General features: G+C 39.0%; 5 protein-coding genes and 1 long non-coding RNA gene across 8 annotated transcripts; 3 read left to right on the top strand and 3 right to left on the bottom strand.

The window, feature by feature from the left end:
• Nucleotides 1-39,605: 39,605 nt before the first annotated feature.
• tmem18 (transmembrane protein 18) lies at nt 39,606-41,508 on the bottom strand. The gene is made up of 5 exons (XM_069158240.1): nt 41,334-41,508; nt 41,049-41,166; nt 40,288-40,342; nt 40,110-40,203; nt 39,606-39,987 (listed from the first exon to the last, which is right to left on the bottom strand). The coding sequence occupies exons 1-5, from the start codon at nt 41,424-41,426 to the stop codon at nt 39,889-39,891; spliced, it is 459 nt and encodes a 152-aa protein (XP_069014341.1). The 5' UTR covers nt 41,427-41,508; the 3' UTR covers nt 39,606-39,888.
• A 6,505-nt stretch (nt 41,509-48,013) lies between these two features.
• On the bottom strand, nt 48,014-59,832 carry LOC138203408 (structural maintenance of chromosomes protein 6). Its single transcript, XM_069158234.1, has 27 exons — nt 59,761-59,832; nt 59,227-59,382; nt 58,940-59,075; nt 58,337-58,442; nt 57,975-58,111; nt 57,792-57,853; nt 57,488-57,568; nt 56,995-57,096; nt 56,729-56,848; nt 56,520-56,618; nt 56,058-56,204; nt 55,431-55,519; nt 55,151-55,315; nt 54,470-54,648; nt 53,946-54,147; nt 53,315-53,429; nt 52,238-52,398; nt 51,920-52,055; nt 51,331-51,411; nt 51,059-51,229; nt 50,280-50,417; nt 49,956-50,101; nt 49,644-49,769; nt 49,410-49,515; nt 48,987-49,139; nt 48,656-48,753; nt 48,014-48,381 (listed from the first exon to the last, which is right to left on the bottom strand). Exons 2-27 carry the CDS (start codon nt 59,341-59,343, stop codon nt 48,285-48,287), a joined length of 3,270 nt encoding a protein of 1,089 aa, XP_069014335.1. The 5' UTR covers nt 59,344-59,382; nt 59,761-59,832; the 3' UTR covers nt 48,014-48,284.
• Nucleotides 59,833-60,124: 292 nt separating this feature from the next.
• On the bottom strand, nt 60,125-73,172 carry ak9 (adenylate kinase 9). Its single transcript, XM_069158238.1, has 35 exons — nt 73,069-73,172; nt 72,853-72,916; nt 72,705-72,757; nt 72,518-72,614; nt 72,217-72,329; nt 71,822-72,001; nt 71,557-71,673; nt 70,844-70,918; nt 70,567-70,668; nt 70,224-70,363; nt 69,793-70,139; nt 69,438-69,556; nt 69,031-69,178; nt 68,801-68,891; nt 68,644-68,714; nt 68,496-68,555; nt 67,362-67,556; nt 66,800-66,936; nt 66,445-66,648; nt 66,080-66,355; nt 65,859-65,980; nt 65,123-65,342; nt 64,935-65,003; nt 64,631-64,849; nt 64,240-64,458; nt 63,913-64,129; nt 63,630-63,831; nt 63,280-63,426; nt 62,923-63,140; nt 62,516-62,712; nt 62,094-62,263; nt 61,500-61,598; nt 61,213-61,315; nt 61,007-61,121; nt 60,125-60,681 (listed from the first exon to the last, which is right to left on the bottom strand). The coding sequence occupies exons 1-35, from the start codon at nt 73,159-73,161 to the stop codon at nt 60,473-60,475; spliced, it is 5,208 nt and encodes a 1,735-aa protein (XP_069014339.1). The 5' UTR covers nt 73,162-73,172; the 3' UTR covers nt 60,125-60,472.
• LOC138203412 (uncharacterized) lies at nt 65,836-67,066 on the top strand. The gene is made up of 3 exons (XR_011178713.1): nt 65,836-65,935; nt 66,162-66,683; nt 66,823-67,066. It is a non-coding gene; the product is annotated as an uncharacterized lncRNA (long non-coding RNA).
• Nucleotides 73,173-73,694: 522 nt separating the features above from the next.
• Nucleotides 73,695-115,889, top strand: fig4a (FIG4 phosphoinositide 5-phosphatase a). Of its 3 annotated transcripts, XM_069158236.1 has the most exons (24): nt 73,695-73,886; nt 74,026-74,143; nt 75,475-75,573; nt 76,701-76,824; nt 78,980-79,136; nt 79,557-79,607; nt 80,547-80,710; nt 81,036-81,164; nt 82,910-83,010; nt 83,510-83,672; nt 85,760-85,857; nt 89,528-89,661; nt 90,458-90,574; nt 91,608-91,653; nt 92,041-92,189; nt 92,898-93,064; nt 97,794-97,932; nt 98,820-98,878; nt 99,495-99,642; nt 99,807-99,890; nt 100,672-100,870; nt 107,493-107,581; nt 110,394-110,468; nt 114,551-115,889. In XM_069158236.1, exons 2-24 carry the CDS (start codon nt 74,081-74,083, stop codon nt 114,726-114,728), a joined length of 2,733 nt encoding a protein of 910 aa, XP_069014337.1. In that variant the 5' UTR covers nt 73,695-73,886; nt 74,026-74,080; the 3' UTR covers nt 114,729-115,889. The 3 variants fall into 3 exon arrangements, with proteins under 3 accessions (XP_069014337.1, XP_069014338.1, XP_069014336.1); XM_069158237.1 differs by having other exon boundaries at nt 73,695-74,143; nt 100,675-100,870; XM_069158235.1 differs by having other exon boundaries at nt 73,695-74,143.
• Nucleotides 115,890-119,840: 3,951 nt separating this feature from the next.
• On the top strand, nt 119,841-122,587 carry gpr6 (G protein-coupled receptor 6). The gene is made up of 2 exons (XM_069158716.1): nt 119,841-120,053; nt 121,038-122,587. Exon 2 carries the CDS (start codon nt 121,061-121,063, stop codon nt 122,066-122,068), a length of 1,008 nt encoding a protein of 335 aa, XP_069014817.1. The 5' UTR covers nt 119,841-120,053; nt 121,038-121,060; the 3' UTR covers nt 122,069-122,587.
• Nucleotides 122,588-130,261: the final 7,674 nt, after the last annotated feature.

Genomic DNA, 130,261 nt, shown 5'->3' with positions numbered 1-130,261 from the left:
CCCCTGTGGGCTACTCGGGAACATCGATGATAATAATGTGACACCTGAAGCGGAAAGTCCACACGAGTTGACTGACCATCACTTGAGCGTTGTGTCAAGTTTTCTGCGCCCCCTCCTTTTCGTTACTCCATTTATCTGTGCGATGCGCGGTTACAGGGAGCGTTTTTCCAAGTAATACTTTCACTGAAATTTCCAATCAGCCCAGTATACAGAGCAGATACTGGCATCTTGGTAAAGATGGTCCCATATCCTTTATGTGATTTCTCATAACCTCATTTAGAGCCATTGCGCGCTTTACATCCGTCATGGAAATTGAAACACAATTATGCGCCGTTTAAGGACGATTCTTCGGAAATTAATTACGAATGGATTTTCCAAAGTTATTGCCTTCTAGCCTAGTTTGTGGTCGGAGACGCCGAGTAAACAGCAGGGTTTATAGAAGGTTTCTCCTCGTTGGATATTAGTCTGTACGAGCTGACTGTGGTTGGAACAGCTTTGTTTAGGGCGTGCAAGTTGCTCCCGTGCCCCCCCCCTCTCTTTCCCCCCAAATCTTACTGATTTCTGAGGACCGAGTAGTTTCTGAGAAGAAACCACTATGTTTCAGATTCATAAAAATAAAGCAAATGAAGCCTCACAACGTTTAAGTCCTCATTAAACGACATACAAAACGGCTGTCTGTATTTCCCCCGTTTTGGCATAATTTGATTACTGCAGGTTATTTGTTCTTGGTATTTTTTCTCTGCATGGCTAAACAAAGTAACTCTTGTGGCCGTGCGTAATGTCATGCCTTGGTGCTGAAAGGACAGCGCGCAATGTGACCCAACTCCAAACCTCTTCTCCAAACAGGCACTACTCTGTTGCTATATGCTTGGTAGGTGATACCTTTCGGGATATATGACAGACAGATTTACTTTTGCTGAAATATGCTGACTAATTGTATCGACCAAATTTATGAGAAAAAGTATGGAGGATATTTGGTTTCCTTGGTGATGCACATCTGGATGATTTATTGTATCTTTATATATTTATTTATTTGATCAAAGAGGATGGATCTAACTTTTTTTTGAAGGACAATGAGAAATCCAATACGCTGTACTGTGTTAGGGAAATAGACTAATTATATTTTACAGTAATTACTGATTTTGCTGTTTTATAATGAGCAAATCCCAGAGCATTTTGGCAAAAGCCAAACTTATAGGTCAGTTTGGGGGGCGGGTAGGTTCAATAGTTGGAGAGGAAAGGCGGCAACGGCTTGACAATCCCAGTTCTTAAACTATTTATGACACCACCACTCACTCTACATGGAGTATGCTAAAGGGAGTGAGACATTACATCTGGAGCAGAACCCACACTCTGACCCTGGAAGATTTAAGTGAATAGTTTGTTTTACATAAAACTACAAAGTTAAAGCTGGAAATGCAACGAGGCCCAACATGTTGTTTACAACTACTGTAAAACCTGTGATAACCTTTTCATAAAACGCACATAGAACTGAAGCCCATTTGATCATCTCGGACCATAATGAAAAATGACATGTATTTTGGCTGAAAGTAAACTGCAACTATTCTATTATTCGTTAAATAAATACCATACAGACACGAGAGATTGAACTTTTTTGGTTAGTTTGGGTTAAAATGGCTTTAAATTCATCCTGACCTTCAGAAACAGAAATTGATTGAATTTAAATTGTCGGCAACAGACAAAGAAAGTTTGATGTTTCTATAATTGTCAGTTTTCTCGTAAATGGTCTTGCAAGCAAGAAAAGCTGCTCTATCCGTGTAGTTTGGCACTTAATGCGGTTGTCATTTCAATGTGTTATCTTACTGGACTGCTGTTGGAGATGTTTGGAAACTTCTTCTAAATATCACTCTTGTTGGCATGTCACATTTTTGACAAAAGCAGAAATTATTACAATTATTTGTTCAAATTACTGTTCAGACAGTCATATAACCTTGTTTAACCGTTTCTCTTCTCATGCAGTTGTATGACCTCTTTAAACTCTGGTAAAGTCACATGTGAAGGTTTGTTGTCCAGTATGTGTAAATTAGTGACTCAAGTTCATGTGATTTTAAGTTACCACGTGTGGTAAACCTCACGGATGTGGTCACTAGTTTCGACATACTGATTGTCTCACTCTCCTTTTCAGGAACTATTGGTGATATTTTTGTTCTAAGTGACACTTTAATGAAATAATCAGAGGGGGATGTGGTCGTCCTCCCATGAACGTGCCTCTCTCTTCCTAAATTTAAAATTTTCCTTCCATTAAAGTGTTACTCAAGAGCATTGTCTCAGCTTTGACCAAAGAGTGAAGCCCACTGTCAGATTCAGGCCACAGCAAAATATCCCACTTCAGTTATCAAGGATGTTGAAAATATTTTGGTGGTGGTCAGGTAAACTGACACCACTGACACTTTAAAGTTACAGATAAAATCCTGGGCTGGAAACCACATATTTCCAGTTGTGTGAAAAGAGGAAGCAGGTACTCTCCTTTGCTGAAAGGAATCGGTGTTTCATAAATAATTGAGTATGATTAACATCCACAGAAAAGGCCCAGCTTAGAAACTGTTTCTTTTTTTATATACTGACATGAAATGGATTATCCATACCACACTTATTTCCCACTCAAAAATGACTTATTACTTGCCTGCTGCTGGGATCCATGCAAGAATTTTTCTCTCTGTTTCTGGTTAGAGAAAGTCCTCCTTATAGATCAAACTACTGTAGATCCTTCATGCCTCTGAAAGCCTTAGATTCTGGTTCTCTTCATTTAATCTTTCACCGCTTCCTTATCACTTTCTCCTGCAAGTCTTTCTGCAGATTGGTGGTTTTTACTTTACTACAACTTGAACTTGAGCGTAGACTGCTGTGTATCAGTTCACTCAGTCAGCACATGTATTGAACCTGGACATCTTAACCCCACATTAAGACACAGTTTATACAGCTGTGGTGGGTGGATATGATGGGTGTAGTTATCCAGCAGCTGCAGAAAATGGGAATTTAGTGTGACAACTTAATAAACCCCCCCCTTATTGGTGAGATTATGCACTGCCTTCACTAAATAAGTTGTCTGGTGATGAAGGAAGAACAACGAGCATCAATCACCGAGTGGGAACGCCATGCCCAGCATCAAGTTGTCTCTGACGTAGCGGCATAAAGAGTGTTTCTGCTAGTCAAGCTATCCCCGTGGCTCTGAAACCTTTTTCCTTTTTTTGACAAACATAATGCAACTCAACAGTTGTACGTTGTTTGATAGATTTATGTGTCTTGTGCTAGAAGCAGCTGATGTTTCAGTCTCGAGCAGAGATGAGGAGCGGCTTACAGAGCTTGGATGAGTTCACTTCATTCCAACGCTGCACCTCCAGATTTTAGTTTTTATTTTCAACCGCTCCCCCTGGAGCCCCGTAAGTCCTTATACAACCTTTTGCACAAAGTAGCAGCACTTCCCGAGACCTGTAAAAAGAATTTGATGTGTACAATGGGTCTGCTTCCTCTTTATTGAACATGAACACACACAAAAACATGGAACATTCAGGATCAGCATGAGCAGAATGAAAGAGACCAAGGAGATCAATGAGCCTAAAAAAAAAATGGAGAACATGAATGATTGGATGGAACATGAGACATGTAATTATGAAATAATTCTGTGCCTGCCTGAACTGCAGCAAAGCTTATTTTTGTTTCATTCATATAAACTAAAAGTATGCCAGACTTGACATGAGAAATACACTAACCATACATTATGAACACCAAGGAAACATTTTCACAGTATAAATGCTTGGTGAGCAGCTTTTACTGGAATCAATAGGTTTCCATGTTTAGAGCACAGACTATATATAAAGTTGCACATATAGCTTCTGAGTCTGATAAATATCTCCAATGCTGAGCTGCCTGACATTGGAATACCACCAAACAAGCAGCAATCAACAGTGATGTCACCCATCGGTTTATGAACTGCCGTTATGAAATCTTGAGTTCGGATTTAGGGCCTCGTCGTCTTGCTATTTTAGAGTCAAAAGTGACCAACGAGCAGTAGATCTGACTCAATCTGATTGGAAACCCAAGGACTCTCAACCCCACCCTCCGACCGTACCTGACTGCAGCACAGGCTATCAACTATACAGAAACACCCCCAAAAATGCTGCTTTTTGAGGCCTAACATCTAATTCGTCATCGGATTTTTTTCAGATGGACCCCCAGAAAACTGATGAGGAGGAGTGACTTTAGCGAACGACACCAGATTGGAGCGTGGAAAGAATTTATTGACCTTGTATTTCTTTAGAGAACTTGAATGGGAGTCTGTGGAGCCAGAACCTTTTTAGAGCCAACCGCCAGTGGCCCTCGGTGGCATTGCAGTTTATGGCCCAAATTTTTCAGACCCAGAAGCTGCATCCGCTTTTATATACAGTCTATGTCTCCAAAAAGGATGTCCCATTCAACGTCTTTCATGGAATACGTAAATCAATACATTTTTTTCTATGAGTCAATTTGGTGTCATTCACCAGTGTTTTAATTCCTCTGGCTGTTTTGACCTGGTGTAATGACATGTAGAGAGGTAAAGGGTCTCAGTAAAGTTTATGTACAGTAATTATTAAGCCAACAGAACACAACAAAACAGGAAATACGCTGTAGTACTGCAGTAGTCAAATCACACATGTACCTGCCAGAAAGTGTTCTTTACAAGTTGGCTTCCTCCTTCTTTTCCCTCTCATCTTGCACACATTTATTTTTCTGGTTAAACATGCAACTGAAATCTATTTATATTAAGTGTTTTTCAGAATCAATAAATTTTAAATCATCTTTGTCAAATTCTGTCAAGATGAAAAATTTGTTCCTGTTTCTTTATTGCAAAATTGCAAGGTTTTGGTTGCAGATTTGATGTAAGTGAGGAAATGAGAAATGTGTTCTTCATCCAGCGCTGCAGATTTAAGGCACTGTGTCAAAACTCAACACCGGATTGAGAGTAACGCTAAAAAGAGGAGAGACTCTTTGAGGCAGCGTCTCTTTCTGGATCAGTAAAGGTCAGAAAAGGATACACTATATGTTTCATTAATGCAGTCTGCTTGGTTTGAATGTGTGTGCACAAATATTCACACAAATATGTTTGAGTGCATGAAAGTAAAGGAACAATTTACACCTTATAAATCATTCTTTCTTTGATGTGGAAAGCTGTGGAAAGAACCGCACTGTGATTGTTAGGCTTAGGGTGGGATCACTTATGCACATGGTCTGCATTACAAAAATGTCATTAAGATACAGTATTTGGGTTAATAAAACATCCATAAGGCATATAAATGATGCCGACTGTTTTTATGTCAAAGAAATAAGTGTGTGATCTTCTACTAACTGCGTATCCTGGCTTTACATCCAAATGTTATTCAGTTATGACATAAAGTTGTTTTGAACTTCATTTATCTTGGTAAGTATTTATCTTGGTACTCAATGTGCAGGCGTTAAAACTTTATTTTTCAAAGTAAACCAAATCTTTCATTATTTTTTTTAGCATAAGTTTAGCATATTTTTATGTGGGACAATTAAATCTGTATTACCAGATGTTTTGGCTGCGGAATCCTGAGATAGGAGGTGGAACCCACAAATCATTCTGCTGATTTGAATAACTTTGTTCAGTTCATTTCAAAGATACGTACTCACTGGCTGTGTTTTTTGCGCACTCTTTTTCTGAGCAAAGTGCTCAAAGGTACTTTGAGGCACTTCAACAGTAACTGAGTGTATCATATCTCATGGAGCCCGATGTTCAGTGCTGTTCAGTAATTTGTTCAGTTTGCTGCTCATATAAAATTATCGTAAGCACTGTAAAGCTCAGGAGCCTCTTATTTACAATTTCAGATTACGATGGTTCCTGCTGTCTTTTAACAGGCTTTAAATGAAAAAGTAACACTGTGGGAATCACAGCTGAGCTGAAGGCAGCACTTTCAATCACCAGCAAGGGGTTCTGCTGCGAGACGCTCAGTCAGTTACAGTGGCAGTTCTGTGTCATTTCACTTTTAGAGTGACGTTTTTGCCCATCTAATTCATGGAAATTCAAATTTGACTCTGAAATTATTAGTTGTTGTTTTTTTTATTAATCTGCAATAACCCTCTAAGAAAACATCTGTTTCTTTAGCTGCCAGATGCTCCACTATGTTCACCACCAAATCACTGTCTGCCTTCAGTTTGCTGAGTGTGTCGAGGTGCTCGGTATGTGTGTAAACAAATGTGGTAACTTGTAGAAGTCATTTCTGAAACTGAAACGAGCTGCTGCAGGCTATAACTACATTGTGCCAAATGGAAACCACCTGATCAAACATTTATTAATGTCATCGGTTATTACTTTGTGTTTTGACAGAGTTTTGCTGTTAAAATCATTGTAGATTAGTACATGCAGATGCTGCACAACCCTGAGTGAACTGGCGGTTACTGTGTTGAACAATGAGAAATTTTGTGGTGAATGGTCACGATCATATAAATCACATAGAGACTTTTAAAGCGCCCATAAAACTAAGTTTACTGAACATTTAAGTCCCTGTGAAATGCAGCAACCTTCCTGGTTTTTTTTTTTATTCCTAATTACAATTCAATTTGAATTCAAAACCACACTCTCCTCCTTCCTTTTCTTGACTGGAAAGACTCTACATATGAAAAGTTTTTAAAAAATTCTATATGTAAGATACAGATGTTTGTTATTAGAAGCTGAAGTCAAGGAAGGTGAACCTTCATTTTAAGCTGCTGATTCAGCGAGTCTCACGTAATCAGGGACAGAAACATGCAAATCATGTTAAAACACAAACAATAGCTGAATCCACACAGTTGACGGTAACATGGAGTGAGCATGATTGATTAATTTTTAAGTGCAACATGGGAACAATTAGTTCCTCTGCATCAGGACTAGCTCACCTCTCTGGTATGATACTTCAGTTGTCAGTGTAATAAGGATTTGTGCAATGATTGCACAGACCTTTGGCACAAAGTTACCATTGGATATCCCCCGTTTCACTGATTTTAAATGTTTAGTGTCTGTTGAGAAGGTGTGGAGGTTTGTGGTCAGAATAGCTTCGTCAAGGGTCAGACAAACTTGTGCTGGGAGGATGAGAAGAGGCCGTTTTGTCACTTAATATTGCAGCAATGCATGATTATACAGGAACCACTGCAAGCTGTTAAATAAATTGCAGTCGCAGATAATAACCTACGTGCAGTTTTCTCTGGTTTTGCGATTTGTCACCCAGGTCATAAATAAAAGAAAAACCTAAATTAATAATAATAAAAAAAAATGAATACCTCTTCCAACATTTTGGTTAGTTGACTTTTAAAGTAGACTTGTAGGACTTTTCCGTGGCAGACATTTGGATTTGTGAAAGACGGAAACTAACAGGTCATGACATTAACGATGTTTCCTTTGGATGGCTTGTTAAACTTTACCAGTGATCCACCACTAAAGTAAATTCAACTCAGACATGAGTGTACCAACTGCTAAGCCATTCAAATGTCAGCTGTATAAAAGGCCTCTGGGGCAAAGACAAGTGTATCAAACATTAAATTCACTGGAAGAGAATATACATAAAAGCAATACACAGAGATCTTAAAAGTGTGTGGTTGAAAGCACATATTTAATGACTAACACAGGTCTACATACATGTGGAAACTAACAGCTCTGGAAGGACGTCTTTGGAACTAAATAAGCTACTAATGTCAGTGTGCTGACATGCCAACAGTGATAGTTGCTGCCTTCAAATGGAAATCCTGAGCTCGTGGTTGCAACATGGGAAGATTTGTGCACTGTCTGCTTGGCGTTCAAGTCGTCAAAAAAGCCCATTGCCAAGCAATGGCAACACGGACGACGTTTATAAGTCTCACGGGCAAACAATTTAGCAAGCAAACAGGCAGGTAAAGCGCTGCAGGAAATTCAAAGGCACCGAGAGAAAAGATGAGAAGGTTGGCAAGATCGATATTTTCCTCACACGTAGCTATTATCGAAGTGAAACTCTACATCGATAAAATTACAAAATATTATCTTAACCTCCACGGCCTCTGCCACTATCGTAAACCTCAGCAAACACGTCACAACTCGTAAACTTGAGGCTCATTTAATATTTCATGCTCTGACGTCGTGAATAGCCCACATGTTATATGCGGCTTTGTCCATGTTGCCTTTGCCTCGCAACGGTGTTATTACAACTGACCAACCTACGCCAAACGTACGGTGCACACAACTTTCCGTTGTAACCACGAACTCACAAGTTCCATTTGAACGCAGCAACAATTTTGAGTTTAGTAGCAACGTAGGCCCGGAGCTGAGGTTGGTAGGAATTTCAGTTGTTTGGCAGTAAATGTAAAACCCGGTCAAATGTTGAACAGCAACCTTGGTTAGAAGTGCAAAACGTATTAGTTTGACACTGCCTTTGAACAAATTGTGTGATGGCACGTTTTGTTCCCTGTATTCTTTTCTTTTGGCCTGTGTTTCCCTCTTATGACTGTCCAACAAAGGCCGCTGGCGTGTCGGACGCTTGTACAAGGTGCCTTAGGTTGAGGCCTTTTAGACACCAAAACCACGAGGTAAGGTTAAGGAAAAGATAATGGTTTGGGTTAAAGTAAGTACGTTACGTACGTCAAATGCATTATTGAAAGTTTACTTTCAAAATAAACACACGGTAATTGCGCTTTCTGACGGACTCGAACAACATGCTCCTGTGTGAAAATCCAACCATTTCTAGCCTCCTCCCTGTCACTCTTTCTACTATTACATGACTTCAGTCTTTGATATCTTAATCTCAAATTTAGGCATCTCACAATTTTTAAGCGTATTTTGTGAAACGAATACATTTTGCACCAGGGACCAATGTAGCACACATTTCTGCAGGCTGTGTTGTGTCACAAACTGAAGTACTCAATAGTTTGAAATGTTGACCAGATGATAGCGCTACATGAAAAATGAGGGGGATAAGAAAAGTCATCCCAATTCATTCGAAATGAACTTGGAATGAACAGTGATAACTTTATGATCTAACTTTATGACAAGCCATTCAATAGCCCATTGTTGCAACATTACATTAAAAACCACAAATGTCAACCTCACACGGGAACCATAGTAAAAGGCAGGGGATCGCCAACATCATCAGCATTCATCCTTTGGGTAGTTGGTTTAGCACGTTGGTTTATTTGCTTGAATCATTTCTACTTAAACTGAGTTGTGTGCCTTTCATTTTTACTGTTATAGATAATTTAATTAAAACCATGCTGAGTGTACATTTGAACCCAGATATCAAGATCTTACTGTTCAGCTTGATTTAACTCAAAGCAATGAATTCCAGTTTCAAGGACAACTGTGGCTTATTGTCACGGAAAAGTGTCTAGAACAGGAAACAGTGGATATTTAATAGACCCAGTTTCCAAAAGATTAAAAAAAAAATAGCATCCAGTTCCCGCTTGTGCTCCCTGTCTTTCTTACCGTCTCGCTCTTTGAAATTCAAATAAGCTTTATCGGCATGAATATTAAAGTTACATTACTGCCAGAGATAAATTACATATTAGTGACTAATTACATTTTACACAATAAAACAAATCTTTTACTGTCTCACTCACACACAAACACACACACTTTCAATTTCCCCACTCTGGTCTTTAATCCAGTGTGTTCACTTAATGACTCACTAGAATTCAAAGCTTGGTCTCCTGCATTAGTTACATGACGAGGATGATTATGTTCTTCCACACGGAGAAGATGAAGGAGTTTGTTGGCGTTGTCTTCACATCTGGTGCATTAAACATAAAAATGTTGGACGAGGGGCAACAAAAGACTGGAAAAGTTTTGGAAAGCTAAGAAAAACACCATGTGGAACATCTCAACTGATTCGGTTAAATGACAACACATTAGTAACATTGTTGACTATAAAAAGAGCTTCACAGAAATAAATAGTCTCTCAGCAATGAAGATGGGAAGGGGTTCACCACTCTGTGAAAAGACTGTGCTGGAAAATAGTACAAAAAAATTAAGAGTCATATTGCTAAACAAAAATTTTTAAAGATTACAACGAATTTGGGGATTTCATTATCTACGGTACATAATTTCATGAAAAGATTCAGAAAATCTGGAGAAATCTCTACACAAGGGACAAGGCTGAAAAGCATTATTGGATGGCTGTGATCTTCGGGCCCTCAGGCAGCACTTCATTAAAAACAGACACAAATCTGTTGTAAGAAACACTTCTGAAAACCCTTGTTTGTTAACAGCTCATCACTGCATCCACAAATACTGGTTAAAACTCTACCATGCAAAGAAAAAAGGCATATATAAACATCCAGATGCAGAAACACTGACGGCTTCTCTGGGGCCTATAGAGACTAATATCTGTCTGTCTGTCTGTCTGTCTGTCTATGACACTCGTAGAGCCCAATATCCTGTTGTTCGATTGGTGGCTCAGATTTTAAATTAAGAGACATCATTTATTGGCCAACTATCGTCGTTGTGCATCTTCATTGCGTTGTTCGCTCACAAAAAACAAAATAACTTTCCACCAGATAAAGACTGCAATCCTGCAATCATTGTAAAATATAATATGTGGAAGATTTAACACAACATTTCATGTTCCAGTTCCTTCTTTGGCCTGTTTAGCAATAGTGGACATAAGATTATGATTGTGTTATTGTGGCAGCATCTTGTGTTCTTTTTCCAAATCACAAAATCATGGCTTTTAGTCGAAACAGTTTAATATCACCAGCCAAAAATGTAATGTCTGTTAATAAGGTTATTTCTAACCTGACACAAATAGGTCAAACTGTGCAAACAAAGTGTTTGTGGACATTTACGACATTTCTCAGTATAACGCAGTCACCGTGGTCATAAAGTCCCTTCAACCTGTCATTATGAGCATAAAGCAACATCAACATTTGTTTTACAGAAGGTCTACTTGACTCAAATCTGGGTATCTGCTCTAATCTGTAAAGTTAAGAAAAAAAACGATGTACGCTGACTTCAAGAAATATCTCTCTGGCTTGTGGTTAATTTCATAATGGTGAATAAAAATGTGAAAAACACATTTTTCAAATCATTGAGTCATTGAAATCATTTGAGACAATTTAGCATGCTCCCATAAAGCCAGTGTGACAATAAAAGGAGAATACAATGATTCCTGTTTTCTACTTTGCCTGTATACTGGTCCCCAGGCGACAGTTGGACAGCACAAGTTTTAAGACAGCTGTCTTCAAACATGAGCCGGGAAGTGGCATAGTTATCATACTGAGGTAAAAATGATGAAGCAGGGACTTTTGAAGAGAACAAGGCATCAATATATAGTGTAGCTGTATGTTAAACTACATACAAATGTGGTTGACCTTGACTTAGCTTGCTTTATGAAGAAAGTAAAAGCTTTAGTGACTGAAATGCACGTTTGTTTGTGTTGTGCATGATGGATAGTCTACATGATTTATCACAGGCCTGGATCTCATATTCTCTTAACCTGCTCCAAAACAAAAACATTAGGAAGACAGAAATAATGTCTGCCTGAACCAATTCTTTCCCGTTTCTTTTGGCGGTTCGCAGCCTTTTTCTTTTGATCATACAGCAATTGTTTTTCGTTCTTGTGCGCATACTCAAATTATGTGTTTGCTATTATAAAATGATTATCCCGCTGTGTACGATGTTTGGACTGAACATTAGCCTACAGACAAGACTGGGATCCTGTCTATGGCCAACTCTAAAAGAGCACACGTTTGCCGCACGCTATTAATGCGGATGGCTGATTACTTTCACGCCCTGTATTTAGCAAACTTCCAAGTGCCTCCCATATCTGTATGAAATGCAGAGCTCTAAGTTAGTAAGGAAGTGATGAGCGATAGCTGCAGTGGATAGTTTGTTGGTTTAGTATAGAAGTCTCACAAAACAAATGAGACAACACAGAGGAATTTGTTTGCTTAAGCAGGATGCCTCTGTGTCTTCCAACTTTCAATTTCCGGGGACTGCAGAGTTACCCTGTCACTTATTTTAGAGTTGACTTGACAGGTAAGGACCATCAGACTTGAACACACTGCAGAGGTAATACCCACATGAAATGAATCCAGAGCATCCTGACAGTTGCCCCGGATCTCAGCACTCTGCTTAGTCATACCGAATCATCTGATCCAACATGTCCCGAAGGTAAAGATAACAAACTTGCTTTTTATATTCTGCCACAGCATGCCCAAGAAGCTATATGGAATTTCAGCCTCGTGTCCGGGATCCAGTTGCTGAACTCACACTGTATATTTGAAAAGAAACAAGCTCTTCCCAGATGTCATTCCCCAAGGGGGCAATTGATATTAACATACTTTTCCTGCAGGGCCCCTGACCACTCAGCATTGCTGTCATGGGGTCTAAAAGCTTGAGAGAGAAAGAGATCGAGGGAAGGATGAAGAGGCAGACGGTTGCTTCAGCTCAGTGTTTGTAAATGTTTGAGAGAGTGAGAGCTTTGTAAATGGAATTTCCCCTGGGACAATAAATGGTACGGCTTTGTATTGGATTACATTGGAAAGAGGGCTTTCTTGTGCTAGCATACATCCATATGTTGACAGGGTGTGCGCAATGAGAAGTACAGAAGCAGTTTCTAAATATCAGAAAATAATACCCTTAGAGGAATGCATTTAGTATTATGTCAGAAATTGGAGATAAGAATGAATTCTTAGAAGACACTTGCTTGACAACAGTATATTCTCAAGAAAAGGCTTCACCATCACCGTACGGAAAATGCACTCAGAAATGAATGAGTTAGTATAGCTGCAGCCATCGACTGGCAGCTAGTTTCTTGGAAGAAGTAGTACTTATGTAGTATCTATAACCACATAATTCCTAGATGACATTATTTGCACTCCAGACAAACATGTTGGTTTCATTAAAATCCAACTGTGAAGGCCAATCCTCAACTTTGTGCCCACATAATGAGAAGACAGTTTATGTCTTTATCTTTAATATGGACTAATTACTAAGCGAATACAGAAACAATCCAGACATTACTCACCAGATCAGTAATGTAATTACCCTTTGACATCCTATAGACCTCTGTGGGACCATGATGGAGGATTACAAAAAACAGCTTACTTGTTATTTGTTGGTAGTTACTTCCAGGAAATGTTTTTGCGAAAGCAGAAAAACATGGTCAGCCTCCACAAAAACGAAATTAGACTTAAAACGGTCACAAATGTCTATAACATGATCTACAAAGGACACATATGGTGCATAATTTTAGGTATTTACTGATAAGTGTTCCAATCCACACACAAATACCAAGAAATTTAAACTTGTGCACACATCACAACCCGAAAAATATGATGATGTAACTTTGTAACACATGTCGGTTACTTTCGTGGGTTCCCTCAGCACAGAGACACATGCAACAGCTCAACTACTGTCAAAATGTGTTTATTTAAACAACAACAAAAATCTCTCAGTCCGTGTGCTCTCCTCCTCCGAGCACACGCCCAACATCAGCTCTGCAGCCACCGTGCTGCTCTGCGTCGCCAGGAGCGAGAGAGTCTGGCACGCTACTGCTGGGATATGTGGAGGGAAGAGACGATCGGGGAGCTGACATGGAGGAGGACCCCTCAGCTGCCCTGGCCTACCAACACTTCTGCACTGAGACAGTAACGACCACGAAAACCATCAAAGTGTTTCCAAATCAAAAACCCCGGCTCGGCAGAAATGTGCGGTCACCGCTTGCTGCAAGAGACGCTGCCTTCGGGGCAGGTGAGATGCTGGCCTCCAAAAGTGCCCGGAGGGACCTGGAGAAGGCCGTCAGAGAGGCCGAGCGCGGGTACAAACAGCGCATTGAGGGTCACTTTGACAACAAACGACCACGAGCACGACCACGAGCATGTGGAGAGGAATTACAATCCCGACTGACTACAAGACCAGCACCACACAGATCAGTCAGGACAGTGACCTCCCCGACACCCTGAGCCGCTTCCTCGCCCGCTTCGACACGCAGCTCTGCGAAGCGACAGCTGAGAAGACTCAGCCCAAGGAGGAGCACACACTCGACCAGCTAGCAGGGGTGTTCACCAACATCTTCAACCTCTCCTTGCAACAAGCTGCAGTACCCACCTGCCTCAAATACCACCACCGTTGTCCCTGTCCCCAAAAAGACCGAAGTCACCTGCCTCAATGACTACCGCCCAGTCGCCCCAGTCATCACAAAGTGCTTCGAGACGATGATATTATCGCACATCAAGGACGTCATCCCAGCAGACCTGGACAGCCACCAGTTTGCTTCCTGAACAAGCAGGTCTACGGAGGATGCAGTCTCCATCGCACTCCATACGGCCGTGTCTCACCTGGAGCACCCAAACACATACGTCGGGATGCTCTTTGTGGACTTCAGCTCCACTTTCAACACTATCATCCCCCATAAACTAGTGCATGAACTCAACAAACTTGGACTCACTACCTCACTCTGCTCATGGATTCTGGACTTTCTCTCCAACAGACCACAGAATGTCAAGATAGGGAACCGGACATCGAGGACCATCATCCTGAACACAGGCGCACCGCAGGGCTGTGTGCTTAGCCCGGCCCTCTTCACCCATGTCTGTTCCCCCATCTACTCCTCCGACACAATAGTGAAGTTCGCTGACGACACCACTGTGGTGGGACTCATCTCTATCAACGACGAGACGTACTACAGACAGGAGGTCCAACATCTGGATGAGTGGTGCTCGGACAATAATCTGGTCCTGAACACCACCAAAACAAAAGAGGTCATAGTGGACTTCAGGAGAACCAGGAAGACCACAGGTGGACAACATAAAATGCCTGGGACTCCACGTAACTGAAGCCCTAACTTGGACAATAAACACATCCCACCTGGTGAAGAAAGCCCAGCAGAGGTGCTTCTTCCTGAGGAAGCTGAAACAAGCTGGCCTGCCCCCTCAACATCTGGTAAACTTCTACAGACGCACAATTGAAACCATCCTGTGTCAGTCTGTCAATGTGAGGTATGCCAGCTGCACAGCAGAGAACAGAAGGGACCTGGCCCGGGTTGTTAGAACAGCACAGAGGATTGTGGGAGTTGCTTTCCCTGACCTGGACACTGTGTATGCTGGCCGCTTACAGAAGAGAGCCATCAACATCAGCAAAGACATTACACACCCGTTTGTTCATTTGCCATCAGGAGAAAGATTCAGGACAATCAAAGATTCAGGACAATCAAAACCCGGACTAGCAGGCTGAGGAACAGCTTTTTCCCCAGAGCTTTTACCTCTATCACCCCCCCACCCCCACCCCCCACCTGCTCACAGCGGACAATGCTGCTGAGAACTAAAAATAGGCAATAAAAACGACACTTTAGCAATGCGCTTTGCACTTTAAAGCCGCTGATGTCTGTGTTTTATCTTTTATATATTTATTAATGTCTTCTTTTATCTCAGTGATGTCTTGTTTTATCTTAGTTGTTTTTATACATCTTTCACCTTGTTCTGCTGCTGAACTGATGAATTGCCAACTCAATTTCGTTGTATTTTTTACAATGACAATAAACTGCGTTATGCCCTTATACCTTAATACAATGCACCTGTGTTAATTGACTCTCCCTGGCACCGTTCCCTGAACCACTCCCCCAATCAGTCCCTCCTGCAGCTGACTCCCAACCATACCAGTTCTGTATTCTTTTACAGATTGGTGTGTGCACGGATTACTTTATACGCTCGTAACAGATACCATTAGCATTTCACTGAAAGCACTCCTGGCAGAGCTGCTTACATGGCTCTAGACTAGAAACCCTGACAAACTGATTGGTGTACTGCCTGTCCAGTCTTGTAATCCCAATCAGTGTGGGAAAGGGAAAATATTTGCTTGGTTTTTACAATTTTGTCCAACAGTATATTCTCAAGAAATGCCTCGCAATCACCATAAGGAAAAGGCCCTCGGGCATGGGTCAGTTACTGTAGCTGAGTCATCGACTGACATCTTAATTTGAGCCAACTCCTGGAACCAATACTGAGCTGCTGAGTAAAATGTCTTCCTAACCAATGATAAACTCAGAAAAATAAAAAGGAAAAAAAAAAATATATATATTATTATTATTATTATTATTATTATTTTTTTTTTTTTGTAGTCCAGCATTGGTTCCAGGAGTTGGCCCAAATTAAGATGCTTAGTTAAGTTGACAAGTACAATACTTCGCTGAGATTGCAGGCTCGCAGTTAATCTGCTTGACACGACAGTGCAACTAAATGAAGGATCATTTTTAAACAAGGTCAGTTTGATCCATTTAGTTGGAGGTGAAAAAGTTGTACCTGTGTATTGTTCAACTTAAGATCAACCATGCCAGTATATTGACAATGCAAAATATAGATAAGTGAAAAATATTTATAATAATTATCATTGCACATTTGCAGAAATGCTGCCTTTTGCAGGCTTTGTGTTGTTAAATGTTAGTTACCTAACAATCATTATGCACATAGCAATGTGATGAGGATGACTAGTTGCTTGAATGAAGCCTGTGCTTCTACTTCTGTGTCTGGATCTTTGAGAGTTCACAGGCAGGTTGTCACATTGGTTTTGTAATCTGTCTTTTGGGAAAAATCGGACTTTACTTTTAGCCCTGATTCCTGAGAAGAAAAAGACCCCTTGCATTTTAAAGTTTATTCAAGCAGTTCTGGGTTGTGCCAGTTATACTTCCTTTACATGAAGTATTTCATCTGGTTGTGGTATGTGACATGGCCCGGGTGCTCTTTGTTCCCGTTATATCCTGACGACTGCAGGATATTCTAAGTTCACATGTGAAACTGGATGTTGTCTGTGGCATAGTGCACACTCATAGACATAGCATGTACACACACATACAAAAAACACACTCTCCACTCTATAGAAGCAGAACTGTGCAAACAAGAACATTGTTCTTTTTTCTTTTGGACACGTCTTCTGCTGAGTTGGCCAAATCAAAATAAAAAAAAAAAAATGTATGTTACAGAGAAAAAGAAACTCTGAAGAGAGACCATAAAACAACAAAGGGGAGAAGCAAAAATGTTGAGATAGAAAATAATAATAAATATCACTGATAGAAAACAAGATAAGGGAAAGAGAAAAACGAGGGAAATGGTTCAAGGGTATAACTGCCCTTCAACCATGATTACAGAAGCCAGAACATTATGTCTCCAGACAGCAGGATCTGAATGAACAGCCCTTGCTGGAAAATATTTAACCAAAAATGCAACAGATTGTTAATTTGTTCAGTGTTACACGAGGAAAATAAATTACAGACTGAATTACATTTCTATATGATTCCAGCCATCATTTCCATCAGACATGATAACCCAGTGTCAGCCTACAGTGACGTAATGTATCAGATTGTAAACTGCCGTTTGAAAATCTTCAGTCCGAGAGTCTGACTGAGAACTTGAGGATATTATACCGGCTCACCAACAGCCGAAACCTGACCGCACTCCAGGCATGTCAATCAAACCAGGCACGCCTCCAAACATACCTCTCTTTGAGGCCAAATATCGTATTAATTATGACACCATAATGTCTTGTAGAAAAAAAATGTATTGAGTTCCTAATTCATTAAAAAACGTTGAACTATGAAGCCAGAATTCTTTTGGAGCCGACCCCTGGTTGCCCTCGTTGGTATTGCACTTTAAGGGACTTCCACATCTCTTTTCGGACCTTGAAGCGACATCCTAGTTGCCGTTGGTATGGCTTTCAAGCGATCTATTCTTTCACAGCATAAATGGAGTTACACATGATGGTAGCTAATTTATCACTCTAAACTCTAATTTTACAACAGTGTGTCCTTTATTTCAGACAGCCCAGGAAATTAAGCTAACGCCAGCACCATGACTTGGTTAAAATATTTATTGTTTCCAGCTTACCCATGAAAATATGAGCCCTAAAACTCAAACACTCTGCATCCTCATCAGCTGACGATACACACTGAAGTCATGTACATAATTGAAACACTATCCTCCTGTTTGCTTGCTTTGCTTACACACACATTCACAATTCTGTTTATATTTTAAAAAAATGTTAAAACTGTGTGTTTGTATAGTGGGTTTGGATGGTTGTTGTTGAAGTATAAAATTTACCAAATCTGATACAGAGCAGGATTAGCTAACATTTCCCTCTGATAAAACATCCAAGACCAGCCTTCTGTGTAAATGGATCCAGTCTACTTTACAGGCCTCACAATTTCTACTGTGGAGCAAAAACAAGGCATGTACGCTACTTTCCATTGACTGTAAATTTGCTGTTCGCCGTTGACTGTATGTTTACTACAGTAATTAATCTGCTGTGTGCTTTATTTAACTAATTTACAGGTGATACTTTGCAAATGCTATGAAATTACTGTTTATAGTATCTCCTCTTTTCTAAATTGTGATCATTATCATGACATTGGTTGTCAAACTGTTTTGAGAACTGTTGTTGCAACACCTGTCCTGCTTAAAATTAAGTCGGATATTTTTTAAAGATTCAGAGGTTTCATTGGGAAAAAAAAATGTGTTGGTCATTGTTCAGGAATCACAGATATTATTTAGCCAGCTTTTTTTTTTTTCTCGAAGAAATTGATTTTAAGATGTTTTATGAGGCGTTTTATGAGCTGTGACCAAAGAGAAAAGTGCATATGTTTACGAGTATAATTTAACATGATAGATCGTGAGATACCACTTTTAAATACACAAATGTACAACCCGAGAAAACTGACGAGAAGAGAATGGTCAAAACTAAAGCATAAACTTATCTAATGATTTCTCCTGATAGTTTAGAGTAGTTTAGCAGCGATTTAGAGTTTGTTGCTCGCATCTCCTGCCAGTCTACTGACAGCTTTTCATTTAGTGCAGGGCTCAGAGCTATCACAGCACCTCCTCAGCCATTCCATACATACTGCTGCATATGTTGGAGCTATACATTTTTGTTTTTGTGGTATGTTAAGCTGTAATACTATGACAGATTTAACTTGTGAACTATTGTGAAAATACATAATTTACATTTACATAGGAAAGAATCCTTTCAACATGGAGGTAATGAAATAAAATGAAAACAATTTAAAAAAAAAAAAAATTCTAAGTTTTAATTTATTACACTTTCCTAATATTGATGATATCCTCCAGTCTGCTTCCAGACCACAACACTGAAACAATGTTATGCATTGTAAGAAATGCCTTCTGAGGGCTGGGATTTGGTATTTGATTTTTTTATTACTGCTGGAAACAATTTTTGGAATTTCGTTTAATATTCATTATGTGGAATAATTTAGAAAATGGCACTGACCTTACAAGGACTGATTTATACTGTCCACTTTTCACATTATTATTCAAAACATATTAGCTCCCAACAGTTGTGTTATGTTGTTCCTCAGGGTAGCTTTCAGGTTCTCTTTCATTTTTCGGACTCCTATAAACTCTTGGATAATACACATTTCTGCAATATTGATAACTTTAATTGAAGTATTTTTTCTTTACATTCAACACCTCTCATCAAATAACATTTTCTTAATGTAAGAAAAGCATGTTGAAGGCCTGCATTGTAAAATCTGAAAAACTCGGACTACGCTATGAACATTAATTCTACTTAATACAATGCACGTGTATTTCACGTCTGCTCTGCTTTTGCTGGGTATACTGACTCATACCCATGACTCATACATCTAACAAACAGGCTCACTAAATATAACATGACAATGCAGAACCAAAACCTGCATGAGCCAAAACCTTCACATGCTAACTTCAAATATGGCAAAACATGTTTGCTTTTCACTTGCTGATTGGTCAGAATTATGTCGTTGAACTGAAACTAATTTTGACCACTCCTTGATTCTTTGATTTTTAAGTGTAGAGAAATGTGCCCTATAGAATTTGTCTGAAAATATGAACATGATATGGTTGTACTTTTACGGTGAAAAAGACAAAAGTGCCTTAAATAAACTTTATTTTTTTTATGTCAGTTTCCCTCTTTTGGGGTATTTTGCTTTTAGAAAACAAAAAAAGAATCAAATATTCATAGACTTCATTTTCAACTTTTCACCTTGAACATTAAATAGCCAATCGAATACCAGGAGATAAAAAAAAGTTGTGCCCTGCAAATGACCTTTAACTTTATCTTCAGCTCAAGAGCCCGGCAGGTGTATATTTAACTCTCAACGCTTGTGGGTGCAGGAAAGTAGACGAGTAAAGTAAAAAGAGCGGTGAATCATTATCAGGCACAGACTTTTCTGATCTGTCCTCTTTCACTTCATTCATTAGCTACAAAGCACACAGGCACACACTGGTCATAAACGTTGTTTCACAGAGAGGCGTGTGGAGGGTGCATTGGGTGTAGTGAGTGGGGGGGTTTCCTCTCTCTATTGCAAGAACATTCATGAGATACAAGTCATCTCGTAAATTTGAGCTGTCTCACAGCCCCATCTACTCCTCAGTATCAAAGGACATCACTGTGGCGTTGGTGTTCCACTTTGCACTTGAAAGGCTGAATCGGAGACGCACTTAAGACAAAATGATGATACAAGGGAGTTCACCAAAGACGTGCAAAGACTTTCTGGAATTTTAGGGAGTAACAGGAATCTTTGTCTTTGTTCACTTTCACTGCAGAGGAAGACATATTGTGCTCTGAAACAATAATATCTCCATTTAGCATGCAACAGACTTTTGGAATCACGATCTTTTATCCTGAATAATGTGCTCATATAATATCAGCTACCATAATGGTCCGTTCTGCTGTTTGTTTCTGCTTTTCAGAAATGAAATCTGGGAGGTAGACTCAAGTTTGTTTTAGCAGCTGTCTCTAACACTCTGAGACAATTGTAAATGGCAGTCACTCGCACTGTGTATAAACTTGGCAGTCTTCTGCATACTGCAGAGTAATATGAGACGGCCATGAATGTAACAACAAAATTAAGTTGAGGAAAGATAAAAGCATTGGCTAGATAATAAAAAAAGGTCAACATGCATTTTGAAGCAAAAGACATTTTTACTAGTTTTAACATTTACCCCAATGTACTGAAGGACTTTATTAGTCATTATCTGGACTGAAAGAAGCCAATCAGAGCCCCCGCTGTTGGTGCGCCTGTACTGCAGTGGTAGGTGGGTGAGAGAGAGTTTATGGGCAGGAAAGAGTCACCAGAGTTTCACCATGTCAATTATCCATGTGTGCGATCAAAGACCAGTAACTATAGCCGTTAGATACATAGTTCTGTGCTTAAAGTGTGTGTTTACGAGTGAAGTTTGTTTAGTTAAGAATTGAACAGTGTGAAGTCTAACACCTAACATCTCCAAATGGCAATTTTTTGATTTACTTTATCAATGTATAGTGTATATATATATTTTTTTTTAAAAATCTAGTCTAACATATAGCCCATTCATTGCTTTTTCAGAAACGGAAAGATCACAAACTGAAACATGTTTTAACAACCTTTTAACCTTAAACCTTTCATGTGAATTGATCAATTGTCTCATCACATTCTATTGTGGCTCCACACTTGATCATGTGTGACACTGGTCATGGGGAGGATAAAGGGAAACACCATTAATAGTCTGTGGCTTAAAGTTGGTGAAGTGTCTGGACTGAATGTCTGGCCTCCTCTGACACTGACCAACCAGTCAATCTTTCTTTCTCTCTAAACCAGTTGCCTTTTTCAGCAACATCGACATCTGCAAACTTCAGCCAACCATTCAGAAACAAAAACCATAATGACATGGGAAGGTTAAGAGGGACACCATAAACTTTCGTTTATTCTAAAAAATTCAATAAAAGTAAAACATTTTACCCTTTTTGTTGCTGATTTTGTTTGACACTGACTGTTGAAATGAAGACGATCACTGGTACAAACAGATAGACCGACTCATTATAGTGAGACACTTCTTATGCATTCACAATTTCTTCCCCTCAGGTTAAAGCTGCTGGGAATTTTAAACATTGGCACACAAAGCATTTCATTTTACAAAAGCTCCTCCTTTCTTTCAGAATCACTGCAATTTATTATGTTAGCTTTTATCCAATGGATTAACAAGTAGGTCTGTCTTAGAGAGGCTCCCAAGCATAAAGTTTATAATGTTTAATCAGATGTTTTGCTAGGTTTTACAAAATGCTCCAATGGTACTGATTTCCTCTTTAGTTCATCTGTTTTGCTGACTACCCCACAGCACCCTAATGAAGCTGAATGTGCTTGTCTGTTAGCAGTGCGAATGGATTTTCAAACAAACAAGAACTAGATTTCTGACTGTGGTTAAAGGGGTGCAGCAAGTTATTCTGTCATTTCAGGGACACCATATAACTGGTAAACTGTACTCATATCCTATAAGTCATCTTTTCTAATTTACAGTATCAATAATGCTGATTGGCATGCTTTTATGTTGAGAAGAGTCTGTTTGTCTTTGGCATAATTGTCTTGTCATGTCATCTTGCTGGCTAACATCAGTAAGGTTATATGAAAAAAAAAAAACCTACTCTGTGCCACGGATACCCTACCAGCGCAAGCCCAATGAAACACCTCACTATTTATTGATGAACAGGTCGATAAATAGAAGGACATAAACACTTTACTTCAGGAAGTCAGGTAAATGGCACCTGTTATGAGAAAATGAATAATGCAGAACAACAAAAAAGGAATAAAAAATGCATGGCCTGAAACACAAATACATCACTGAATGTTATCTATACAGCTGTCTATTGTGTTGAGGGTTGTCTGTTCATATTTTATTAAGGTGTAAGGTGACAGGTCATGAGGTTGGAAAAGTCGATAAAGGTAAAGAGTTTGCACTGTAATTGTGTTTCTTAAGTTATAACCTATGTTTTTTTTTAAGCTAAAAGAAATCGACCTTGGTTGCAAACCTCTTCGGGAGCACATAAAACTCAAGATCAAACAGAAGAGACAAAACATATGAGTTAGTCAACTTTACTGCTGCTAGATGGCAAATTTTTCTACCCAACTGTTTTCACCTGTTTCCAGTTTTTGTGCTCAGCTAAGCTAACCAGCTGCCGACTAGAGCAGACAGAAAACATGAGTGTCTCTACTGAACTAAATTTCTCATTTCTAAGATGAAGTTTGTTTTATTTCTATCTTCAAAAGTTATAGCCTTGTTTTATGGGCTATGACACACTTGCAACCCAATGGTTAGAGGGGCCGGGTTTCACAAAATTACTTTTCCAATTGATTTCCTATTTCTGAATTTTGTAGGCCTAGGCTTTTTCCCAACATTAAATCAATTACATCCAATTCAATTTTGAGGAAATTTAGACTGAAATTACATACATTTTTTTCCTTATTTTGATTTCACACTCTCTGTTAGCTTTCACCATTCATAAATGTTCTTTTTCATCTTTTCTTTCCTTCTTGCCTACATTGTGTGTTTTTTTTTTTCTCCAGCAGGTCAATTCTTCACTTGTGCTTCCTCCTACTCATTTGCAGACAAGCTGGGTGACTTTGTGCCCATAGATCAGAGGACTAGACGAGAGCAGACAGCTGGCAGGGAGGACAAAAGACAGTCCTGTCACACAGACCAGCTATCGCTCCCTGACAACTTGTTGCTTGATAGTTTCTTTCTCTTGATAGCTGGCCATCACATTCTTCATACACAGACGTAACAAGAAACATTTACCTTCCTTGAAAGATGTATGCTCACATTTGTCAGACTTGACGAGATAAAAGGGAGATGTATGAGGTGAAAGGAGAGATAGAAAACAACAGGAGCTGAACCACCAACTGTGGAGGAGTTTTATTGAGACATAATTAATCAAAAGCAAAGGGAAGCCAAGAAGCTTATCAAATTTTACAAGCTATACTTCACTGATGGCTTACAGTTTGCTGATATACAAGAAAATTAACACATTTAAGGCAGTGAATTTAATTAGCTGATTGACAGATAAACAAAATAATTTGTATGATTTTTATTACCGGTGTTAATGGTTATTTTAACTACCAAAATTAATTTTATGTGATTCTCATGGAGTGACGAGCAGTCAATCAAAATCAGTCTTTCTACACCGTGACTAAAAGGTTAATTTTCAGTGGCTGCTGTGGAGCTTTTGGTCACTTCCTCCATCAGATACCAAAGCATTGAAATGTAGCTTAGCTTTTAATGAGCACTTTTCTCTTTACTTGACTATACTTTTAAACCATCATAAATGCAAACTTATCAAATGTGTGTGGCCATGGGAATTATGATCTTACAGCAAAAATATTGAGCCCTTTGTGGCTTGAACTCAGTACATCATAAACAGTACTTCTGTTAATTATCAATAATAAATACAGGTTAAAGTACAGGTCGACAAAATGCACATATTCTGTAAAGATATTATTGTCCATCAATAATAAATTAGCATGAGTACACTTACAATATTTGAAATGTGAGGATTGTATGTTTATGCCCTTTTGGGATTCTTTCTCTATGACCATGACATCCTTTATTTTTAGTCTGTCTGAGTCATCATCAATATTAAGACAACTGCTTTGCCTTATCACATTAGCAGTGACATCATTCCTGCTTGCGTTCATCCATTTGAGTTTGGAAAGAAAGTTTAGGTCTCTGTTTTCCTACAAATTGTATTATCTGGGAAATTATATTACAGTACCAGAGTGGGTAAAGCACACAACCAATATTTGTCTTAAACTAGATGATAAAATACATCAGGTGCAATATACAAGCCCAAGGCAACGGCCAATACTGCCATTTATCAGTCATGCAGACTTGTAGCATGTGTGTAGCAAGTTCTATGTATGTGTGTAGCTGATGAATGGGTAAATATATCTTTTGAGGAAGGAGAGAGCATCTCATCCTTACTCATCATTTAATACTGCAACAAATTCTTCTTAAAAATAAAAAAAGGGTTCTGGTATTTTCCATCTGGCCTTTGAGGTCCCAGCATTTCTCTCTCATCTCTGCTTTCATCTCCGTCTCCAAGAGGGTGCACACCCTTTTCCATTTTCGGGAGGTGTCTTGGGTTACGGGTGTTTGCAGTCCGTCTTGTTATGGGAAATTAACTTGAAGACAGAAATGTCTTTGCGGTAGAAACATCAGGAAGAAAAGGTGTCCTCGTCCCAGACGGAAACCTCAGCAAACACGGCTAGTGACGCAAGAGGGAAAGACAGGAGTTCACCGTTATTTTCAGACCAAAGTTTGTGAGAATCAAGCCTTTTAATGCTTTTACTTTTCCCTCCAGATCCCTCGTACTCTGACATATATAATGTTGTGAACTGTATTTGCATGCTAATAAAAAAAATAAAAAAATAAAATAAAAAATCCATTCAGCTTTAATTCAACAGATTCAAGTGGCTTTTTTTTATTTTTATTTTTTTTTTTAGGAGAATTTGAACTGTAAATAAAAGTTTTACTCAAAAAACAGGTAATATTTGTATTTTAGTACCACCACCCAACCCCCACTCAGTGGCCTTGATGATGACCCCACAGACGTGTGGGTGTGTGAGCAACCTTTGTCTTCTTGTTGGTGATGGACTGGCACACTGGCCAATATCTAAACATAGAGTTCTTGTGTTTGGTTGACTCCAACCCAGATTAACCTGTGAAAGAAAGATAACAAGATAACATCAACGTGAATAATTAGGAGAGACTGAAGTTCCATGGGATTACGTTGAAAGGAAAGTTTAAAAAAAATTAAAACTCCAAGATGTATGCTTGCTGACTTTTCCTAACACTTTTTTTTTTTTTTTTTTTTTTTTTTTTTAGTGTAGTCTCACTTGAAACCAAATTAAGAAGGAACTAAAGCTACTTAAAGGAAAAGTCCGCTATTTTTTCCCTCGTAAAAATTTGAAAAGATAAAAAGATTGAGCACTCTCATGCCTGGATGGTAAATACGTAGCTGAAGGCTACAGTTGTTAGCTCACCTAATGAAAATGACTGAAAACAGGAGCAAGCCTGCTTCTGTCCAAAAGTAACAAAATGCACCAGCACCTCTGTTACTGAACTGACAAACACATCTTGTTCGGGTTTTGTTGGCGTCAGTTTTGGTGCAGTTAGCACTATATTGTCTTACAGCAAGAAGGTTCTGTAGGGCCTTTCTATGTTGAGTTTGCATGTTTTCCCTGTGCTTGTGCGGATTTTATCCAGTTATTCCAGTTTCATCCCCTTGTCCAGAGACATGCATGCTGGGTTAATTGATGATTGTAAATTGGCGGCACTTGTGAATGTGAGTGTGGATGATGTCTTTCTTTCTTGCTTGCAGTAGAGTGGAGTCAGCTGATGTGGCTCGAGCATCTGATCAGCATGCCTCTAACTGGGGGTTGTTCGGGCACGCCAACTGCCGGGAGACCTCAGGGCAGACCCACAACACGTTGGAAAGATTATATATCCCATCTGGCCTGGGAATGCCTTGGGATCCCCCAGGAAAACGGATGGAGGAATAGTAAAATTATTCTCCATAATTTAAAGATACTCTACAACAAACGTCAGATGCATCTCTCTTTAGGGGTTTTGGACAGATGTAAAGTCTGGTTTCATAATTCACACACTGTATGTCATTACTGTAGTTTTTACCTACTCTGAGTGGGTCATCCTAATCCCTCTGTGAAGAGCGCACATTGTGACAAGTTCCTGTTGGCTGTCCCCGGTGATCAGTAGGGAGCATTCAGCCTTAATTCCACAGATTAAGGACAACACTGACGAAGAACTGAATGGAAAAGCACTGTGCATTACTCTTTCATTGCAAGAGGAAAACCACGTATCTACCAGTCTCTGCCCGTGGTGCAGCAGAACAGTCGTACTGAGAAAGAGCATCCTGCTTTGATTGGGTTTTCTCAGATCAGCCAATCATGATGAAAGTTCATGTTGTAAAATGCAGGAGTAAAAAAAAAAAAAAAAAAAAGAAGAGTGGCAGACTGATGGAAGACACAGAACTGGAAAATGTTGTAAGCAACTGCTTCACATCTCCAGTACATGTGCGTAGAGTGGGACGTCAGATATCCATTTCTTATCTTTTTTAATCAGGTTGCTGTAAAGTCAGTAGTGTGTCCTTAATAAGATTGGGATCATAGTAATGTTTCTATCTGATTTTTAGACATTTTAGTTTTTGGCATTTGGAGACGCCCTGTCTGCTCCACAGTGGCCTGAAGATTATTTTAGCTTTTCATTTTTTATTTTAACGAACAGGCACAGCTATAATATAATACAGACTTTATTGCTGGCTGGTACTGGGCATTGCCAGATTAAGCAGTTTGGTGGTCAAAACAAGCAAAAGTCTGGTGTTGGGCCCCCGTTGCCTTAAAGTTCTAATAGAGTTCAATGTATATACAAAACCTTCTAGAAACCAAAGCCATCCTATACCCTACTGGAATACTTGATGCTGTTATCATATCATATTAGTTTGTGCTAATTTGGTCAAATTTCATGAAATACCCCATGTGAGCACAAGAGCTAGGACACAGGACCAAGATTACTTGATAATACCAAAGTAAAAACAGAAGTGACAGCAGGATGGAAGTGATAAGGAAAGGGAGAGAAATTATGTAAGTAACTGCATTACATTCACATCTGTACGTTTTCCACCATTATTATATTAAGTCTAAAAAAAAGATTTACAGAGGCAGGGTTAGGTAAGGTGGCATTTTGTCTCTTAAAAAACCCTTTTGGGGCATTTATTTTACATTTACTCTGCTGGTAGCTTGATATGCTACTGTTAGCAGGTAATATTTTGTACTTCTTATACTTCTGTGCTCTCATTGTTTCAAAGGCGCCGTAGTGGTGTTTGTACCACTCTTCACATTGTAAATTATACACAGCAATCTCATTCTTCTCAGATATAAAAAAAATTGCACATTTCTCAGTCTAATAATTCTTAAGTGCTGCAACCTCTCTTTTCTTTGCCATGCCATTTCACTTTTTCACTGAGCTCCTGCCTCCAACAACACGCTCATGAAATGTGTCCATTATGGTGGCTGAAAAATAGAAAGTTTGTTGATGTGATAGTGGCCCAGATTCCATCTATTCACCTGTTTTGACTGTTATCAGATGATTGACTAGGTGGTTATCCTCACACATCTATCCCAAATATATGTGTTAGTATGGGCTTACTAAACTTATGGTAAGTTCAGGAGGCTGTCAGCAATGACAGGTGTATGGAAGAGGCCCCTATAGCCCATATTTGGGACAGAGTTGTGATGGCTACCAGCTATTCAGTTATCTGATAACAGCCAGATTGGCTTATTGAGTTGAATATACTATAAATAATTTGCAGTATCTATTTTTGTTTTCATGCAAAATAAAACGTGAATATTGTAATTTTCCTACGACTCAACAATGAGTATTGGTCCTCCGCTTACAAGTAACCTATATATTCCTTCTGTTTGTGAACCTTTGTCATGTTTCATAGCTTTTCTGAAAAAACACTGATAAATGTCCACAGAATTTTAGAGGTGCTAATCCTGTCCAATTTCATTCTTTTATTTAGGTGAATTAGTAAGTATTTTACTGACCAGAGGTGTTGTACAATCACATCGTGAATACTATGCACAATGAACCGCAGGCGTGTATCTGGCAAGTGAGATGTACTGTGACTAGCCCAAACCCTCCATCTGCACCGCCATCTGCTTCATATTTACAATTAGATTTATACACAAGATACAATAGAGCAGACACAGTAACAGTTAAAGGCTTGCTGGGTAAAAGGAAGATGTACAACGGGTCAAATAATCATCTATCCCCAGCATGACATAGGGGGAAAAAAGTCCATTTGTAAAAGTCATCAGAAGTGAACATGGACACCGATTCAGAGCACAGAGCTGAAGCGATGTGAGAATTTGTTAATGACACGTACTCGTGTTGGAGACCATGACTCATGGTTCGAGACAGATGTGGAAGATTAAGAATAAAATCTTACATTTTAATGGAAACCCAGATATATTCTGACCCCCCCAATCAAGCGTCACCACCGTCATCCGCACCTCTCTTTTTTAATCTTCCATCTTCCTCAGCCAGATGTTTTTTATGGCACAATCAGCCACTCCTAGTACTTTTTTTATGACAATGTTCAATATGTTAAAGCTGCTGCAGTCTTTGGCTTGTGTTTTGAATGAATGTAATTTAATGGTATTTGACCTAAGTAGGAACAGCCTTTTGACACTCACCCACAGAGAGTGTGAACTTAAATGGACAAATTTTAACATAAAAATATAAATCAACAACCTCAGAAGAATTTTTCTTACTCTATTTTTTTTTTCACCTTTTCTTGGCTTTCGTCTTCTTGTTCTTTGTGGTATTATATAAACACAAACAAACTAGTGTGATTCAATCTTTTTTTAATGTTGAGGGTTGGAAGGACGATGTTTTTCCATTTTGTTTTTCATTAAATGCATCATGAGAGTTTTGCATTCATTTCTCTTTAACCCCACACACACACATGTGTGCTGGTTCAAAGAAGACCACCCTCCACTCAGAGATAATTAATAATTGTTCTAACCCCACAGAATATTTTCCGTGTGTTTACACGGTTACTATATTGAGCAATATCCCTGATCTGGTTTTAATTTAATTTGGGATCTTATGTTTACATGTAATGAGAAATTCAGTTTTTCTCATCCACATGAATCTTACCGTATGGATGCTGCAACGTTTGACCAGATTAGATTGTAAATTGTTAAATGCACGCTATGTAATTTTTGCTACTAGTGGTCCCTCAATCTAAAGAAAAACAAAAGATGGAGTTGGATGATGTTGTGAAGTATAGCGTGTGGTAATGGGAGTTGTTAAACAACCCCCTTTTCCCATGAAAGTAGATCTTTGGCTGAGCAGTTTGCTCTGGCTTCTCTCGCGCCCTCTTACTCTCCTGCTGTCTCTTGTTCAGCATGTTTGGTTATTCCTCTGCAATCATTAGTGAAAGTGGTACATGTAATAAAATGTTATGTATTTGCACTAAGCCCTCTAACATATTCAACTCTATCCTTCATTAGTTCTACCCTCAAATACAATCCACAGGAGTGTTTCCTAAATAAGCAACCTTGGTTGTAGAGTTAGGGAATGATGAAGTTTAAGGTCACTTCTTCCGCAAAGTTATGTAACTATTGTCATCGCAGCAATAGTAAACGCAGTTTTAAAAAACTATCATGACTAATCTTTAAAAATGGAAAGTAAATGGTGGTTTCCTCCATTCAAATCCACTGTTATATCCAACCAACCTCCCATCCAACCTACCTCCTGCTTACAAGGAAAGTGAAGGTTCAGGTGGCTACCATGACAACGAATTCTAATTGACTATCCACAGGTATTGTTTCAGTGGTACCAGCATGTAGTTTTAACACATTAGGTGCCAACCCCGGTGTTAGGTCAGGGTAATTTTACATAAGGTCAAAGGTCATTGGATGACGAAATACCAAAGACAAGAAGTTGTTACTATTCATACTACCACTAGGGGGCTCCTAACTGTAAAAAGTAGCTGTGGTTTGTGCACAGTTGATTTTCACAAAAGACCTACAAAGTCCTTTTTGTGCTGGAGTTTGCTGTGTTGAAAGTGAGGCTCAGTGAATTAGAAGGGCGGCTCAGATCCACGGAAACCCCATTGTTAGCTGCTGTAGTTCACCAGGCCACCAGACAACCCATATAGCTACAGCTATAGTGAGAGTGCTTCCTTGGAAGTTATAGCAAGTAAAGACAATAAAGTGGATGACACCATTAATTAAAATTATGAATTTCTCTTGGTTTGAACGTTGCTGGAAACATTTGGGAAAACGTGTGTACACAACAATACAGAACATAGGTCACATTTTTAGACATTTAATTGCCTAAAGGTTACATATTACACCTTTAACAATAAAATATCCATAAAACCTGCAGGTTAGGGAATCTGTCAACAGTCTAATTATGATGTAGTTAAAGAAAGGATGGGGCCACTGTATTCTCTCGACAGTCAAGACACACATATACACACCACCTCAGGGTGTCCTACATGACTCGCCACCTACAGTGCTGCTGAACCCTGAACAGGAAGTAAGATGATGATGAAAATACAATACCATCAAGAATATTTTTTGTATCGCATGAAAGATGTAAACACTGATATGTTGACAAGATGTTTTGGAGGAAAGTTAGACTGAAAGAATTATAAACCTCTTCCTCTCTGACAGGACCGACAACCGCCGCGCAGAGGAAATGAGGCATCTCAGTCCGAGTGACAAAGTTCTATAATTCCTTGTAATAATGTGCTACGATTCATGCGTTTCAGATAGGAGCACCAAATTGGCATAAGTGACAATGAAGACACTGTCCCTTGCGTGTACACGTTGTCCAGACAGACAGATATGTGTGAGAATGGACATTAATAAGCTTATTTTATTCAGCATATCCTCCATCCCCAGCTCCATTTTTAAGCTTTCAGATATTATACTCCTGTTTGACTGCAGGATTGAGTATAAAATTGATTGTCTTTAATTTCCCTTTGATAAATACCACACAGTTAAAGACCTCAGATATTTTTGTGTTCATGCAAGGGTGTTCGTGTGAGTCCACCCAAGAATTTATGACATTAATGGAAGTCTAACATATTTGGCAGAGTCTCTTTGGAAGGATACTCAACAAAACAGCAATCCGTCAGTTTGATAAACAGGCGGTGACTGCAGTATGTCATTCTCCCTGAGCTTAACATCTATATTAAAGCATTTTAGCCTCTTCAAATGAGACAATGACCAGTTATGAAATGAAAAAAAGCATATGGGGATTTCATATCTCCCAGTTTTCATTGTCAGTCCAACTCCATCACCTCATACGTCAAATTCCTTGTTGGCTGGGTTGTATTTTTTTTCTGGTTCCATATGTGGGACCAAACCCTTTTTTCCTGGTCAAATATTAAATCAAATACTGACAGAAAGCTTAGGTTGATAAATTTGGTGTAAGACATGAAAAGAAAACATCCAGGGCATGATGAGTCTATTTTTTTTAAAACTTTTTAAACTTTCACATCAAAATATTAACACTAACAGAAAAACAGTTATTAGAGTGAACTCTGTAATGTGGAACCAGTTCTGAGAAAAATGCAAGAATGCAATTAAACATGGGCAGAGAATAAGCTTCCCAATAATGAATGAATTCTAAATAATTTGTTCTTTGGCTCCAGGATGTTTTTACTTTCCTGTTATTTGCCTCCAAATTGCTTTTGGCTTTCCAGGAACCATTTTAAGGAAGTTATTAGGTCATTATGAACACTGACTTTTATATACAAAAGATTCTCTGGAGATATAAGATTGTCAGTACAGCTTGTACATCTTGCTGGAATAAAGCAGTACTTCCAAATCCTAATAATTCTAATAATTGCCATAGTGCTGTATAATGAGATTGTTCATTCTCAGTGTTATTGCGTGTTTACTGTCTTGGTGATGTAAGACTTTTTGTCAAGAACCATTTGTTTATCATTTAGTTCCTGATATAATCCGCAGCTACCCACAATGCCACTGGATATCTGCAACAGATAGGAATCAGTCACCTCAGTGAACCTAGTGTACAAAGAAACAGTTCTCGGTGAGTAAGTCGGGGCGAAACCTTTGGGAAATGACCTCAACTGAAACACAAATCCAATAATATCACTTGATATGGATTTTTGTTCCAAGTGCATACACCTGTCTTGAGAAATGTTCAATTCTATTCTATTTTATTCATATAGTGCCAAACAGGCTCACAGGTGGGCGGCCATCTGCCGGGGAACGGAAGAGCAAATATTTGTTGCATAAAGTAATAACATGGGATTTCTTGACAATAGTAATCACTCACACACCAGGGTACACTCTTCAACAGGCAGTTCCTCATCTTTTATTCACATTTTCAGCAAAGATTTCAAACTTAATACAAACTTATACTTTCCATTAAGCTCTCCTGACCTTTTAAAAACCGTCCCATGCTTTGATGTGCTTTCTCTTGTTCCTTCACACATTGATTTATTTGGACTTACTACTATCTTTTCAATATGTCTGCGATATGTGTGCTTATTTTATTGTTGTCTTTTCTTATGTATTACATGTTGACTTGTTGTATTGGGCTCTGTAAGACACTCTGTAACTTGTTTAGAACACTCCACAGCCCTGTAATTAGATTATTCATAGTATTAAATGTAATGATACTTGAAAATGGTTACATTTGCTTATAGTACTGTAGTGTTTACAAAGGGTTTTGTCATGTTTCTTATTAGAATTTAGTATCTTTAAAATTACCAAAACAGCATTACCAGAAGGGGCTTTGAGAGGAAAGACGACTTCAATTTAATATCCTTACTGTCATGCTGGAATTAAATATTTTTTTATCACTGTCTTTGTCCTTTCAGTAGTTCCTCCAAATTTAAAGGATGATGAAAGAAGGTGATCATCATTTATGATGATCATTTTCCATAGTAACTGATACAGGCTGATTGATGACTCACTGAATGTGAGCTTGAGAGTGAGTCACTGAGTTTAGGCCCTCTGTGGCTTTTAGTCTTTATCCTGGAGACATATCGTATTTGATAAAGCACAAAATACATTAGTACAAGTTAGATTGATATAATTTATATGTTGAAAATGTCATATTGATTTTATCCATGTCATAAATAAAAGTATATCCTCCTGTAATAGCTGGGTGATTTTACTTTCATCTTTATTAGACAGGAGCAGGCTTTGTACATCCACAGTATGCAGAATATGTAGAGTAAAAAAAATTCTATATAATCGCATATATCACTCTGACTTATTCATAAGCACACACTGAGTGAGTCATCTATCACTCTCTCTCTTCTCTTTATTGCATTACAGAGCATGCCCAGTCACAGTGTCTCAACCAGCAGAGAGATGGACCAAACCCCCTATATTAGAGTTAGATTGGTTGGGGAGGGGAGCTTGACAATTTTATTCTCAGGGTTATTTAAGTATTTTCTTTGGTAGATTTGTCATGGTTTGTCTCTCAGTTTGATTTGTTCCTTTTCATTCCCTGCGTCAACCCACCATGCACCTGCTCTCAGTTCTCCAATCAGCCCCAGCTGCAGTCACTTGCCAATCACCCCACAGGCTACATATGTTCTCTGTTTGAACTAACTCATTACTGGATGTGAAGTCTTCATGTAAGTTGCACCCTTTGTTAACCTTGTACCTGGTTTAACATGTTTTTCTTTTTCTTCCCTTCTGCCAGAACTAGGTGTTTTGTTTTGCATCATTTGTATGTTAGGTTCTTTTGTTGTCTAAACCTTAATGTATCTGATGTGCATTTGGGTCCTTTTCCCTGTGAATCTTGACAAGATGGCTGAACCCCTTTTCAGTGTGGAGTTTGCATGTTCTCCCTGAGCCTGCATGGGTATTTTCTGGGTGCTCCAGCTTCCGCCCACAGTTTAGAAAAATGCGGTTACATAAATTGCCCATATGTATGGTGGATGAGTGTCTGTCTTACTGTGGTAACATTGTTATTGACTGGTGACGCCAGCTCATGCTCAATCCCCAACATATGTCAAAGTGTTTTGGCACAATTGAACTGTTACAATTGTTTTTGTTATTGACAACTAAAATGACAAATACATCTCAAGATGTGTACTTCATATGTTAAGGGTATAAGAACAAGGAGAAGCAAATGCTGTAACTCTATTCTTCTTTAAACCAAAGGCTGTCACAGACACTTTGTTTAACACATTTATATTTTATAAGCATTTAACATTCCTTTTTCTGTCTTTAATTATTTTAAGAACCAGAAGAAAGTGACAGGGCTTGTATAGTAAAGTAGCAAATGACATGCGACAAGATGACAAATGACAAGAGAGATAGTGTTTAGACATGAAAGGCAACCGACATGCACACAAAAGAAATTAGTCGACCGTTCCTTCAGCAAAAGGAAAGAAAAAACAAAACCCACCTTAAATCCTAATAACTACAACATTAAATTGTAATTGTTAGCATAAACTGGAAACATTGGAAAGCTGCTGCATTACGTTTACAGCTGGAATTGAACTGCAGCAACAACTAGGTTGTCCTCACCAATAAGGTCATATGATACAGTTCTGATGTGACATCCAACTTTATGGAAAGAAATAAAGCTTTTTGTACAGTAAAATGTGTTCATGATGGAAGTTAAAACTGTCTTAAAGTCTGATGCCAGGCCAGATTGTCCATTCACAGTGTTTTTAACATTTGTGATGAAGTGCTTGGAACTGCTCTTAATGAGCATACTATTGCAATAACCACCATGTGCATGCCAAACATCTTTACCAGCATAGACAACCACAGATGTTGAGAAGCAAAGCGAGAGCCAACATAAATTGTATAGAAACAGTTAGAACAGTGTGACACAAGGCGAAAAAACTGTCTTCGTTTGAGATCACTTCCTTTCTGTGTTCCAGATATAAACTCACAGCAGTCACTGTGGCCTACAAAACATCTGTTGATTCTCATTGTTTTATATGAAGTAAAAAAAAAATGCATTTGGCAGCTGGACCGACATGCAACACAACAATAAGAAAGCCTTTGCTCATGTCTTTCTATCTCAGGTTTTTGTTTTTTCTCTCATGGATCTGAAGTCAAACCTGACAGAAGCTTCACTCAGTCACTTCTCATAAATCTTGGTGGCTCCAAGTTGACCATCTGTGAGTAGTAAAGATGGCTTGCAGGTGCTGGCCATCAGTCTAACTGAACAATGTGTCTTTAGAGTTCAACTTTGTTTAAAACAACAACAATAAAGCAAACGGCAGTTTCTATTTTGTGTAGTGATTACCATACAGGGGTTTTATTTATTTATGTATACATTATATACAGGGCTATATGAGCTATTATTTATTGTCTTTTGAAAATAAGCTAATTATTTCTTGACATTTTCATACTGTTATAATGGGCCATTTTAACTGCTGCTAAAGCAGTTTGACTGTATACATTTAGCAGGGTTTTGCTCTAAATGGTGAGGAGCTGCTACAGAGGTCCGATGAGCTTTTTTCTGTCTAACTGCACACCCCTATTTTATTGTCTACTTCAGGCTTATATTTTTCAGCTGTATAACTCAAAAGGCTTCCAAACATTTTCACATATGCAGTAGCACTACTCAACACTTGCAAACAGACTTTGATGTGACATTTATTTTGATGACCATAACCAGCAGTGGCCTGTCAGTGGAATCATTTATTCCACTTTAAAGTGTTTCTGCGTGAACACATTTAATTCAAACCCGCAAATATTCATTCCCAGCAGAAGTTCCTAATTTTGCAAAATGTCTATAAAAAACAAAAGAACATCTGGAATATTTTATTTGATGAAATCCTACATGCATAAAGAAACACACGTGTAAGCATCATGTTAAAACCACATCACAATAAGTGTGATACTGTTATATGGAGTTTCTAAAATAACTAAAATGTATAGCTGCAAACATACTGTCGACATGTGCTTACATCAGGGACTCAGTCACTACTGTTGTAGCTGTAAAACGGTGGGTAAATTGTTTTGAGCCCACAAATTTCGCAATCAGAATTTTATCACTTCTGTCCAATAACATTTAGAAAGTCTAACATGCACAGTCGAAATAATTTATCTCTATTCAAGTTAGCATATGACCAAATGGGAGGTTATCTTTAGCCAGGCGAGCTGGTGTACGTCTCTGGGGCCCACGCTCTGCCAACAGAGCATGCAGGGTTGAAATGTCTCAACAGACAACAGAATTACTGCCTAGCTGTTGTACTCTTCCACTGACTATTCAAGTTGTAGTTTTCATCAATTGATCTCATAGTGACCTTGACCTTTGACACCCCCTTGACCTTTGGCTTGTGCCAAATTTGTGTACATGAGAATGGAATGGGTGGATAATGACTGACGTGAGGGCATATTGACCCTGACCTTTGACCTTTCATTGCAAAAACCCCAATGACGTCAAGGTTGAATGTTGTAAAGATGTTGAAAACAGACGTTTTTCCAACATCCGGCATCGACGTCCACGGTGGACGTTAAGCCAAGGTATTTTTTTTTTACCGTCCAGCATAAATGTCCACGGGACGTCCATGGTGGACGTTGAGCAGACATAATTTTTGTAACCCAATGCTAAAACTAGCTGATATTATGTGTCGATTTAAATATCATCTGTTTTGAACAGATCAGACATCTCTTGCGTCTCTCTACATGCTTAAACTCCCTTGAGTTATGACCTCACAAAACGTGTGAACCTCAGCATCCGCACGCATGCCATAATGTATTGATGTGATCCATCTTCCATAAGCATGTCATTTTCTGGGCAAGGATCTCCAAATGTTTTGTGAAATGCAGTTAAAACATTCCTATTTTTTTTTTTATAAGACACTATTTAACCTTTTCTCCAATAATATTTTAAAACATTTAGTGGCAATTTGATCAGTCACGGTTTATCAATCCCTCTCATGCTTATAATTAACCTAATATCAATTATCCCTCTGAAGGATAATAAGGGATTTTAGGGATTTTTTTTTTTTTTTTAGTTTTTCCTCCCTACAGTTGGGTAATTCTGAGATTTAGTACCAGTTGAAACTTAATTTAATTGATAATTATTGATGTGAATCTTGCAGTTCATCTGCCTCGAGGTCAAATAAGTTGCGTGGTCTACAGTGCATTGAAAAATGTTGGCCCATGAACACTATAATAATACAAATTATTAACTTTAATTGCAGTATATAGCATTTTTCTTACCAATGTTATAAAGTTCTTTACGAAAAGAAAAGAAAACCAGGCGAGGAGATAAAATGAGAAAAAGCCTGAAGGACATGAGCATAGTAGAAGTAATACAGAAAAATGGAAAATATCAAAGAAATATAAATGAAAACTGTCAAATTTTCAAAAGCTTTCATAAACGTTGTAAAGGAGACTTGAAAGATGTTACATACTTGTGAGTTCCATTGTGCAGGCACTCTAACAGCACAACTGTGATCACCCTTAGTCAACAACTTTGACCTGGGAGTAACCATCAACGCTCCATCCACAGATCCTAATGGCCAAGAGGCCACATACCAGGTCAATAATCAGCAATACATTTAAGAGCAAGGCCATGTAAGGCCTTAAAAGTGAGCCATACAATTTCCAATTCAATTGGAAAGATGATCTCCACGGTTCTACTTCTAACAGGTGGTGTACTTTTCTTCCATCCAAAGAGTTTTCCCCCCCCACAGGACTGCAGCTGACTGATTGTTGTGCAACACACTGCTCCAGATTTATATCCCAGATATATGGACTGGTAAATTTGGCTGCAACTTTCACATCAGTCTGTACAAACGCCTACTCGCTCACATCACCACCTTTGACGATGCAATCCACTTATTCCTCTTCCTCCCTGTCCTCTTGGGTAACTCCCAGTGACTGCAATCCAATCACTCATGTCTACTCTTAATGCACCCTGACAGATGAATGCAGGGAAAGCATGCCAACACATATCGGATTAATCTGGGAAAACAAGCAGGGAGTCATATAAATAAAATAAAAACAACAGCATGGTTGGGGTAGGGCATCCTGTCAAATCTGGGCAGAGATAAAAGATAAAAAATGAAGTGTGAGTTGAGGAAAAGTCTCCCAAACTATAGCTGCAAGTCTCGGGTCATTTAGCCCATGCTGCCTTCTAGTGGTGCACTATCACTCCTGAGCTTTTACTGAAACTAGAAAGAGGCCAACATTAACCTGCAGTATTTATACTTCAAAATGACTTGACTTTTCCAAACTTCATATAGTGTATAATACCTTGGCACTTTGTTTGTGTGCTTTTTCCTGCCTGTTTTATATAAGAAATGAAAATTGCATTGTTCTCTGCACACTTTATATTGTAGCCAAGCAGACCAAAAACATCTAAGAGTAAAAACTGCAAAGCTACAGCACAGATTATCCCTACAAGTTTTATATATATCAGCAATTAATGCTTAATAACATATCAGAAAAGGAGATGTAGATGCACTGAAGCAGAAAGCCATCAATTTTATATACCAAAAGCCTGGCATGGTCATATATTTTACATGTTAAAAAGTTGTATTGTTATATATTATAAAATCATTTTAAAGAACGAGAAGCGTACATTCATCTGTGTTCGAGGCACCCTCAACACTACACACCCAAATCTCAGTGTCATGTCGCTGCCTTTCTTCTGCATCCTAAGTGACAATGGGAGCTGCTACTGTCCTAGACAAGAGCTCAGACGTGAGAAATGCCGTGTTGTTGGTATACTGTATCTATGGATGAAGGTTCATTATTGGTTTTGTATGAAAGCTGAAGTTTATATTCGGGCTCTTCTCGCCTCAGAGGGAAAAAGGAACACTGCTCAGATCTGGATAGTGGCTGAATAACACCCTGCAGTCAGAGAAAGAGAGATCAGGAGAGATGGGGAGGGTTGAAACATGCAGGAAATCCCATCATGTAGAGGACTGCGCCGCCTCTAAGGACCTACTGACAGGTCACAAGACCTCACTTCCCCTACCAACCCCCCACAGCTGTGTGAGATGTCAGACGAGTTCAGACGATCCCGGGACACAAATCCAGTTAGGGTGGCATTGCACGACTTTATTTTAGAGTGCGGTTCAGCTCACATTAGCTTGTTAGTTGTTGTGGGGTGATGAGACTGAACTATCGGGGCTGTGCATCGGGACAATGAATGCAACTTCCATGATTTTGTAGCTATGTTCAATTATACTGGTTCTGTAAGGTCATTTTGCCTCCCTCAGTCTCTGTATACATTACTTTCTATGTATGTAAAGATGAGTCACCCAGAAATCAACAGCCACATAAAAGTAATCCAAAAACACATTATTTTATCTTGTTTGTGCATTTTAACACGCATTGAATACAAAACCATAAATGTCCTTTGGTCCTCACAAATCTCATCGTGTACAGTAGAGTCAGCAGCATATTTCACCAGTCATTACCAGAAAAAGACACTCATTCCTGACATTCTCGACATCAACGAACAATCTCTTTTTAGTCACAAGATGGAATGTGCCTTCCTTTTCCAAAATTCAGGATTAGCAAATGAGCGATTCCAAACGAAGCCCATTTACGGACATGAAGAGAAGGATCAGTCATCTTTCTCTCTCTTCTCCCTGCGGGCCTTTCTCTTCAGCTGAAGTGTCTTCAGTTCAGTCATAGTGGAAAAGGTCCTGTACACCCACACCATCTGTTAGAGTGTAACACACACACACACACACACACACACACACACACACACATGCTGTTGGGTATTGTGTTTTTGACATTTTAGTTGATGTGACAAGCTGGAAAACAAACAGCGAAACGTACCACGATGATTACAGCATTGAGCAGAAGAGGAATTGAGTAGACCAAAGATATGAACATGCCCTTGGAATCAAAGTACTGGAAGTTAGAAAAGGACCTGCAAAACAATAATGAAAGCTTAATATCACACATTAATTAACACATAAGAACTGCAACAAATACTGGTGAACAATGGTCTTACCTCCAGTTCATGGCTGCCAGCTCATTTAGATATTCAGCGCTATAAACCAGGGCAACTGTGGAGAGAGGGGAAGTCAGCCAGTGAACACAACAACAACAACAACAACAGACTGATGACACACTACGATGTCGTCACTCCAGCTTTCATGTCAGCATGAGGTCATTTACCTTTGAAAATGAGCTGCTGTAAACAAATCCAAACAGGTTATACAGAATTTACTGACACCGTTATGAGATTGTGTTTTTCACTGGAGGAAAGCATTTTTGAGGTTATTTTTCAGCCACCTGGAAATTTGTTTTAAATATTGCGAATCTACAAAATGAGTGTATTTGCATTTAATATCTGACAATATTCTGATTTCTGTATGTCGTATTCAGGGAGGCCGATGCGTCTGTCCGGGACTGCGACCGTACCGGAGCACGAGAAAAAGAACAGCGAGGTAAGAAGACAAAAGACAACAAATCACTCAAATTATTACTATTATCTATCAGAGCGCTGCTTTTTTTTAAGATACGTGTACTTTGTTGATGTGATTTTGACGTTATTTTTTTGCTTGTTTACTTGATTTTATGTTGTATACAAACAAGTCATCCATTTGCGGAGTAAAAACATAAACAATGAAGATTCTCAGATATTCAGGACATTTTTGTTTCAAGAAGTGACTTCGTAGTTCATATAAATAATGGTCCTGCAGGGTTTTTTTTTCATATGCCGTACACACATATATATATACATATATACATATATACATATATACGTACCCATGAGCAGGAAGTGGCAGATCTGAGCTCTGTAGTACCTGCAGGTCACCACAGTCAGGAACAAGCACACAACATGAAACACCAGCAGCCCGACGAGCCACGGCTCCGACCACTGCACCTGCAAAACCACACGAGAAGCACACGTCACACAGCCGCTTATTGAACCGCCACAAACGCGCATTGATCACTGAAAGGTGATTGATTTGATGCGTCAGCTGTGCTTGCTATCCTCGTGGCATGCTTGGCCTCCCGAGTCACAGAAACAACAACAAAAATGTAACTTACGGACATGAGAAACGTCCATATCGACGTTATTCTCAAATTGCTGAATCCGTCGATAGGGATGGAGCTAATATTCTCCGCTTTCTGGTCCGTCATCTTCAGGAAACATTAATTTTTTTTTTGATCCACAGACTGCAGCTCAGCTGGGTCTCATGTAAACAAGGCTGAAATGCGGAAGCTTTCCAGCCGCAGTCGAGTGACGTCACAGAAGCGACCAATCGTTTTGTTCCTCTTCTTCTTCGTTGCTTATCGTTTGTTTTCCTTCATAAATTTGATTAAATTAGATCAAACAAAAAAAAACTGTATTTGCACGCAGTTATGTGTAAAAACGGTTCTTTTTTTTACTTGGTTATACTTTCCTTTATTGGATTTGATCAATTCTCTTTGTTCTTTATATCATCTTTAAATGCAGTTTAATGTAGCTACACTTTTTATCACTGCAGAATCAAATGGAAATTAGTTGTTTTTTTTGGTGAACACTCATTCATGTTTTATTACACTCGAGCTTGTCATACTTTCCTTACCTTTCCACATGATCAAACTTTAACATACAGAAACACTGAAATCTTAGGGACAACATTTTATTTTTATTTTTTTCCAGACAGAGAATCCTCTTAAATTTGGAGTCCATCGTCATTTAGCCAAAGCCTCAAAATCGCCACTTCCAACAGTCATCAGCATTGTTTATCTCACAGCAGAGTTGACAGTTATGGAGTTTAAAAATACTCCGGAAATCATTAAATACAGGCACGGCTTTCATCTCTCTATGCATGCCCACTTCCTGCTTCTAAATACCTTTCAGAAGTATCTGCACTGACTCACTTTGTCTTCAACTACAGTCCATATTCCTGGAAATGCTGTCTGGCTGTAGGTATTCAAAAATTTCCCTTTGGGGATTAATAAAGTAACCACCTACCTACCTACCACATTCCCATGTTATCCTGGCACGCATGCAAACACCAGTTAGAGGCCTGATCAAAAACATTCTGCAAGTGAAAAAGATCACATATTCATCAGTATCTAAGGTAAAGTTTAATAAGTGCATGAGCAGCATGTGATTTAGGCTTAAGGAGTATATATAGAGCACACTGGGTCAATGCAAAGAGCAATTTTACAGACACTCTGATTTTAGGATCCTAACCATGTAAATGTGGGACCCTGGCACAATGTATATTTTGACTATACTGTAGAAGAAGACACACAAGATGACATAAGGAATTTATGATCTACAATTAATAATCAACAACATAACTTTTTCATGGAAGACATTTGGAAATATCACAGTACAAAAAGCACAGCAGCCAATAACGATAACTGGCTAGAATGCAAAGGCAGAACTTTACAACTTAGTCATACAGCACAGTAAACATATAAATCAATGTTTGTTTTAAACTTTTGCGAACATATAAAAATGCAATTTCAAATGCACAACCATTATGAAGATATCAAAAGTCTTTGGTCAGTATCCATTGGTTGCTGGTTTTGGTTGAAAACAAACTGAAGGTGATCCATGCAGTTTGGCTCAGATCCTGTTTCTGCCCGGGTGAAAGTCAGGGACAAAAGTAGCTGCCACTGTTATCGGGGTAGAATAGCCAAGAGCAAAATTGTACAGACCAAGCATCACACACTTCCAGGTGGAACGGAGCGCCTTTCCAACATTCTGAAAAATAGAGAAACCCATCTTCAAATTAGTATTGTGAAAACTATTTTAAGGAAATCTGCTTTGTCTTTCGGAAGAGGACAAAAGAAGACAAAAAGCATCCAGGTTGAATCACGTCGTAATTACTTTTATTCCCCCGGTGTTGAAATGATTGATGCTGTGTGATCCGAGGGATTTCAACAGAAGCAAATAAAAATAATATGAGATTAAGATCGGAGTTAGGACATGATTTTACGGCTGTACATGTGATGCTTTTGAACAATAGCGCAGCAGGAGGAGCGGCTCAGTCAAAGTCAAAGCATAAAGGAGTCCTGTGAACACCATTGTCTTCTATTGTCTTTGGACAGGAAAGGGCTGACTAACTGTGGCGGATAACGGAAGTCAGACCTTTTCCAAAAATACAGCAACTATTAAATTGTACATCCACATGAGAATGCATCAGTTTGAATGTTGGTTTAATTACCAAACAAACACATGAAATAACCCACCAGCAGCCTGTTTTATTATGAATTTTTTACCTGACCTTCTTCAGGATGTTTTCAGCAGACTGATAAGATTCTGTTCATAGAGGGAATTTATCTCAGTCACATTGGCTCAGATTAGATTCCAGAGGCCTTTCCCTGATAATTCAAACATGAGCAGCAGTTATAAAGCAATTTGGCAGTGAATACGCTGCCAACAGGTCTGTTGTAACTTCCCATCATAGGTTAGATATGAAAAACAAACATTCACCATCTAGGTTAATGCCAAGGTTAAAATCTAGGTGTGACTAGTTCTTGCCCGTTCTTTCTTCTTCTTCTTCTCCTCTCTCCTCTGTCATAAACCTGCTGCTGTAGAGGAACTTTTGTGGTCATGTATTACCTCTGTAATCAGAAACTTCAGTCCAATTTTACACCCACTGGAGAAAATAGGAAGCATGCAGTATCAGAATGAAACAAAGTGTGCACATTTGACTATTTCAGGACAATTTATAAAGTAAAGGCAATTATTATCTTGCTGGTTTTGTCATTTAACTTGATCAGATCACCTGAACTAGAGTCATTACTATGAATCAACAGTTGTAAAAAGCTTCATTAGCCTTATTTTACAGTTTTTTTAATAATTAAAGAGAATATCAAGATAACTTGAATGAAGCTGATTGTTACCATTTTTAATTTTTTATATTTTAAATGGATGCAGAACACAATTCAACTTACCCTCCTCAGAACTACAAGAAAAGACAGAAGTTTAATCAATGTGAGGTTCCTGTTAAAAATATTGGTTCACCAAAGTCCTCTATTAGCTTATAGCAAGCCTAACACGGCACTTTCAAGTTCATATTAATCTGATATTTAAAAAAATGCATACAAAAGTGGTTTATGCAGCACAAAGGAAAACCTTTACTTTTTGTACTTAAAAAAACAAAACGATTTCCTCAGTAGATAGAAGAGGTAGGGAGCATGTGCAGCGGTGGCCTGTTTAAAGCTCGTATTCTGAGGCAAACCCAACTGTTAAAAATTGATGAGTTACAGTTCAGTATGAAGAAACGTGTCTGTCACTGATAAATTTATAGCAATAATGTTGTTTCTCATAATCCACGAGCCGTTTCCTTATGCCACACGTGAATATGGGGTAATAAAGCAATCCTGCCAGTTGTCAACAGGACCAACCCAGTGATGGCAAAAGATGCTTTACAGGCTGTGCAGCATTACTTTGTAAGAAAAAGAGTAATCAAGAATAAAAAGATGAACTAAAAGCACATACAAAAAAAAAATACAAAAAAAAAAGATCATTTAGGGAAGACTGAGGGTAGATTAATAGATTAATCTCTGGAGATGAGCTGGAGCTGCAGGTTGCCAGACAAAATGCACTTGTCACATTTGTGTGCTCATAGTAGAAATCTTTAATCTCAACTATAATAAACGCTAATCATGTTTGTTTAACTTTATTCTCACTGCATTTTAGTGGCTTGTGAAAATCAGCTGTATATCCTGATTTTCACGATACTTTACAGGGTGATGTTGACAGTAGATTTGTGTAGATGAATTAATTAGGGAGTTTTCGGTTTTCCCATATTCATAAAACTGATTGAGGCCGATTGATGCCACACTGAAAACACTTTAACTTACCCAGACTGAACCTACAAAAAAAAAAAGACAAAAAGTTACGAGAGGAAGGATCTATTTTAGATCAGTACAATATCGTAAGAACACACACTTAAGAGCTTGAAAATCAATAGCCTAATTGTAGCAAAAAGTAGAGAATAAAACACCAACCTTCTTTACTTTCTTGTAGTTTTCCTTCTTCCTTTTCTTCTTCTCTTCTTTTGCCTTGACTTCCTCATCATCTATCAGTGGCTCGTACCTCTCTGGCAGAAAGGCGAAGTCTATTTCTCTGCGGCACTTCTCATTTTCTCTGCTGTGGTCAGTCACTTGCTGGCCGTCATTGTTGGTAGATCGATCCCGTTTCTCTGGGTGATCCGCACGGTCCACATGCCGCTGATACCTTGGTGCATGCGTGCTCAGTGCCTCACCTAATGCTGCAGCTGAATGCCTGCCAAACAGCCTGGATTGAAGAGATTTGGGCTTCATGTTGTCTGCTTGTTGCTGTTCTCAGAGAAGCAATGAAAGGCGCCGGTTTCCTCAGGAGGTCAGGAATGTTGTCAACAGACGTTATGTGCATGAGTGGAAAAACATTCCAATGGTCCGCCTAGTGCGTGGGATTTGGCACAGAGATCTTAAAGGTGCAAATCTGTCCTCCTCCTTCTCCTTCTCCTCCTCCTCCTCCTCCTCTGACTGACCTCGGTAGGTCTCAGAGCTTCCAGTGGAATGTGTTGATCAAAATGACTATAGAGTGTGTGTGTGTGTCCGTCCTAACAAATCTGTGCTTATGACCAATAATTACAGGCACACGGTACACTTAACCTGCACAATTCACCACCATGTGCTATACTAGTCCAGTTGTTGACAGTAGGTCACCTACAAGCTGACAATAATAAACCCACACGAAGACATTTAAGTTTACATTACATGCTGGATTCAGTTTGAAAGTGTGTTCAAACTCTACAAGGTTACAGCAGAACTTTGCTGCATACTAGTCTATTTTTCTTAATGAGACTTATGATTCATTTTCCATACTGACACTGTCAACAAAAATATTAGATTTTATCAAAACCTTTAAGAAATAAATAGTTCAAAATGACTCATTTTGTGTTTCCATTATGGACCGTAAACTTAGATGTTTCTAACTATGTCTATTTAATTGCTTTATCCTGTCAGCTCCTGAATGTTTTCTTTTTTTTAATCTGTGATTTCATGCTAATGTGACACCTACAAATGTATGGTTAAAATTGTTCAGTTATTTTTGTTTTTATCTAAACATGAGTTGTAACACCTAACACTGCCTACTGTCTAATCTAGGAAATAATGAACATCCTTGTGTAATTAAATTTTGGATTAAAAAGAAAGCGTGTAAATCTAAGGGTGCTCACAACAAGAGGTTGTATATTTTGAGAGCGAATTGCCCCACAATATGAATACATTTAGATTACATATTTTATTTAGTTGGTCATTTGTTGTATAATCGCAATATTACACTCGAGGGTGTGCTTTAATGTCATTTAACTGTAATATTGCTTAATTAAATATGATTTAATATGAAATATAATTACAAAATAATGTAATTTGCCTGCAGTCTGAACTCAGCCTTACCTTTGAACAGGTTGAACCTGCTCGTGTTTTTGTTTCGAAAGTGACAGCTGCTCATTCTTAAAATTGAAACGTATATTCCGACGAAAATGAACATAAAAACGTTGCCAAAACAACGTTAGTTTTTCTTTTTCAAATATTTAAACAGTAAACAACAACACTGGAGGAGAAGTTGATTGATAGATACACAGGGAAATTTTGTCATAACTATGAGATATAGCCTACCTAATCAAAACAATGACGTCATGTCTGTTTGTAATTTACTTTTGATAAATCCTATGTACTGGTAAACTTGCTGATACAAATTAGGGTTTGGGCACAGTGTTATTCATCACAGTATTACGCAGTAGTGTCAGTAAACAGCCAGCAGGGGTCAGTGTTATTGTGTGAGCAGCGTATGCTCGGGGAGGAGGGGGGGGGGGGGCACAGGGAAGTCTCGCGTGAGAAAGTCAGATATTGCTGCAGCTGTTTAGGTTTTAAGTTTCACCGACAGGCATGACGCGACGTTTGTTTTTATTCTAAGACCTTCCCGAGCCGTTATCTCCTGTAATTATCTTTCCTAATTTAGTGATCTGCTCCTTCTGAAGCTCAGGTTTTACATTCTGGACACAGACACACTGTAGTTTTACATCCAGCAAAAACAAAAAAAGCTGTGAAAAGAGGTTGTTTCTATTAAACATACTTTAATTTGAACCTCAATATTTCAAACTGATGTGTTGGATACATAAAATTAAATCTAAGTATGTTTACCTTCTGAGGAAGCCCGCCTTGTTCATCTTGTATTTTGAGAGTCTCACTGTTCATGATTGTTAAATAATGAATCTAGTGTTATACTTACAGAACATCGTTCATATAAACTCTAAGGAGACAGGTTTTTACTCAGAATACGTGGAAAGATGATATACTCTTTTATTTTTGTAGATTTCTGTTATTTAGGTTTTTCTGTATGTTGAGTTAAATGAGATTCTCCGTTAGACATAAGTGTAAAAACGCTGCGTATCGATGATCCACTGAAAGATATTTTTACAATTTTCAGAAACAACTTCAATAAATGTGTAGCACCAGATTGGATCTGTGACATCTTTCAGTGCCCCGTTACATATTTAGCTTAAGTTTTGAGTAAAATATGGTTTCTTAAAAGTTCTTTTAATATCGGTATGTCATGTCACCATGCCAATACTGTAAATGGGTTGGAGTGGAATTTTGTTCATGTCAAAAGTATTTCAGAAGTCAAAAGGTTTGAGAAGCTCGAGGTAGAAAAAGACTTGTGCTATGGGTTAAAAATGAGCCTCGATATCCCCCACTGTACCACTGAACCATGAATGAAACCACCAAAACACCTCTCAACCTTTTTCCTTTAATAAACAACATTTTTACAAAGCAATATTATCAAACACAGGAGATAGTTCAGCCCTTTGGTGTTTTGTAGCTGCTCCTGACAGTTCTCCAAGTAAAACTGAAAGCTTAAAATTGCAACACTTCTTGGGGGAACACATATAATATTTCACATGAACAACGGCAAAGTGGCTGAACATCTTCAAAGTTACAACTGTTCTCTACAAACAGGCTTTTCTGCCACGCATTTGACACTAAACTGAGATAACAACATTACTGGTCCTCGTCCGGACTTCTTTGTGTGTTGTTTTGGCCGCGGTCGGGATCTTTGAGGCGGATGATGTGGATGATGTTGCTCTCTGGAAGAGAACTAAGAAAAAAAAAAAAAAAAGAGGAAAAACAACAATGACAATGGGGACGTGCATTCAAGGTCATGTGGCTGGTGCTCTGTAAACCAAGCAGCGTACTGAAATCACACAACCTTTACTCCTGCATGGTTTAGTCCATCATAGCTCATTTACTCTTTAATTAATTTAATATACAGGGCTTAAGTCAATAAATCAACACCCGGGTGGTCTAACTGCTCTGACACACAAGTACAGTATATGATCACATATTGTGATGTTGGTTGTGTCGGTGGTTACCTCATGCTCTGCGGGGTGAGGAATATGAACTGCCTGTAGCGCTGACTATCAGCGACCTTCATCATCATGTCCATGGAAATCCTCCTGTTCACCATGTCCTAATTAAACAAAACAAAATACCCAGGGACACCGTTACCTCCAAAAAGGACAAACACAGTGGGAACGGTTCGGCAACCAGTGCGACGCAACGTATGAGGTGTCTCGTGACGTCTCTCTCGAATGCTGCTGTTAAACTAGCAGAGGTTTGGACACTCCCCAAATGACGATTCAGACTGCGCGCTTAGGTCGTTTAAATGGAGCCCAAAACGTCAATAAAATCGTCTCCGATTACCATGTAAACATCAAACTCGTCGAGACAGCGGAATGGCGCCTCCGTGATGGCCCAGAGAGAGAGAACGAAGCAAACAGTGGAGAACGAGCGCTCGCCGCCCGACAGGGAGCGCATGTCGCTCAAGTCAGCCTTGTTTCCTTGTCCTGGCTGCACCTGCACAGGAGTGGTGAAGGAATCGGAGTCAGGTATGTACAAGAAATCAGTGCTGTGGAAACATGACTTGTTGATACGACAAAAAGACTCATATTCAGGGGCATGAAAAATATAGAAAGCATTTCAGATGATTCGCCATTTTAAACGTGGAATATTAAGAATAGTACCATTTTATAACAGTTTATTTGCAAAAATACTGGGAGTTACCACTTCACGGTTAAGTGTTGTACTTTTTAAATGCAAATCAATGAAATGTTTTGCTCTTCTTACGGAGATGGAGAGGGTTTCATTCTTGTGGTCAAAGGTCATCGTTCCACTGTAGCATCTCTGGGCCAGCATGCTATTAAAGTAGTATTTACAGCGAGCCGAGAGGAACCTAGGGCACCAAGAGAAAAACGCATCAAGCAACATGCAGTACTTCTACAATTAAGATTGCAGGAGACTACATTTATTTTACAGAGAAAATTCACTGATATTACAACGAGCTGTGGATTCACCACTTGCCTTCTGAGATCTGCGTAAACCGTGAGTCTCTGGTTCATGATACTGTCGAGGCTTTTGATGAAGCTGTTGAGGTTCTTCATTTGCTGTGCCATGTTCTTGTAGTTCACCACAGCCTCTTGGTACTGCCTGGATGTGGGAAAGAGATGAGTGAACACGGCAAGACAAGCAGCCGAAGTTTGGTGTGGTGGCGGTGCTGCGATTTGATAAGCGAAATGAAAAACAAGCACGTGTTTCGTAGTAGCATCAGGGGAAGCTTTGTCACGCGTGCCAATTATTACGTTGTCATCTGATGCATGGACCGAAGTAACATACCTCACAACCTCTTCGCGGTCCCCCTGTTGTTCCTGCTGGGTAGTGATCTTAGCCTTTAAGCGGCTGATCTCACTGTCCAGGCTCTTGGCTGTCCGACGGACTTCCAGCCGCTCCGGACAGATTTCTGTGGCCTTGGCAACAGACCCCTGAACCGCAGAGCGAAAGCAAACCATTCATTTCTGACACAAAATGCAAGTAAAAGATAAACAGTCTCCAGCATTAACAAATTGATAGTTATAAAACTCTCCAAACAAAGGCCCGATTACTAAGATGAACGTTGTTCAAGGATTACAGAAACACCCCTCAGAGTACAGTAAGGCGTACCTCCAGATCCTCCTCTTTAACTTTCAGGTTGGCTTCGAGAGTCTGGATGTTACAAAGATGAACATTGCGTTTCTCATCATAATGTTTCTTGTGATGTTTGCACTTCATCACCTCCTGGTCACTTTTACTGAGCTCCTCCTGTAGCAGGACAAAGTAATAAATAGCCACATGAACTGCTGCTGCTGCTGCTATGGGGAACTTGGACTGCTGAAATCATCAAATGACAAGCATACATCAACTTAGAAATAAAATAAACAGCTTCTTCAGCATGTTTAGGTTGGCTATATGCTTAAATATATATAAATATAAAATATATGCTTTTTGACTTTACCTCTCAACCAGTAAAAATGTTATGCTAAAATATACAGAAAAAGGGAACTAACGTAAGACTTCTCCAGTGGAGTAGCAGTGGGAAATATGCTCTGTACAGAGGCTTGTGTTTTCAGCTGAGGCAAAACTGCCCTCACTTCATCCTCTGGAAACAACATATCCATTGGAACAAATGGCAACTCAACACAAACAATTCAGACATTCTTTGAATGAAAATCACAACTAAAGTTTGCTTTGATAAGAAAAGGAAAATCATATGCCTTTAAATTTAGATTGAAATAAATTGTGCATTCCTGATACTCAAGTACCACCTAGTTCTCCACCAAAGCACATACAGGATTTCTTTTTCTTTTTTAAGTGCATATTCTAATTCAAAGCCTGAAGCATTACAAGATTTATTATGCCAGTGACTGCACATGCGCTGTGTTGGGTCTGTCTTGCATTATTACCTTGACTGAATCAGCCTCTTCAATGATGGTGTTGATGTGCTCTTTTTGCTGCTTGTATTCCCGCTCAGCCTTTTCATAAGAGGCCTTCAGGTCGGCCGTCTGGTTTAGTGCCTCATTGTACTCGGCACGTTTGGATGAGGCCTTAGTGACAATCTCCTCAAGATCCTCCTCCTGTGGTGAGTTGGGGACAACAGTAGATCACCAGCGGTGACAAGAGGCTGCATTTCTGTGTTGTGGGGTTGAGTATGTATTTTCAATGAATAAACACAAACCAGAGGCCTGAGGTCCTCTGACTGAGGCTCTTCCACATTCTGTAGGTCTGTCAGTTCAAGCTGCAGCTTCGTGGCTTTGTCCTGGAACAAATACACAAACTTCATGAGTAAAGTCATTACGTATCAGAGTAAAAGGCTTTGAGAACTGTGATTCAGGAATATATTTTGGATTTAGCAGCAGTGTGTTTTTGTATTTCAACTCAAAATCTAACTGTTTATTTTATCTTAATGTAACTAGAGTAAATGGTTTTATAATGTGTTAAGCTTTCATAAAAATGATAATGTATTGGTACAGCTTTTTGAATTGTATTGGAACTGAAAACTCATAAATTTCTAATTTATAACTGACAAAAAAAATGTTGGTTTAAAAGTTATTTTGTTCACAAACATTGCTAAACATATTCAGTATGAACTGATGTTTCTGTCTGATACTCAAAATGATTTAAAAAACAAAAAACAAAAACACTGTTAATTGAATACATTTTTTTTAAAATATAATTTTCAAATCAGCATTAAAATCCTATTGTTTTCATAACATGTCTCAGTCAGACAGACGTCAATACCGGGTTTTAAAAGGAAAAATAATTACTTTAGTCATCTTTTGGTCAATGTGGGCTCTTCTCAGTAGAACATCGTTCTGCTTGATGTCTTCATCCAACTTCTTCATCTGTAGCTGGAAGCGACTCGATTGAGCTTGCTGGTTCGCTAACTCCTTTTTTAAGTGCCTGAGAAAAAAAGCAAGGAACCAGGAGAGGGGGACAACAAGAGTGACAGAAAGTATTAAGAGACAGGACAAAAGCATGTACAACTAGATATCTATTCATATAGATCTGAAACTAATTTGAGCTTCCGCATTACTGTTGTTATATTATTTTCAAACTAGAAATGCACACATTTAGACACACACCTGATCTCCTCTTCAACATCTCCTGAGAGATAGTTGGCTCTGGACTGATCGGCAGTGTAGTTACGGTTAGTAAAGATCTGGTCTCCGTCCTTAGAGAAGGCCTGAGTACATTTAGCGGGAGGATTTGGGCCCTGCATCACTCTCCGAGCCTCGGTGCGATTCTACACAAACACACAAACACACACACACACACACACACGATACATGTTTTGTATGGGGTGGGTCTTTTTAAGTAAAAAAAAATACTATTTAATATTCCCTGAGAAGTATTTGACTATTATTTGAAGAGGTTTAAGGTTCTTGGCAGTTAAGTACAGTAAAGCATTTCCTTGTTACTTCTTGCCAAACATACAGTGGAGTACTCTGTCTGAGACACTCAAATGTAATAATATAATAATCTATAAACCTGGAAATAATCAGAAAGTTTAAGCATTTAGAAAGATAAAAAAAAAAAAAAAAAAAAAAAGTTATGACAAGCCTCTGCACTAGTTTTTGGTCAGCCATCCAATGACCATGTTAATTCCCTTTAAAAAAAAAAAAAAGAAAAAAAAGGAAAGTCAGGTTTCCTTCAGTTGTTACCCCCTAATTGAAGCACGTGTTCAGATGACTCTGGATTTGATCAACTCATCAGAGGCTTGGTCTAACCAGTCAACTAAACAGCGATTGTTGTCATGGCCTTTCCTTAAGTCCCCGGTACTTCTGGAATTAAAGCCAAATAGAATTATTTCCTCTGCTGGTCTCAGCCTTTTGGAGTCCCACGTGTACATAAGGACAAAAATTAGTCATAAGCCTATTCTGCCTGTGTAGAACGAAGTGCTTTTCGGGCACTGCAACCTTTGTCCCCGACCCCTGAGACTTCTGCCCCTTTACGTCAGCCTTCTACATTGTTTCACCCCTATCTGATGTTCAGTTATGAAGACTTCCTTCAGAGAGTTGGCATATCCCATAGTACATCATACTATACCGTATATCATATACATAAGACATCTCTAACTGGTCTTTACTAATAGTTCAACAGCTTTTGAAACCATGGTTACACACAGTATGTTGTGTAATTGAGAAGCATTTGCTTGTTACCTTAATGAGCAGAACGCTCTCTATACCCCTTTGATCAATCAGGCAGTTGATCACAACTGGGTCTTCAATTTCTAGAGCTTGAAGCACAGAGGGGTATTCAGGGTGATTCACGGCTCTGACAAATAAACAAAATTAATCATTATCATTTTTGACTAACAGAATTCAGATATTCTTGTAATGTTAAAGTACCAGTCAGCACAAAATAAATATTTGTCACACTCTCACCCCTACTTGTGTTTAACATGAATTTGTGTTCAGTATAAGTAAATTAAGAAATGAGTTAATATGTGCTCTGATAGTAATAAGTAATCACATTAAGATAGAAGCATCGAAACATGCACATTTTTAAAACATTTTTCAAACTATTTCTAACCACTTGTATGCTAATGTTTATTTCTGTGTCACAATTTTGATAAAAATGTGGCTAAATACAATGCACTCTGCTTCTGTTTATAACTCCCTCATAAATAGTAAAAACATTCTGTTACTTTAGTGCATTGTTACAAACAATAATTTAAACTGGCCAACACTATCACTCTTTGAAGAAGGAGGACTTCCATCCTAATAACGTCTTCCAGGCAATGTACTACTAAATGTAATCATTTTTTGTAAATGCTATAGCTGTCCTCACCCCCTTCTTGTATCATGGACATGTGGGAGGAATTTGCTGCAAATGATGGTCGGCCTGCGGCCTCCTGGCAGCGCTCTGACCATAAGGCCCTGCAGCACCCTCTCATCCTGGTGGTTGTCACAAGTGAAGGCCATCAGCAGTCCTTTAAGACACACTTCCACGGCCAGGGCCAGCTCAGGGTTTTTCAAGCTAATAAGGTAACCTGCAGAAGGGAAGGAAATATGAAAAGAGAAGGAAGCAACATGTTCCTTCCCATACGACAATTGTATATGTAAACATGTAAATGTATACGCTGTTATTCTTTTACTTTGCACACGTTCTAGTTTGTGTGTATCTTGCATGTAAGCTGCTGAAACACTCTATTTTCCCTTAATCAAGTGTTATCTATCGTATACCACCAGCCAGAGTGCACAGCAATGTAACGTGTTTCTTTATGCCGTTATGAATTTGCGATTCAAATGGCTGAGAGAGGAGTCAAGGCTTGGGTGCCACAAACATTTTCACCTGTAGGTACCAAGTCTTACCCAGAGGTCCCCGCGGTTTGTGCCTAAACTGGCCCTTTTTGTGAGCTTCCTCGATGGCGCTGAGCAGTGCGGGCATGCGCTCTCCAAAACGCCGCAGCCGATTAGAGCGGCTGCTCTCCATAGTCTGCAGGTTCCTGCTGGTGGCGTCAATGGACTTCTTGAGCACTTCGAGTTCTCTTCTGCAGATAGATGGAGGTGGGTGTTTTATTATGTGACGGGCTATCACTATATTTGTGATTCCACTGCTGAATGGATCTGACATTCTCCCTAATTGTTTTTATTTTGGTCCAACATAAAAACAATAATGTACTTCATCTGTGATTCAAGTCAATCCACCTGCCAGTGTTTCTCTGCCTGCTGAGAGAACTTTTGAGAGAGATTTGGTTTATTTGGACTTGAAATCTAAGGTATCCACAGTTCTGTTTTAATAACATATTTGTAATCAGTAATAAGAACAGGAAGAAGTAAATGCTGGATTCACATAAAACTAGCATTTGTAAATTTTATTCTCTCCTTGTGCAAATACACCGAAACATCTATTACAGCGCAATTAAAACCTCTTCTGGACAATTCTCAGTCAGGCATGGCAAAAGCAGGTCTTTAAGCTACCCTGGAACTAACATGTATTGGTTTTGTAAGTGTAATTTATTCACTATTGGTGCAGAGATTCTATTTCCTTACCTAATCTTTCCTTTCTCTTCTGTGGCACGGCTGCTGGCGTGCTCATACTGGTCAATCTGCTGGCTGTGAGTGGAGATCTGATGTGCCAGGTTTTCCAGCTCCGTCTGGATCTTCTCCACACGCGCTGCCCTCGCCTGGCTCTCCGCTCCTGTTGTCTGACTGATGCTACAGGGAAGAAAATATGATGACATAAACTGGAAGACGGAAAAAAAAGCACAGTTAACAACAGAAAGTAAGCACATTCTGCAGCCTGAATGCAAAACAGAAGATGACATCCTACCTCAGCTTGAGATCATTTATCCTTGAGGACAGCTGAACTCTGTCCTTTTCCAGGTCCCTCAGATTAGCTTTGCATCTGTGGACGGTGACCTGCATTGCACACATAAATTGAGAATAAAAACACTGCCACGTTTACAGAGTAGCAACAAGCATTGCAATGGTAACAGCAACTTTAAACAGCTCTGCACTTGACTGTATCCGATAGGATGATGAAGCAGGAAATATGTTCTGCCACACATTTGTTGATGACAGAAAAGAAAACTATAGATCAGAGGACATGTGCACAGTAATGGAAAGTTACACAAGTTTTTGTTTTGGTTAAAAAATGAAAAATGACATGGGACTATAATACATCATTGTACTTATAACACATATTCCATATTCATTATGTTTGCCAGGGGACATGAATGCACTTGTTACTATAGATGCCATTTCAGCCCTGTAAATCAGGCCTCATGTCAGCAAACAACACACTAAAGTAACCTCATCTTTGAACAGTTCACATCACTAAACGACATTTCCTTAGACTGTTACCACTCAAAAGTACTTCACACTTTTACAAAAGTGAATGAGTTGACTGCAGAAGTGTGCCTTGCAGTGTTTTCAATGCAACTGTCTGAACTCTGACCTCGCTGGGCTTGAGAAGGGTGTTACGTCTCTGGGCTTCAGCCTTGAGCTCAGCACATTTAGGCTGCAGCTCCTGGACTTGCTGGGTGATCCCCTCCAACTGTTCCTGGATCTGCTTGTATTTCTTCTCAGCTTCCTCGATCTTATTCTGCACCATTACACAGAAATAACTTATACAAACAAAGTTGTAAAAACATAAAAGAAGTATGGGGCTTAAAGGTTAGAAGATACAAGAAGGCTGTGCAGGGACATAAGCAAAAGTGGGTTGTGAGATATCAAACACAAAAAGTTATTAAATAAATAGTAATTATCGATTATACTTAAAACACTTGATGACACGCCATTCTTCAAAAAGAATCAATGAACTTAGGCTCAAGGTTCATCATTCACTATGATTAACATATGAGTTATGGTATGGTGATGGAAGTAGGGTTTCACGAAGAATACCATAGAAGAGTCATACCTTCCATTCGTCCACCTTCTCATCATATTTCACTGTGGCGTCTCTTTCTGCTCCCAGCTTCTTTATCAGTGGGTCCAAGTCCCTCTCCATCTCAATCACCTGCAACATTTAACAAGACACTCACAGTCATTGATATCAAAATGCTTGACCTTTCAAGTAATTACTACATCAATCCAGTTTCCGAGAAGCATGGGCAAAGAGGATCTCACCAAAGCCCAGGCCATCTGCTTCTGCAGATCCTCCAGTTTGGTGTGCATTTCATCCAGTGATCCCAGGCTCTTGTAACGGTCCTCTTTCTCCTGAAACTTCCTTTTCAGGTCTTTCAAGCACTGTAGCATTCACATAAATATGCAGGGTTACCAAAAAAGGTTAGCAATGCTGTGCTAGTTCAAGTCAAAGGGTTCAAAATCCAATAAATATGCTAAATATTACCATCATTCTGTTATACATCCATTTCAGTGAAACTTATCCTTACCTCACTGTGTTGCTCAACTTTATTCTCTGTGACATGCTTGGTGGTTTTGATGTAGACAAAGTCCTCTCTCATCTGGTCAAGTTGGGTGGCTTTCATGAAAAACTGAAGAGAAAGAAGAAAACAAAAGAAATAAAATCTGCTTTCATCTATAAATTAAAGATGACATTACAGATAAATGTCAAATTATATGGCAATTCATTTTACTCTAAAATAGAAATATCAACCTTATGGTGGCATAAGAGCTGCCTGGACAAAATTGACAATAGTTTTCAGCCTATTTCCCCAAAATCCAGAAAAATATAAACATGCGGGGGTGAGGCTGGGAAAAAAGTACAAGCACCACTGAAATAACCAGGATTCACCCACTGATTATTATAGATGAACCTGTACAAAACATCATGGCAATCCATGTATTAGTTGAGATATGTCAGTGTGGTTAACTGTCTGGCCAACACAGCTGCATGGCTAAAATATAAAATGACTTCAAACAAACCTTATACTTGTCCCCCTCTCCTTTTGAGTGTAGGAAGTGTTTACTCATCTCCTGAGTGAGAACTGACACGGGATTGTTGATCTTTGGAAGAAAACAGATTAATGATGATTCATCATGGTAACATAGGTTTAATACAAACGGGCGGTCCATTTGAATGGATTATGCATCAGCCGACCTGGAAGGTAGCAGGATGGACAGCACTCTGCCTTTGAGTAAAGGCACTAAATGATTTGATAGTAGTGAATTTTAAAAAACATTAAAACAATCTCGGATTTGTACCATGTTGGAACTCCATCTCTCATACCTGAATATTAAAATTGTCCAGGATAGAAATGAGCTCTTCCTTTTTGGATGAGATAAATTGACCTATCAAGGGAGAAAAAAACAACTTGTTTTTCAATCATTATCCTCACAGCGAAAAAAAAACAAACATGAAGAAAAGAACTTAGAAAATGAATAACTAATAACTTCTGAGTATTTTTTTTACCTGATTTGCTTTTGAGTTTGTAGGTTCTCAGCCCGTCACGTGTTATTTTCAGAGTTACATTGATAGCTGGACCATATACCTCAGGTTTGTAAGCATCCCTTCCTTTGTTACGCAGGGTGATCGATACGTCAGCTGAACTGAAGAAACAAAAATGCAGATCAAATCTACTGATTCAAGTGAATCCTTAAAAAATAATTTAAAAAAAACATTAGCTACAGTCTGAATTGTTTGCTCTAGTAATCAAAGAAGTGTTGATTTTGAAGTAGCCAGGAAACTGACAGGTCTTCGGAGGCAGCTACAACCTCTCTCAGATCCAACGTGACAAAAAAATAATGGACATGACATGATGGTGAAATGTTTACCTTTCTCCCTCCTTTACGAAACCCTTTAGGGATGATCCTCTGTTTGTGGCCTGCGCGTTACCGCCTAAAGCGACTATGAGAGCTGTCAGGACAGCACTCTTTCCACCTGTCACACAAGAAGGATGTGCACAGAAAAACTGTATGTTAGACTTTGTAATAAACAGAAATGTATGAAAGATAACACATACCCAATAGAGCCCGTGGTATTCAACAAACACAGTTAAAAAGGAACATTTGCCAACTTTCTGTGTCTGTCAGTGTTGGTGGTAAATGCAGTGAGATGCTCCTGCAAAACCATACAACTTTGCTTGTATTGCAACTAGTTTTGTTTTCAAACAGGGAGAGTGAAAAGATAGATGGTAATATATATTTTGCAGTGTTTTCGCTGGCTCGGATATTTAGCCAGATTTATTTGAGCTAGAAGCCAAATCCTTCTGATGGCGATGAATTTCAGATTAGGCAGTTTCTGTTGGATGTTGTAGCCGAGATATCCGAGTGTCACCGGGCGTGAGTGATTTCTTCTCACTTGGGAAGAGGTGTGCTGGAGATGTACAGATTGGAGTGAAAAATACCAGAAACACACGCTAATATATTAACACTTACTTCCATTGTTGCCGACAACGAAGTTGACATTGGACCCGAAACTAAACGGGCCCAGGAGCGAGTGGCACATGAAGTTCTTCAACGTGATGCTTTCCACGATCCCTGCGTCGCTGACCATGTCACCGGCACACTCCAACTAAAACACAAGATATTTATATTAACAACAGTGTGATAGGTTATCTCCTCTCTGGGCTTCTCATCTTCATCAGTCCAGGAGATGTTCTGTAGAAAACACCAGATAACAGTATAAAACACACCATTTATGATGATTTATTGCCGGTACCTACCCGGGGATTTGAAGCAGCATCTCCCTGGTCCATGTCCACGTTGTTGTCCCCTTCCTCCAAAGGTCTCATTCGTTTGGTCGCAGTCTCCCCGGCGGGGCTGCTTCCTCTTTTGGACATGTCGGGACACTCGAGGACACTTTCAGGGGCGAAACGAAACTGAAAGGAAAAAAACAAAAACAAAAACATGGCAGGCTCACAGATGGACGTTTCAACAAGCCATCTGAATGCTGTCGCAGCACGTGTTTGTTTGTTTGTTTGTTTGTTTGTTTGTTGTGTCAGAATATATTTCGACGAAGTTCATGTGATTTTTGACTTTTAGAAAAGTGGCCGCGGGATTAAAAAAAAAAGAAAAAAAAAGGACAATACGTTACGGAGCTAGCTTAGCGGGCACACTAACGTCACACGCTTCCAGCAGGAAGTAAACGGCTGTCCAATCCCGACAGAGGCTCCGGTGTGTTGTGTTGTGGTGAGCTTTCTTGTCGTGATAAGAAAGTGAAAGGAGTCGTGTGATGAATTGGGAGATCGCCACCTTACCGAGTTCGCGGAAGAAGCAGCAGCAGCAGCAGCAGCGGAGGAGCGCCTTTCCGTTTTTGTCCAATTCGCGCTCTCTGGTCCCCGCGAAATCTCGCGTGAGTAAACGAGATCGCTTCGTAAACAATGACAATGGAAATCAATAGAGGGTGAAATTAGTCTCTGGCGCTAAGTACGGCACGAGCTTCTGCTCTTTGTAATCAAAATGATCGATTACTGTGACAAACCAATTTATAATAAGACATGACAAATATAAATAAAAACAAAGGCAAAACAAAACGAACAATTATCAATAGAAAAACAAATCATAGTCCTTTGAGAGGAAAAATTGCAAATATAGACATTTGCTCAGAAAAAGGAGATTTATTGCTGCATTTTATGAGTCCTCACCATGCATACAATAAAAACAAGAGTCCACCTAAATGACAGAGCCGAATATTGCTTCCCAGAAGAAAATAACTAAAAAGAGAAACCTGCTGCATTACTTGTTTTGAAATTGTGAATTGGACTCCTCAACCTTTAGGGAAGCTTTAAGAAAGATGCAGATGGCAGACACTGAATACTGCTGAAAATTACTGAACAGAACAACATTTAACCTCAACACGAAATAAGTTCTTGCAGATGTTACATTTTACAATGATTCGTTGACACACAGCTCATCACACCAAATTAAATAAAGTGATAAGTTTTAATCAAATGTGCAAAACAGGCACAGCTACAGCCCACCACTGGCTTCTGGCAAGTCTCCAAAGGCCAAGAACTTCTTGAGTTTGAACTCAAAATCAATGGGGCATTCACTGGGAGGCCTGTAGTTGCCCATCATTGCTGAGCTTAGGTACGGTATGAGCGCACAGTCCTCTTCAAATGAGGCCAGCTTCTTTTTGAACTTCTGACGGGTGTAGACCGTGCTCTTGTGGTTGAAAGCTATAAAAAATGTGAGATTTATTACTTGGGTAAAAGAAACACATACAAATAAACAAATACATGTTGAAAAATGCTATATCTCAACTAAATGGTCTAATTTAACAATATAGCAAATTAATATGGACTCATATTTTTCAGAAGTAGAGTATTCATTCAGAAAGATGGTTAAAATAAAAAACATTTAGGAAAAAATGTCAGGCCATTGAAAAAGTTTATAAATTCAATCAAGACAGCCCCTAAAATCTTTACCATCATCTGTATTAAGTCTAATAATTCACATATGACATCTTATTTTGCCCAATGCCAAACATGAAATCTCTCGTACCTTTCAAATAGTAGGCCACATAGAGAAGTACGGATCTTTCTATACTGAGAAAGGGATACTTTGGTTTGAAACACCCAGCAGCTGTCAAGGCCTTAATCACTGGCCTGGATATTTCCTTAAAAAAAATACAGGTTCAACTCAGAGCATGTCGATATCACAGAGAAAAACTCGTATGTATGTAATACATGCACTTGAGTGTGTCCAACCTGTTCCACGTAGCCCAGAGTTGGAAGGGAGGTGAGCTGTACCGGCTCACATAGAGGAGGAACTTTACTGGGCAGCCTCTGGTCCCAGTAGGTTTCAGGAGTCCTTAATAAGTAATGTGTGTGAACACCAAGTTTCAATGAATAGACCAAAATTATTCATGTTAAAATAATGTTACATTGTTTTTCTGGCAAGTCGTGGCTGAAAACTGAAAGAAACCAGTCATTGTAAGCAGGAAACTTGAGAAAATGGCACATTTTTAAAAATGTACAAAGAGATAGACCTGCACCTCATAAACTTCTCCTGTTTTTCCTTTGTCTCAAAAAGGTAGATCCGTTCTCTGTACTCCGCAGCATATTCCAGCTTTCCTTGAACCAGGGCTTCAAACCTAAGCACAAATAAGCCTTCAATGAAGATAAAACTGTCACATATGTTATAGAGTTGAGGCAGTAAGAAGAGAGTCCTCTTTGCAAATTGTGTTGGCATATAATGCTTGAAATTCTAAAGGCTAAAAATGCAGCTGGACCTTATAAATTAATGTATTTTTGTTTTTGATTACTTTAATAGTGACAAGAAGTTTACCTTATCTGCTTTTAAAACGTTTTTTTATTTTTTTTTTAAATTTTTTTTTTTTTATCCTCAGGGCAGAGAGAAGTCCAGGGGCTACTTATCAAATTACAAAAATTGTTAAGTAAAATAATCATACCAGCAATTGTTGTTCACTGATAAATGAAAACCTCCATTACTCTGCTACTACTGTCAGTCAAGATGAACTTTGTCTTTGAAGTTATAACTTAAGGATAGGTAAAAACACTGAAGTGGGGTGCCTGCGTTTTAACATTTGGAAATATGCTTTTTTTCAGCAATAGATTGAACAATGTACCTCTGCTTTCCATCCAGGTAAGTAATGGGACAGAAGCCCCTCAGTTCAACCTGCTGTGGGAACCTGTTCTTCACCTCGATCTCCGTCAGCTTTTTTGGCAGAAGGTGAGGTTGTGGGAAGGCGTGTGGGCAGCCAGGTGTCACAAATGTATCCGGATTGGACAGGAACCGCTGTGGTTGTTAGAGCAACATACACATTTTATATTCTCCTTTAATCACAGATTCAAATACTTGGTTATGCACAAATTCAAATTTTCAATGTTAACAAATTCCTAATAGTTGTGTGACCCTCTGGGTGATGACAGACAGAATCTGAAATATCTGAAAAGAAGAACATAATTTAGCTTGAATGCCTTTACATATCAAATTGGTCACTTGACCATCTGTGTGCAAGTAACCTTTATGAGCCTGCAGGTCACTCACCTCTAAATGGTTTTCGTTGCACATCTGGTAATAGTGTCCTCTGTACTCAGCTGCATGAGTCAAGGCCACTGTTTCCGAGCAGTCCACCAGGTGGTAATGTAGAGCCCAGCAAACAGGGCAGTACTTGTCAAACTCTCCAAGCCGAGACTCCAGCTCTTTGGGTGTGACGCACAGCCTGTTGATGCAGGCTGCTTGTCCTGTTGACAAATGTGCATGGGGTTATAATGTTTTAAATATATGCACATGTAAAAAGGCTAAGCTGTGAGTTTGAGAGCAAATAGTCCATTTATTTTTGACTTAAACATATTTGCGCACCAGACTGCCCTGCAGCGCTTAACTATAGGTTGCTGTAGGTTGCTGAGCTACTTGCTGGAGAATCACATTTAAGCTTTTCTAGTAGTACTTACCACTTTGGGTCTTCTCCAGGTAAGTGTGGATGTATTTCATGCTGATGCTGACCTCCTTTAAAATGCTGCTCCAGATCCCCCATTTGCTCTTTAGGCCATCAATGAGGAACAAGTTCTGATAATGTTGTTGGAAGTGTTTCCTAACGTCTTCCACCTCCTTCTTGTAAATGTAATTACGCGTGTGGAGGATCTCAGAGCTGTCGTGCATCAAGTGAGGCCTAAAATGGGAGAAGAAAGGGGAATCAGGACATATTTTATTATCTCTTATGTTTGTTTGTGCTTTTAATCAGATGTCAGACTCATGATTTTGGAAAAAAAGCAGTTCATTTATAGTTGCTATAATGTGTGTTATCTGACTTGTTGAACTTCATCTTGTCGATAAGGCCTCTCCTCAGCACCTCCTCTGTGTCTAGCTGAAGCTCAACTACAATCATGGGGATGATGCTCAGAGATTCCATCAACTCTGCCTGCTTAAGGGTTGCCGGAAAGCCATCCAACACGTACCTGTAATGCAAAGGAATTAAATATTGTCTTCACATACTCACTCAACCAGGAATGACAGAGCACATTGTGTAAAGGTTTCTCGACAGTTGTGTAATCTTTATCTTGACACGCCAAGAGGCATAGCAGGGATTTTATCACGGAAAAGTGAGAAGCACATGACTTTTTATTATAAATTTATAAATGTAAGAAACCCCTCGTCTTACCCCCGCATGCGGCACATCGAGCACATGAGTGCCACCTCCAGACATTGAATGGCCAGTTCATCCGGCACAACAAGGCCCTGGAAGAGATACCTTTTTATCTGGACAGCCAGATCGGTGTGCTCCTGTGTGTTTAGCACCATTCGGATAGCGTCACCGATAGACATTCGAGTAAAGCTATATTCTTGAGCAAACTTCTGCGCCACTGGAAAAATAAAAGCAAAGCAAGAAGACTAAATAAAAGCGAGGATCATTTTGGATCATCTTTAGCTATCTTGAGTCTTACGAGAGGTCTTTCCAGATTTGGGAGGTCCAATGACTGCCAGTTTCACAGGAAGTGACGGGGTAGGCTTGGGCTGCTGAAGGTACTTCAATGGGTTGAGCATAAATGTGTTGCGGTTCTCCTTCAAGTCAAAGAAGTAGATATACTGATTGAAGAGCAGGGGATATGTGGCACTTAGAGACCACTGCAGAGGATGGATCAAGTCTCTCTCTTTGTATTGCTGTAGGTTGGGAGATATGCACGGATAGAAAAATATGTTAAAAAAAACAATGTTTACAAGGTGTGGTAGTATTTAAAATACTTTGTAGAACGTTCCTAAATTAAGCCTACCCAGATGGGGTCCCAGTAGCCGAAGGCACTGTGGAACTTGTAAGAGGAGAGCAGCAGCTTATTTGCCAGGCTGTATGAGATGGGTTGGCATTTCTGAAACAGCGACTCCCTGTTGGTCAGCATGGGCTGGATTTTCTGCAACAGCTGACGCTGACTGAATCTAAGCTTACGAGATGTATTGATTGTCAGTTTGGGTATATTTAGTTCCTTCAGGAGTTCCTGATGACAGAACAGCACAAGAAAGTGAATATGACCATCAGTGAAATAGAACTACATTACAGTGTGGAGGTTGTACTGAATATATTAAATGTGAATAGAAAGGATCAGGGTGTGGCGACCACACCAAACCGTTTGTGTAGCTAAGTGCCTTTATGGGTTTGTGTATTTGTACCATCATAGTCGCTATGTTGTTTTCATCTGTCGAAAAACGCTCTTCTATTTCCGTCTCCAGCCTCTCAGTAGCTGCATCCTCCGTGTCGTCATCCTCCGCGTTCTCATCATCATCATTCTCTGAAGGAAACTCGTCCTCCAGAATGGCTTCTATTTCATTCTTTATGTTTGCTTCAGCTTCATCCTCTTCATCATCCTCTTCATCCTCTGGATACCTGGACTGTTTGGTTAGAAAATAGGGAATAGAGGAAACGAGTTAGTCATTGATACAGATAGAATGATAGAGTTATGATGAGTTTGCTTACCTTTGCTTTGTCTCCTTTAGGGTTTTGCTCTGCCAGAAGTTCAGCCCTTCTCTTAGAGATATTCTCCTCCTGTATCAAAAAGAAACATATTCAACAGTACTGGTCAGGGAAGACAACAAGACTAATAAAGTTGGCAAAAAAAAATCACAACAATTTCTAAAACTATTTCCAAATTGTCACTTTCGTACCCGATTTTTCTTATGAAGTTCACGAAGGAGGTTTGACTGTGCTTCACGGTGGTTGTGGCGCTCACGCCAGCTCTCCAGGTATGCTGGCAACAGACGCTTCTTAATATCCTTAAATTCTGCATCCATGACTATCACAACATCAGGGAAAAGCTGTCGCTGCAAAATGTACTGCACCTCGTCAGAATCATTAGGGAAGCCCTCCAAAATGAAACCAGTAGACCTACAAAGTAGAGAATCTTTAGGTAAGCAGACACTTTTTGTCAGGTGTTTATAAAAACAAAAACAAAAAACTGAAAATAGGCATGCATACATGCATAAAAAAAAGGTGCAAGAAATGAATGTGGCTAAATTGAGCGTAAAATTTATGGAAGTATAGGCTATACATATGTTGCGGTTTGTATACTGTTTTTTTTCCATCATGTGGAATAAAAAGAAAACACTTCTATGCTGATTTGTTAAAGCAAACATTTAACATTTTGGACATATGCTTGTTCCCTTTTTACAGTGAATTCAATTACAGGATAGCAATCTCATTTTTAGAAACAAATCTCATGCTAATTCCCTCACCGAGCTCACTTCAGTTAACACAAAGTCAGAAACATTTTTGCTGAGATTACATTTCTATTCTAACTCTCAGAAAGACAACAAATGTACACTTTTTCCAAAATGTTAAGGTTTTCTTTGAAGGAGGCTACAAAGGCAGATGTCATGCTTTTGTGTGTCTGTGTATAACTACATGTATGGTTCTTTTTTCCAGAATGGTAAGATAACCATATCCAGGATCTGTGAATTTAGCTGCTCTCCTCCAGACAGGTAAGCTTTTATGATCATTTCTTCATCAGTCAGTAGCACTTCCTGCTGTAGACACACAAATATTCAGGGTCGAAAATACTATAATTAACCAGAAAAAGGGTTTAACTTAAAATTGAAGTACCATAACATTTTATCAAAGCTCACCTCCATGTCATTTATGTTGGCTGAGGTATCTACTGTCTCTTCCTTGTCTCCCCCCCTGGCTTTCATTATTTGGGCCTCCAAGTCCTCAGAATATTCCGCCAAAGAAACCTCCTCATCAGCATAAAGTACCCGCTTCTGAGTCTTGGCTATGATGTACATTTGGAGCAGCTCCCTGAACTGAATATGGAAGAGCCCAAGTTGCTGTGCCAGCCACTTCCCATGAGCTGTTTTACCTGACCCTCTGGTACCAAGCAAAAGCATCCGCAGGGCAGGAGGCTTGGATAGAGGAGGACAAGGAAAATGTGAGGGAAGTTTGATTCCTCTATTGTATATTCTATTCTGTCTCTTCTTGTGTCAGCTTGTACCTTAAGAGGCTCAGTCTGTGTAACAAATTGTGTAGGGTTTTCAAGGAATGATTTCCTGGCCTCTTGGCTGGAAAAGTTGAAGGTCCTCTCACGGTACTTGACTGAAATGTCATCCGTACAGGGCCACAGGACGTTGTGGTTTTTTAAGGCAACAGGGCAGAAATGTTGAGTATCTCCAAGTAATCTGTTGGCTGTTGTTTCCACCTGCATGCATTCGGAGGCAAGAGATTCTGTTAAAGGTTTGTTTATACTATTAATAAGCAGTGAACAGTAAGGCCTGCTTCTTCATTCTTTGTAGTTTATAAAGGCAAAAAAGTTAGCAAATGTGGCTTTACAATGAAAAAACGGTACTGACTTCCTCCTCCTTCTCTGCTGCAGAACTTTCACTGCTGCCTTCCTCTCCTCTCTCCAGCTCAGCTAAGGCCTCCATATCGTCGGCCTCTTCGTCGAGGTCGATCGCAGATAACTCCCAGGACACATACTTAAAGGGTTCTGAAGATCACGCAAACCAAAGATTGAAATCAAACTTTTTCTTACCAAACATGGCTTTTTGTACTGTGTCACATTATTAAAGAAATCATTCAACTTCTGGTATCAATTTAAAAGTATGTGTTACTATAGTTGTGGGTGAATTTTTTTTTTTTTTAATTTTTTTTTATGAAATGAAATAAAAAAAATTCAAATGCTCTTTCCAATCCTTAAGTGGATGTCTGACAATATCTGCTCCTCTACTTCTTAAATTGTAATTCCTTTATTCCGGCACTGCCAGGGACAATAGTAATGAATGACATTGCCAGTGTGTCAGAATCTCTTGTGTTGAGGTTAAACTCAATTAAAAGAAATTAATCTCTGACCGTTCATTCTGAGCGATTAAAAGACATGACGTTTTTTGTGATGAAGCTATACTATACACTCACTCTCCATCTGATAGACCATCTCTTGAAGCAGGTTCTCTGGGCTTTTGATGTCGATCTCCAGCACCCAGTGGGTGATTGTTAAAGCAGCCTGCATTTTCTGCCATTCTGTCGCAAACTGTTGCAGTTGCAGTTTATACTCATTCATCTCTGGGCCGCCTGGATAACCCAAATCCCAGTCATTTGGTAGTACCACAGCTTGAGCCGCACACAGGAGAGAAGGAGGGAGATTAACAAATTTGTACTACTTGCTGCTTTAGTGGTGCTTACATATGGTATAGTTTGAAAATACAACAAAAGGTATGTATGATTTTGAGTGAAAGTCTGTAGCCACAGTGTGGAAATTCATACACAGTATGTAGTAGTGTAGCACCCTGCTAATTTGTTTGCATGTGTTTCTTTATAATTCTGTAAAACGGTGCATTTGTGTTCATAGGCAGAGAAGTATAGTTTGGGAAGTACTTAAGTGTCTTTGAAGTTGCCTTTGAACCTCTCGTGGCCTTACCGTATGTATATTGGTTGGTCAGGTGTTAATGTGTTGCTAGCCAATCAGGACAAGCAGATGAGACTTTTTTTTTCTGACCTACCGGCTTCTTAGAGGGGCGGGGTAAACGTTATAGTACCATCACACTGACTTTCAAATCCCGGGTATTATTGTGTGTGTGTGTGTGTTTTTTAAAAAAAAATTTATATATATTCTGTGGGTCACAATTTGGTTTTGTAATAAATGTTGACTGTGTTTCATTCAATGCATGTGGGTTAAAGAAATGTTATTTCAATGTAGAACGCAGATCCTAAAATCTGTATTTTTGTAGACCCTCTCCAATTCACCTCCCATGCAACAGGGGTATGATATAATTGGAATTGAGAATGTGGGCTACATGTAATACACAGGTTGTTGTTGTTTTTTTAAACTGAAAACAAAACAGATTTGAATTGTTGGTCTCATTATTCTCTACTGTAATTAGGGTTAAGGGCACTCCGCTGGAAAGTGTCACACTCACTCATTGACTTGAATCTGTGTCTTGATAAAGGGAGTATTTTTTTCTCTTGTAAAAGAACAAAATAGAAATCTGAATTTTTTTTTTTTTAAATGAGAAAACAGCATGTTCTTGTTGTGACACCAACATGGCTTACCTTCTTTTGTAATTGTGTCAGGATGTGCAGGACTGGTGGCACCAGATTGTTCAGGATCATCTGCAAATCAAAAGGATGCATTACAAATAATATTGATAAAATTGTATAGGTCCAATGAGAGTATGGGAATGTAGGCAGCTTTACAGACTTGTAATGCCAGTCTCTTCGACAACTGTATGTAGATTTGACTGACTCTCTGATTCCTCCTCCTTTTGGTTTCTAAGAGGAACAAAAGCTGCATAAATAATCTTGCTCAGATATAACATACGACATTGATTTGACGACATCTTTGCATCTGTACTTACAAGACTTGTTTCGCCTTCAAAGAATGTTCATCCTTTAACTTTACGGCTTTGTCCACACTTTCCTTATTCATGTTATAAAGTCTCTTCAAAACTGATCAACACACACAGTGTATCAATTGAAGCGCAACATGTACCAAATATGACTAAGGAAATTTCAAGCAAAATAATGTAAAATACAACTAAAAAATGACCTCAACTTGATGGAAATGCTTTTTGTTTGTGTCCCCTACCCTGATGTCCATCACTGTCCCCGAGACAGAAGATGATGTCTGGCAGAATTCCAGCTTGCTGTAAGGGTTCCATTTCGGAAAGGCTCTTGGGAAAGTTGTCGAGAACCCACCGAGTCGTGCCCTCAGCGTCTGAGTTCACCTCTTCAACCTGTAATATCAAACTTATTGTTATTTTATCTGGGTTAACACTGACATCACATTTATGGCATATCATAAATGTTATGAATGTCTCGGTGTTATGTCCGTTTGATTTGATGTTGCATGTTGTACAATGTAACTGGTGCAATTCTTTAAATGGCAGTATTTATGTTTGATGCAGTCAATGGTTGCTTCTCGCTGCTGGTTGCCAATTTTGGGCGGAGAAGCTTGAGTAAATGCAGCCGCCATGTTTCAGATCGTTAACATACCTCTTTTATATGATTCTGCAGGACCTCAGCATACAGGCTAATGGGAGATGTGCTCAATTGTTTGGCTTCCTCCACAGCACTAAGCACCATGGCTTGCACTTCTGGATGATCCTCTGTCACTGAGAACAGCAGAAAAACATTTACCCATTTGCACAGTGCGGGCTGTCCAGATCAGTATGACACATTATTCTGCACGGTAAGCTCCAAACATCAAAACAATGCATGAATAAAATTACCATCTGTGATACATAAACTGGAGTATTGTACATGTAACTATATATATATATACATATATATATACACACACACACACACACACACACACACACAGTCAAACTCTACAAGTGATATTGACTATCATCATCAACAAAGCTGAACTTGCCCTGTTCTTGTCCTCCATCGTGCTCCATCATCTTGATTTTCTCTATCGCAACCTTAGTTGTCTCCTCTTTGATTTTGTCAAGCCTCTCCTGCTCAACCTTGGCCAGAGCTGGCGGCATCAGTTCCTCCATGTCAACTACCACTGCATTGTAGTGCTGAGCAAGAAGTTTACATAAAGTGCTCTTCCCTGCCAGAGGGGGCCCGATGATGGAAACTCTGCAGGGGGGCCGGGGCATTGGAGGAAGTAAGTACGGACGGGGGTTTGTGACAAACTTTTGGTAGGCCTCCTGAGATGAAAGGATGTACAGTTTGTCCTGGAAGCTGTACAGTGGTTCAGGTGCAAGTTAGTTGAAAGTGACAATTAATGCCATTGAATAGAGTTTTCATTTGGAAAATATCACTCACCCCACACAAAATTCTGGCTTGCCAGGAATGACCATGGTCTCCTTCAGAGCAACTGGACAAGATCGCCCCCAGCGGCTCCTTCTCCACCTAAAGCCAGGGGCCACTGTCCCAAGGGAGCACGCATTTCTCAGTAGGTCCTCCTAGAAAAGAGAAAGTCAGGATTAAAGTAATTCTAGTTAAATTAGGAGTGGATTCAGTGGAGCGAGTTACCCAGAGTAACATTTATTCTTGCATCAGTATTGCATGCGTGTTTATAACCCAAATGTAGGTTGTTTGAAATATAGTGTTTTATATTCATTCATGTAATTGATTGTTTTGAAATAAAACATGTAGATTGCCAGACCGTGTCAATGTCCTCTGGAAATTCTTCCTCATCCAGCTGCTGGAGAAGGACTGGAATGGAGACGGGCTTTATGGCCATAGATCCAAGATGGGAAATTACAGACTAGAAGTATAACAATCAACACAATAAAGTCAGCCCACTGAATATGTACATTTATGCTCAAATAAAGACTTCACATAGACATCACTCACTATGATGCCTAAATCGATTCAGAGGCTGTTCCTAACTGTAACTGATTTATTTACTGAAAACAGCTTATATATTTTTTTCTTGTTACCAAGTGCAGCTGTTCAGGTGTATTGTTTCCATCCAGCTCCAAGAGGTAAAGTGGGTTGTGGTGTCTCATGTAGTCCTGAAAAAAAATATCAATGAACTTCCAATTTACTGGCTCAAAAAAGGCTTGATTTATCTTATAAGAAATGTGTTCTTTTAAAATCTTTTGTCGGTGGAAATATATTTAACCACACATCTGATTTTAATTACAACAAATCATAAAATTGGGTAATGTGTGAACAGATGTTAGGCACAGGCGATGTTCATCTGTTGTTCCACCTGTTTATTAACAGCAATATCTTTAAAACTGTTGTTGGGCATCACTGGTCTGATTCTGATAAAACACGATACTGTACATCTTTATACTGCATAGGCTCTTTTTAGTATCTCAAAAACACAAAACATGGAGGAATGATACATTTAATCACTGATTTGGCATCTGAAAAATATTAATGACCTAATGTGTCATCCATAATAAAAGTGAATTTTGAGAGACCATAAATACTGTCTTTTGTGTGGCAATAATCTTGCATACACTGTTCAACTGATATAAATATAATGTTGTCTTTCTAAAGGAAAGCGGAACCTAAAGATGCGCAGTATATTTTAAATCTACCATTGTGTGCTTGCCCACAAAACTAAAACTTTAAGGTGTGCAAGCAATGGAAGACTTCATTTGAGAGCCATTCAGAACTAATGCAGGCCTGGATAACTCACCTCCAGTGGTCTGAGCATGGTGTCTTTGTACATGTTGATTCTAACCCATACATTTATGAGTAAAGTCTCTGGTGTCCACACCATCTGGTCAATATTAACTCCTGAGAGTTGATCTTCCTTAACCTACAAGTAACGTAAACATTTTACTCGTATTCAGTACAACAGGGTAGGTTGGATCGTGCGTTTATAAAGCAACAGCAGAAGGTAGGGGACAAGAGACAGCTCATGGTGTCAGTGCCAAGAGTTGTTTTCCCTCGAGCCATACCTCCTCTTCCTCCTCCTCCCCCTCTTCCTCCTCCTCCTCCTCCTCCTCCACATCCTGATCCTTGATCTCCTTCTTCTTCTTATACAGGTCATGCTCCCACTGATGCCTGTTGTATAACTGCCCTGTCTCTGGGTGCTGCTTCAGACCTGACAGCCTCTGGACCATGTCCAAGTCTGCACACTGGTGAGAGGTAAATGTAATCAGTTTATATAAACATCAGCTACACCCTGAAAAATATTTGTCATAATATGAACTTTCACACTGACAATAAAATGACAAATGAGCAAACAGATGTTGGTAACTGAAACAAAGACACCTCAGTTATGTCATTGACTTATGCAAAGCTAACAAACGAAATGCAATGCACAACATTAAGTCGAAAATATGAGGGTAACCTTGATATTAATGATGAAATCGGGTCTTAGCTTAAGGTTTTGGATCAGTTCAACCTGCTCACAAATCCCCAGACCATCTTCAGACTGGAACGGCAGGCAGCTCAGTACGTAGCCTGTATGACGACACACAAACTCTCAGTCTGCTCCTTTGAATGACAGCCTCTTGTACTATCATTGCGGATCCCATAAAATATTCATCCATCAGACTTAATCAAACATTACACACAACATCTGGCGATTGAGGGGTTTATTTGGACGCATGACCACTGCACTGAGCCTGATTTAATAAACTCTGATTTACCATAATGCTCCACATCTGGTGAGTTCAGCCTGGCCAGAATCAGGTGCAGCACCACATCCGTTGGTATACTTTTACCCTCAGATAAGATATCCAAGAGCTAAAATTGTCAGACAATGAAGAATATAAACACACGATGGGAATACGGGGCTGTTCGTTGAAATGATGCAGATTATGTCAGGCTACTCACCTGTATGCTTTCTTTCGTTTTGTTTTTTATGTGCGTTTTGAGCAGATCGGTATCTGGAAGATTGTAAAAGCAGAGGAGAAATATCAGAGTTGATCTGCAGAGACATCGTGTTGGTACAGACAACCAAACATACCAAAAGGTAATTTACCATCAACCAGGATGCACTTCCAGGACTCTGCGATTTTTTTGGCCAAAGTGGATTTACCAACACCCTGCCACAAAACGGATAGTTACTGGGTCACATGACATGAAAAGTATTTAAAAATAAAAAATAAAAAGTTTGCTTGTGTTTGTTCAATTTTGTGTGTGTGTGTGTGTGTGTGTGTGTGTGTGTGTGTGTGTGTGTTAGTAAAAGAGCATTTACGGGTCTTCCAATTATGATGAAGCAGGTTGGTTTCGCGAGAAGACTCTCTCTCTCGGCTTCATCTTCTATTAGGTTGTCCACGAAACGATCCATTTTTTAATTTTTTTAATCTTCTCGAACAGGGAGAATAATTTAGTCAACAGTTGAGACAAAACGAGTGTGAAACGCAGTCAAACTCAAGTTAGCTGATGTAACGGCCGATAAGTTCGTTGACGAGAACTTTGCTCTCATATTAGAAAATATATAAACTTACAGTTACTTGAGGACATCCCTTTACTCTGTTTTAAAAATTTGTCATTTGTTTTTTTTTTTTACTCGTCGTTGTAAACTAGCGTTTACCTAATACCACGTCGACGCGCTGTCCAGGGTTACCATAGCAACTTCTAAACTAAAGGGGAGCTTGTTAAAGCTGCTAAGTTTTGATGGTCGACATTTACAATTTTATTTATTTATTTTTATTTTTATTTTTTTAATTACGAACAGTTATAAACACCCAAAGCCGCTCTTGACTAAAAAGAACCACACGATAATAAGTTGGAACCATTTATTCATCGCATTTCGCTCCGCCGGGTTTTTGGACTCTGCGAGGCACCGTACCAGCTGACAAGTCGACGTCGTTCGTGACAGTCACCTGACTCAAACAAATTTATGTTGCATGCTCCCTACGTGCTATCTGATAATACTTGGCCAGGTTACAGACGTTTTTGGTACAGTTATAAACTACAACGTTCAAAGTAATCGTTTTAATTGCTAGAGGAGATGCATAATGTCATCAATGGATACGGTTTTTTTTTTGGGTCGATGCAGCTAATCTAATGGTGAGGGATGTTAGCCAGGAAGTCCTGTGGGCCACGATAGGGTGCACACGTTGAGACGTTTTGGAGTGATATATGTATGCTTTTTTTTTTTTTTTTTTTTTTTGGTGATTTACATACTGTGTTTGTATTCGCTGTGGAGCTCCTCTACCGTTGTCTCTTCTGGATTGTGACTGTTGGAGAACACGAGACTAAAGATGCCTCAGTCAGCAGCTCTCATCAGTGGGATCCAGAGCATGATTCTGTACGAAACCAGAGCAGTAAGTCTGACATGTTCTTAATGCTGTTATGAACACAACATCATTTCTAAAACTTTCAGTCTCTGAAAGAGTGCAAAACACTCTATGAATTGCATTGCATCTTCTTTCGGTTTCTATTTGGCTCTCCTATGACGATTGCTGGTTAATATCAGTCCATTTACCACAGACAAAAGTGCTTAGTGTGAAAAAATGATGAGGGAAATACACATTTTTCACGCTTTATTTCAACTAAAGGACTTTAAATCAAGCTCCCAAGTACAACAGCCTTAATCTATCACCTCTTCTAAAAAGTTAATTCTAGTGTTGCTGGATTTTCTAATTTAGCATCGATACAAAAACATTTTAAAATCATTTAAAAAAAAAAAAAATCAGCTCTGCAAACATGAGGGTTGAGTGGGATGGCGCACTGTGATTGAATGGTGAGTACTTGTCAGCTAACACTGGATGGCAGCAGAAGTTTGAGATCATTTCCTTTTGTAGGTATCAAGACATGGCCATCATGAATCAGTTAAAAGTATTGTATCATAATTGTCTAGCCAGTCTCAATTACATTACGTTTTGCCAGTCAAAATGACAATATTTTAGGTTGGACAAAGTTTGAACACATTTTGGTATAAACATGTGCACTTGAGAGACAACATTAGGTGCGTCTACCTGTCGTAGCCTACTTTCTTTACTGCTGTCATGAAAAGGAAAGTGGGGATGTATGTTGTTTTCAGTATTATTTTTTTCAAAGTTCCTTTCAACAACTGAGGTCACATCAGTGTTAAAATGAAGGTGTGAACAGAGGGCATTGCTGACTGTCATCACTAGTCACAAACATGTAGAGAATAAGGCAGGAAACCATTTGTCATAGTTGCATCATTTCTTATTGAACCTCTGTCAGGCCATTTAACAGTGGATACACAGACTGTCTTATCTATTGCAGACAAAGAGGGCTTCATAGGATCTTTGAGAGGTTGGAACAGGACAACGTGGCTCTGATGGTTGCGGACTGTACTGATACATTATGTTCCAATTTAACGCTCTTCACTGGACTGAAAACTAGTATGAGAAAAATAATGACAGTTGTGCAAGGAAGACAAGGAACATATTGCAATTGAGACTTGTGATCAAATATGTGCTCTACTCACATGTGCTCCAGACTGTACGCATTCAGGTGCCAACGTATGTTCTTACATATGATGTATATCTGCCCTGAATACCTTTTGTGCAAAATTTCACAGACTTTTGGTATATTCATTTTTAACTTTACCTCCATGTTTACTTGATAATCTGTACCAAATGCATTGTAGCTCGCGATGCATTCATAATTTATTTATGTTTTTCAGAGGTATTTTTTGGTTGGGAGCAATCAGGCACAGACCAAACACAGAGTCCTCAAGATTGACCGCACAGAACCCAAAGACCTGGTCATAATTGATGATAAGGTAAGCACAGAGTTTCCTCCAGACTGGATACAGTCCCCGTGTATATGCATATGTAATACGGTACAGTACGCCTGTGGGGGAAATTGTACAATCATTCAGCCTGTCCCAAGTGTATTGTGGATGACATCTTACCTGATGAGTGCGGAGTGCGCCTCCTTTTCTTCTCTACTGCTCATTACCAGGATCTATGAGCTGGTTGTTGATTTGTTTATTCAGGCTGTGGCTGATTATGATTATGATGTGTTTGCTATTATAAAGCATCCGTGACTAAATATCCATCACCCCCACGCTCTCATTCCTGCAGATATTACACTGACTGTGTTTGCTTCTCATTTCATTGGCAATGAATGTATAGTATTTTTTTAAAGAGCATGTGAATGCTTGAGACGACGATGATGAAGAAGTGGGGAAGAGAACTTTTATAGCTGGAAACAATCTGACATCTTTCGTTTTCTTTCCGTGCACATGTAAGTGTTGCCGGGACACACACAATGGAATAAAAGGATCCACAGACCTCCTTACACAAGACTATACACAAAGCTGAAGGGCCTAAACAATCAGATTAGTACGATAAGTATAAGTCATATTGCACTTTGTGGAAGAATGCATTTAATTCCACACAAAAGTACAATGCTGCAGTTCTCTGATGGGCCTGCAGTGCTAAGTGTTAATTGTGAATTTATTGTATGGATGAGATGGTTTTTGTTCAGATAACCAGCATGCAAAGTTATTTCTTTTTAAACGTGACCAGTGACAGACCCGGCTCCTGTTTAGTCATTACAATATTTCAGAAACAGTTTGGATTGCAGTTAATCCATTTATGGCTTAATTGCTGTACTTAGGACCAATCGAAACCGTTTTGTAGAAAATTTGGAGCCATTGATTAAGCAGGGCCTGCAATTCATTTATTATTGCACACAAAAGAATTCAATTGTACAAGTGTCAATGGCTGGAAGTGAAGTTTGACTTTTCTTGTGAGAAAGAAATGGTTTCTGTTTTCTGCTCTTGTTGAAAGGTTAAATGAACAATGGCAAACTATGCACAAAAATAAAGAAATTGAAACTTTTTTCTGTGCCTATATACACTATTTGTACTTTATCTATGTGTGTTTTTTTTTCCTTTTGTAGCATGTGTATAACCAGCAAGAGGTGCGAGACCTGCTGGGCCGCCTGGACTTGGGCAATCGCACTAAGATTGGCCAAAAGGGCTCCTCCGGCCTGTCCAGGGCTGTCACAGCCTTTGGCATTGTTGGTGAGTGTTAGTCCCTCCACTTCCCTCCTCACTGGCATAGCAACTAGCAAAATGTAGCTCATTTCCAAAGCATTACTTACTTGTGTTGACCTGCTTTTGCAAATAATTAATAAATTTTGAGACAAATGTAATGTGCTAATGTTTAGATGGTATAATGTTTACCTGATGATTGACAGTTATTTTAGCCTCCAAGCACAGGGGCATGTTATTAGATTTTGCAGGTATTTGGTCAATAACCAAAGCTAAAATAAAAATGTTGACTAGATGATGCCAAATAGGAAATTTGGGAGCTGAATGTTTGTACCAAATTTCCTGACAATTCATTGGCTAGTTGTGGAGGTTTTTCACTCAAAAACCGCCAATACAAAGTTCATGATTGCTCAATTCATCTTCACGGGACTTTGTATCATACAGTAATGTATAGAGTAGGCCTCTTCAATCTATGGCCCGCGGGCCACATGTTGCACGCTTGCACGTGTTAATATACATATTAACATAATGTTGCAAGTCTAAGAGTTATTTGTAGCCATTAATTGACAAAATCTCATGTAAATTCGATGTATTCCCATTGATCTTCTAATCCGTCCATCTTGCTTTGACATTGAATATCGCTGATATATAACAGTTTGGATGTTTCATGTTTGAGCCAAAGGGTGGGCAGATCATCTGCATTCATTAAGCCTGCCACTGTAAATAAATAATAATTGTAACAATACTTGGCAATGGATGGGCTGGTCACATTGACACAGACAGATTCTTACTTAGACATCTGCTTAAATAAATGAGATGCTTTATTATCCCGTGACATCTTTGTTGTGCTGTTAAATGAAATAAAAGCAGGATGCAGCCATGTTAAATACAGTTTGTCCTGAGAGACCTTTGCCTTGCACTTTTCTTATTACAGTATATAATGAGTATCAATTTTGTAAGTATATTTTTAATCTTTTCCAGTTTCCAGTTTTGTCAGTGTGACCCATCTCTTGTGGGAAGAAACAGTGAACCAACACAGGATTAGTCAGTCAGCAAAACCACGAGAAAACATATTTTTGTGAGCTGTAGAAGTATCGTTTGTTCTCATACAAGGATACAGCTCATGTTTAGTCGATCAGTTACATGCAGTGAAAGATACCACATTTTAACAGTTGGACACAGCAGCTCACCTTAAATCCTTTAGATGTGTCCCCATAAAACCAGTGAGAGAATTAAAGAATAAATGATATGAAGCCCACTACATGTTGTTTGCCATTTGGCAAATAGATTAACAGACAGGCTAATAGTTTAAAATGTTTACAGTAATGTACCAAGTGGGATAAGAGAATCTGACAAATGACCAATTATTATATTATGTGTTCACTTTAGCAGAGCAACTGCCTCATTGGTTTCATTTCTAAAAAAAAAAAAAAAAAAAAAAAAAAGATATACTTCAACCCTCAGGGGGAATATGCAGTATAATTGATGTCACATCAGGCACTCTTTTTTTCAGGTTTTTTAAAAATATATCTGTAACAACACAACACATTGAACAACGGTTCTCTTTGCCCGAGTCGCACACTCAACCTTGCAGTTGGATTTGTAGCCTTGTCTTTCCATGAGGAGGCATGATATGAACCTCGTCGCTCTCACTAGCAAGCTGACGACCCAATGATACCAAGGCGTCTGTAATTCTTAATAGTCCAAATGGATGAGGACTTCTTATTCAGCTGCAAAGTTGCATCTATGACACGCAATGCATCTGTTACCAGAATAGTTTTATAAAAAAGAAAGCTATTGTGTATCAGGCACACTTACATAAACTACTTACCTTCGTTAGACGTTACTAAAAATATACAGACATTGACCGTATTATGTGTTGAATGTCACAGATGAGTAAATGGCTCATCTAGAACTGAAAGCAAATAATTGACTATGTTGCATGATGCTTTCTGGGTCAGATTTTTAATTATGTAAGAGTTAACCGATTGGTTCAGATAGGTAGTATTTTGAAATTGATTGATTTGCAGCCAACAGAAAGGGTGACCTACAAATCGACTTATTTCAGTAGTGAGGAGGGAGTACAGGCTACTTGAAACCGAATAGCATTTGATTTGCTTATTCTAAAAGATTTTTAATTGTGTCCCCCCCCCCCCCCTCTTCCCCCCCCCCCCACTCCTGACAGGGTTTGTACATTTCCTCGAGGGGTACTACATCGTGTTGATCACCAAGCGCAGAAAGATGGCTGATATTGGTGGTCACTCCATCTACAAAATTGAAGACACCACCATGATCTACATCCCCAATGACTCGGTCCGAGTTACACACCCTGATGAAGCAAGGTATCATCTTCCTTTCTTCCCGATGAACTCTTTCCTTTCTAGAATTGAAAGGGTGCCATTTAAGAGCTTCATCTATCTCTCATGCAGTACAGGTATAAGATGTCAGTATTATCACACACTCCCTGTATAAGAGGTTGGCTCCAATAGACTCCTTTTCAAAAAGCCTCCACTTCTCTCCGGAAATACAAAGTCAATCTATGTTTTCCACAAGTCGTGATGGTGTCATTTGCTGATTTCCCTCCTTCTGATCAGTTTTCTGGTGGGTCCTTCTGAAGATAATTCCAGCATTGATTAGAGTTCAGGCCTCAAAAATCTTTGTCTCTAGTCCGTCTTCATTTCAGATGTGAGAGAACTACATAATTGGGAATCGGCTCACAACTTTAAGATGCGAGTTTGACTGACTGAGTGTTCCTCTTACAGATATGTGCGGATCTTTCAAAATGTGGACCTTTCAAGCAATTTCTACTTCAGGTAAGATGAATTCTCTGTTTCTGTTCTCTGCAACAAAAGGGAACAATGGCATACATTACTGGTATAATTTGAAGTATACTAAAATACTTCTATCTTTAAAGGGGGCTTTCCACACCTGCCTTCTAACTTCTGAAATACATCATTTTATAGCCCAGTTAGACGGATACTTTGAAATACATTTCTTAATTGACGTCAATGAGATCTGGAAGAAAATTAGGACATGTGCCAAAGAGCAAGTGACTTTTCACATCCAGCATTTCTTTTTTTTTTTTTCAATCAACATTGAGATTTTAAAGAGTTGTTTAATCTTTTAATTACAACATTGATTTGATGATTGTTTGTGTATTTACTATGTGCACTTGAATGCTTATTAGGGTTCATATGGAAAAAAAGAAAAGACATTGTACAATTTGATTTCAAGATGTCAAACAACACAAGGTTGAACCTGTGTGATGATGCTCTGCTCAACCGAGTAACATTTGAAAATGGCTTCAGTTCATTCGTCCTTTGTTTTCTTCTTTTCTGACTCGACAAATGTCCCGTGTTATTCCAAGAAGTCTGCACACAGCATGCACACAGCATGAAGATTGTATTGAGTGCCTTGAATATTTACATTACAGTCCCTGCAGACATTTTGCAGTATAATGTATGAAAAGGTAAAAAAAAACAAAAAACATACAGTTGCATTACTGTCAGGAAAAATGATCTTCTCAGTTTCATTTTGCATGTATCATTTTTAGAAATGCATATTCAGTCTAACAAAAGTTAGCACCTTTTGGTGGCACCTTGTCTGACATGAACTACACTTGATGTTTCTGGTTGTAAAACACAGAAAAACAGTTTGTCACTCTATTTCTGTACTGGTACTAAATCTTAGATGCATTATGATGAGATACAGCCTGTACTTGTTTCCTATGATATTGCTTTTGTACGTTGCAGCTACAGCTATGACCTGAGCCACTCACTCCAGTACAACCTGACTTTGCTGCAAAGACCGTATGAACTATGGTCATCAGCAGCCTCCTCTGCTGAGGAAGAGGTACACACACAGAGCAAGCAGGACTGCTTTGACATCTTTGAAGAGGAGGGTTTGCCTACCCAAGGTGAGCAGAAGTGAATCAGTATTCCTCATTTTTCTTTTGTTTAATTTTGGTTGGAGAAGATCATGACAAATTCATTTGAAAAATACATCTATTTACCTTGACTGATGAGTTCTGTCATATATGCATTGTAATACAGTAACATGAGCATCATCCCAGTTACATCAGTGTTATACAAGTGTTTCTAAATATGCTTGTGCACCATGGTCTGCGTCACTTTAACTAATCTTCTTTTTTCCGTTAACTGCTTTCTACCTAATAAATTGGACTGATCCTAGTTCAGTAAAATGATCCGGAGGTTTTATATGTTCCTATTTTTCCACCACAGTGGTTAATGGCCTCCAGACTGAGCCGTACCACAAATACGTGTGGAACGGAAAGCTGCTGGAGCGAGTCAAGGACATTGTGCATCATGGCTGGCTTATGTATATAATCCACGGCTTTTGTGGCCAGTCCAGTATCCTTTGAGCATTTTTAAGTCAGTTCTGCGTGAACATTTTAGAGTTGTTTGGCTGTTGCTTTTGTGACTGGCATGTGTTGCTATGTTGTTGTTTTTTTTTTTTAAATAGGTCGATGTAAAAAAACCCAAAAAAAACCCCTTCATACAAACTATATTGCCTTGTCGTGTCTTCTACTCGTGGGTCATCAGAATAACTAATCAATGCTGACAGAAGTCTCAACTGTATCTCATCCTTTTTCAACACTCGTCTCTCAGCATCACTTGTTGAGCTGTGTTCAGCCTCCATCAGAGCACGTTGATCACACTTTGAGCCTGAGTGTGTGATTCACCTGAAACTTCAGAAGCCATTTGTGTTTGTTTAGGGCTTTAGCAAAACAAGTGTGATGGCATTAAGCAATACTTATCAGGTATGTAAACACTGGCAGTTGCATAGTCTCTCCATCTGTTAAATGCACGGAAAAAGCTCACTGCGCATAATAGTCAGATGAGCTACATGGGGTTTCTTTTTTGGTAAAAAAGCCCTGTGATTTGTTTGCATACATACATACATTTTTATTGTCATGTTTTTTTTTTTTTAACCTTACATTTCACTTCTTATGCAGCTTTTGCTTTTGAAGTTCTGACTGCATCTCAGGGAATTGGCTTTACATGAATAATTTCCCCTGGATTTTTGAAATTCTTTTGTTGTATTGATGCATGGGTTACTGCTGCAAAAGGGCTTCAGGCTGATTTATGAGGGTAAAAATCTGCTTTAGTTTCAGGTTTCAGATTTCAGTTACCACCATGTCTCCTTTGCACAAATCACATTAAAAAAGTGTATAATTTGTTGCCTTTTTTACTATTCAGTCAGAAAGAAGTTACTCCTTTTTTCTGGTAGTTTATTTTTATTTATATTTTGTATGGCAGCGTTCGTGTTTTTGTCTTTGTCTAACGCCTGTGTTTATAGTAAGAGCGCAGCACGCCGATAAGCTGAGGTGCACTTTACAGTCAACGCTGCCACCAGCGTCTTATCAGGCAGTGTGCTGCCACAGTGGCAGGGTGTGGGCGCTTTGAGTTTAAACAATTCCTGGAAGCGGTTTGGCCTTCAGTACTGTTTTTCTTGGCGTATAACGGGGTCAATGGGTGCAATAAGAGGAGACTCCGCTGATCAGGTGAATGCAAAAATAAAAATGGGAGATAGAAAGACTCTGAAGTACACTGTGTACAAAAAGGAAATCCAAGACAAGGGACCACCTGGATTATTTCTTATAAATATATCACCATAATTTGTACTACGCTATATACACAAATTAAGATTTTTTTTTTTTTTTTTTAGGGACCGATTGTTTGTTATGGCCACCATGTTTTTGCTGATGGAGAAATATTAGTGTGTTGCTTGGATAAATCTTATCACAAATCTCTTTAATGTTTAATTGTTAACACAAATACAACAATTTGTTGTAATGTTTTATGCAGTTAGTTTTTTTTTCTTTTCATCACTGTTTTTGAAATACATGAAATATAAGACACCATTTATATAATAATGGTTTCAGGATTAAGAAAATGTTTAAATTTTCATGGATAACAGACATTGCGAGAGCTTGGCTGGTGTATAAAAACAACAACACAATCTGATAAAAGATAAAAAGTTAAAAATGAAAACTTCTGTATTTTGCTGGTAGTATAATTGTATTTACACACACATTGTGATGCTGTCAGTGTTGTGTTATTTTCATTATTCCTCCTTTACCCACCAACTTCAGAGCTTCTGATCTACGGCCGACCGGTTCATGTCACCCTCTTTGCCAGGCGCTCCAGCAAATTTGCCGGGACCCGCTTCCTCAAAAGAGGAGCCAACTGCGAGGTACAGCAGTTGTCGAGGCAACAGGGAAGAATAGATAGTGGAGGCAGGGCTGATGACCACCAGGATGATTGAAATGACTCAGGTTGATCACAGGGGGTTCATTTGAGCCTCTGCATCTTTTCTTGTGTAAAAAGGAGGAGGAACTTTAGGAACAAGCATACATTTTCACATTTTTCAGCAATTGTGTGAAGTTACAAATGAAGTAGACTTTTTTTTATATATTCATACATTTTATATTTGTACCATTTGATATTATTGATGACTGCTTTTCTCCATTAATCTTTTTTTTTTTTCAACTCTTCAGTCATGTTGATTTCATCTCCTGATGAACATAATGTTCATTGCTGTTTGCATTTTAAATCCTCCCTGGTTTAATTTTTTCTGAGGACTTGATGGGTTTCTAATCCATGTTGGTTTTAATGCAGGAATTTAGAGTCCATTTTTGACCTTGGAAGTTGTTTTCTCAACCTTGTTCTTTGCTTTTCCTCTTTCTTTTCAGGGTGATGTGGCAAATGAGGTGGAGACTGAACAAATCGTCCATGACGCCTCAGTTATGTCTTTCACAGCAGGAAGTTACTCCTCATACGTCCAGGTGAGAGGTTCTGTCCCGCTCTACTGGTCCCAGGACATTTCCACCATGATGCCAAAGCCTCCAATACGATGTAAGACCACTGTTTTACACCTCATATCCTCCTGTACATTAGCAGCTTTCTTTGTTGTCCAGTATCAGAAATAACATGGTATACTTGATATCATCTTTGACTTTGACTTTGACTTGACGCTTTAGGTGCTCTATATCATTTATAATTGAAATGATAACAAGTTGGCAAAGCAGCCCAGGGCTTTGTTAGAAGAGTTTCCATAATATCTATATTTCCCTGCCCAGGACTAGAAATAACCTTGTTGAGACAGCAGAGAGGGGTTTTATTCTGGAGACATTCTTTTCAACCACTAGCACAAAGAAATTTTTTTTTTTTTTTTTTTTTTTTTTAAAAGAAGTCGGTGATGTCAGGACAACCACCTCTTGGTTTTCATCTGTGTATCTCCCGTCTCATTATGGGCAGGATAAAAACACAAAACCAGGCCCGGAGGGAGGTGTGTGTGTGTGTGTGTGTGTGTGTGTGTGTGTGTGTGTGTGTGTGTGTGTGTGTGTGTGTGTGTGTGTGTGTGTGTGTGTGTGTGTGTGTGTGTGTGTGTGTGTGTGCGCGTGTGCGTGTGTGTACACAGGAATACACTGTTGCTTGCATGTGTGCAATGCCAATATTAAATTATAATCTTTTTTCCCTCCAGTTTGCCCTTTAATTCATCCTTAGATGACATTTACCTGTGTGGGATCGAGGGACTGAGTGTGTCCCTAAAATGGTGTATCAGCTTACCTCATCATCCTGCTCCAACTTTGATCCTTAAAGACAGTCCTTATCTGACATTTCCCAAATGTTGCCCAAACCTTACACTGTCAGTCTAGCTTTCTCTCTCTCTCTTTCTCTCTCTCTCTCTGTGTGTGTGTGTGTGTGTGTGTGTGTGTGTGTGTGTGTGTGTGTGGCCCCAGTTTGTCCTTGTATGAAAAATGTATTCTGAAAAGTAACTAAAGCTGTCAGACAAATGTAGTGGCATCAAAAGTACAAGAGTTACCCCTTAGATGGTGGAGTAGAATTATACATTTGCATAAAACAAAAATACTCAAGTAAAGTACAAGTACCTCCAATTTCTAATTCAGTACAATACTTGAATGAATGTACTTGGTTACATGCATACACTGCTGGTTGCATAGAAGGACATCTATTAGTCAAATGTAGGTCAGCGAACTAGCAAAGAGACGGATTGAGCTCGGCATTAGTCCATGCAGATTTCCGTCCATATTACACCATCCATCGCTCATTGCCTCGTCTCTGCCATGACTGTCAAGGCGTATTGTTACATAAGTAGACATGTAATGCATTTATGACTGCGCTGAAGTAGACAAATGTCATGGTTGGGAGAGGTGACCTTAATGGGTGACTTTCTTTTACAATCATCAACATCATTATCAACACTTGTTGTCCAAAGTACATAAACCCTTTATATAAACTCTCATCTCCCCTGACATGTGAGCAGGGCACTGTTAAAAGGTGATGATGAAATGGAAGAGGAGAGAAGTTGGAAACAGTGAGATAGTGTTTTTTTCAATTTTAAGATTCCTTCAAGCAAATTTGTGGGATGAACTGCAGCACATATCTGACCTATTTCTTCAAATCAATGTTCTGGCAGTTTTACTAATCTAATTTGGGGGCAGGCTGCAGGTGTGGAGCTCCGCATCAGTGGCAAATGGAGACAATAAACGCGGTTTTGAAATAAAAAATGAGTAGAAGAATCAAAATTGATGTGAACACATTAAACACTGAACACTGGGCAGGACCAAAGGCTCGTGTGTTTTTAGACCTTACAATCGAGTACAACTCTTACAGTACTGTACAAATGTTTTATACTCTAAAAGTAAAGTAAGGATGCTTTCAAAAAATAATGCCTTTGACACTTTAGCTTTGATAGAATCGCTCCGATACTGTTAAGTATTAAAGAATGCCTTGTCATTTAGTACCAAATGTTGATAACTAAGGCCTAAATCTCATCAGTGCCACACAGTCTACAAATGAGGCCTTTAAAGAACATCTGTAAATTGTAGCTACATGAAATAATCTAGGTTACATCAGGTAGTACTATATTCTTTTCAAGACTTAAATATTTGACATTCAAAAGCACTTCTATTTTTTAGTGGACCAGGCTGACCCTTACGCCCACGTAGCTGCTCTCCATTTTGATCAGATGCTGCAGCGGTTTGGCTCACCTATCATCATCCTCAACCTGGTCAAGGTAACACATTTTGAGATACTCATTTCAGCTCTTACAATGACTCCCATTTTCCTGAACAGATGTGATGACAAAATCAAAACATTGACACTGAATATTATGAACAAATGCATTGATATACGCAGGAGTAATCCAACCTTTACACACTGAAGATTGCAGTGCAGAGACACAGTCTTCTTGAATGTGGTGTTCACATGCTCTTGCTACTCAACTCAACATTTATTTTAGAATTTTCACAAAACTTTAAAATTACAGCTCACCACCTGTTTCCATATTTTAAACCGTATCGAAGCACACAACGTTTCAGCTTTGGTTGATAAGAATTTTGTGACACACATGTAGAGTTATTATTAGCCTGAAATTGTTGAATAAATTCACTGTGATTGTGGAACAGTCAAAATACGTTGAGCTTCTAAATTTGTACCCAGAGTTCCACAATTCATTAGCACATTGCACCTTGCTCAAGGAATGTCTCCAGAATACTTTGAGGACAGCACTGCAATAGAAATTGGAAGTCATGTCTACAGAGAGCTACTTAAACATGCTGGTGTTGTAGATTCTGTTCCCATCATCAAATCACAATACCAACTATTAGTATGACTTTGTGAGACCAAAAAGTTATGGGAGAACTGTGGTGCTTTGTTGGTGATTTGACCTTATTTTCATTTGTTTATATTTTATTTTATTTTATTTATTTATTTTTGATTACTGAACTGCCTTTAGATATTATTTGTTTGTAACGGCGTACTCCTTATGGGCTTCCTCTCTCCTTTCCATTTTTAATTTGTAATCCTATGAATATTCTTTTTTGTTTCTGTAGTATGTTAATTGAAATTTGAAAGAAATGAGGATGAAAAATAAATTATTGAAGACGGGAAGAAAAGATACCAAAGGATTTTTTTTTTTTTTTTTTTTTTTAATCTGTATCAGAAAAAGCGGTCTCGACTCTTTATTTAGAGGTCTGGCATTTCAGTGTGCTGATTATGTAAGAAACAGATGCGAATCTTTGGGGGAAAATTCAGCCATACTTGGATGAAACATGCCTTGCCTGTGGATTCACTCAACAGGAAGTTATCTACAGTAATAGGGCAGTGAGTGAATGTGTAATATGCCATGCACTCAGTTGATTTGGGCTGTTAGTTGTTACTGTGGAGTGATTATAGTCATGAGAGATTTGCTTAGTGGTTGGTGATTACCAGCAGTTGAAATGCTACCTGGAATATTGATCTCCTTTTTGCATTACTCTGAAAACACACGCACGACAATGTTGGAAGGGAACATATCACTGCACACGTGCACAGCTGTAAAAAAAACCCACCTGACTTTCTCCGCCTTTTCCCTTCACATTATGTTGCTGTGAAATCATCATCAATCATAAAACTGATTTTGAAAAAAAGAAGGCTTGAAATATTAAAAAATGATTAAGTATACTAATAGTGTAAAGCTAATATAATGCCTCAACCTTTTCCACCTTAAGGGGTATGCACGATAAATTAAGCAATAAGATTCATGAGTTATTTCATACTGACTTTTCCGCTCCCACTTCTCCCCCTTCTCCCACTTCTCCCCCTTCTCCCCCTTCTGTGCATCAGCAGACAGTTTCTGTTGGGAACACAGCCGTATACTCTGTTGTTGGGTTTCAAGCTCACGTTGTCACTCACAAGGGGAGCCGTGAGATGAAGGACCAATCGCAGACCTCAGAGGTCGGCACAAGCCACAGCCATGTGAAATTTGCAGACTGGGGGGAATAAGGGAGGGGACCTCCTGCTTACACAGTAAATCCTTGCACTTATCCCAGAGAGACGGAAAGCGGAAGGAATTGGCAATTAACCATAAAACAATGGCAGTCCATCTCTCCATGATGGGGACAGTGGTCGATGTGGTCCTGTCAACTCTGCCAACTTTGTAATATGTTTATAGATTTATTATGGGTTAGCACATGTTATGTGCAAGTGTGTATCAGAGCTAGAGTAAGAGCGCACGTGGCCAAACATGTGAATGACTTTTACAACTGGCTAATTTAAATACAGTCCATTTGTTTTTAATGTTCGGGATTGCTTTTTTTTCTCTCCTGGAGATTAAACTAACCAACCCTGTTAGGAATAGAAGCATCTCCCCAAAATGGAACTAACACACATTAAAGGAAATTAAGACTAGAAATAATAAATAAATAATAACTAACCGATTTAAAATACTCGTATCATAAATAACAAAATGTGATTTGATCACCAGCCCCTGTTTCGGTGGTGCTAGATTTGATCAGCAGAAGCGAAGCTCTAAACTCGACACTGCTGTGACTGGACGCTGCATTATAAAAGCCCATCTGAATTGTAATTTTACACCCCTGATTGAAACTAAAGGCAATGAAATGCATTAATAAGCAACATTTAGAATGCTAAAACACAATTTGACATGTATATGTACAGTATAATGAATAACAACCTTGTTACTAGTGAATTTATAATTTTCTTTCTCTAGAAATTTGTGTTAATCCACTTATTTGTTTAACCTACAACAACAGTAGTTGCCTCATGTTAAAATCATTTCTCTAACAAACCCAACAGTTGGCTACGCCATCCAGCAAGCAATCATTTGTTCACCGCTAATTTATTTTGTCCTCGTAATGGTTGTCCACAGAAAAAGTAAAAGTGTAAAAAAAACAAAAACAAATTTAAAGTGTCCACACGCCACTCCTTTTCTGTTATCAAATTGTGTTATGTTTGACATTTAATTTGCACAAACCTTCCCGGTGAGCACATGTGACTGTTTCATCTTTCGTGATCTGTAGCTGCACTTTCACACAACAATGACCATGATTATTCTGTATGGTGCTTTATACCGTGAACAATATGTGCATGTGTGCTTTTGTGAGTGTATGTTCACGTGGAGTGTACCTGCGGTATCTCATCCGTGCTTAGAAAGTGTGATAGAGCATGTGACATATGTGATAACCTGCGTGACATGTGCTGCTTGTATGGGTGAGGAAATGCTCTGGTAATTTGGCTGGTTGCTGCTTCACATGTGAATGAAGATGTGAGCTGCTAAATGATCCATCTGAGCCAATCATCACCCGGGATAATCAGTCATAAAGGCATAATGGGAGAGTACAGGGAGAAATAACTTAATGGGCAGTGGGGTGATGGGTCACGAGGAATGAGTGTATGCATTTCTATTAAATTAAATTTGCCATCGTTCAGCAAAATCAAGTTTGATACATCAATATATGTTCTTAAACTTGCAAATTTTTGCTGTTACGGGGCACTTTTCCAAATACAACAGCTATTTCAAGCTTTAATTTGACTGTGTGCAGAAATATTTCAGAGAGGTCTGCCTGTGTGAAGCATCTCTTCTGAGTACTTTGCTTTCACTACATATGTCCATCTCTTCTTAGAGTCTGGAAATTGCTTCTTGCAGCTTTTTTTTTTTTTTTTTTTTTTTTTTTTTTTTTTTTTTAATATCTATGGTGACTGTGGAGAAGACATGAATGGATCTTGGTGAATACATCCGCCACATATCTGAATATCTGCTCGTACCCTCATGGAACCTTTTTCCTAGCAAATGGAATTATATTATGACTATACAATAAATCCACCTTAACATAATGCTTTCTTAGCTCTTTGATGAAAGAATCAGTTATACCTGTTACTTGCAGCACATCTCTTTGTTGCTACAGAAACGTGAAAAAAGGAAACATGAGAAGATTCTGAGCGAAGAGCTCTACCCAGCTGTGATCAACCTAAATCAGTTCCTGCCTCCGGACCACTGCATCGACTACATCGCCTGGGACATGGCCCGCTATACCAAGAGGTTGGAACAAATGTGCCAAAGTAGTGATTCTCAATTTTCTTAAAGCACATTTTGTTAGTGTTGCATATCAAACTCATTTGGAAGAAGACAAAAATCTCCTCATCTGCCATCAGTCAGTAATTTGTGTAAATAAACTAAGAGGAAACTCATTGTTTTGTTTGAACTAGATAAGATTCAACAGGTGCAATACAACAGCAGATACCAATCTTTTTGTTTGCCTAGATCTTCCACAGTATGTCCCTCCACTATAAAACACTAGTTCGTGTCAACTACTTGGTAAATGAAGACCCATACCAAGCAGCCATCTATGTTGCTACAGAATACTTCTGAATGTAAATACTTAGAATATTAATTTTCCAACTTTCTCATTATTTCTGATATTTTCTTTGCCATGCTTGAGATTTTTTACTCCAGACCCATTTGGATCAAAGACTCAAATGATTGATTCGTAGAATTCAAGAGTTCCAAGATCCCTTGAGTCAAGTAGTTGTTGCCATAATAGTGGCCTCCAGTCAGTCCCCTGATTCTATTGCATGTATGAGTTAAACTGTTTTTCAGGTTTACCTAAAAACCTGATGTAAAATCCAAGCTTTGTGGTCTGTCCACTATTGCAATGATACACTTGTGCTTTTGTGGTAAAGTCCTGTTAGGAAGACTATGCCCAGAATTTAACCTATCTTGCCTTGTGTTAATGTATTTAAATTACAAAGGGATATTTCAAAAGTCAAAGCTGTGTGATCCCCTTTTTTTGAGCAAGTATCAATATGACCTTCCCATTTCTCTATTTGTTTTTCAGCAAGTTGTGCAATGTACTGGACCGACTGAGTATGATAGCAGAGAACGTGGTCAAGCGAACGGGTTTCTTCATCAATCGCTCCGACTTCTACTGTCAGTCCCTCAGACCCGATGACAGGTGAGACTTTTCTTATCCTACAATATTGCTCTCATTCCCCCGGCAAACCGAGGAGGCTGAAACAAACACTGCTGGACAAGATTTGAAACGTTCAGTCCAATGCTATTTACCAAACATGTACTCTTGCTATATATTTCCATATGAAGAAAACCATAAACTAAAAGGAGACTTCAGAGACTGTTTGAATAGTTGGAGCTCCCGGCTCAAAATAAGAAAAGGTAGCAGATCATGCACCAGTGATATAAGAGAAAGGAAACACAATGAACTACACTATCATCTTTCAGGTGTTTGCATATCAGATGTTTTCTAAGGACGAGTATATTAACCATCCATTTTTGTGTTCATACATATTCACAATGAAACTTATCGACACTGCTTAGTTTTGAAACTCTCCAGATATGAATTCTTAATGGAAATTATGCCTGATGGCACATGTATCGCAGAGAGATTTCTGCTAACGAGGTGTGTAGATTGCCGTCCATGTACTTAGTGTCTGGCTCCTCCCTTGTCTGCATGTTTTAATCCTTTTCACCCGACATTACCATGCCACAGCCAATATTTATTACCCTTTCTTCTGCATCACACAAAGCTGTCTCACTTTCTTTGTTATACACAGTCATGCACGCAGCCCCGTGCTCCCATGTGCACACACCAACACAACCCTCATGAGCTTTTGTTGTGGCACCTGTAGCCTTCTGCACCTGCAGAAATGATCTTATGAATAATGAAAATGATTATTTGTCTTGTCCTTCTCATTATATTCTTGTCTGTAATCTCTATGTCACTGCATTCAGGCATACACTGATGCATACTTACTTGATCCTTGTTTTTTTTTTTTTTTTTTATCTCAGTCAGGTCATTGAGTTCATGCAATGATGAGTTAAATTTTTTTATTTTATTTTTTTTTTATTTTTTTTTTTAAACTTGCTCAACTATATCTTGTATGTTCCTGAGGAAGAGTGGAATTGTAGGTTTGCTTTTGTCTGTTTCCAGTACTTTATCCATTTTGTTGAATTTAATGTCATTTTGACAGATGGGGAGATGTAGGTGGACACATCACATCCAGTGGACGAGTGCAGGTATGTCGCATAACAAACAGTTTTGGTGTAACCTTTTCTCATACTTGCCTCTGTTTCACCTTTTAAATGAATGAAGATGAAAACGATGAAGTCAAGTGGACTTGGTAGAGTCATTGAGAGTTATAAATTCACGTATCATTTCATGGCGTTGATATTTCTCGGCCAAGGAAATATCTTGTTTATAGTTTTTTAAAGGATTGCTATCTCTTGCAAACTAAGCCATTTATTAGATGTTGTCATGGTGACCTTGATCGTCCATTCAGTGACCTTCGAATGATCTTTTGGAAAAATAGACTCTGTCTCTTGTATCTCTTTCTGGCAATACGTAAACAATTTACAGTTGAGTTAAATCATGTCAGTGCGTTTCCTTCGTCTTTGCTGTTATAGACTGGTGTGTTACGGACCAACTGTGTGGATTGTCTGGATCGGACCAATACCGCCCAGTTCATGGTGGGCAAGTGCGCGCTGGCCTATCAGCTTTACGCACTAGGAATGATTGACAAGCCCAAGCTCCAGTTTGACACTGACTGTGTGAGGTAAGTTACTGTGCCACCAGTTTTAATGTGTTTGTTCATGTGTGTTCATGTGAATTTATGTTGCTGATCACTCAATGAATTTAGTATGCATGTTTTAAACTAAGTTTATAAACTATGTCACGAAAGTGTTAAATCAATATGTGTCTGAAAAAACATGGTTTCATTTATTTGGTAAATCTCAAAAATATTTTAACCCTTAATCCCACAGTTTGCTGCACAAATCGCATTTGCGCAAATAGGACACACAGCTGCTGTGACTTTACTTGACTCCCTCTTCTAATAGCATCATCTCTCCTCAGTACTGTGACCTCAGTGACCTCGGTCCAGTTCTGCTTGGACACTGAATTTGCTTGTTGCAGCGCTATTTTTCTCAAAGGTTACTGTGGAAAAGACGTGAAGGCCGCATTGGGCCTCCGTGAATGCACCAAGGAGATCAAGGATCTGTCACATGCTTGATTTATTGTCGTGTACTCACGAGCAACAGGAATGCTATACATTAACAATCCTTAATACGACACATGGCTCCATTGTAATGTAGCCAGAAACATACGCTTAACACGCACCAAATTGTTTGTTTTATTTTTTCTTAGTGTCACAAAAAAAAAAAATCCCCCAAAGCCCTAATTCACCAAAATGAAATCAAACAATCTTAGCCCCAATGCCCATGTTTTAATATTGGTTTTCTTATTTGTCATGCGTGTGGCTCAGGTTGTTTGAGGAGCTCTACGAGGACCATGGAGACACTTTGTCACTGCAGTATGGCGGCTCTCAGCTGGTCCACAGGGTCAAGACCTACCGCAAGATCGCACCCTGGACACAGCACTCCAAAGACATCATGCAGACACTGTCACGCTACTACAGCAATGCTTTCTCAGGTGTGTGTTACACGGACACTAACTGGTACAAAATCATACATACACAATCACTCAGACATAAAGAACGGGCTCATTTTTCCACCCGTTTAAACCTGACATATATCCATATTAAAACTGTGAAACTGAACCTATTTGCATGGTACCTGTCACCATAGAAACATAAACTCAGCCTTTGCTCATAAATTATTCACACCGTGTAATATGTAGACAAAGAAACGCAAACAAACCCTCACAATGCACTTTCTTTACCTTTTACCTTTACCAACTTGTGATGAAACAGTTTGAAAATCACAAAATATCAACATATATATTTATTTTTTATTTTAATTTTTTTTTTTTTTTTCTAATCTACAGCAAAGCACATAGTCAGATCCAACATACAGTAATGATACTAGTAATAATAAACATTTCAAACCAGCAGTCTCAAATTGTTGCACAATTTACAATAGAAATGAATAAAACTCAATACCAAAACTATAAAACAAAGACAAAAAAAATTAAAAGACACATAAAACCAATAAGAAACAATCTTATTGAAAAAAAGTGGGTTTTTTAATAGTTTTTATTAAAAATTGGTACAGACTAGGTGACTTGATGGTGAGTAGGAGGCCATTCCATAATTCTGGGGCTAAAACAGCAAGAGCATGGTGCCGCTTGGTTTTAACTGTGGACTGTGAAACATTCAAGAGCAGACAATCCTGGGTAATCTGAGTGCAGAGTATAGTGTTACAATATATATATTTGTTACCCGGAGAAATGTTTGGATGGGCTTTACACAAGCGTTTTTACTCCTCACAGCCGCCAAAATGAAGAGAAAGGTTGTGTATTGTTTGTGTTCAATGCCAAGAGTAACATTGCTATGCTACTTGACCCACTAGGTCAACCTCCCGTCCGTGTTTTTCCTGTTGATTCGTCATACACTTAATTTAAAAAATAGGGATCACTGGTTGGTTGCAGAGAAGAGGCAAGAAAGTAGTAGATTGTTTATTCAGAGGAAATGTCAAGTGAGAGAGGCTCATAAAGGACTGCACAAATAGCACTCGGTATACTATGAAATGCACACTCAATAATCCCATGACCTATGTCAGGCCTTATGATCAAAGTGACTGACCAAGATGACTTGCTCTGTGACTCTGATTGGACTAAAGAGGGCAAAAAGAATTGCTTTGTAGTCTGAGGTTCAGGTGGTGTCTACTGTCAACTTGCCCTCTCACAAGAGCACAACCATTTCCATTGATACATTTCATGCCCTACTAGACCTGCTACTAATCACAGCTCTTCATGTGCTCAAACAAATTGATGTTACTAAATTGAAAGTCTAATTCCATCCTTGTATTTCTCAGTAGCTCATAAAAAAGAAAGTTAGATGAATTCATGTTGGGCTAACCAGAACACGCATTTAAAAAAAAAAAAAAAAAAGACTTCTTTGTCTCCTTGAAAGGCTGCGCTTTAGCTGCTTTTTGAGGGCACATGACATTTTTTGCATCAATTGCTGACAAACTGTAGTATGTAATCCCAAAGGGGAAAAAAAAAAAAACTGTTCTCACTTTGCAAAAATGGATAACAGGGCCTATAAAATGTGGTTCTCAATTCTGAATACAATGAAAGTGATTGGAGACCAATTTAAAGAAAATTCAAATTGTATTTACTTTAAATGTGGCATATGTACGTTTGTCACCTTTATTGTAGAGATACTGAAAATGTAGGTCTCTGGCAAAATAAAAAGAATATTAATCCTCCTACAGTTTTCCAAATAAAAAGCACATAGCACATTATTTCAGCAACAACTGTAATGTATGATTATACTGGGTCACAGTTAATGTATGTGCCAGATGGTTTGCAATTGCTTTTTCTCACCATGTGGTTTGTATTTTTCTTCTAGTAGATTTCGGTTGAGTTAAACACCCTTTCTCGAACAACATTGTTAATCTGAGCTGCAAATTGCATAGGTGGGATGGCTTTCTATTAACAGACAACTCAAGAGTTTCTTGTCTAGGTTTTAACAGACTCCACACTTTGAAGCAAATGTTCTCTTCCTCAGTTGGGAGAGGAGAGCAGTGAGCGTGTTTCCTAATGTACGTTGTCTTTAGGCCTTTTTTCTTCCATTGGATTTAAATAATTGTCTCTGTAGTCTAGCTATCCAAGTCAAAAGATATGAGTCACAATGACCACACATATGGGGAATATGCCAAATTCAAATATGAAAGAATTGTCCTTTCACAAAAGTAAAATAACAGTTGACAATGTCTGTAACTCCGAGTTATCCACCGACTTATCTTCAGATAGTTTTCATTGGGGCTACTTTCAGATCTTAAAAAATATAAAAAATGTTGACAGTTTGTGGACAGATATTTAGAAAGACGCACTGTACTGTTTTTTTTAAATTTTTAAATTTTTTTATCTCATGTTCAATGCTTTGAACACTACGAATTCATAAATGTTATTATCTTTTCATTTAATAAATTATTAAATTCTCAGAAGGCTCTGAGTAACAAACCTTCTAACGCATCGGGTTATCGGTAGAAATTAGTAAGAAAATAAGTTGGAACTTTTGTGAATTGTTCCTTTTAAAAACCAGCATTAATCCTACATAGCTAGTTCTCAGTGGAGAAGTACCCTTACGTATGTATTTGTTGCAATGATTGGTGAGACGTTTGTTTTGTCTCTGGCCATCTCGAGACAGTGATCAATACGGCCTTCTCATACCGAGTTTGAAACAAATGAATATTCTGTAATCTAAAAACGACATTTTACTGTGAAAAAAAAAAAAGTCGCCTAAACCGAAGCTTTGACTTGATGTGAAAGACTTTAAGCAATTAGGATATCCAAAACCACTTGTTGTTGTTGTTGTTTTTTTTTATTACGTTTCGTGAATGATTCTGGCAGCAAATAATTTCCATCGTGTGTTATTAAGTCAGTGTTTTTTACACTTTGTTAAACTATCGAGGATATGTTTTCTTAATTTTTCCCCGAAAAACACCGTAATAATCCTTCCTTTTGCGGTAAATGACACACGCTTTAACATCATTGCCAAGCACTCTTACAGCTTCTCTCTGACTCACCGATGTATTTCAGGCACACAGATACCCAGTACATGCTGCCATATGTTTCGCAGCCTCTTGAATTGTAGGTGCAAATTTGAGATACCGTATTGATAAAACAACATGAACAGACACGTTTGACAGATTATTAACAAAAGCCTTTTATTTATAATCTTGTTAAGCAAAGCTTTAAATAACTTCTATTGCGCATGTATGTTATGGTCAATCTTCCATAACTCTCATCTCTTGATGTATTAAATGGATTCTGATAATTGCTGGGGGAGAAAAAGGTTTTGTGACGGGCTTAATAGGAGCCAATTCAGTTTTAATTATCTAGCGTGACTGTTGGAGCAGCATGCACGTGGCTTCACAGTTGGGGGATGGATTAAATGGCACCAAACTGGGCAACAAGCAAAACATGTGCCACTTGCTGAACACACAAACACTCCCAGAGATTATGTTGGCACACATTTGTCGTCAAACATGTAGAGTGGTGGTTAGGAGAGTTTTTACTTTCCTGTTCATGTGAATAGAATTCATTGTTGGTGGCAAGTTCAGCGTTATTTCGATTTTCATTAAAAGCCATCTTTGCACTGCTTCTCTTTTCCTCTTAACATGAAGTGTGTCTTTGAAGCATTAAACTTTCAGGTGGAATTTATGATGACCTTTGATTTAGTATTTTAGCAGAATTTTTTTTTATCAGTTGTAGAATGAAGGCTATGCCTGATATTCAAATATAAAACACAGTTTGGAATTGATATAAAATATGCAACAAAGGAAAGGTGCCACACATCATGGGGACCTTTAATAAGATTCTATACAATGCACTTCATATTAAAGGCCGTTATTCATGTCCTTCACCATGGAAAAAGTAGTCTGACAAAATAATTCAAACTCTTTTAAGCTTTTCCAGATATTTCCAACACATCTCAGGGTCTTCATCACTTGATGGAATTCAATTGGTTCTTGATGTGACTTTTGGGATGGCTATATCGGACCAACTGTTATCAGTGACCAATGATAACTGTGCAGGCTTCATCTGTTTATTATTACTATTGTTTGAGATGCAAATAGTTACCAAAAATTCTAGGACATGAATGTCGTGTTGAGATTATTTTGTCAAAGGTAAACAATATTTCTGTGTACATCTTTAAGGATTGTTTTTATTATGGATTCATCTGCTGACTCTTTAAAAAAAATAAATAATAATTATCAATCAGTTAACATTAAATGTCTGAAAATAGTGGAAAATCATCAGTTGATGGCTTCAAAGAGCTTGTTTTTCCAAGGAACTCTTAAAAAGTATAGAACTTGCATCAGATGTTATTTTTTATTATAAATCTAAAGAGAATAGCAAATCCTCACAACATGATTCTGGAATTGGTGATAATACTTTTTTTGCCTGAAAAATTACTGAAACAATTGATAAGTTAATGAAATGGAAAATAACTTTCTGTTGAGTGACTGACGGCTCCAATGATTTTCAGCTCTAGATTAGTGTATGCAGTGGTCATTCGGCCAGACCCTTATTTAAATCCTTCCTGCAAACCTTATTTAAACAGTAAAAAAAAAAATATTTTCTGAAAATAATTTATTTGTATAAGCATATGTCTGGATGAACTATCTGCACCTTTATCTGAACTGGTTTTTTTTTTTGTGTTACTTATGTGTCCACATTGTTCTTCCAGATGCTGACAGACAAGACGCCATCAATTTGTTCCTCCAAGTTTACCAGCCGTCGGAGTGCAAGCCGCACCTGTGGGAGCTTCCCACCGACTTCTACCTGCATCACAGGAGCACCATGGCCCTCCCTCAAGACAGACGCAGGTAGATGTTCACTTACAAATTCACAACCTGTACTGTGCAAACATAAAAACCTACTTACATAAACGTACTTGCATCTGAATATGCATGTAGTCGTGTTAAAACAACATTTATACACAATGAGACGTGAAAACACACCCAACATCTTACTCATAATGGTTTGAAAGTCTTTTTGCGTGTTTATTTTGTGCTGATTGAATTGTTTACATAAGGGTAGCATTTGTGTGTTTTTTTCCAATTTAGATGCGTTTTTATATTTGTTGCATTTTTGCATTTAGAGCATGTTTACCTTAATGTTTGCGCTTTTACTCTTGTATTAGTTCGACATTTTTTTGCCTCCATAGATAGTTTCTCATTCCGTCATTCCAACTCACGATCCAGTACTGACTTTTATATTTCATTTGGAGTTTTGACCCAGAGTCGTTCTGTCCTCGTTATTTGTGTGAATGTGTGTAGGAGTGTATTCATGTTGCTTGCCTTTGCTATTGTCTTCATGCTTACATAAAAGTAGACCCAGTTTTCTTTCCAGGACACTTGTTAATGTAGCCACAATGGGCCAAAGTAGTTCAGTCATTATTCCAAGAAATAAGCATTGCTGCAGCGAAATTCAATTCAGCACCCACACATTGCCCTTTTGCTCTCCAACTTTTGTAAGTAGCACATCACACACTAAACTAAATCACAATAAGCGTATTCCTTCAAATTGGTAACATTGAATACATCTATTGTATTCAGGTGTTCAACAGTAGGTAGTCCAGTCATGCAAATTTTCAAATCTAGGTTATGTGAAGCCCCGGTAGAGTCTGTGCAGCAGACTACAGACTACACATCAGTAATTGGAACGTTTTCTGTAAGCTTTTAATACACTTCTGTGTCTTGTCTGTCTCCAGCTACACATTGTGGTGGTCAGAGGGAATCCTGGCCCCCCTTCCTGTGCCCTATGATGAAGGTATCTTCAATATGTATATAATATTTCTGTATTTTTCACACTAGCTAGCAGAGACATTTCTGTAACCATAAGTATTATCATTTATCATTTTAAAGTATAAAGCTAGTTTAATTCTATATTTTTGTATCTGTCTGTCTCTGATTACTTTCCTGCTTCCTCTTTCTTGGACTCATCTCAGCTCATTAATTCCTGCCGAAATTCCTCACAATAAAAGACCAAACTTTTACCAAAAAAAATTTGTTTTGGTAAACATTACCCAAACACATTTTGTATTTACTGGTGATTATTTCTGGTAAAAACATAATTGCACTGCATTACATGTCATTGTGAATCTGCAGTGCATCACAGAAACAGGGCAATTTTGGGGCTCATTGCTGTGTTTCTAGAGGTTTTTTTTTCCACAACAGTAATGTGTCACAGAGCAATAAGCCATATCTGACTTGGTCTGCTTTGATAATATTTGTTAGTAGGACCGGCTCATTCTTGGTTTTGATCTTTTAATGGCATATGTTGACATTTCCACCAGTCTTATGTCTTTTGCATTTGGCTTAATGTCTTGTAAAGCTGTCTCTGTCTTTGCCCGTGACTCTATTTGAATGCTCCTGTGTGGTTGCAGTCCCCTGTGATGACACCATGAAGAAGGTCAAAGTGAGGAGAGTGAACCGCTTTGATGAGAGTATTGACATCTACACAGAATTCTTCAAACCTTATGAACTCACCTCCTTTGATGACACATTCTGCATCGCCATGACCAACTCTGCAAGGTGGATACAGACACATGCACAAGAAACATGCACAATAACCTCGAGATAAAAGGTCTCGTGAATAAGACCTCTGTTAATCAGTGTAAAACAACCATTAGTTCATTGGTGTTATGGTACAGCAGAATATCAACTAATTATTTCCCCTTTAATTTGTGTTCATGAAGGGAATTTATGCCCAAGACGGTAGGAGTGGATCCAAGCCCTTTCACAGTTCGCAAGCCAGAGGAAACGGGGAAATCAGTGCTGGGGTGAGTACATCTTTGTCTATGTACATGTCCACATTTGTGTTGTGTTTGTAGATTTTTTTTTTTCTTGTGATGCAATAATTCCCACGTCACTGTGCCGTCATACGCTCGGCTTCACATGACACTGTGTTCTCAAGTAATCAGAAACAACTCTCTGTACATTTCCCTGTTTTTGTTGAGAATTCACCGACTTGAAAATTGATGAACTGTTTAAAAAAAATATATATAATTAACGCACTGAAAGTGCAAAGCTTGTACTGGGTTTTAAACCTCACGTCCTGATAGATTTAAATTATCTTCACAGTGTTGCCCTAAAACACGACCACCACGTCTGCGTATTTGAGTTGTGTCTAGAGATTCTCGAGGATGTCCTTTGTACATCACATGAGTAATCTTTGAGATTTGAAGTGATCTTAAAGAGATTCTGAAGTGCCTCGCTCAGGCTTTTCTCGACAAAGGAAGGAAACACAGAGCTTCAGAGGGACCATACTTGCAGAATCAAAGGGGCACTTTAGAGATCCTCAGTAGAAAAATTATAGGTCCAAACTCTTATTTGGGAGTTTCTATCAGGCTTCCTCAGGGAGGTGGAAGTGGATGATGCAACTGCTGCTCTGATGAGTCATGTAGCTCCTTAACTTGATCTGCTTTACTACGTTTGATGAAATGATACGAGGTATCAAAAAGAAAACATGCAAACATTCTTTAGAATTACATTCATTGTCACTAACTGTAGGGGTTCATGCATAATATGCTAAAGTACGCGCACGTGTGCGGATATTGGCAGCAGCAAGAGCAATAAGGATGAGACGCTGCTCCAAAGGAAGACGGCAGCCAGTGCGCCCCCTCCCCCAAGTGAGGAGGCCACCTCCAGCACATCAGAAGACGACTCCGAGGAGGACCGTGACGACGAGGGGACCGTGTCCCAGCGCTCCACCCCGATCAAACTGCTAACGGAGTCTGGAGAGAGCAATCGCACACAAGAGGTACAAAAACACACTCTTCCTACTGAGATGAATACAAATCTACACAACAGGTAAACACATTTTATCTGCCAACAATCAAGTGTTCCATCCAGCGGGATCCAATTTTAGCATTTGTAGGTGAAACTGAAAGCACAACAAAATAAAAAATGATATTACCCCCGAGCCTTGTTGTTTAATATGAAGGGCAATTAGAAGCTCGCCAAATAATATCCTCTAATAATTCAGGGATGTGTAATGTGATCCAGGAGCTTCAGGGGAATGTCGTCTCCGTTTAGGCTGCGTTGGCAACTGCTTGTATTTTAGGCATCAAATACATTTTACATTCCAATTTGAGGATGCCACCTTGATTGTTTTTTCTCCCACCCGACTCTTGAGTCTCCTAAAGGAATTAGCTCTGTTTGTGTTTGCGTCAGACAGAAGAGCACACGTCACCTTAATCAATCTCAGTGATCACGAAGAAGGTCTAAATAGTGTAATGCTGGACGTAATAATAATGTGTTCTGTATTAATGGGAATATTATACGTTTTCTCTTCATGTCCTCCTGTTTCTCATCAATTCTTTTTCTGTCCCTATGTGTTGAAAAAACAAACCCATCTTTTTTGATGATTGGAAAGGTTTAGATTCACTGGTTCTAAAAGGAAACCAAAAAACAAATCCTGCATTTGTTGTTATTGTTTGTTTATTCATTTGTTTTATTTTCTTGATGCTATGCTTTTGTAATTTTATGATAAAGACTTTTGCTCTTGTGTAAATCCTCACTGGATCCACTCTCCACACTCTGCATACACTATGCACATGCCATGCAGAAAGCAGCTTTGTGTGTTTCCCTGTATGACTCAGGTTCTCGATCCAGGCTGGCATGAAAAGTACTGTATAGTGATGTGCAAATGTTTTTGGACTAAAACTGGTAAAAATGGGTTTATTGTTCTTCATGCCACGGAAGATAGCTCTTTACTCTATGTTTGGTATCATCGTCATAGTTCAGAATGAATTTAGGACTGATCAGATGCCTCCCTGACAGTGTTGAATGATGGATGAGAATCTTAACCACTTAAGTGGCAACAACTTTTACACAGTACTGTATGTTTTCTCTGTGTTTGAGTAGCCTTCTTATGCAGTTCACTTCCCAAGTAAGGAGTGTAGCACAGGTCTGTCTTCTTTGGTTTCTTCCTCCAAAGCGCTGGTATCATTAAGGAGTGTGCTTTGAGTAGCGCATGTGCCGTGAGATTTTGTCCGTTTTTAGGACATCATGTGAAGTGTGGTCACCTGCAGGTGTCTAAAATATAAAGGTATTTTTATGCGAGTGGTTTTAAGGGATCCGTCGTTCTAGAAATAATCTCTTGTTCTTCAAATAGATCCTCACCATGATTTTCTTTTGTTCTTAGTCAGTACTGAGAAGTAAGCTGTAGTAGTTCTCAAGATCTCTTTCTTGTATTTGCTGCTGATCCTTTGACATTCTGTTTCATTTCTCCTAAAAGGTGTTTGCAGCTGGTGGTACATTCATTCCTGCATAATGACTCATTTCTGTCATTATTTACTCTCTGTAACAGTGCTGGAATTTGTAACTTCATTGAGGGAAATCAGCCAATTGAAGTCATAGGAGTGACTTAATAAAGTGATAATTAATTGTTCAATGCCACTGTGCTCTGGTAAATATATTTTGATCCAGCTGGAGGTCACTGGAGCACAACAAGGCTGTAGTGAACTGAAAACTTAATAACCTGAAGGCTATCTGTGACAAAGCCATTTGGTCATTGTACTAGCCTGCAGGCTATGATGGCAACATCCAAATGGAAGCATATGAGTCGGGACAAACATGGATGTCTACTGCAACTTGGCTGGTTGGGGGAGGCATACAATCAAGAGGCACTAATTCTAGTTTGTTACTATGTTTATCGTTTCAGAGAGAGGAGGACTGTTTTGACCTTGGTGATAATTCTCTCTGGGTTCGTCACTATAAGCGAGACCTTTCACATTACACATAGTTATTTCATCTTTTGTAATATGAAAATATATTAGTGCGGCTTTAAAATGTTATTTTATAAAACTGATGGTCTTAGAAAATGTGCATATGACTGCATATCAAACGCTTTCTGTTGAAAAGGTGAGCAAATGAAGAAACTTAAAGTTTATATAATAAATACTTAACCCCATCTTAAAGTATAGATATACAGTACATCAGCTCTTATAGCTAACTGACACCTGACAACCTCATTTTCAGAATCTGTCACCTCTATATTGGTATCTATTTCAAGCCCCAGGTGGACTGGCCACATGTTTACTTCTCCCATTGACCCAAATTCCTTTTAACAGCAGGGAGACCAAGCACATAATCAGCGCAGGTAGTAGTTCAGTGTATCAACAGGATAGATTAAAAAAAAGCACCCGAGAATGAAATCCTCTCTGAACGTCTCGGTTTATTAGGAATGCCTTTCATCATGCATAAGGAGCACCAGATGTTGTGTAAACTGTAGATTGCAGCAGCCATAATGTTTCTATGGTTACAAGCGTTTCTTTCAGCCATCAGGACATCCGCAGAAGTGAGGTGACTTCCTATGCCTGCACTTTCACACTTGTCCTAACTTACACACATAGTGAGTTTCAAATTTTCAAAGAAGACCATGTCTGTAGCCACAAAGTGCTATATTGGCTGGTAACTCAAGGAGGAATCATTTTATTGGAACGAGTTTCTTATTTAACATTTTTTACACTGTCAAATGTTATGTCAAAAACAGCAACATTTTTGATTCGCAACCAAAAGTTTTTGTGACACAAATAAAATTCTCAAATCTGAGAACAAAACTAACAAAGCTGAGAATTTGTTTGCAATCCAAATACATTTTTTTCTCAGTTTATGTATTTTTACTTAGAAACTTGATTTTTTTATTGCTGCACGAGAAATTTGTTCTCAAGACAGTTTTTTTTTAATGTTTGCATTAAAAAAGACACAAAATTACCTTCATACCCACTGGATGAGTTATCTAGTGCCATCAACACATCAACATTTTTATTTGTGTAATACTTTTGGCTCTTGGTGTACTTGTCTTATTCTTTAAAACAAGACCTCGGTGCTGATCTTGTTTTAAAGATCAAATTTAAAGATCACAACAGCCCGTTACTACTACTGATATACTGTTCAGTAGAGGTCTTGGCACCATCTAGAAGGAAGACTTAGTGCTCTTCAAGGTCTCCTATGAGTGTTCTTACCTCTCCCATTATTGTGAAGAGCAGGCAACATTTTTCAGTTAATCCTGTCTTCATATAGAAATGAGTAGGGCAAAGATTCACCCTTTATACTTCTCCACTCACTAAATGGATGTCAAAGGTGCCAGAAATAGTCTTTTATCTTGATGCTTAGAGGAAATTAGAAGAACTGCACTCACAACCGTTTTATGTCAAAAGCCTAACTCGGCTTGATTTAAGTGAATACATTTGACAGTGAAGAAACGCTAGAGAAATTTCCACAGGATCGTTTTTTTTATTTATTTTTTTATTTTTTTATCTTCAGAGTCAAAAACAAAGGCTCTTTCTCCGTCCATCTATTTCCCCTCCTGATTTATGATGCATTTCCCTCAGGTTTTCCTTCTTCTGTCTTCTCGGGGCCTTGAGCATTGAGCTGTTCATGAATATTTCGGGCTTGACAGCTACCTCACGTGTTGGGCGCACATGCTCGCTCGCATGCATCTCGTGTCGCTGCCTTCCAGCCTGTGAGTGGATTTCCAGGGTGCCAGACACGATACACAACTGCTGAAATATTTAAACATCCGATCATTACCGTGATTGCCATGTAATTACACATGCTCATTTAGTATTCCACTTCAATATAGGCGGACATGTGCTTGCATAGATTTACATCGAGTGTGTGGGTGTGTAATATTTACACACCGCACTCGTCTGTGCTCTCGTGCACAGTGTGACAGTGTGTGTTTGTGTTCCCATGTAATCTTGGTTTGAACCAGGCTCTGTGTATTTTTGTGATCATGTGTACGTGTTTGTGTGTGTTCACAGCTGCTGTCTCTTGGACTTGGTCCTGGAACACCGTCATTTGTCCTCCCCTCCCAGCAGCTCAATACAAATACAGTGAAAATTGAAAGCATTATGTTGAGCACATTGCTACTATGTCCAAAAACCATCAGAGCTCGCTGCTGTTAAGCCACTCCTGTGCATGCGGTTACATAACAAGCTTATCTCTGTTCTTCTAAGTTTACAGGGAGAAGGCAAAAGTCACCTCAAGAGTCCATAATTTGTCCAAAAAGTAATTTCTCTGAGGAGCCTTTGCAGGACGTTTTACTGAAATACTGATAGTTTTGTCTACATCGACTTTACGAGTGTTTGCTATCAGGCTAGGACACAAAAGTGATCCTAAATTTAAGAACAGTTTTTTCAAAAATTCTATTGTTTACATACTTTCCATTAAACAGTTATGTGAAACATTGTACTGCGGATACCAAGTATAGATAAATGATCATGAACATTGTATTTGATACAAAACTCCTTAATTTACTAGATTACAATTTCCCATTTAAAATAGTTTTTATTATTATTATTATTGTTTTTACCTATTCTGTGATATTTTGTCTTTGCCACAATTTTGAAGTTAATAAACTGAAATATTGAGTATTCTCTAAATTCTCCTCAGAGAACATAGTATCCAGATACTGCTCAACTGTAGAATTATTCCCAATGTCTCCCAAGAAAACCTTCCCAATATAACTGTCAGGAGTGTCTCATGACAATAACACCATCCCCGTGATCTTACACTACCGCACAAGGCAAATGGATTTATGCGGTTTACATTAAATCTTTGCTATGTGAACACTGAAACTAAACAGCCTCATAGTTAATAGAAACAACAATAAAGTGTTTTTATTTATATAGAGGGAAGGGAAACCACAGCATAAACCATCTCGGTACACTTTACGAAGTAAGATCGAGACCTTATAATAATAATATAGAAAGAAAAAAACAAGTCACTAGTTCCCACGTGCCCCCTGTCTGCCAAGAAAACCCTCACAAGGCACACCACAAGGCAATATGGATTTATGCTGTTTACATGAAATCCCTGCCATGTGAACAGAGAAACTAAACAGCCTTAACAATAAGATAACTTTCAGTACAATAATTAAGAAATATTAAGATTACACTGGTACTAGCATTGCTGTTTTAATGGGGATTTTAAAAAAGAGAAAGAAAAAGATTATATAATTTTGCATACTGCCTTAATGTGGTTACATTAGCAATTGAAAAGTCAAAGCATGTCATCATGGGGAAAGTCCCTTGGAAATATTAGATTTTTCTTTATACTTACTGTTCCAATTATTGCATGGCCTCATGAGGAATTGTCCTCGGTAATAATTTATGTTTAATTTTGACTTAGTTTTAGGTGATTCATTCAGTTTAATTTATATTGCAGGAAATCCCAACATAAGTAATCTCAGGGTGATTTACATATTAAGTTTGAGACTTTATAGTGATGTGGAAAGAAATACAACAAGTCAACAATTCCCACATTTGGTAACAGAAAGGTGTGTGTGGGGGGGGGGAGAAACTCCCAGACATACTTACAGAAAGGTACAAGGAGGAAAACACACAAACTCCAAGAGATAGAAGACACAATGTTGATAATGACCTGCAATAATGGAGAGTGAAGGAGAGATCAGACGCAAGGTGCTCAGTGCATCATGGGAGGTCCCTCAGCAGCTTCGTTCCTATAGCAGCATAACTAAAGGATGGCTCAGGGTCACTTGAGCCAGATGTAACTCTTAAGTTTAGTAAAAAGCAAAGTTTTAGGGATAATCTTAAAAGTCGAGAGGGTGTCGGCCTCCCAAACCCGAACTGGGAGCTGGTTCCTGAAAGCCAGAGGCTCCCCCTCCCTTTCTCCTGAATTGATCCTCATTCAACCACATTTATCTAATTGGTTCATTACATTTTTTTATTTAAGGTCTGTGCTCATACATTGTGCAAAATGATGTTTCTTTTTGTGCTCTTCAGACAATAGCCTCAAGATAAAGGACCTTTGGATAAAATCTCATTGTCATCTGACTTTAGTCTACTTTTTATTGATATTTGTCATCATAATTTTTTATTTCCATGATTTTTTTATATCTTCATCTTTTGCTCTTAATGAATTAAAGGTGCAGTTTTCCATCGCTATTTAATTCTGACTCCCTTTTGCTTCTCAGATAAAGCCTTTTCAAATCTATCATCTTAAACTGTTCTGACCTTTTTAATCTGATCTCCTGTTTATTAAGATAATTACAATATCTCTACAAACTCTGGACACTGTGTGCAAGAACCGCAGGAGGGCACCGTCCTTGAACATGAAAGAACATGTAACGACCTCATCAGTCACCAATAATCAAATTGCTCTCATAGTTGATTAGATTATACTCCTTGGGGCATCCTAATTACTAAATCAGTTGTGGAGAAGCAGCTGAACCTGATGACCCTTCCAGTATGATTTTATATTTGGCAATGAGCAGGTTTACATCCTGAAGTGGATCTCTTTGTATTCTTATTAACCATCCTTCAGAAGTCACAGTTTAACTTTTAAGAAATACCTTTTTGTGTTTTTCTGCCTTGTTGTTCTAACTTCTTACTTTTCCCTTCTCACCTTTACAGGAGGTCCAACAGCAGCAGATGTTTAAAGAACCTTATGGACTCAACCTGGCTGAGTTTCCTGCTGAGAAAGACCTGCGCATTTATGAAAGGTACATTTCAGCTATCACTATAAAGAATTTAGTAGTCGCTAAGGCCGAGCTGGCTTTTATTACAGAAAAAGTTCGAAGGGATGAGAAAGGTAACAACATCTGTAATAACATACATTCTGTGGCAAATACAACCTCAACACAACTTATCCCTGATAAATTTTAGTTCTACAAAGATAATAATGAGTTATTAATTCTATATGTTTGTTGTTGTGATTGTAGTTTGTGCTGGTGTGGAACTACACAACATTTTATTATGAAGTGTTTCTAATGTTTTTCTCACCCCATTTACAATCACAAGGAGGGAAGAATATTAGAGACACATTTCCCTTTAATGCAACACCACCAGTAGCGACAGCCTCAGCACTAAATATATAGCTGAAATAACACTTCCAAAGAGAAACTGAACATTTTCATATTCATAAATGTTTGTGGCAGATGTGTCCTGTTGGACTGCAAAATGACAATACTGCATTTTTTGGAAACCATGGAAAAATGGCCCCATAAAGGCATTAAGATAGTGGCCATGGTAATCAAGTATATTATCCTGACCCAGAGTGATGCATAGATACATTGACATCCTGAGAGCCACACCACCGGCCTGGCTTGAAAAAAAACAACCTAGAAAAACTAATTTAAAACCTAAAAACATAATTTTCAAGAATCTAAATTAAGCCAATATGATTGTGCGTTGGATGTAATCAGTTTGTGGCAAAGAGGTGTTTTTGGAAAGTGACAAACACACAACTCTGGGTACATATCTGTCTTTTCTCCTCTCAAACATCCTCCTACTGGAGCTGACCTGTTTGTTTGCTCCTCAGCTCTCTGTATACTGTATGTCTGGCATGTTTTTTGGTGTCACGTTGAAGCAAATGCCTGTAAAATGGAAAAGCTTCAGCCTGATTTTCTGATTGTCTCTGCCCGGAAAAATGAATTTCTTTCATTTTGTTGTCATTGACAATACACCCATTTCCCAAGACGGAGAGAGGCAGAACAAGCAGTCAGTGTCACCCACCCCCCCAGGTGATGTGGGTCATTTGGAAAAAGGGACAATGTCAAGTCCACCCTGCTGTGTGCATCACACTGCTCTTTGTCCACCTCTCTCTTCCTTTAATTTGTATGTCCTTTTCTATTTCATTTTGTCCTTTTTCCCTGTTTGCTTCCAACAATGTGGAGCAGCTTCAGTAAATAGCCATCACCAGGCGGAGATACTGAACACAACTGTCTGTTCTTTGGAAGCAGACTCAGTTTGATACAGTATGATGCATTTGATGGAGCTCTAATAGCTTTTTCTCTCACTCTGCTCACTTAAAGCCACAGAGGATACCTGGTCTCGTGTAGTATTTGAGTAGTGAATGTATGGTCATCTCTTTCAGGATATTTAAAAAAAAAAAATGTATATGAACAAGTGCACTTTATAATCCAGCAAATACAGTGGGGTCCAAACCATGTGGAAAATGTGTCATTTTTTTCATACAAACCTTAAAATAATCAGAAATTCTGTGGAGAAAAAAAATCACACTGCAGCAAGATAATGACCCCGAACACACTACAAAGCTTTGAAAGAACTACTTGAAGACCATCGAGCGCTGACTGTCAACCCCATCGAAATATGGTGCCAGTTGAAGACATAAAGATTATAATGTTGAGTTTCTGTTTTAAAGGAGGTGAGGATTCAACTTATTGGTCATTAGTGCAGATGATGACAATCACAATCACATCAACATTTGAGTTTCAAGATTCACTGATTCAAGTACAGCGAAGTGGCATTACACTTATCAATTTTGTAAAGACTTTCAGACAAATATGCAAGACAAATTAATACAATGCGATGCAAACAGCAGACACGCTGCATTTTTAATCTCAAATTAGACTTTTAATGTTTCCTAAAAAAAAAAGTGTCTTTGCTCTTGATAAAAAAGAAAATATCAAACAACACAAACTGAGAGATAGACTAAAACTTATATCAGTATTTTGACAAATGATCTACATACTGCATGTATAAACATAGCATTGCTCATCGATGTGTGATAGTAACTTCATTGTGGCACTGGCCAATGTAACAACAATAAACTCATTTATAACAAGCAGTTTATTTTGATGAATCAATACAAGATTACCTGTGATCCTTTGTTTATCATTATTTGTAATGAGGTCCTTTGAAATCATGCACGCTAATAAGTTAAAAAAAAAAAAAAAAACACACTTCATGCTATGTTTTGCTAACAACTAAAATGTCTCAGTTTGTATCCCATCAGACTTTGATGACAGGTGCAGTTATGATGTTTTATTGAAGCAGGGGCGTTAACTTTGGGAGAAAAAAAAAAAAAAAATCCAAATCCTAGTGAAGAATGTTGTTCATATCCTCCTACTGTAGTGGCACATAATCAGAACGAAATTGCATTCATTATTGAAACTGTAAGTTGGAACGGCTCCAGAGATGTTAGCTCCAGCCAGAGCTCAGCTAATTAATGCATTAATATTAAAAATCATAAACAGGAGCCAGAGGGGAACTCTCAACTTATTGTGTCATAGTGAGAGAAAAATGACCTGCAGGGAAATTTAACGTTTGGTGATGATGTGCTTTGAGCATTAGAGATCTCAACAGACATGTTTAGCAAAGAAGACAAAATGAAGCTGACATTTGAAGGGTTCTCTGGAGCCTGAGTAACTCTGCTAATGCCAATTCTATTTTTTAATTTCTCCTCACATGGGGAAGAGAGCAGAAGAGACGAACACATGTTCACACATATTTGGCTTATTTTGCAGGGATCATTTTCATTTTCTGTTTTTTTTATTTCTTTTTTTTCTGCAGGTTTGCGCGCTTGGGCGAGAGCCAGCACACAGTGGAGAGAACTGAACACATAAACGTGGCAAACATCATCTGTTTGTGAGTAAAACATGAGATGCATTAATGCAAGAAAAACAACAAGAAAAAAAGCATATATATGTACCCAAAGTCAATGATCCTCACTCACGTGTAATGTTATGCATTTTAATATTGGTTTGTAGATATATTCTGACCCTTTTCAATACCACTCAACATTTCCAGTAGCCTTGGGACAAGGCTTGCACTGAGGTCTCTGGCGAGGCCTCTAGCTAGAAACTGTTTCATCGTCATGTCTTAAAACCCACTGCACCTTCGTTACATATTCCCTGCGGTTTCCCAGTTAGTCCACCCTTCACCTTCTGCAGCAGTGACCCAGTTGGTCATACATGGAGTTTTTCCCTCCTCAGCCAGATTCAAAGTTCAACCACACGTGTGACGACAATGTGCAGCCATAGAAACGCATCAGCAATTTTCCTCTTTTTCTTCTTTCTTTTGAGCAACAAGGCAGATGCGCACACACAGTGACAGCATTACGCTTCTAAACCCTCAAAAGCAAATAAGTTTATTTCCCAATATTCAATAAATACCTCATTATATTATAAATGCTCATTATTTATCGAACTTTACTTGACTCAAGTATTTCCTACTTGAAAACTTTACTCTCGAGTTTCACAGCATCTCGGAGGTATTGCACTTTTTTACTCCACAAGCACTATAACTACTATTTATTCGATTTGTTTCCAAGTTTATATATAAGAGATTTGATGAGCTGATGAAATATGAAGCACTCTTATGGGTCATCTTGCCAAAGAGTATATAAAGTTAAAATTTTAGAGTTGCTGCCTTCTGCTTTAATGCATCCATAGTGATAATGCAGTAATATGTTATAACAGTCATGCATTTTGACATCAACCTTTACATGTATGGAGCGTTGGTTTATACCGTGTGGCTGTTTTCTGAATCTGAACACTTCCTCCAACACTTATAAGCTCACACACCTGCCATAAATCTTCATATTTGCATCACTATACCTCTGTTTTATAACGGGTAAAAAGGTGTCACGTGTCCAGTTTACACAACAATAAAGACAAGAAGGCAAACAAAGACAGGAAGTAAACAATTCTGAAAGTCATTTTGTGGAGTGCACAGATCGCTCGGTATTCTTTGTTGTCAGACAAATTTAACCTCCCATTCAAGAGAAATAACCCTTTGAGCTTTACAACATGAAAAGTGCTACATCAAAGTCTTTTGAAGGAGAAACAGCTTCGACGCTGCAGAAGCACGAGAGGAGACACGCGGTCGTTGTGTTGTTTAGCTCTGAAAATACATCCAGGTTGCCAGATAGGTTGGTGGGTGCGCTGCAGTTTGATGGAACATAAACAGACATTATGTTACTATGGAAAAGAGGAGGACAAGAATAATTTCACGTGGCAGAGTTGTCTTCCTCGTGTTGCACGTTGCCGTGTGTGAACGTACAGGTTGGAGAGAGAGCGAGCGCGCGGGTGAAAAACCTGTCCACTGTTTTGTAAGAAGGACCACAAGTAGGAAGGTTTATCAATTCCAGGCATTTCCTAGAAAACCAGATGGAGTCAAAGGTCGCCATTCACAGAGAGAAAGTTTGAAGGTCATGTGAAATTGAAGAGGGTTAAAGGTTAAAGTCAGTGAAAATAGGATTTAATCATGCTGGCAAAGACACAGTGAGGACAGTAAACTAGGGATAGAAGAAATTGTTATTAAAAAAAAAAGATTTGGATGAAAGAAGCAGAAGCAAAGTTATTATTATAACAATAAACTGCTTCATGTCCTGATGAACTAGGTCTCAGAATAATGTTACTAAACCCCACATGAGAAAAGCTTAAATACTTATTGGCGGGTGTCCTTTCTGTCTGGGAATATGAATAACTAAACTGAGAGTCATCTTACAATGATGGTGACATGAAAACCGGTAACTTCACGAAAGAGGATTAGAGGATCTTGGATGATATGTCTCGGATCTCTTTATAGTGTTGACTGCGGCTTTTTTTAAATTTTATTTTAGTGCTGTCCTCCAGCTTGTCATGGCTGTCTTTGACCATGTGATTTTAATTGTGTCCATACCATTTCTAATAGAACAGGTGACCGTTATTATTCACCCCTCTAAGGTGGCAGACGTATAGTTTAATTTGTGTGTAAGAGAAAACGCAGTCAGGAGGGAATCGCAACGTCTTTTCAGCCTCGTTCGGTTGTCATCTCTCTCTGCCTGCTTCCTCACCTTTCATCACTCTGGCTATTCATTAGTCTATCCGTACATTGTTATCATCCTCGTGTCGGGTCCACAGGGTGCAACAGGTGTGTCGGTTGTTGTGCAACAGTGCTATTCTAAGATGTTACAGCACTCCCAAGTGTGTTTTCACTGTTTGGGGCCCCTTAGTCTGTCTTCTCCCCGTGTAGTTCCTCTATTGATCCATCGGACATAGACAAAGCTGACTCAACTGGTGGAGATAAAAACAGAAAGGATTTGAATACCTTGGAGGGTTCCTGTTGAGAAGCAGCAGTAAGATGGAGAGATATATTTCCTTCCTAGATGATAATGAGAGCTTTTGAGTCGCAGGTGCAGATTAACGGACACTAAAAGCTGACTATAAAAAGATCGGTTATTTCATCACTAATCAATGTGTTTTTCTATTCGGTCCAGCAGACATCAGAAATGTTATGTAAGGTGTTTTTTTATTTTTTATTAAGACTACAAATTGTAGTTATGATATAGAGTTGACATGCAATTTGTGAGAATGGGGAGCCCTTGTCCAGTGAGGTGGGCGATCAGAATCTATTTCTAAAGTAGCTCCAGTAAAAACTGTACACACTGTCCAAAGTGTCACTTGGACTGTCCAAAGTAACAACCAGACGTTTCTGGAAAGAGATGTTGCAGTTGAATTTTCTAAATGTAATTTTTTTTTTAACTTAAAACTCAATGAATTCAACTCCTTTATATTGATGACATTTCAGAGTCCGATGTCTCCAATTGAATCAAACGATCTAAAAAGCCAGATACCACTGCAACTGAGCGTTTTCCTTTTTGTTTTATTTCATTTGTGCACTTTATGTACCTTTTGGTAATTTGAAAGAATCAACACTTTAAATGAACTCACTTCTATGAAGTACTGATTTCTATTTTTTTAAGCATTATTATTATCTGCATATTATGATCATTTATGGTTCAGGAAATTCTGATGATCCTGCATCCATAAAAATAGACACATCTTTGCAGTGAACCAATTAAAGTACCTATGGTAGCCCGTAGGCTGAGTTTGATAACATTTTATCTCTAGACCGTTGCCTTATTTTTTATTTACTTGAGTATTTAGCTCGGGTACATCCCTGCAGTTAGGGATGAGATGAGTGCTCCACTGAAACGAGTACGGATAATGTACTTTTGACGAGTATCATCCAAGTAATTGTGTCAATATCCGTGTTGATGAAGGCTTCGAACAGACACCAGCTGTGTCCACACAGCTACACACAGAGGCCCGCTTCCTCGGTGACAGACTGCTCCAGCTCTGCTGAGACAAAGCATCAGTTTACCTTAAAAAAAAATCTTTAGTTGAGGAGTCCATGGTGACACTTACTGAGTTCATAATTTATCTCGGGGGAGGGTGAGGGGAGGGGCGGGGGCTTTCTCGATCTACCAGAGCCTCTGCTGTGGCTTTCAAACAGCCTGTCATCAATTTGAAATGCAGCCATGTCTGAGCAGCTTCTCACTGGGCCTCAGCTGCTGTTGAACTGTCTGTCTGAATGGATGACCTGACAAGCATGCAGTTGATAATCCCCCCTGAAGATCATGAGACATGCTTTACAGGCTAGTTTCTGCGAAAATATGAGTAATTCTGCTGTAAAAGCACCCGTCTCTAACATCCTCGTGTTGTTTCCATTAACAGCTCTCTTACTGACCTGCTGCCAGCAGCAGCTTTTCAACAGGTTTTGCTGGTTAGATTAAACGAGTTTTCTGGCCCTTGGTGTATTCTTTAAAAAAAAAAAAAAAAATGTCATTGATGTGAAAAAGGTTAGCTTGTTCTCCTACCACTACGTGATTTGTCTAAAATTAGTTCTTATTTACATTCATTGTCTGAGCGTGCGTTCGTCTTTTTTCCCCCCCTCCTTCTCAGAAAGCCAGTGTCCTGCTTCCCGGAGGACAGCATCTACGGCGCGTCTCCGCCGCAGGTCGACCGAGACAGCTGCGATGTGTTCGAGAGCCATGTGTTGATGGGTCAGGGCCAGGTGAGGGCGCTGTGCAGAGAAGACATGTTGATGTACAGGGAGTACATCAAGAACAGGTACTTGTGAGACACTGATAACAGGAAGTGGATCTCTTGACTGCGAAGATTCTCAGTCGTCCAGGTTACAAAGTCCATCCAAGTGTTATCCTACGAGACCGACGACCTCCAGCAAGTCCAGATGCCTTCAGATGAGATGAACCGGATCTCCATTACCAGTATGGACGGCCGGGATGATCAGCTACAACTCGGCAACCACATTTCAACTTTAAGGCTCTGAAGGTGTTTCAGCTTTAAGATTTTTTGTTTGCGACTCCGAATGATACCAAACGAGAGGCTTTTTATTTATCATCAGGAAATCATCGCTGTTTTTTAATTTCTACAGTGAAAACTGTCAACAATTCAGATAAGCGAGCATGAAGAACTCCGATGGCCCTCCAGTTTGACAAAATTATGTTTAAAGAGAGATGTTCTTTTTTTTCATGCTAATCATTTGTGTTTTTTTTTTTTACCGTTTTGAAGTTGTAATACTGTTATGTCTTTTTAATTTATGCACACAAGCCTTTGCAAGACATGGTGCTTTTTATTTGTTTGTTGTGTCTTTTTCAAATTGGTTCAATTTTAATTACAGCTTTTTAAATTGATTTTTTTTTGGTTAATTGTATGCACATTTTAAACATAAAATTATGTAAATACTTTTGAATCTTAAATATTGGAAACATTAATTAAGGACTGCTGTAACGCCACTGTTCTATAATGTCAGCTTTTTCTGTGGAGGGAGCTAGAATGTTTTTTTGTTGTTTTTTTAACAGAAAACCTGCGTTACAATCTGGAGTTCTGGGGTTTGAGAAAGTCGGAAAATTAAAAGGGACGTTATTTACAAAGACTGTTAGATCGCACTGTGGCAAATGTAGGATCCAGCAGTTTGAGTACCAAATGTATCGTGCCAAAAAACAGAACATCACGACTTCTGCTTAGGTGAGACATTTTCATTACACAACTTAGTCGTACAAGTAAATGTGTTCAGATAATGTGCTTTTTTTTTTGTCGACAGTGCACCATGCAATTTATACAAACTTGATTTTTTTTTTTGATACCTTGATATTTGCCGTATTATCAAACCCTTACCGTAGATAACAAAATTGCACAGGGACTTTATTTTGTATTATATTTGAGCCGTCAGCCAATTATTGTGTACAGTAGCCCTAAATTAAACATGTATTTATTAACATGATGTGACAGATTTGATTGCTGTTGCCTTTAAGCAGTGTTCTGCACTGTATTTTTTTTTTGTTTTTTGGTCTTGTCCTCTTGCATGTCGGGGCGCCATTGTTCTCCATTCTTTGTACACTCTTCCTTTCATGCAGCCTCTGAAATTGTTCTTCATCTCTCCCATCCTCCTCGCCCTCTGTCATTCCTTTGTTACCCATTATACATTCACTTTTGTTCCGTCTCCCACTTGTCTCCTTTCTCCCTCTCTCGCCTCGCGCTCGTTTAGTACTCAGCTTTCAACACACGGGTGTTGGAAAATGTGAAATGTGATGAAGACCGCCTTCCCTGTATTACACATTCAGTCAGCATGCTGGCTGACCACTGGTCTCTGCATCAGTGCCTCGTGAGTCTGCGGATGTGGAAGTAGGGGAGTGGTGCCTCGGCATGTGCTCTGATGTGATGGACAATGGTGGAGGAATTAGAGAAAAAAATAACTGCTTTTTTTGTGGTTTATTTAAAACCAAATTATCTCAAAAGATGAGGAGGAGAACAGATATGTTTTTCTTTTTTTCTTCCATCCTCTGTATTTTCAAACCATGCAGCACTGTCATGATAATTGGGAGCTTTTAAGAGTGCATTACAGATATCTATAATACAATCCGGTAATGATGCATCTAACTTAAAGAGAAAAGAGCCTCTCTGCTGACTCAGTAGAAGAATGTACTTCTGCATTGTTGGCTGTTACCTTCACAAGACCACTACAGGCATATGAAGGAAGTCAGGGTGCTTTGCTTTTGTTCTTACCTTGGATGCTACAGTATCACAAGTTTCTTATAGTTACTGACGTATGTCTAATTTTTGTTTGCCTCATTGTGGATGACAACCTCACACCCTCAGTTTTCATGCTCTACGTTTCATATGCCGCACAGTAAGTCAAGATTCTGCATTTCCTGAAAATCTTGTTAACAGTAAGGTTCAACAACAATGTCCAGGTTTTATACAGGCAGTTTTTTGCTAGATTTTCACACCACACCAGCAGTACAACAGTGAATCCTTGAAGATAACCTCCAAGCAGGTGAATGTTGAAAAATGCCCTGATTTGCAGCACAGTTTTTGCCTGATATGACTTTTAATTATCTGGTTAAAAATTCTTAATGACATCTTCACCTGTTCCCTCATCCAAAAAAAAAAAAAAATCCAGATTCTGTGAACATGTGAATATTTTTCTTCAGTGAGGTTTAACCGCTGCTTATCACATTATTGGGAGTCCATTGTCTGTGAATGTGCAGTGCAGCTTTAAAGTTTCCACATCACACTTGTTTAAGTTGTCTGTTGGACCAGTTTTGCTTGCCAAGCAAGTTGTGATATCACAAATCCCACCTTCAACTTTACCATGTTTATGAAAATAGACTTAAGTCTCCGGGTCTGAAAGGTAAAGCCAACGTGCAAGTGACATAAAGTGCAGTACCACTGAGGGCCACTGGTTCCATACAGGCTGTGGCTCCATAGACTCCCATTCAACTTCTCTCACAAAATACAAAGGCAATAATTTTGTTTTCACGAATCATTTTGGTGTCATTCGCTAAAGTCACTCTTTCCCATTAGTTTTTTGGCAGTACAATAAAAACAAAATCTGTCATTAATTAAATATTAGGCCTCAAAAAGTGAGATGGTTAGGGGCGTGTCTGGTTTGATTGATAGGCTTGTTGTACAGGCAGTTTTATACACGTTCTATAGGTGGGCGGGGCATAGTGTCTTGGGGTTCCCAATCAATTCGAGTCCAAATATGGTCACTTCCGGCTCCAAAACACCAAAGCGGCGATGGCCACAATGTCGAACTTGAGGCTTCAAAACTGCAGTTCACGAACCGGTGGGTGACATCACACCAGGTGGCCACTTGCCTTGACTTGTTTTAAGGGACCTTGTTCTGCTTTCAGTTGAAGAAAAATAATCTCCTAGTTTTAAACTCCGTTTCAAACATACATCCTTCTGTATAGTCAACCTCAAACATCCAGGAGAAGTAAATAAGAATTTTTTTTTTTTAATGAAGACCATCTGGTTTCCTCTGTTCTGAAAGGAATCACATGCAATTCATAGAAAGACATCATTAGTTTAAATTTTCAACCACTGTGGTTGCTAAAACTTTACAAAATGCCAACATTAGGAATAATTCTGACTATTGTTTTCATAATGTTGCTGCTGCACCACCGTACTACCATGTAATTTTCATTTTGGCTGGCTGGATTGAGGTTTTCGTAGAGCTCAGTTTGCAATCTTGGGCCCCAAGACCAAACCTAAAAAGAAAACTTTTATTCCTCTATTTGCCAGTAGTTCTATTTTTTTTGTATATCTCCCTACGTGAAGATCTAAATACGCTCTTAGAAATCATTTTAATTCCGTTTTTTTAAGGAGAAGGGGGACAAAACGGTAACATGTAAAGACAAGTTTAACAGAATGTGCCATAAAAGTAAACCGTGTGTTACTCATAAGTGCAAATGAAGAAAATATCCAAATTCCCCCACAGATGAGTTTCATTCCATTTCCTGCCTCTGCTCCTTCTTCCACCAGATGTTTCATCAGTATTACTCTCACCCTGTTGAACAATAACTCGCTTGAAATAGATCCACCGTCCATACGATGTTATCTTTTCTACATTTTCTTTGTCAGTGCTCCCTTAAGGGCCTTTTCGCAGCCTCATTAGAAACCTTACTGTTTTGTTGTTGTGTTGTTGTTTTTTTTACGGCGTAAATATCACAATTAGGGTATTCTTTCACTCAGGTGAGTCACTGTGCATGTGTGTTTGTGTATAAGCACGAGTGTATGTGTTGTTGCAAATGAGAGCTCTGCTGTTTGTGTTTGCAAGCAGGTGGGCGGTCGACAGTTGGGGTTGGTTTCCCGAAAGAGGCCTTTTTATGTATTTTTTCATCTTGTTTTTATGTTCCTGATGGCAGGTGTCTCATTACACTGAAGCTCTCGGCGCACATGGGTGTGGATGAATAAATGCATCTAACCACTGATATTTTTCAGCAGCTAATCCTTTTTAGTCCTCACAAAAATAGAGCACAGGTTGAATGTTTGAATTGGTAGTGCAGGTCTCCATTTTGGTGCCAATTCAATTCGTTTTTTGTTTTCTTTTAGTCCTAGAAATCAATCAGAAATCATTTCAAGATGTGTTTTCTGGTCTTGTGTGTGGTTGGGTATCTACCTAAATCTTCGCCATGACTCACTAGGCACTTCATGTGACTGCTTTGCTTTGAAATGAAGCCCCGAGTCCACTGACAAAAGGTGGCCAAACAGCTGTTGCCTAGAAACCAAAACTGGTCACCATATTGCTATTCCGCTTTGAATGTCCCCCCTTGTCTCTCAGCATTTAATTCTTTGACATTTAATTGAAGAGTGAGATATAAACAAGCTTGGTAGCCATAAATATTACATCCTGTTCAAATTATTACTGATACATTTTAAGCAGCTCTGTAAAAACGTTGCACATTTCTGTCCTTGCATCATTTGTTTGTCGTGTTCATTTGCATTACAGTCATCCTCGACTCGTTCTTTGTTTCTCGCCGAATTCAAAGCAGAATTTGTCTGTGTTGGAGACGAATTCTATAAACTACATGAGACATAAACACCTTAACTCAAAGAAAGAGCTCAACTAAAAATCTTCTGCCTTCACTTTGAGTCCGTGCAGTACTTTAAACTAAGTCAAACACGCTCGCAGTGAGGGGTTAAGAAGAGAATGAGCTTTTGTGTGAAACGGTATTGAAAAATCATGCAAAATGACACTGCAGGAGAGAGGTTGGCAGAGGTAAGGAGAGCGTGCAGGAAGCTGCAGGGAGCCTCGACACGTTTGTCTATCTCTGCCTTGACGTCACTCGGGTTTAAAGCTCTGCTTGCCTGTCTCTGATCGCTCCCCTCCAGTCCTCCTCCTCCTCCTCCTCCTCCTCCTCACATTCACCTACCTCCCTCTGAGCTGAACACCAGCCAATGCTTCACGCCACTGCTGTCCAGAGTGTCTGTCCCATGCGTGGGAAGCACAACAAAATCAAGGGCTTCACTTGAGCAGGGTCCAGAGGAGCGAGTAGACGGGGATATCTGTCGCATCCTTCTCGATTTTACATTTTCCCTTTGGACGAGGGGCTCCGATTACAGCGAAAGTCTCTGCTAATACAGTTTTGTCACGGAGGTATGTATTTTCAACTTTTTTTTCTTTTTTTTTTGTTAGCACAAAAAGGACAAATAGCCTATGAGAAATTATGGTTTGTGTCGGTTTCACGTGTTGTTGTTCTTTTTATTTGTCTCCAAATTTGTGGAGGGGGAATGAGAAGAAAACATTTTGTATCATATAGGAGATGCAGCAAAACATAGAGAATCACTTATTTATTATTTTAACGATGAAAAATAGTAATAACTCTGTAGCCTAAGTTTTTTTTTTTTTTTAAAGTATAAAAGATCCTGTATAGACTGCATTAGATGAGTAAACCGATTGTATTTGTGATGTTTAGTTATGCAGTTTTCTATGGTAAGTTGCTGTGATTTCAGCACCATGGACAGTTCTTGTGCTGATTTACCATCGGAACAACTTTTAAAAGAAAAATCCACCCAAAATCAGATTTTGCACTGTGGTAGTATTGTTGTGATTTGTAAAAAAAAAAAAATTAAAATTTGTTTTTTCTTTTTTTTTGGACAGCAGAGACAATATCTGACAGAAAGCCGTAGCTCTAGACTTAAAAGAGGAGAATTTAATAATAATTTCCCACTGACACAAAGTTTTTGTTGGTTTAATCCACCCACATTTTAGAGATTTAATTTCAATACAGGCTTTTATATATGCAAATACAAATTGTCCTAGAAGCAGTGTCATTTAATCACAATGGAGCAACTCCACACCTTGTAAATTCCTAAAACTTTGCTGTGCAGTAGATAGTATAGAGATGGTGAAAATCTGTTTTAGGGTGGACTTTCTGTGCAAGTTTTGCACAGCTCTCTTGTGTCTTCAAATGATTCTGGAAAGACCCCGAGTTTAAGAACGTAAGATTCTTAAGTCCTGCCACCTTTCACCGGTGCTGTCACGTAACAAACCGTGACCTCTGACCTTGTCAAAAATGTACAAGTCAAAGGAATATTTTACTTTTCGCTAACAAACCTTTCTACTTGTTCTTCTGCACAGGACAGAGGAACAACAGTGGAGCTATGAATGAGTCGCTGGTGGTGAATGACTCCTCTGTGACTCCTGGGGCTGGAGAAGCTCTGCCGTGGATGGAGGCTGACTCGTTAGACCACAACGGCAGCATGGAATTCTCCACCGCCCCATTACAGTTCCCCATCAACCCGTGGGACATCATGCTCTGTATGTCCGGCACTGTCATCGCCTGTGAAAACGCCATAGTGGTAGCAATCATCTTCTACACGCCCACGCTAAGGACTCCCATGTTTGTGCTGATCGGTAGCCTGGCCACGGCGGACCTGCTCGCTGGAATGGGATTAATCCTGAACTTTGTGTTTCAGTACGTTATCTCCTCTGAGACCATCAGCCTCATCACTGTGGGCTTTCTGGTGGCCTCCTTCACTGCTTCCATCAGCAGCCTTTTAGCCATCACAGTGGACCGTTACTTCTCCCTCTACAACGCCCTGACATACTTCTCGGAGAAGACGCTGCAGTACGTCCACCTGATGTTAGTGGGGACCTGGGGGGTGTCTCTGTTCCTGGGCTTACTGCCGGTGCTGGGCTGGAACTGCTTGGACGAGCCGGCCTCCTGCAGCATCGTCCGCCCTTTGACCCGGAGCAACGTCACGCTCCTGGCCATCTCCTTCTTTGCCATCTTTGTGCTCATGCTCACCCTGTACTTCAAGATCTGCAAGATTGTGTGCCGCCACGCCCACCAGATTGCCCTGCAGCAGCACTTTTTTGCCACCTCGCATTATGTCGCCACCAAGAAAGGGGTGTCCACTCTGGCCATCATCTTGGGGACTTTTGGCGCCAGCTGGCTTCCCTTCGCCATCTACTGTCTGGTTGGTGAGAGGGACTATCCATCGGTGTACACGTATGCTACACTGCTGCCAGCGACATACAACTCCATGATCAACCCCATCATCTACGCCTACAGAAACACAGAGATCCAGCGCTCCATCTATATGCTTCTCTGTGGCTGCTTTCAAGCCAAAGGATCCTACCGGTCCAGGTCACCAAGTGAAGTCTAAAAAGGTGCTAGACCTCTGTGTGTGTGTACGTGTGTGTGTCTGTGTGTGTCTGTGTGTGTGTGTGTGTGTGTGTGTGTGTACATGTGTGTATGTGAGAAAAGACCAGAGCAAAAAGACCAACCATCCCGTGACCATCGACAATCTGCTTACAGCTGACTGAATGCTTTACAGACACAAAAGAAGGGCGTGATGCTTGAAGTGTGTCTCTCATGCATACTGTATCTGCACTTTACTATGACTCAACACAAGTTAAGATGAGAAGTTTGGAAACGCTGTGAACAAGAGACTTTGGTGAAAAAGACAAAACAAACCTGTGAATGTACTTAAATGAAAACAAAAAGGAGTGGAAACTCTTGCACTTTATTCAGTGTTGTTTTTCAAATGCCAAAGCAGTATTGTATAGCCCTTAATGTGTTTAAACGTTTGAATTTGTGAGTACTGTGTGCCATTTTTCTATTTTGTATTGTTTTGTCTTTGATGTCCATTTTTTACAAGAGGAATAAAGGGTTAAAAAATCTATTCGCGGCTCCATCATGTGTCTTTACTGGTGCACGTTTTCTTTGAATGCATCCTTTGCATTACGCCTGACTTTCTTTCCTTCTCTTCTCTTTTTTTTTTCTCATCCTCTTCACCTTGTTTCAGCCTCTTCCTCTGGAGCACAGGTGGGTTTGTTTGAAGATACTAATGGCACATTGGAAAAACAAGCACCGTACACCTTTGACACATTTAAATGCTGTTTGCTCAGTCTGCGTGTGACAGGCAGCGAGTGAGACAAAGAAATACAGAGAGATGCCAGAAACGTGAAAACGGGCCACGTGGTCAAGTGTACTCGGCAGTGCTTTCTGATTATCTTGCCTTCAGGTCGAGCAGGTGAAATGTAAACTAAGGAGGTCGTAACTATAAAGGCGTCAGAAGTCTAATGAGCATTTCTTTCTGGCAATTTAATATCTGTTTAACTCCAGATTGGCCTTGGCAGATGGTTGCACTGATGAGATATGATGCACTCTGCTGTGCGAGCACGGGAAATCGGTACTGTTGCCTTATCACGCGTCGACATCTTGAGTTATGATTCGGGAGTAAAGCAGCCGCAGGCACGTGGATGTGTGTGTGACAAGAGCCAAGATAATATGTTCGCTCTCCGCGTCGGCTGCTCTGTGACGACTCCGAACGAAACTGGCAGCCGCCGCCGACACAAACACAGCCGTTTATCTGCCGGGCTGTTTAAACAGGTAGCGGCTGAGGGCATCAGACTGCCGCAGGGACGGGGGATACCGTCGTAGACCAGGAAACCAAACGGTGTGTTTGGAAACACAGACAGATATCTGGTGCGTGTAAATGAGTTTACCCACCACGCTATTGCTGCTTTTATAAAATGACATCTGCACACCACTCGAACTGTAGATAACTTTATTATCGGTAACTCTTAACTGAACTGTTATAATTGTATTAAAACCATCTTGATAGATGTTAAATAAACCAAAGTTACATTTTGCAATTGAAAACTCACCCTTTAGCTTTTTTTTCCTCCTTCACTAACTAGATTTCATTCTCTTACTCTTTATGTTCTCACACAAAACTCATATTAAGAAATACGATATTTATCTTGTACAATGCAATGTTGTTACCTACTGCCAAACTTATGAATGAGGCTTGTGAATCCTAGTTTCCCTGCCTTTATTTATTGATGCTATCAGTGTTTCGGTAGCATGTAATTACTCAGTATGAAAACTCCAATGAATCATTGTGAACAAAGTTACATTGACAGTTATGAACAACTATAATGAATAAAGGCTATCGTGGATTAAGATACAGTAAGATCAGAACTATAAAGCTATTTGAAATAATAGATATGGACAAAAAAAGAACATTACAATGAGATAGATGGACAGATAGACACTGAGTGTGTGTATGTTTACTACTTGATTACTGGTTATACTTGTTTCTTTGGGTGTAAACAATCAGCCTCAAGTACATTTTTCATGATGATTTTTTTTTTTTTAACCTCTTGTTTTATCTCTGTTGGACAGCTTCATCCCGCTATCTTCTCAACAATATCTTCAACCGTGGAAACTGAACTTGCTGCTCAGGTAGGCGATCAAATGTAACAGTCTCTAGATTGAACGCTGTGAAGCCTTCAGTCATTTTAAGGCTGATCATAAAGTAGGGGAAAGGTGAGGGATGCTTGAGGCCACTAATGGACTGCCTGCTGAGGCCCGGCCACTCTGAGAGCAGGACATGTTTGTTCACCTTGTTTTATTTTTCCACCTCAACAGATGTTACTTTTGGTCACCCTCTAAATCAGGCAACCACATGTTTGTTCACAGGGCTCATAAAGTTAACCGGGGGTAATAGGCTGCAGTATGCGGGTACGGTTTGGAGCGTAAATGTCTAAAATGTCACATTTCTAATGTCAATTTGCAGGTACATTTATTTGATTAGTATGTTCAATGTAAATTCAGATTTCATTATTTTGTCTAGATTGAGTGTTCTTTCAAAACCTGTTTGCATAAAAAGATGAACTCTGGTTCCAGTTGCACCTTTGCAACAGCAGTTAACAAAACAATACGACCTCCAAGTCCATTTAGTCACCGTTCCAAAGCTTTCTAGCATTTAACAACAGTTGAAGTTGTTCACATGTTCAAAGGTTAATGTTTTGAACACGTTCCTGTACAAATTTACTGAAAAGTTTCTCTCCAGTGTTTATTTTAGACCTCGGAAACGACGGTTGACAGAACAGTCTCCACTCTCACCTGTAATAACTGATTTACAACTGCTTTTTGGGGCAGCGGAAAGAACCTGTAACCACCATGCTGACATGTTATCACCTTTGAAGATGATGTGGTGAATTTGTGAGCGTACAGTTGCTATTTTACACATTTCAAAAGTACGAAGAGACATTAGCATTCATGGGAAGTTGTATTTCTGGCCATGTGATGGAACTAAGTTTAAAAGGTGCGGCTGTGGCTCCGATGGTAGAAAAGATTGTCCTCTGATCTTAAGTGTCCTCAGGCGAGTCACTGAATCCCAGGATGCTTCCAATGGCAGGCTTGCAATTTACACACTGGTGTGTGAATGTGTGACTGGGGGAATGAGAGGTAAACTGTAAACTGGTGGTAAAGAGCAGACCAGTTACCAATACTTACTCTGTTTTTCTCTTTCTGCTCTCCACTAACATCTGATGTAAATATCTGCTTTTGTAGCTGTGAAATGCTTCCAAATGGTCACCAGCTACTCACAAACTTTGTGAGCAAAGCATGTGGGTTTTTTTTTAATTTTATTTTTTTACATATTTTGGCTGAAAGCTGGCAAAACCGACGCTGACTAGTGAGACAGAACCAAAACTGTTTAAGTTGTGGGATGAAAAAATAAAAACAACGAGCTGAAATACACTAAAGAAGGTTGAGGGGAAATGTAGAGTCACTTGATAATTATCTGATAATTGTTACATTGTTACTATAACATGATTCATTACAGTAACAATTACACCGACAACATATTGCTTGAACTTTCCAGACATACAAAATGTGCTGCATCAAGTTTGTACATTTGTTTTCATGTCTGTCTCCACTACTATCAATCTCATTTTACCCGAGTTCAGATCTGTATGAGACATCTTGATTGTGTGCCCGTCGTCTTTTGGGGAGAACACCCACAGCTCTCTAAATGTGGACAGCTTCCACACTTGTTACGTGTTGCTTGGTGCGTCACCTCTATGATGTGCAGCAGCCGTTATTAGAGACAAAAGCGATCTTCTACAGTTCTCAGTGGTTTCGCTTCTGATGGTTGTTGTGTAAAATCCCATCAGGCGCAAAGCTTACTGCCTGATACCCCTCAGGGTATAAACACACGACTTTTGACTCTCTTTCTAGCCTCTATACTTGAAAGGTTTTTGTCGTCCTGAGAACCAGATTTCAGCAACGTGATTACATTCAATGTATAATATTTCACAGCCAATTTCATGAAGCAGATGTAATGGAAAACATTTGTCTCATCTCGACATAAAAGCATGCTCTTTATTGCCGCATTGTCATGTTGACATCGCTTAAATTCACTCATGCTCCTTCACTTTGGTATTCCATCCATTAGACCAAATAGAGGCTGGCAGCAGCTTTTGAATTATGTAATGCTTGATCAGTGCAGAACTGTGCAGCTCTTTGGGCAATTACCAAAGTACACAGTCGAATGATTCCCTCATTAATAACATTAATTACAGTGGTGTAGCAAGCGCTTTCCATAGGAACATTACTATTACTGAGTTAGCCATTAGCTTGATGAAAAATACTTTGGCATTATTGATTGTATAATCGCACAAACGGAGAATTTTCTTTTTTTTTTCTTTGCTCCTGGATCGTCATTTCATATTCATACGAAAGTGATATCGCACGAATGTTTGAGAAACTGGTAAAAGAGAAACACGCTCCCACACACACACACACACAAAGCACAAAACAATAGTGGCATTGATTTCTGATAAAACACTGTGCCGTGGAGAGCTCAGTGGTATCCAGGGAAACCCTTTGAACCACCTACATCTTGATTATGAGACACTGGAGTTTATCATGATGAACACACACACACACACACACACACACACACACACACGCACACACAAATACTCACTATGTAAGCAGGGACAAGCTCCCTTCTCAGTTGCATAAAATCTGCTTTGCAATTCAAATTTGGGTGCGCGTGTGCACACGCACATGCGCTAGTGGAGGCCCTTTTTGACCGTGGACTGTGCTGTAAACGTGCTTGTTAGTAGCCTGGCACCCACCAGCACTCGTCATGTCATGGGTAGATTACCAGACTGAGAGTGGGTGTCCATGTGCTGCCTGTATGCTGTCTGAACTGAGTGCTCTATACGCTGCATGTGTGAAGCTGTGTGACGAGATGAGCGAGTGTGTTTCAGAGAGAGAGAAATGAGCCTTCTCCCTCCGCCTTCTCAGAAAAGCACTGTGCCGTGGTGAGTGTGGATGAGGGACATTTTTCAAGGTACAGTGAGCTTCATACCGTAAGTGTTGTGGACACTTGGCAGCATACTGTTTGAGGTTTCAGCTTTGTACTCGCTGCACCTAATCATGTTTACTTTAGAAGTCAAACAGTACATGTAGTAAAAAGAGCAAAATGTCTGATAATTGTTAGTATGCTGTATTTACAAATGGGTAAATTCTCTTCCTCCCCTACCTCAGAGGATTACAATTTTTTTCCTGATTATAATTACATCTAATGAGCACTTTTACGTTTTGATGTAGTCGCTTTAAAGTGGAATATTTTGGTATATAGTTGTCTGAAATCCATGAATAACACCATAAACATTGCCCTGTGTCTCAGTGTACAGGCTCTAAATGAATAGTACAGTACATGGCTGCAGGGGCAGATAAGTAAACAAGTCCCTGCATCATCAATTCATGTCAAAATGATCAAAAGCATTTCCTTATATGGATGAACAGTCTCCTCTGATGTTGTTTTTTTCTACAGAAGACTACAGAAAATGTAACCTAAATATATGTTAATTTAATAGTGACGTTTTCAGAGTTTGTAGTTTAACATCTGAACTGATGCAATAATATAACATCAATAATTACAAGCCCTGCAATCAATATTTGAACCGCAGTATTTCCTCCATGGCAGACCACTTCTGTTGGTGTTCACCTAACCTTGTTAATGAACTATCGTACAAATCTCTAAAGCACTCTGTACAGTACAGTAATGCAATATCTGTAGTTATTTGAAGACATGATTGGATTCTTGCCCTTTAAGTATCCCAGTAAGACACCGAGACACAAAGCCAGCGTGCAATACAAGGAGCTGAAGCAGCTAAATAAAATTCATCCCTCATCAATTTTTTTTATTACCAATTGTGCTTTTGCTACTGTGACAATTAAAAATGTCTTCATTGAAAATGATCTATCTTGTTCCCTTCAGAGACTTGACAATGCAAAATTATTATTAAATTACAAATGGGACTTGCATCTTTAATTAGCTGGAAGACAATAAGAAGGAAAATACCTATTTGTTTGTTTGCAGATTTACTTTATGTCATAAGTTCGATTACCTTTTTGAGTCATCCTCCGATATTAAAATAAAGCAGCATTTGGAAGTGTTGTAGTTGTTGTTCTAGTGTCTGCAGTTATACAGACAGAGAGGGAATTCAAATATCATGTCTTCGTGCATAACTGTAATTTGTAATGTGGTGGAGGAAGAGGAAAGCTTTTGGATTTTATTTGAAAGCATAAAATATGCTAGTATTCACAGGAGAAAATCACAGCATGTATGAAGTGACTGATCAAACACAATCTGGCCCATGTAAGCTCCATTTCCACAATCACGTCATATTGACCAAATTATTATGTCATAAATGTTAATTTATGTAAAATTATTCATGTCAATTATGTAAACATGCAAGGGGCTAAGCGATACTCCGAACTGAGGACGAGGCGACAAAGTGTCATGCTGATTAAAATGTCTTTAATATTTTCCTGAGTGAAATGGGTCAATTCGACTTGCAAGATAATAAGCGGGTTAAGAAGGCGGATGTGACCACAGAAGATACATGTGTTGTGTTTTATGTGGCTGCAGCTAGTGCTCTCGCTGTCTGCTACGTCTGTGGGTCCAGCGCTCATTTCCTCATACTCCCAGCCTCATTACCTGCCATTATCTTACCTTGATACTCATCTCCCTCACACTCAGTGAATCTCCCTACCCCAGTCAAGACAGTTCAGACTAGTGAATCCTCCATAACCTAAAGAGGCACATTCAGAGTTCACTTCTGGTCCAAATTAACTCTCCCTTTCTCGCCATGAATTGCACCCATCACCCTTCCATCTTCCTCCTCTACTTGACTCTGCCCTCATCTTCTTTTCAAGAGGAACTGTGATTTACTTATTAAGAGATTCGTCACCACTCTGACTGCAGCGATGATGACTAATGCAGAAATTAAGTGTGGAAGGGGATAAATTCAGCCATTACATCCCAGAAATTTAAGAATATGACTTATATTGTTATCTGACTGGGCACGATGACTTGACTCCTGACTACCAGCTTCTTTTAAAGCTGGTAATTCAAAGGTACTAAGCCTCAGATGCATTCAAATGTCAGTCAGGATGAGACATCTTGTTTAATGTATACATTAAAATGAGATAGATGCGGCAAAAGTGATTTAAATCCAAATACAAACAGTATATGCAGCAAACCGGATAATGTGGAATGATTTTAAATAATGATGAAGTTTACTGCACGCAGTGTACCGCCTGCATGTGTGACTGTGGTAACTAGTTTGTTGCTTTCTCTATAGAAACTGAACAGGACAAATGCAATCTCTGCAGGTACTAGAAAGGACTAAATCAACTTTTTGCTGCTTTACACTTCACTCCACCTCAGAGGGAAATATTGTACTTTCTACTCCACTATAATTATTAGACATTATTCGATTTTAATTCCTTTCCAATGAAGATTTGATCATTTTAGACATGATCTAATGATGATAAATTTAATAGTATATCAGTAAGAGGGAACAACTCAGTCGTTTTACTGTAATAATTTACCTACATTTTGCTGCTCACACTTCTGTATTACTTTGGTAGAATTTTTCATGCAGAACTTTTACGAGTAATGGATTATTTTTGATGCCCAGTCATCGAAGAACACATTAGTAAGCGGATGCCTTGGCAATGGTAAACTAACCTATTGAGGAGTTTGACTGGTTTTCTGGTTGGCTTTACCATTGTGAAGCACTTAGTGGCTCACGCTACCGCGGCTCAACGTCCGGCATTGATATCCATCTTTTTCTCTAGCATAGTAGATACTTTTATTTTGATTATTGAGGTACATATTGATGATTATACTTTTGTACGTTTTCTTTTCTAAAGTTTCAAATGGACTTGGACTCTTGCAATACATTATATTTTATCTTGTAATAGTGCTACTTTTTCTAGATAAATTGGATTTTAATAAATCAACCGGTATGCAAAATAATGTACATAAAGTATTGTTAGCGCATTCAAAATGCTTTTCCGCCATGTAGAAAACCTGACATGAATATAAAATGTTTCATAAGCATCTGATATAAACTTTTATTATATAATCTGACTCCAATGAACTGGCCAAAAAGAATGGCACTCAAAAAAACTTACGTAACGACATGTGACCCAAGTGTAGACAGCGTCCTCCGCTGAAGTGACTGAGCTCAAACAT

The sequence above is a fragment of the Embiotoca jacksoni genome, unplaced genomic scaffold (genome assembly GCF_022577435.1).
Source record: "Embiotoca jacksoni isolate LCO1_2020_lvr unplaced genomic scaffold, fEmbJac1.0.p SCAF_23, whole genome shotgun sequence".
Taxonomy (NCBI): Eukaryota; Metazoa; Chordata; class Actinopteri; family Embiotocidae; genus Embiotoca; species Embiotoca jacksoni.
Note: the sequence above shows the minus strand (reverse complement) of the source record. Positions and strands in the feature narration are given on the sequence as shown.

Excerpts from the sequence above, each read along its gene's own strand:
- ak9 (XM_069158238.1), bottom strand. The coding sequence starts at position 73,161 with ATGGATCGTTTCGTGGACAACCTAATAGAAGATGAAGCCGAGAGAGAG. Across the intron at positions 70,364-70,566 it reads TTCCAGAGGACATTGACACG|GAGGACCTACTGAGAAATGC; the intron begins GTCTGGCAATCT and ends TCTCTTTTCTAG. Across the intron at positions 60,682-61,006 it reads TGTGGCCTACTATTTGAAAG|CTTTCAACCACAAGAGCACG; the intron begins GTACGAGAGATT and ends CATTTTTTATAG.
- fig4a (XM_069158236.1), top strand. The coding sequence starts at position 74,081 with ATGCCTCAGTCAGCAGCTCTCATCAGTGGGATCCAGAGCATGATTCTG. Across the intron at positions 74,144-75,474 it reads TTCTGTACGAAACCAGAGCA|AGGTATTTTTTGGTTGGGAG; the intron begins GTAAGTCTGACA and ends TATGTTTTTCAG. Across the intron at positions 93,065-97,793 it reads CTACAGCAATGCTTTCTCAG|ATGCTGACAGACAAGACGCC; the intron begins GTGTGTGTTACA and ends TTGTTCTTCCAG.
- tmem18 (XM_069158240.1), bottom strand. The coding sequence starts at position 41,426 with ATGACGGACCAGAAAGCGGAGAATATTAGCTCCATCCCTATCGACGGA. Across the intron at positions 40,343-41,048 it reads CTGCCACTTCCTGCTCATGG|TTGCCCTGGTTTATAGCGCT; the intron begins GTACGTATATAT and ends CTCTCTCCACAG. Across the intron at positions 40,204-40,287 it reads CTGGCAGCCATGAACTGGAG|GTCCTTTTCTAACTTCCAGT; the intron begins GTAAGACCATTG and ends ATTGTTTTGCAG.
- gpr6 (XM_069158716.1), top strand. The coding sequence starts at position 121,061 with ATGAATGAGTCGCTGGTGGTGAATGACTCCTCTGTGACTCCTGGGGCT.
- LOC138203408 (XM_069158234.1), bottom strand. The coding sequence starts at position 59,343 with ATGTCCAAAAGAGGAAGCAGCCCCGCCGGGGAGACTGCGACCAAACGA. Across the intron at positions 49,516-49,643 it reads GTTTACGCAGATCTCAGAAG|GTTCCTCTCGGCTCGCTGTA; the intron begins GCAAGTGGTGAA and ends TTGGTGCCCTAG. Across the intron at positions 48,754-48,986 it reads ACGAGTTTGATGTTTACATG|GACATGGTGAACAGGAGGAT; the intron begins GTAATCGGAGAC and ends TTGTTTAATTAG.